Here is a 108,469-nt window from a genome sequence, read left to right on the forward strand (position 1 = left end):
ATGGACATCACCTTGTCCTCTTCCTTAGAGCCTTTTGTGATTGACATGTCCTCCTTCTTGTGTTCTTCAATGAAAAGCGTAAACAGGAATTTCATTCTTCTTCTTCCTCCTACTTTTGTTTTCTTCTTCTTCTTTGTGATAGTTTAGAACTTGACCTCGTCAAAATCTCGACTTTCTTATTTCGAAACTCCAAATTTATATGATTTTTTCAATGGATTTTTACAATCACAACCGTGTGGATTGCATAACTTTTTGGAGAGAGAGGAGCCACTCTTGTGTGATATTCAACAAGCAATACCATTGGTGTGTGATATTCTCATGACTCATGACTTAAATTTTGAAGCAATAATAATATGGGTTATGACTTATGACTTTTAAATTTTCAACGGTAGGGATGTTCAATGAATTAATTAGTGTGTTTTTACAAGCATAGGAATGTTCTAGAGTACGGTGAATAGGCTTAATTAGTGTTCTTAACCTATTAATGATCTTGACCCTGCCTCACAGCGACCTGCGGAACGCTCCTAGAGCTGTTTTGATGTCAATCCTTGAACCCCGCCACTCATCTTGGTCTTGGTACCCCGCCCCCTTATGAATCAGAAGCTTGGGAGACCCTAATTCCTCTCACAAGCCTTGCAGAAGATAGCTATTTCTGATACAGAGCAACGAGTGGCAGATGCTGCAGGGACGAAGAAAGACAGAAGAGGAGAAGAAAGGGGATTAATCTGTCTCAGAGAACCGACTTGATCGCTCGCCAGAATTCTGCAGGAGTTGCTGGAACCCAGCTTTTCTGCAGCCAAACGGACTGTCTGAACTGGACGGCAGATTCTTCCGTATAGTTTCGGAGGCGCCTTTTCTTTTTTTCTCGAATCAAGATCAGAGCGGACTTTGTAGATCAGAGCGGACTTTGTGAGAGCTTTGCAATCAGTTGATCTAATCAATGGCAGATTCCGACACTTCCTCGCATTTCGGCCATCGGACCTTCCGTCAAGCTACACGAGACCGTGAGTACTAATGATGATAACGATCAAAATTCATGTCATGCATATATAGCTGCATTTAGATGCCTTGCCTTGTCTTACCCTGGCCGAGATATGCGATGCTTGGTGTGGGCCTTGCCTCATTTGGCCATGTCAGGCCATGCCATGATGCTTTGGTCCCTACTGTGGCATTTTTTGTTGATGGAATGCCCGGATTTTTACTTCATTGTCTGCCTGCATTATCCCATGCTTGTTGTATTTATGCCGCTGCTTCACTAAATGGGATGGTTACTTTGGATTTCATGCACCCTTTCCCCCTTCTTTTGGGGGGCACTCGTGTTTTATCCTGTCCCTTTCCCAATGAAGTGGAAGGTTCTTTTCCACCGCTTCCAGTTAACAGGTCTTTTGAGGTCTGATTTTCTTGATAAAGGCCACCGCTCTACTCACTTTGTAAGAGGGCTGAAGTTCTTATTTATGTTACTTCCAGGGTGACTTATGCTCAGTATTTATCCTCAAACTTTATGCTGGTTTAATGCAGGTCTTCTTCATGAAATGCTCAGAATGGCTAGAGGAAAGGATGCTTCCGATTGGAAGGTAGGTCAAAATGTTGTTCACTTATTCAAAATGTGGTTTTGATGTTAGTTTGGTGCAATTTCTTTTAAAAGGCAAAAAGCTTATTTTTTGGAGATTCTTCTACTTCTAGAGTGATAAACCTTCATAGAGAGGTAATGATGGGAGGGAGGGTGGGGGCGATGGAAGATGGACTCCATGTGAGAGCGGGAAGAGTTGGTCATCTTTTGATGCAACTTATAACACGTGCAATTCTTTACCATACTCTCCACGCCTTTATACAACCCTACATGTGACATAACTTGGAAGGATCTGGAATCCTAATCCAGATAGAAGAGTGTGAATAATATTGAACAAGATGATGGAAGATAACTGCAGACAAAACAAATTTGGCAAGCTGTCACACTCTCAGTAATCACCCACATTGCGTCCAATGCTGAGTGATGTTGTCTGAATGGAGAATGAAGGATCTGCTTTAAAGGGATGGTGTGAATACAAAAAGAAAACAATATAATCAGGATCACACAACTGGTATCCTGATATAATGTGGGTGACCTGGAGCCTCATTACAACCCTAGACACAGTATTGGATGGTTCTTCGTAAACCCACAGGACTCTGAAGATAGCCACAATCACACAACAAAGATAAACATTATGCAGGCCCTCTTTTTTTTTTTTCCGAGAAAAGATCCTTTCATTAGTTATGTAAAAAAACGCCCGTAGGGCTACAAAAGAGATCTCTCCTGCTCCTAACAGAGAGAAGAGCAGTGAATACATCATGGCAGCCCGGGAGACTCTCCCTAGGTGCTGCAATTATGCAGGCCCTCTTGTCGAGTGAGCCTCACAATTAATGTTCCTAAGTGAAATGGTATGGTCCTCTCCTGATGCAAAAAAGAAGAAGTGTAATCCTTTGCCCTGTTCATGATGGAGTTGATGAATTGAAGTTTTGTGAGTGGACTGTACTTTGGATTTTGTTATGTTTGGGAAATATACAGCAAGACCAAGTTGAAGTAATGCGGTCTAAATAGGGAATTAGAGACATAAGCCATTTGGAGCCCTATTTGATGTCCATCGACTCTTGAGTGTACAGATAGGTAGAGATGCACAAGGGTAGAGTAAGTGCGTGCATGCCATGGGAGATTTTAATGTCAGAAGTCAAAGGCCCATGGGAGTTGTCTTCTGCTGCATTGTGAAGCCTTAATGAATGGGTCATTGCCAGTCATAAGCAAAAAAGAATTAGAAACCTTGAACATTTTCCAGCTCAATAATCTTTGGATTTAAAATGATTGTATGAAGATGCATATCCAAGGCTTGAAAGGTGTATCAAGGCTAAGAGGTAGCTTTCAACATGGTGCATGGAGTCCTTTAGTTGAATATATTATAGGAGACTTTTCTTTATTCTCCTTCTTCTTGGTTGGAATAGTTAATGTCTTCTCATTAGGTTAATGACTTCATGAGTTGTTTGGTTGTGAGGTGGCTTTGTGCGTGGGGAATCAAGATTGTGGATGTGGATTATTCAAGGACCTTTTTTTTGGCTACAGGTACTTATTATGGATGAAGTGACAGTCAAGGTGATGTCCTATTCTTGCAAGATGGCAGACATAACAGATGAAGGCATCTCATGTAAGGCTTGGCATATGTACTCTTACATCAACCTATGTTTTAGTTAAAAGTATGGCATTACATGCACTGCTTTATTTTCTTCTGGAGATTTGAAAATGCAACAGTGAGGATTCAGCCTGCTTTGTAGCACAATACACAGCAAGATGTGGAAAGTTTTGAGGGTTTGGGACGTGGGTACACCTCAATCAAGTTGAGCATGGTTAGCTACCTGATTTCAGAGTGTGGATTGCACCCGCTAGTATGTCTCTTTGTGAAGAGTGTTTCTTTTGAGCTCCTTGACATGTTGTTTCAGTGTAAGTCAACATGCTATGAAAAAAGGATCTCTGATCCATACTCAATGACTCAACAAGTAGGACCAGATTCCTATTTGAACTATGGCAAGTGGTATCCAAGTAAAGGGATGCACGTGACATTTCACTTCTTTTCTTTCTATGGCAGTATTGTATTACCTTTTGGTCTCATAGACCCTTTGGGTATTTTGTAGACGTTAATATTATTTTCTTTCTTTCTCCCCCAAGATTCTCAATTCATGGGACCAACTCACTGTTACGTGGCACTCTCCCCTTTCAGAGTATATGTACAACAGGTGCAGTACCTAGAGTGGTAACTGGCCCCTTGTGAGCCCCAGTCTGGGATGAGTCAGCCATGCATCCACTTTAGAGTCCATGGTTAGGTGTACAAGTCCGGTACATGGTCATGGTCAGGTGTGCATGTCCTGCACTCAGGTGTCACCCTCTGGAATGATGAAGAGATGTACCAAGCTTTGCTTGGGATACCATGTGTAGGTATCAAGAACTTTTTGCATGCATACATGTTGTATGTGGGCATGTAGGCAAAGGGGAGCCCTATGAGTGCCACCCCATAAGTCCTTAGGGGCGCTGCCTGGGCAGCCCTTAGGGGCCATGGAGGCCCCCATGCCCAAGCAACCAGCCCATAGGCTGGGCAGCATGTCAGCAGCCCCTAAGGGGCACAAAACTCCTGTCCGCCAGCATCAAACCCTTGTCCTCGGTAGCTTTCCACAAGCATACAAGAATGCCACAAAATCAGTCCCAAGGGCCAACAGTCTTCAAATCTGCTCCAAGACAGTTCTCAATTCTTAGCCTTTCCCATCTGAGGGAACTCAGTGTACAACTGTCTATGGCCTGTTCATAGGTGACCGGATGATACAAAAACTTGCACTGTTGCTGTACGGCCAGCTTCTGCCACAACAAAGTGGGAGAGAGAACAGTAGTTGCTGTATGGACAGTTTCTCCAACAACTAGGTGGGAGAGAGAGAAAACCAGCTGCTGTCGGCCAGCCTGTAGGCGACCAATGTCAACCAGCTCAAAAGGCAGGAGAAGTGAGAGAAAACAGCTGCTGAATTCGGCCTGTATCTGTACGGCTAGCACTGTGGTGCAACCACCAGCTCGAAGGCAGCCAGGAGAGAGAAAGAGGAACTGCTGTACGGCCTGTTTGTGAGCAGCCAGCAGTGGAAAAACAGCACTGTTCGGCCTCTTTGAGTCGACCAGCAGAGAGAGTAGTGTTTGCTGCAGTCGGCCATGTGCTCTCATGCGCATGCCCCAAAAAGAACAACCCCTTCCTTTTTACGAATCAGCCCTTGCCTCTCTTTGGATAGAATCAACCAGCTAAAAATATAGCTCCAATCCCCAAAAAAGCAAGTCGGCCAGCTATAAATGGAAGTGTCTTTTAGCATCTTCAAACTTCCTGCCCAAGTTTTGTATGCCCTCAACCCTAGGCACCTACTTTTGTCCATAAATCCATGCCTAAAGAATAATATGTCGGGCCAAACTTTATTGATGTCTGAACAAATTGGCTTCTAAATCTTATAAGTCACATAATGTCAGTGAATGCTTCAGCTTACTCCTCCTTTTGTGGAAAATCCCTGTTCTCACGTTGATTCCGTTCTGTGTGTGGGCTTTCCCCAAAATACTGATCAAAGTTGGTGAAGGGACCAAATGGTGACAACAACACTATTTGATTTGTCAAAAGGTGAAAGCTACCCGCAGGAAGAAGATAGGGTTGTTACAACCATTGCCTATTCCCGAAGGACCTTTCCAAAATATATCTATAGATTTTCTGACGAATCTATCTCCCAATCCGGGTAAGCATAATATGTAGTGTTTAATGATTGTTGATCGTTTTAGCAAGTTTGTCATGCTTATTCCTTGCAAGGCTAACGTTACTACCGAGGATGTTGCTAGATTGTTCATCAAGCATTGGTATCCCATAGGTGGCATACCTAGGACCATTGTGTCGAATGGTGATGCCAAGTTTGCCAATCATTTTTGGAGGGCATTATTTGATAAAATTGAGACCTTTTGGAAAAGAAGCCCTATGTTACTTTTGCAAACCACATGCTTTACAAATTTTATTATATAACAAGTGTGTCAAAGGCCCTAGTTCCCTGGGCACCCGCCGCGAGTTTCATTGGCATCAGCGAAGGCTTCCTTCTATCAATAAGGAAGAGAAAAGATCTCAAGTGGGGACCACACTTACCATCATTGCTTCATACCTTATGAAGCAAGAGCATGAGCAGTAGACAGCTTGTTGATCTAAAGATTTATGAATTCACAAAATTTTATCTTGGAAGTGTGGAGTTGGCTTTATGTGCACACGTTTAGCACTCTTTCCATATGGATATTGTGGATTATATTATCAAGCTTATAGGCAAGCTATATGGAGATATATCTCGGGATATCTTAAGGATATGGTGAGGAGATATTTCTTTTGGCTTCATCACACCAACCTGGCAAAGAAAAGCTAAGTATGCTTTGAGTTTGCAAAGTTGGTGCTTTTGCTATTTACTATGAAGTGTTTTTGATGTTCATTAACCCTTGTAATACAAGGATTATGGTATACAAGGATTATGGTATATAGGTCTGTGGATTCTTCTTTTCTAGGGATTTGGATCCATCCTTAGGTTTATGGATTATGTTTATGACTCCCTTTTACTGGGATGGATTATTCTTTATGGCTTCCTTTATTTGGGATGCATTGGACTTATGAAACTCATGGTTCACATACCTTGTGTAGTGTTCTCTTGTCCTACGTGCTCTCTTGAAGATTGTTTCTACCATGTGTGGGTGGAACAATAGAGAGCAGATGGAAGGAACCGTGGGCACTTCAAAGGGTAGTGAGACAAGCACAACATACCCTGTGTAGTGTTCTCTTGTCCTACGTGCTCTCTTGAAGATTGTTTCTACCATGTGTGGGTGGAACAATAGAGAGCAGATGGAAGGGAACATGAGCATTTGAGAGAGTAGTGTGAGTTGGTGGGCCGAAATGCTTACAAACTATTAGTGGCCGAAATGCCTGTAAACTATGTGTAGCAGAAATGCTTATGGAACACCAGGCTATTTATGCCTGTGAGTGATTGTTTTATCTTGTTACTTGAGTCCACCTTTCATCCAAGGTGTGTGGTCAGAGTACCAACACGGAGTGCAAGTGGTAAAGTGGACATGATACCTGGTTGGCACGTGACTTATGTCTATGCCAAGGGTCATGTGGACCGATGCCTTGTTGGCAGTAGACTTATTTTGTCTCGCCCATTTACTTGGGACATGGATTATGATATCTGGACTTATGGGACTCATTTGTCTCGCCCATTTACTTGGGACATGATTATGATATCTGGACTTATAGGACTGTTTTGTCTCGCCCATTTATTTGGGACATGGATTTATTTATTTTTAAGCCATTTTAGAATCACTCTCTCCCCATACAAAGGCCAAGAGGTTCACTGTTCATCTCACCATGCATGTGGATTCATGTTGGGATTGTGAGAAGGCAATCCAATGAACACTCCACCATACACGTGGATTCGTGTTGTGATTGTGGCTCTCTTGTTGCACAGTAGCTTCTACCACCGTTACAGGCTGGCCTAATGATGGCTACTCTCTTTCTCTCTCTCTTGAAGGCTGCCCATGAAAAATACCGGCTTTTGGGGACTGTTTTGGAGGCTTCCATCGCGAAGAAATACTGAAGTCAAGGGTATTTAATCATTTATTATGATTTTTAGCCATTGCACCAACCACTGTAGTGATTGTACGAGTCCTTGTACTTGCTATACCTTCTAGTACCAGCCACTATACCAGATGTACTAGCCATTGTACCTCCATTTGTACTTGCTGTACCTACTATACTTGCCATCGTGCTTGCTGTACCTACCACTGTGATAGTTGTACCAACCATTGTACCGGTTGTACCAGCCATTGTACTTGTTGTACCGGCTGAATGGAGAGTTGTACTTGTTGTACCAACTCTATTGCATGAAGACCCATGGTTTTTGGGGAAGAATCAGTACCCACATGGAGGTATATGGATTATATTGTTGGTTCGGCATTTCTACAGCTTGTGTTCCGGCTTGGTAGCCTCGTGTTGGGCTGTGTTATGGCATTTGTATATGGATAATCCGGCATCTCCCGTGGGGAGAGTAAGGCCCTCAAAGCTTGTAGATGATATTATTCTCCTTGGGTAATAAAATACTCCAAGGGGGGGGTCGGCCCATTCCAGCCTCTATGCGGTGTCACACGTGCAAGCTCCATTTTCAACATTTGTGGATGTTTTGTCCAGCTTTTATGTTTATGCAAAGTGATGATGGATATGTGTTAAGGCTGTGGCCATGTTTAAATGTTTTAATATGCATTGATGGTATCAACAAGTGTGTCAAAGGCCCTAGCCCCCCGGGCACCCGCCGCGAGTTTCACTAGGGGGCCACCACATAAGCCCTTAAGGGCTTTGCCTACAAGGTGGGTAGCCTTGGTGGCCAAGGAGGCCCCATGCCCAAGCAAACCAGCCCATGGAAGGGCTGGGCAGCAAAGTCGGCCAGGCGTGGGGGCCTTCGCAAAAGGTCGGCCAGGCCATGGAAGGCTAGGCAGCAAGTCGTCCAGTCCTAGGGGCCTTGGCAACAGGTCGGCCAGCCCAAGGAAGGGCCATTCCCCAATCGGCCAGCAGCCAAACACCAGGTGGGTAGGTAGGCAAAGGGGCAGCCTTGGAGGCTACCACATAAGCCCTTAAGGGCTTTGCCTACAAGTGGGCAGCCCTCATGGGCCACCCGAGGGGCCAAGGAGGCCCCATGCCCAAGCAAACCAGCCCATGGAATTGCTGGGCAGCAAAGTCAGCCAGGCCTAGGGGCCTTGGCAGCAGGTCGGCCTGCCCATGGAAGGTAGGCAGCAAGTTGTCCAGGCCTAGGGGCCTTGGCAACAAGTCGGCCAGGCTGCCAGCCCAAGGAAGGGCCATTCCCCAATCGGCCAACAGCCAGCCACTCAGGCGAACAGCAGCCTGAGTGGCCATGTGTGAAAAGATGCCTGCTTTTATGGTGCTAATTCAGATTGTGGGACAAGAAGGAAGAGGCTGACAGTCTTCTATGCAAACTGACCAGCCTTTTTGAGTCATATATAAGCAAAGTGTCACCAATTGGCCGACCATTTGGTCCCTCTCCAGTTTTGTGTCTTGTTCACTTGAGGCCTTGCCGGTGTCTCATGTGAAGAGGCCAATATTTTTGCTTAACATGGACGGGAGCCAGACTGGTGCCCGCCGTGTGTTAGCAGGATGGTGTCGTATGGACGGGAGCCAGATTGGTGCCACCCGTGTATGACCTGGACCGTGTTCTATCCATGGGATTGTCACGCCATGGAAGAGCTCACTCTATAGGAAGACCAGGGTTTATGTTTTATGTCGTGCCATTTTTGTGCCCGACAGATGTTTTGTACTTGTTCCATGAACGGGAGATATGTCCATGATACTATTTGCACATGCACTCATGTTTTGCATGTTTGAAACTGTTTTCGCATGACTTGTATTTTTGTGTTTGCCTACTTGACGTGCCACTTACTGAGTGGGGACTCTTGCCAGTGAATCGTGAAGTTTGCTCTGTCTTCTGACGAGTTTTGTTGCATGTGAACAGGCAGTAAGTGTATTGCACTTGTTGGTTTAATAGCTTTATTTCTAACCTTTCATTTTATAAGATGGTGAGTTCACATTCATTTAAAAGTGGGCACCCACTTGTGGGCCAAGGTGGGGAGGAAAACCCCACACATAACCCCTTTAAGTGTGTGGGGGTGGGTGCATGGCCACCTACCCAAACCACACCATGAAGCTGGCCGCCCCCATGCAAACGTGGGGAGCTAGCCAGTTGTGGTCGGGTATCTCCTCTCCAACACCTACAAAGAGGCGACCACCCTTCTGCTCACCCCTAGACGTTTTTGGTGTGCCTCCTCTTCAGGGTGCGCCATCTCCACCTCCTCAGCAGACGGCTGCTCCCTCTCCTCCAGCAGGTGGCTGTACCTATTTTCCATCGGCGGCTGCCTCCTCTACATAGCGGCTCCTCCTCCTCCCATACAGGCGGCTGTACCTATTTTCCATCGGCGGCTGCCTCCTCCACATAGCGGCTACTGCTCCTCCCATACAGGTAGCTGTACCTCCTCTGTTGGCGGTTGTGCCTCCTCCCCACGGGCGGCTGCAGCCGGTGTCTCTTGCCCATACAGGCGGCTGCGCCACCCTACAAGCAGCTGCAGCAGGCGTGTCGAATCCCCACGGATCTCCTCGTGTTCGTTCTCGGTTCGAGACTCGAAACCTGCAAACAAATGAACAAACAAACAACAAGGGGGTGCAGGCCTGACTCACCTCCCAACCATGACAGCCGTAGGCGAGCCCACAGTCTTGGCTGTCCCCACCGAGCCACGAGTTGAGCTAACTAGGATGACGTACCGACCAATCTCCTCCTCGCGACGTCCCATACCGCCACGAAGCTGCCCTCGCGGGCCTCGAGATTGCTGTCAGCCTCGGCTGCGTAAAGCAGGTGCACGTCTGCACTAGATCCAGGCTCCAAGACCATAGAGCTCTCACAAACTCGCGAGACTCTCCATATCCAAATAACTAACCTTGGCCACCCTTTTATAGGCTCTTGGCCGGTCATCGGGCGTCCACACTTGGGCGCCCGCCCGTCCATACTTGGGTGCCCGCCCGTTAGTATTTCCCTAACTCAGCTCGTCAATCAGCCTGCCTATTTCCAAGCTTCCCCAGAGTACTCATGTACAGATTTCCGAAGAAAAACAATAAAACCGAGAAAAGAACGAAGTTGTTTCACTGTTCGCGGTATAGGCCAGTCCAGAACCTTCTGAACTTGGTCATAGTCAATGCTCAATCCATCACAAATTTTTCCAAATGTTCACGAAAAAGATCAGTTATCATTTGCTAGAAAGTGGCTGGAGCATTGGTTAACCCAAAAGGTAATACGAGAAACTCATAATGGCCATACCTATTCCGAAAGGCGGTTCTTTCGACATGCCTTTCATGAATACGTATCTGGTGATAGCCAGTACGTAAATCTATCTTCGTGAAATATTTCGCTCCTGCTAACCGGTCAATCAGGTCATTTGATCTAGGGAGAGGATAACGGTTCTTAATTGTCACCTTGTTCAATCTCTTGTAATCTATACACATTCTCCAGGTCTTGTCCTTCTTTCTCCTAAGCAACCGAGGTGCACCCCAAGGTGATTTACCTGGACGGATCTGGCCCATCCTTAAATAATCTTCGAGTTGTTTAGCCAACTCATCTTCCTCAGCTTGGCTCATCCTATAAGGTGGAATACTGACAGGATGAGCACCAGGGATCAAGTCAATACGATGATCTACTACCCGTTCAGGTGGTAAACCCGATGGCAGTTCCTTAGGAAATACGTCTTGAAACGAATCAAGTATCTTCTGTAATTCTTTGCTTTCAAACACACTTAATTCATTTACATCCATGGAAGGGATGAGAAAGGAAGAAAGTGGAATCAATACACAATGGAAAGTGGTATACAAAGAAGAATCCATTATATTTCCAAAATCAATTGTATTTATAAGAGGTCCCTGAGAGGGATGAATACAATCACCTAAAATACTATACTTGGTGTCCTTATGCTGAAAAGAAAAAATATGACTAGCCCAATCTATCTGGACTTCAAGAGTCTTAAACCACTCAATCCCTAATAACAAGTCTACATTTTCTAGATGCATTACATAGCATTCCACAGTATCTTTGTAGTCCTGAATCTGGATTGGAAGCATCTCCACCTCTCGATCCCAAACTTGCCTTCCCGCAGGTAAGCGTACCTCATAGGTATGGTCGCTGAGTGTCGTATCAAGACTCAATTTCTGCACAAGTTTGTAGTTAACAAAATTATGTGAACTGCTAGGGTCTAAAAGAATGTGAATTTTATGGCCATTCACTTCTCCATAAACTCGGAGAAGATCATGAAAGCCAAATACTTTAGAATTGAATAGACAATCAGAACAAGTACTAGGGCGAGAAAGTACAGAAATTGACGTACCTGTCAAAGACAACTGGTTAGTTGCCTTTGGCTTGGGTCTTGCGTTTGTCTTGGTACCCTTTTGCTTTGGACACTCGTTACACATGTCCTTTTTCTTCGCAGACAAAACAACGTCCTTCCTTCTTGAGCTTTAAAGCCCTAAGGAGTCGTTTCTTCTTCGCTGGTGTCGAACTGGATTTCTTCGAAGGTTGGTCTGAAGACTTTCCTTCTGTCGAGTTAGCCATAGGTGCGGAGAACTTTCTTTTATGCTTGTTTCCCTGCTCGGTAACGGGTTTCGACTTGGAAGCGACCATTGTATCATCATAGATACGAGCTGAATGAATGGCCTCGTCCAATGTTTTACATTTGTTATTTTTAACCTGTAAACGGTATGAGTCTGGTAAACCAGCTACGAAAAACCCCAAAAGAGTAGTGGGATCCATCTTTGTAGCTTTCATTTGCAAGTCACGAAACTTCTGGAGGTAGACCTCATAAGTGAGGTGCTGCGAGGTTATGGTCAAAGCTGAAAACCGGGCAACATCATCATAATCGGATATCCTCTTTCTTGAGGAATTCTTTCTTGAAGACGTCTTCGAATATTGTGCCCAAGTCGTTGGCTTAGGGTTGAGTTCCTTCCACCAAAGCAAAGCTTTGCCGGACAGGAAACCTGCTGCTAATTGGATCTTCTTTCCATCATCATATGGATGAAACTGAAAGTGAACTTGCCACTTGTGTAGCCACGTGTCCACGATCTCCTTGGTGCGTTGCTTTTGCTTGCCCCCGAACGGTTCCGGAGTAATATTGGGGCCTAAAGCAGAAGCCAAGGTATCCATATCCGAGAAAGTAGAGAGGGTAGTGGTCAATAGAGTGATGGAGTTCTGCAAAGCTTGCATCTGGGCTGCGATTTGTGCCTGACGTTCCATCGAAGAAGCTTCGAGAGCTACTTTGAACTCTTGGAAATCTGATTTTGACACAAAATCGTAAAAAAGATCGGCATCGGTACCTTCCGTAGCCGGCAAGCCTTTGCGTTCCACAAGGGGCTCCAACTCTGATTCTTGGGTCGACATCGTGAAGAGGGGACGTGGAGAGAAAATTCGATCTTTGCATAATGAAAGTGCAAGGGAACTTGAGAGCTTGAAAACTTGAGAGATGTGTGGCAAGAAGCCCACTTAAGGGGTTTATAAAGATAGCTCCAAAAGCTAAAAATCTCCAAAAGCTAGGCTTAGCTTTTGCTTTTGCTTTTGTTTTTTTTTTCTTGAATAAATAAATATATATATATATATATATGGATATATATATTCTATATTCTTAAAAAAAAATAAACACTTTGAAACCTTGGAGGAGGGGTCTTTTAAAACTAAAAAAAAAATTTTAAACTCAAAAAAACGAAAGCTCTAAAAAAAACGTAAGCTTTCCTTGTTTTTTTTCCCTCCTGGAATAGCCAGTCGACGTGCTGCTGTCTGCTGACGCCATCGTCGCCAACTGCTGCCGGCCTGGTGTGCTGTCGGCGCCTGTATGCGTCACACGTGCAGTTGTGACGTTATCTGCAGCCGTCGTCACATATGCTGTCGTCGCCAGTGCTCCATGCGCCAGCCTCGCGTAGGCCTGCCGTGTTGGCCTGGGCATCATGGCAGCGTGGCCATGGGCGTCGGCCTGGCCTAGGCGTTGCCTGGGCTGGCTACGTAGGCCTGGCCGCCTGGCTTGGCAGGCGTGTGCGCCCGCCTGCAGTGTCGCCTACAACACGTCAACCAGCATCACCCGCCAGCGCACAACCTGCCAGCGAATATGGATCCAGCACTTCTCTCGCTCTCTTTCGTTCGAACTAGAAAAGCATCGTGCTTTTTCTGTCTTCTGCTTCTCACCCGACTTGCTCATGCGTATGACTGCACAAACGACTCTCCTCTTCTTTGCAACTGAGGATGTATGAAAATGTAGCGGGAGTGATGGGTTCATCTCAAGGAAGGTGTTATGCTGAAGGAGGTTGACGCGAACGACCCTACCATCTACCATCTCCCATCAACATGGGTGTCTTTGATGGAGAAAAACACATACTATTCTGAAAACAAAAGTATGTACAGAAAAAACAGCAAGCTTTTTAACACATACCTTTCTTCGACCTCATCTTCTCTACCTACCGACTTGCTCGTTCACGAGGTATGCTTTGATACCACTGTCAAATCCCCACGGATCTCCTCGTGATCGTTCTCGGTTCGAGACTCGAAACCTGCAAACAAACGAACAAACAAACAACAAGGGGGTGCAGGCTTGACTCACCTCCCAACCATGACAGCCGTGGGCGAGCCCACAGTCTTGGCTGTCCCCACCGAGCCACGAGCTGAGCTAATTAGGATGACGTACCGACCAATCTCCTCCTCGTGACGTCCCATACCGCCACGAAGTTGCCCTCGCGGGTCTCGAGATTGCTGCCGGCCTCGGCTGCGTAAAGCAGGTGCACGTCTGCACTAGATCCAGGCTCCAAGACCATAGAGCTCTCACAAACTCGCGAGACTCTCTATATCCCAATAACTAACCTTGGCCACCCTTTTATAGGCTCTTGGCCGGTCATCGGGCGTCCACACTTGGGCGCCCGCCGCCCATTAGTATTTCCCTAACTCAGCTCGTCAATCAGCCTGCCTAGTTCCAAGCTTCCCCAATCCTCGAAACTAGTCTTGCATGCGTGTAGCACACGGTAGATACACACTGTGCACATGACAAGGCGACATCTGCACTTTCCAGGTGGCAGCGCCTCCCACAGCAAGCTGCCCTCCTTATCCTCCACAGTAGGCGGCTACGCTTCCTCCTCCTCTACAGCAGGTGGCTATGTCCTGCTCAGCAGTCGACTGTGCTCCTCTGCAGGTGGTTGCACCTCCCTTCCATAGGCGGCTACAGGTCGCTTTGCATCTCGTAGGTGGCTACACCTTCTACACAGGCAGCTCCTCCTCCTCCTCCTCGACAGGCTGCTGCGCCTTGGTGCCCACCTCTAGTAGCTACACAAACACCACGGGTATTTGTCTTCCATGTGCGAGCTACAAGTAACTGAATTCAGATTTAAGTAAAGAACTTTGTTGTAAATCTGATAAAGAATTCTCTCTACCGCTAACACCCGTTCGTTGCCGGGTAGTCCAAGCTTTTTGGAGAACCACGGTCCAAAGGTGCCGAGATCGGGAGAGCCAGGCGTTAGCACGGGAGCGCCTGTTTGTGCGTGGTCCTGGAACACGAGCGGGGCGCTCTCCACGGATTCCAGTGAAGGCACAGGACTGTAAAGACTGGACCACTCCAGTGGTCGCTCTCCTTCGAACATCTACTTCGAGCCTTTTGTTTGGTACTGTATTCATCTCAGTTGTACATGGACATCATCTGGTTCTTTGAACCCATGGAGCATTGTATTTGTTAAATACTCCCAATAATATATCATATATTGAGGGGGGGGGGGGGGGGGGTCCGCCCGTTCCGGCCCCAGTGCTGGTGTTTATCTATCAACATTTCATTTCATTTCAATTTTCAGTTGTTATTAAGTTATCCATTTCAAATTGTGATATTAAGTTGTGCTATTACGTGTGTGGGTGTCCAACATAGTCTTTTCCCACTTGACGGGATCAGTTTCATTGGTATCAGAGCACAGTTATTTCCCTCTTCTTAGTGGGGAAACGAACGTGTGTATTGGACACTCCGCTACTAGCACACTTAACACAATGGACAGCCAAGGCCACCCTTTGGAAGTGCCTAATTCAAGGGGCCCATCAAGTGCCTCGCGTGGTTCCGATGCTGTACGAGGAAGGCACAAGCCCCTTGAAAGGGTAAATGATAGTGATTCAAAGGGACAACTGTCTTGAGGAAAGACAGTCATGCAAGAAGAAGAGTGTGATGCAATGAGGGTTGAAATGGAGCATATAAGAAAGCTTTTGCAGGCACAAGAGCAAGAGCTGAAATTTTTGCATGAAGATCCCCATGTGCAAAGTGCCATTGAAGCAAGGAAAGCCGATGCAATGGTAGATGTGTTTTTTGAGTCCATGGCACGGGAAGTGGGCAAGAAGCCAAGGGAGTTGGCACTTTCCTACCTCCTCTGCAAAGGTGACATCAAAGAGGGGGAAGATGGAGAGCTGAAATTCAGAAATCCACCTGGCTTGAAGCATAGAGATCCTGCATCTCAAAGGTTGAGGTCATTTATACAAAAGGAAGAGGCGACAGTCACCTCTCGTCATGCATCTTCTCCACAAGGCACAAAGCCTGACAGATATATGTATGCTAGTGCTCATGGAGGGCATGATGGTCACATGCATTCAAGACATGTATCCCATGGTAGGGGTGACAGGTCTGCCACTAGAAGAGCTTTGCCTACTGAGCTGTCTCATGGAGGAGAGACATTGCCTTATGCAGGAAGGTCACATGCATCTGATTCTCAGATTCGTGGAGCACATGTCACCGTGCTTCATGAAACTTTCATGATGGCCCATGGAGCCCATGCAGATAGGGCTGCCCCGTCGGATAAGGGGAAAAGAAAAAGAGAAGACCATGAGCCTCATGCCAGAAAGCTCAAGGAATTTTAAGCAGGTAACAAGTCTGTTAAGTTTGATGTTTTTCATGGAGAGCATGATGCTTCCAAAGTGTTAGCATTTGTGGCACAGTTTGACATTGCTTTTGGGTAAATGAGGATTATTTTATTGATTACCCACAGTTGTTGCAGGCATATCTTGAGGCTTTTCAGTTGAGGACAACTCTTTACAAGCCGGGGGGGATGTCACCAATTGGCTGACCATTTGTCCATCTCCAGTTTTGTGTCTCGTTCACTTGAGACCAGGCCGGTGTCTCATGTGAAGAGGCCAGTATTTTTGCTTAACATGGACGGGAGCCAGACTGGTGCCACCCGTGTATGACCTGGACTGTGTTCTATCCATGGGATTGTCACGCCATGGAAGAGTCAGTATTTGTGCCGTGTCTTGCCTATGGGACTGTCACTCCATAGGGAGGCTCGTGCTTGAAACTGTGTTTTACCTATGGGACTGTCACTCCGTAGGAAGACCAGGATTTATGTTTTATGTCGTGCCATTTTTGTGCTTGACGTGCCACTTACTAAGCGGGGACGCTTGCCAATGAATCGTGAAGTTTGCTCTGTCTTCTGATGAGTTTTGTTGCATGTGAACAGGTGGTTAGTGTATTGCACTTGTTGGTTTAATAGCTTTATTTCTAACCTTTCATTTTATAAGATGGTGAGTTCACATTCATTTAAAAGTGGGCACCCATTATGGGCACCCACTTGTGGGCCAAGGTGGGGAGGGAAACCCCACACATAACCCCTTTAAGTGTGTGGGGGTGGGTGCATGGCCACCTACCCACACCACACCATGAAGCTGGCCGCCGCCATGCAAACGTGGGGAGCCAGCCAGTTGTGGTCGGGTATCTCCTCTCCAACACCTACAAAGAGGCAACCACCCTTCTGCTCACCCCCAGACGTTTTAGGTGCGCCTCCTCCTCTGCAGGCTGCGCCATCTCCACCTCCTCAGTAGACGGCTGCTCCCTCTCCTCCAGTAGGCCGCTGTACCTAGTTCCCATCGGCGGTTGCCTCTTCTACATAGCGGCTGCTTCTCCTCCCATACAGGCGGCTGTACCTATTTTCCATTGGCGGCTGCCTTCTCTACATAGCGGCTGCTCCTCCTCCCATACAGGCGGCTGTACCTCTTTTCCATCGGCGGCTGCTCCTCCTCTCATACAAGCGGCTGTACCTCCTCTGCTGGCGGTTGTGCCTCCTCCCCACGGGCGGCTGCAACCGGGTGTCTCTTGCCCATACAGGCGGCTGCGCCACCCTGCAAGCAGCTGCAGAGCAGGCGATATCAACACTCTCCAGGTGGCAGCGCCTCCCACAGCAAGTGGCTACGCTTCCCTCCTCCACAGCAAGTGGCTACGCTTCCTCCTCCTCCACAGCAGGTGGCTATGTCCTGCTCACAGCAGTCGGCTGTGCTCCTTTGCACGCGGTTGCACCTCCCTTCCATAGGCGGCTACAGGTGGCTTTGCACCTCCTAGGTGGCTACACCTTCTACATAGGCAGCTCCTCCTCCTCCTCCTCGACAGGCTGCTACGCCCTGGTGGCCACCTCTAGTAGCTACACATGGACACCACGGGTATTTGTCTTCCATGTGCGAGCTACAAGTAACTGAATTCAGATTTAAGTAAAGAACTTTGTTGTAAATCTGATAAAGATTTCTCTCTACTGCTAACATCCATTTGGTGCCGGGTAGTCCAAGCTTTTTGGAGAACCACGGTCCAAAGGTGCCGAGATCGGGAGAGCCAGGCGTTAGCACGGGAGCGCCTGTTTGTGCGTGGTCCTGGAACACGAGTGGGGCGCTCTCCGCGGATTCCAGTGAAGGCACAGGACCGTAGAGACTGGACCACTCCAGTGGTCGCTCTCCTTTGAACATCTACTTCGAGCCTTTTGTTTGGTACTGTATTCATCTCAGTTGTACATGGACATCATCTGGTTCTTTGAATCCATGGAGCATTGTATTTGTTTAAAACTCCCAATAATATATCATATATTGAGGGGAAGGTTGGCCGGTTCCGGCCCCAGCGCTGGTGTTTATCTATCAACATTTCATTTCATTTCAATTTTCAGTTGTTTTTAAGTTATCCATTTCAAATTGTGATATTAAGTTGTGCTATTACGCATGTGGGTGTCCAACGGAGTCTATTCCCACTTGACGGGATTGGTTTCATTGGTATTAGAGCACAGTTATTTCCCTTTTCTTAGTGGGGAAACGAACTTGTGTATTGGACACCCCACTACTAGCACACTTAACACAATGGACAGCCAAGGCCACCCTTTCGAAGTGCCTAATTCAAGGGGTCCATCAAGTGCCTCGTGTGGTTTCGATGCTCTGCGAGGAAGGCACAAGCCCCTTGAAAGGGTAAATGATAGTGATTCAAAGGGACAACTGTCTCGAGGAAAGACAGTCATGCAAGAAGACGAGCCTGATGCAATGAGGGCTGAAATGAAGCATATGAGAATGCTTTTGCAGGCACAAGAGCAAGAGCTGAAATTTTTGCATGAAGATCCCCATGTGCAAAGTGCCATCGAAGCAAAGGAAAGCCGATGCAATGGTAGATGTGACTTTTGAGTCCATGGCACGGGAAGTGGGCAAGAAGCCAAGGGAGTTGGCACTTTCCTACCTCCTCCGCAAAGGTGACATCAAAGAGGGGGAAGATGGAGAGCTGAAATTCAGAAATCCACCTCGCTTGAAGCATGGAAATCCCGCATCTCAAAGGTTGAGGTCATTTATGCAAAAGGAAGAGGTGACAGTCACCTCTCGTCATGCATCTTCTCCACAAGGCACAAAGCCTGACAGATATATGTATGCTAGTGCTCATGGAGGGCATGATGGTCACATGCATTCAAGACATGTATCCCATGGTAGGGGTGACAGGTCTGCCACTAGAAGAGCTTTGCCTACAGAGTTGCCTTATGGAGGAAGGTCACATGCATCTGATTCTGAGGTTCGTGGAGCACATGTCACCGTGCTTCATGAAACTTCCATGATGGCCCATGGAGCCCATGCAGATAGGGTTGCCCCGTTAGATAAAGGGAAACGAAAAAGAGAGGACTATGAGCCTCATGCCAGAAAGCTCAAGGAATTTAAAGCAGGTGACAAGTCTGTTAAGTTTGATGTTTTTCATGGAGAGCATGATGCTTCCAAAGTGTTTCCATTTGTGGCACAGTTTGACATTGCTTTTGGGTAAATGAGGATTATTTTATTGATTACCCACAGTTGTTGCAGACATATCTTGAGGCTTTTCAGTTGAGGACAACTCTTTAGAACCCCGGGAGGATGTCACCAATTGGCCGACCATTTGGTACATCTCTAGTTTTGTGTCTCGTTCACTTGAGGCCAGGCCGGTGTCTCATGTGAAGAGGCTAGTATTTTTGCTTAACATGGACGGGAGCCAGACTGGTGCCACCCGTGTGTTAGCAGGATGGTGTCGTATGGACGGGAGAGCGAGACTGGTGCCACCCTTGTATGACCTGGACTGTGTTCTATCCATGGGATTGTCACGCCATGGAAGAGCTAGTATTTGTGCCGTGTCTTGCCTATGGGACTGTCACTCCATAGGGAGGCTCGTGCCTGGAACTGTGTTTTATCTATGGGACTGTCACTCCATAGGAAGACAAGGATTTATGTTTTATGTCGTGCCATTTTTGTGCTTGACGTGCCACTTATACTGAGAGGGGACGCTTGCCAGTGAATCGTGAAGTTTGCTCTGTCTTCTGACGAGTTTTGTTGCATGTGAACCGGTGGTAAGTGTATTGCACTTGTTGGTTTAATAGCTTTATTTCTAACCTTTCATTTTATAAGATGGTCAGTTCACATTCATTTAAAAGTGGGCACCCATTATGGGCATCCACTTGTGGGCCAAGGTGGGGAGGGAAACCCCACACATAACCCCTTTAAGTGTGTGGGGGTGGGTGCATGGCCACTTACCCACACCACACCATGAAGCTGGCCGCCCCCATGCAAACGTGGGGAGCCAGCCAGTTGTGGTCGGGTATCTCCTCTCCAACACCTACAAAGAGGCGACCACACTCCTGCTCACCCCCAGACGTTTTAGGTGCGCCTGCTCCTCTTCAGGCTGCGCCATCTCCACCTTCCAGGTGGCAGCGCCTCCCACAGCAGGCTGCCCTCCTCATCCTCCACAGCAGGCGGCTACGCTTCCTCCTCCTCCACAGCAGGCGGCTGTGTCCTACTCAACAGTAGGCTGTGCTCCTCTGTAGGCGGTTGCACCTCCCTTCCATAGGCGGCTACTACAGGTGGCTTTGCACCTCCTAGGTGGCTACACCTTCTACACAGGCAGCTCCTCCTCCTCCTCGACAGGCTGCTGCGCCCTGGTGTCCGTAGCTACACACGGACACCACGGGTATTTGTCTTCCATGTGCGAGCTACAAGTAACTGAATTCAGATTTAAGTAAAGAACTTTGTTGTAAATCTGATAAAGAATTCTCTCTACCGCTGACACCTGTTCGGTGCCTGGTAGTCCAAGCTTTTTGGAGAACCACGGTCCAAAGGTGCCGAGATCGGGAGAGCCAGGCATTAGTACGGGAGCGCCTGTTTGTGCGTGGTCCTGGAACACCAATGGGGCACTCTCCGCGGATTCCAGTGAAGACACAGGACCGTAGAGATTGGACCACTCCTGTGGTCACTCTCCTTCGAACATCTACTTCGAGCCTTTTGTTTGGTACTGTATTCATCTCAGTTGTACATGGACATCATCTGGTTCTTTGAACCCATGGAGCATTGTATTTGTCAAATACTCCCAATAATATATCATATATTGAGGGGGGGGGGGGTCGGCCCATTCTGGCCCCAGTGCTGGTGTCCATCTATCAACATTTCATTTCATTCAATTTTCAGTTGTTATTAAGTTGTCCATTTCAAATTTTGATATTAAGTTGTGCTATTACACGTGTGGGTGTCCAACGGAGTCTATTCCCACGTGACGGGATCGGCTTCACAAAGGCTAGCAAAAGGTCTTTAGTATCTCATTATTCACAAGTGTTGAAATGCTCCAAGGGCCAGGACAGCCAAGGGGAGTTTGAAGCAAGGTGAACTTGAAGGTCACGAATTAGGTCATCTGCAGGCTACAGACTTACAGCCAAGGAAGATCTCCAAGAAAGTCAGTCTTTTCATCATTCAATAAAGAAAATACACCAATCTTTGGTGGGGGCCCTTCAGAGGGTATCTGGGATCCAGTCGGGTGTACTTGTCTTTGTTGTTGTTGTTGTTCTCTCTCTCTCTCTCTCTCTCTCTCTCACACACACACACACACACACACTCTCTCATCTCTACTACATTGTGCAATCGTCAAGAACCAAGGTGTTGAATATTCCTTATCAAAGTATAATCCTATCTGTAAGCTTTTGCATTACAATATGTTGCCACCACACATGCCACATGTCACATCAAGATGCCAAGTGTCCCTATGAGGTGTTAGCTACATACGTCGTTGACTACATAATCCTTCTAATGGGTTGTTCCCATGTACAAGAGAATCCACACACGAATTGTTGTTTACACATACTAGAATTGCTTTATTTAAATAGCTTAAATACACATTACAATGCTAGTTTACACAACCACCTAGCATTGTGTTCATTTCCACATTAATTACCATTAATATCTGACAATCAATCAATACAGTGACACATTGCATATGTGTTGTCATCACTACTTACTTCATACTACATGCTTAGAGCCTTATCTCTTGACTCAATTACACACACTGATACCGTGACACATGGCACATGTGCTGTCATCACTGCTTATACTACTTACACACATAATCTTTAGAGGCTGTTCACACACATAGGCAAACTTACACACACTAAGAGGAGGTTCACACACACTTTTGCAAAGGGATTTACACACATAAAGGCTCGAATCCCAACAAGCTTGGTGTTGCCCAACATCTAAAAGAAAGCTGGGAGGAGTGCCTACTAACCATGGTCCTCTTGTCTTCTTTGCCCCCTCGTGAGTTTGCTTCCGAGTCTATATCTCATGCAAGAAAAGTGCCACACATATTTGGTCCGCATATTCCATGACTCATTGAAGAGGACCCAACCCCTCTCTAAATAAACAATGGAAGTGGCGTTTGATTTGATAGTATGCTGGACATTGAAGGATTGTGCGCACCTCGGTCTCCATGTATGCATGCCACATAACCTGCATATGCGTAGCTCTTAATGCTTTGTGTGACGATATTTAAATCTGGCTCATGGAAATTCTAAATGTGTGCGTGCCATGTGTGTGTGAGAGAGAGAGAGAGAGAGAGAGAGAGAGAGAGAGAGAGAAATATATGTTGTAACTATAGTGGTGGAGGACTTAAATAAGCGCAGACAACCACTTCCAGCTTTGGATGCCGTGTATTTCATTCAGCCTAAAAGAGAGAGGTAATTGATTGCAGCTGTTTATTTTCATATTTTCAATGTGTGTTTGAGTATGTTGTCCGCACTCATAATTTTGCCTTTAGGTGTGCTTAAATTTGGATTTTTTGTTTTTATGAAGGCTACTGAAAGGTGTGGTATTTTGTAAATTCTAAGGTTCTAGGGTTTCAATTGAGCTACAAATGGTTTTAAGAAAATAAATTTATATGATAGATGGGTGTTTTGAGGACTGTGATGGCCTATGTAGAAATTCGCAAGTTCTTGAAAGTTTTGTAGGAATCGTTGACAAGATGGCAAACATATTGTGTAACATGGTTATATTCAGTTGGTGAAACTGTGACTGTGACCTTTGAATAGGAAAATTACATGCCTTGTGATAGTTTTTCGTCTGTCGTTCTCCAAGCATAGCAAGCTGCTGAATTATAAGAGATTTTGGCCTTGCTTTTTCAGATTGTGCCAGCCGTCATATGGCTGAGTCTGCCCTTAACCTCTGGACAGGTGCATTTGGGGTTCACATTGGAGCATGTTTATCTGTGCTCTCTAGGGCTAGCCCATTATGTCTACATGAGGAATGCACGTCTTTCGTCACAAGGCCTTGAGATTGGATGTATTTGTTGCCTAATTTTGAATAACCACCTAGCAACAAGAGAGGTGGCAGCCTTATCTTCAACCCCTTACTCCAGTATCTTGTTGTGAATTGTCGATGGTCCCATTCATGCTAATTATGGCACTCACTATGCACTCTCTTAATGTTAATGACTTAACAATTTCCTCAACCATTTATTGAAATGTGTACATTTTATGGACTTCTGCTTGATGCCTTCTCTAAGCCTGTGCTCTTTGTGAGTGTCCAAAACTAGTGTTCTGAAAGGGTGCTTACATATCACTCTCTTGTCTAGTCTGTAGAACTGACTACGTTATTTTGTGCCAACTCTTGTAGTGTACAGAAGCTCAAGATGGACTTGTCTGGAAAGACTCCTCTCTATAGAAAGTAAGATTACTTACCTGTATGGTTGCACGTGCACAAATCCTCTACAAATAAGAGATTGATGTTTTTTTATTACTGAGGGCATAAGGCTTGAGTATTCCATTTGCAGACAGATTGAGCTGTTTATAGTAACTAAACAATCTTGTCTGGTGTATCCTACGCTACAGAGCCCATGTGTTCTTTAGCTCTCCGATAGCTAGGGATCTACTGCAAATTATCAAAAGTGATGCACTTGTTATCTCTCGAATCGTTACTCTTAAAGAGGTTCACTTCTTTATTTTGGCAGCTTTGACTTTTCTTTCTGTTTGATGTGGTTGTGTTGAACAAACTGTTTAAGAATCAGAGGAGATGCATTTTAGAATTCTTCAATTCACGAGGAACTTATTGATGGAATGGATTTATTCAGGTGAATTTAGAGTACCTCACAATTGATTCTCAGGTGAGATACGTGTACCCAGCTAGCTCTACAGTTACAACATACAAAAGCATAGATATAGATATGATACTTTAGGAGATAACAGGAGGATTTTGGATTAAACTGATTTGCCAACCTGATTCATGATTATCCTTGCTGCCAAAGTGGGGAGTGATAGTTAGTAAATGGCATGTATGCAGGCATTTTCAACTGATAATGGGAGAGCTTTGGAGCAACTATTTGGAGAACACAGTGAGGGCAGTCATGACTATGACACTTGTCTTGATACAATTGCCTCTCGACTTGGCACTGTCTTTGCATCACTTAAGGTTTGTGGAAAAGATTACTAGATTCTTGTTTACGGAAAGAGTTGGTGAGATATATTCAGTTGAACAAGCACTTAGCACTAGATAAAACGGCACATTTGGGTATTCAGTGATTGCAGTAAGGATTCCATGTAATGGCACATTTGGGCATTCAATTGCTGCAATAAAGCCTGCATCTCAGAAGAAAGTAATGGGACACTCTTGCTCGTGCATATTGGAAAGGGAATTCAAATCAGACAAGCTATGTTTTCTAATGTTACATCGGCCGTTGTGAAGTTAAGAAAGCACTGCAATGTTAAGTTTGACTGCCATGATATATTATCACTGGAAACTATGGGCAAAAGCCAAATGAATAGGTGCGGCATGAAAACCTGTAGGTGGGGGACTGTTTGCAAGCTTCAGGCCATCTCTAAGAGAATTTCAGTTTCATTCCAAGAAATCATGACTACCCTTAGACGGACGTGCTGCCAACATTCGTGCATGACTCATTTACTTCCAAACTTTTAAGAAGAGCACTGACTGCATATATTGGGCCACTTTTTCAAAGCATCGGCCCCTGCAAAACAACTCAAGTACAACATCTTGGGAATATTTTAAATAACAGTAAAATAACTTCACTTTGTTTTTCAAATGGCCCATAAGTACATGATGGTGCCATGTAATGTCATGTTTAAGAATTGTTGTCCATGAGATTTGACAATATCTCTTAAAGTGACTTCCTGGAATTTGACCATTATGTATTGATCTTAGACTAGAGACTCTTGCATACATCACATCATGCCACATTATGTATTGACTGACATGATGATGTGGTAAGTTAACTAAGATGATGATGTGGCATGCTTGCCATACGCATGCCATGTTTAATATCCATCCAAAGCATGATAGCATGGCTGACAGTAATTAGGCATTATCTCCACTTTGTCTGATACTTGTGAGAGCACATGACATGATCATCATCAGTAGCACAAGCCCTTCCCATAAAGCCATAGCTAACCGCATAATGCTATTAGGAATACCCAAGATTGGTTGCAAAAACTGTCTTAGCACTAGGGTTGTAATGAACCCTGTTTCATATGATTTGAAACAAAATGTTTCAAACGGTTTCATGTCTTGCAGACCTTTTTTTCCCACCCTTTTTATAAATGTTTTTGGGGATCACAAGATTGCAGTGAACAGAGCAGGAGCTCACGTGCGTCCCTTGTGAGCAGCCCTTCTTCGCCCCCCTAGCCCTGTGCATCCCTTCCCATAAAACCATAGCTAACCACATAATGCTATTAGTTTTACGTCCCAAGGCTAATCTGGGTTAAGACCTTCAAGTTAGGTTAACCATAGCCTAAGGGTTAGGCATCTTAAGTGGGGGTTAGTAACTTTTATGAGACATGTGCTATATTTGGCTCGTGGTTTACAGGAGGCCTAGATAAGTGACTGTGTGTGCCAGTTTGGGGGAGAGCTACTTGAGGCCTTGAGACTACTATGTGCTTACATTTGATGGGTGTGTATTGGTGGTATGGAACGCCAGTTACTTTGCACATGGAGCCATGTCTCGGATGCTTCCAAGCCTTTGTGCTCCCGGCGAGCTTGAACGGCTCTATGGTTGAGCGGTGAGCTATATGTGAGCGTGTATGTGTGTTTCCTTTATGTTTATGGGTCTGTTAGCCTGGGAGCTTAACATTGGTATCAGAGTGAGACCTGCTGGGAACACTCCAAAAGGAGAGGAGAAAATCCATTGCATGGATCTTCTGGGTTCTAATTTGTGGGCTGTTTTTTGTCTTCCAATGCCTTGTGGTATGGGACACTTAGGGTGAAAGACGGAGCAGAGTCAGAGGTGAGCGGAGAAGATGCTATGGTTGGGTATGCTCAGATGTTTTTTGAAATCATTGTATATCTATGGAAAAAGCAAGAGCTTTTTGTCATGTCTGTGTGTGTTTGCTTGTTCTTTGACAGTCCTGATATGCCATTGATTGAAGGTGATACCTTGGATCTTGGTCATTTTCATGTTCAAGAGTCGTACAAAGAGCTGCTCGAGTTCTGCAGAGAGTAGAATCCTATGCAGTTTTGGTTGTGCGTGGGACTTTATGCTTTTTGGGACTCTACTGGATGCTTTTTCTGTGTATGGCTGCGAACAGCAGTACCTCAGCCTGAAAGCATTGGCTGCAGGAAGGGTAACCGTAGAGCATGCAGGATGGTATCTGCTGAGAGATGGATGCATGGAAGAGAGAGAGAGAGTGAGACAGTCGACTGTGTGTGAGCTGGGCATGTTTTCGGGTTGCTGTACAGCCCTACCCCCCTTACACACATGGTCGTGGAAGTCTTTCGGCAACTGGCCGCACAGAAGACCCACATGTGTGTGGTATACAAGACGGCTTGAGGTCTAGAAAACACTCGAAAGGCCTGGGTACACTACAGGGATACATAGAAGTCTCAAGAAAGCATGTGTATGGGTTTATTTGGGCATATTTAGCCATAAGTGGCCTTTATGCTGAAAAAGGGGCCAAATGTCTCCCCCACCCGAACTCTTGGTGGGAAGTTTTCTCATCCAACTGCCTGCAAAGGAGGGAAAAAGCTCCGACATCAGAAAATTGAAAATCCGCGTGGGAAAAAAAAGTATGGAGGCAGGGGGCTGTTAGGTTGTGTAATGCCCCTTACAAGGGGGGGGTACATAGATATATGCCCTCAACTTACATTGGTGGAAAATGGGGAAATATTTAATAAGGAGAAACCCTTTTCCGCTTACTTGTGAGTTTGAAAACCTAACACATTCTCTCCTCAAATATTATGAGGGAGTACTGATAAAGAAGCTAGTACTATTGCACCTATCAAAATTGGAAATTTTGCCTTCAATTTGAACCTTCATCTCAACTTGAGCTTTCATGTAATTTCTTATTTTAAAATGTTCTTCGAAAGGTTTCTAGATGGTAAGCTACAAGTAGACCAACTTTGTTTTGTGGATCCTGAAAGAACGAGAATAAGAACGCATGCTCTCTCATGTTATAAAGGGACACCTATGCTCGCTTGATGTGTTTGGTTGCTCGGGCTCTTGCCCCTTGAACACTCGAGTGACTCCTCCTCCTTGGGTGGTGGATCACCCGAGATAGGAGGATCCATACGAGACCCCTCCGTTGTTCCAGTGCTCGACTCATCGCGGTGGTCATGGGGGATGCCTAATTCGTGGCTCTTGCCCGATGGTGCGTGGCCCTTGCCCGACCATGATAATTGGCTAATTGTTGGAAGGGGAAATCGGCTCCACCCACTTGAGTGGGCCCCGGGTGTGTACGAAAAAAAAGAACGCATGAGGAGGCATAAGAAGAGTGTAGAACATCCACTACAAACCAACCAATCAATGCTTGCTGCCTTTGGAATTTTGCCTCCTTGCTTGATATTCTTTGTAGGAGAGCCAAACCATTTGTTGTGCAAAAAAGAGGTGAGTCTTGCCAACCTAATGGCAAGTGCTTGCTTATAAGACCCAATTTAAGGCTACCTAGGAAGATCCCAAGGACAACCCAAGTGTAAACCTCACTTTTGTAACTTCTTTTTAAAATTTTGGATATGTATTCTTCGTAAGCACATGTATTCTTTGTACGACAGCCAAACCATTTTGTTGTGCAAAAAGGGGGTGAGTCAATCCTAATCTTTATCCTGCTTTTTCCACTGTTCTTGATTTATAGAGATGGTTGGCAGAGCTACGCTTCAAGGTCCCCAAGCTGCAGCTAGTAATCCTTCTCCTTTTCAAGTCTCTTTTAATCTGGAACCTTTCTCTGGTGAGAAGAAAGTGTTGAGGAGCTGTCATGACCCTGTGAATATGTGCAGCATAAGTGTGAGCATGGTGGTCTGTGAGCAAGATATATGTTTAAGGTTTATAACCTTGTGGACAACCCCATGTGTGTGGAGGGGACAAAAAGGAACAAAGGTTCAAAGGTTTATAACCTTTATAAAAACCTTTTTTTTTGGAGCATCGTGGCCCCTAGGCTAATTTGGGGGCCTACACTTCTTTTTGAGAGAGTTGGGCTAGCACGCTTTCTCTCTCTCTTGCTTTTTGAAAGGAGGGCTGGCGGGCTGCGCTGGAACATACACAGGCGCAGCTGGATATCACACACACGCTTGCTTTTGGAGGGCTTGCTGGCTGCTGCGCTACAGTCTATACAGGCGCCCGTTGAATCTCTCTTTCTCCTTTGCTTTTGGCAAGAGGCTGCTGTGCTGCTGTACATACAGGCAGAGCTGGACATAGAGGCGTGGACTGTAGGAGGGAGTGCAGGGCTGGACAGCAGGTTCACCCATGAGTTTTCCCTCTCTCTCTCACGTTGAATCAGGTGCTGGACTGCAGGCGGCTGCAAGACAAGAGGGCAGGACAGAACAGAGCTTTTCTCACGCCTCCTCTCTCTTGTGAAAAGCGACACAAGGATTGTAAGTTTCTCTCCCTCTTTGTGAGCAGGTGGGACTGCAAGAAGTGTCAAATTGAGACTCTCTTTTCATTGGCTCGTGACTGTTTCAGAGTTGTTTTCTTTGGCCCTTTGTGAGAGGAAGGGTTTGACAGTTTGGAGGGTGGAAACAGGGCAAGTTTTTGGACTGATTTGGAAGAGTTTGTGGACTGTTTTCATGGCTGAGTTTGTGGCTATGTGCATGGGCCAGTTAGATGCATATTCAAGGCCTCATGGATGCACTGTCTTGGCAGATTAGAGGAGATAACAATGTGGTGTTTTTGGGACACAAAGTTGTGTGTAACGTCTATGCTAAGAGGTCTAGAGGATTGGCAGATTGGACATGCAGACATACAAGCCATGAATGCCCATGTACTAATTTAAACTTTTCCATTGAATTTGAATAAAGAAATACCGAAAGGGGCGCCAAGCTTTGGGGCCAATAGGTGTCGTTATTCTTTTTGTGTTGGAGCACTCTAGCTCCCATGTATTTGTTACTACATTTGGTTTGGGTGACTTTGGCCACCCTTTTATAGGCTCTTGGCCGGTCATCGAGCGTCCACACTTGGGCGCCCGCCTGTCCATACTTGGATGCCGGCCCGTTAGTCTATCCCTAACTCAGGTCGTCAATTAGCCTGCCTAGCTCCAAGCTTCCCCAAGCCTCGAAACTAGTCTTGCGTGCGTGTAGCACACGGTAGATACACACTGTGCACATGACACTAGCTCCCCACGGTGGCAGGTCATCGTTTATGTGATCAATCTTGCGGGTACACACGTGGAAGTGTGGGATCCAACGATGCCTAGTATGGAGGTCGAGATTCATGACTACAAAGAGGCTTTGGAGTTTCACATCATGAAGTTGACAGGGTGGATGTGATCTTTGGAATGTCTTGGTTTTTTGATAAGAGCGAGATGATAATGTTAGATTATCGGTCTCATAGGTGTAATTTTCCTAGTCGAGGTTGAGCACAATCTTGACACCCACTTTTAAACTATTAATGCTTGTAAACAAAGTGAATTGGCACAACAAAAATCAAGATAGTAATATTGAAATTTGAAATGAGACTTTAATAGGACTGGAAAGGGCTAGACCCCCTTGTAATATGATGGTAGTAACAAGGAACTTTACATACAAGCTTCATGGGCAATGCCTACTAGATTTCCACCAACATTCATGCTTATGAAAACAATTTCAAACATGTTGTGTCATAGTAGAGGTCGAATCCACACCTTTAATCGCGAAGGACCTCACTCCTCAATCCCCAATATCTTGCCACAAGTAGCTATGCTCCATTGGCATCCATACACATGCAAGTGTGTGTGAGGTCGAGACATAGGAGACCTTAATGGCCAAGAATGCAGATGTAGAGTAGGTAAAGAGAAGATAAGTAACTCTTACCTGGAGAATCGGTTGCCATTTACAAACACCTTCCAGCTTTAGGTGGAAGTAATGATGATAGAATACTCCATAGCACTTTCAACTGAAATTAGGATTTTTTTTAAAAAGAATTAAGGTTTTTGGAAATTAGGGATATTGCGAAATTGGGGTTTTAGCTCTTGGACGATTTGTTGGTGCCAAAATTGCTCAAAATCCTTGCCATCATGTATAAATCCATGAGAGAATAGTCGATTAAGTCAATCTGGGGCTAGAAATCCGTAATTAGATCATGTATAAGCCCCACCATGTAAGAGAACTTCCGAGGAGCAAGGGAGTATGGACCATTTTTGTGAGTAAAATCTTCAAATCCATCTCTTTTGAAGTTGGCGCCCCATTCAAGAGGGAGGAGGGAGAGAGGGATAAGCATTCCATATGCAAAATAGATGTCCATTGGACCACTTCAACAGAGGCAACATCTCATGAGTGGCTGGCACCTCATCCAAGACTCGCTTCCCCCCCGAGTGGCTAGGGGTTTTTACCAGACATTGTATCTCGATGGCAATCCAGGCACCCTTGTGACTTTCTCTATAGGGCGACATGGCAGATTGAGCCGACCCTTGACAGAGCACTTTACAAATAATGAGAGTGATTGGGTTTCATGACCACAAATGGCCCGTCGACCCACCCCCAGCCAAAGTGGCCAGAGAGATTTCGGAGGTCCCCGAGGATATGCCCTCGACATCTCCTTTTTTGAGTACATAGTTCGTCTAGGCGCAAGATTAAGATGCGAGAGGTCGATAGTAAGCCAGCAAGAGCAATGCACTGATAGACTAGGGGCATCCCTATGCATTTCCTACGTGATTTTCAAAAGTGGCCGTGGGACAGCTTCCTGTTCGGCGGACATGTAAGATTACTCTTTTTCTTTGGCAGACAGCTCATAGGAGCTTGGCAGTGGTTGGTAGTTGGAGGTTGGCAATTGGAGTCATAGCAGCATTGCCTTTGGGATTGTCTCAAGGCACAACAGGTTTGGGTGTGGATCCTTTGCATCTTCACCATGGACTAGGCACCAATGCACACCATCACCCGGGAAGTAGCCTAGGCTTCCGAGATAGCACCGACTTTAGTGTATGAGGAGACGGGACATGACCTCCCCGTCTCCTCTCTCACCACAGTATCTTGACAACACCGCTATCAGTAGCCCCACCAAGGGGGAGGCCCATTGGCCGCTACGAGAGGTGGGAGATCATCAGCAGTATAGTAGGATGGCACATTTGGTGTGCTCACTGTATCGAGGCCATAGAGGGCACTACCACACCACTTGTTGAGTCCATTCGGAGCATATGGACGGACATCATGCACACCCTCTGTGGCGAGTGGGAGACGCTTCAAGGTGGCTTTGGGCGTATGTGGAAGCGCTTAGAGGCTTTTCTATGGATTTGGAGCAATGGTTCTTTTCTCAGGGTTTGAGACAACGAGGCTACTTGGCTTTATAGGCCTCCTATTTGGTTGTTCTCCTCTTTTCCCATTGTATGAGATAGCCTTCCTCAGAGAGTGGCGTGCCATCGAGGAAGAGCCCCTCTCTTATCTCCCATTGTGTTTCTTGTCTCGGTTGATTGCGACTGGTCATGTACTTAGCCGTTTTGATTGTATTTTCATATCTAATGGAAGGTTTCTTTCTTGGGAAGAAGAAGAAGAAGAAGAAGAAGAAGAAGGGCAAGTTTAGTTCTCTGTTGGTTTGGAGTTACAAGCTGGATGAGTGATTATGCAATACATGGTGTCGTGTTCTAGGATGGGAGATCCATAGCTTTGAAAGCAAGAAGCTTTCAGAGACATAGATGAGGTATCCTAAGGAACCTTTGGCTGTTATCCATGCGATGAAATATGGAGGCACTATTTGTATAGGTCTTCATTTGTAGTCAGGATGGATCACCATGCGCTGAAGTATATTTGTGATCAACTCGACATGAGGGGTTGGAAGGCCAGATGGGTTCGACTTTGAGATCCGTTACGGCAAGGGAACCGATTGGGTTGCTGATGCCCTTAGTAGGACCCCGAGGTCAATGCGATCTTTTTTGCTGAGATAATGGTTTGTCTTGTGTCTCAGCGTTGCCAACATGATTCCCATTTTGGTCTAATTTGGCAATCGGTGTAGGTTGGTTGTGGGCCCATGAGATGTGAGTGTATTGGATATTTGGATGAGTGCTGTTGAGAGAAAAATATTGGAAATTATATCATTAGAGGTGGATTACTGTTCAGGGATGGCAAGCTTTGTGTGCCCTGATTTGGACATCCAAGTTTGGATATTGCATGAGTGCCATGCCGCACCTAGTGCAGGGCACCATGGCATACATAGAACCTTGGCCTTGGTTTGCTGGCATTTCTAATGGCCACGCATGAAATCCTTTGTCGAGGATTATGTGTGGAAGTGTACCAATGCCAGCTTGATAAACTAAAAGGCTGAGCGCTGTAGGGTTGTTGCATCCTTTGCAAATTCTTCATAACAAATGGCAAAGTTTCTTGATGGATTTTGTAGTTGATTACCCCAGACTAGTATGAGTCATGACTTAATCTGGGTCGTAGTAGATGGATTGACATAATCTGGGTCGTAGTAGATGGATTGATATAATCTAGGTCATAGTAGCTGGATTGACAAAGATGGCTCGATTTATCCCCAAAATAGTCGACAGTAAAGAGTCACGAGTTAGCTCAGCTCTTTGTGGTGTAGTTGTATAAGCTTTATGGACTACGTGAGGAGATTATCAGTGAGCGGGAGCCCAAATTCACTTCACAATTCTGGAAATCTTTGCTCTCCAAGTTGAAAACATGTCATCTTCGGATCATCCCGAGGCAGATGGAGAGGATGAACGAGACTATGGAGGATATTCTAAGGCATATGTCGCCAAGAGATAGTTTGAATGGGAAAGATATCTTCCACAGGTTGAGTTTTCTTATAATAGGAGTAAGCATATGGCTACTAGTTTTAGTCCATTTATGGTTGTGTACGGTTATTAGCCGAAGTGACTCACTGTTATAGAACTATGGGGGGTCAAGTTGCAAAGTTGCAAGATATACTGAAAATTGCAAGGGAAAGCATAGAGAGTGCTCAGGATTGCACTCGGTATTACACTAACTGACGGACCTTGAGAGTTTTGCTAGAGGGCATTGATGGGAATGAGAATGATCATGGGGGATTATCGTGGATTAGAGCCGTGGATTAGCATAAAAATGATGGCTAATGGGATATGATTGAGAAATCAATGGAGTTGATAGTTATATAGTCTTGTGGGTTGACTACCATGAGTATATAACATGCACATTCCTAAAAGGTGAATTTGGGCATGTTCCTGGATTCATCTAGGTATATAATTCAGCCGTATTAGCGGACATGCAGATTTCACATTGTGAAGTTTTCGTCTGAGTTATGGCCAGTTGATATTGTGCTTATTCTTTCTATCTTTAGCGGTGCATTTGCCCTATCAACTACTTATTTGCTGTACTAATTCCCTCTATTTGCTACTTCCCTTAGTGCTAGGCTTCATTATGGCTGAGTCTGCCCCGCATCTTCGGAGGTTTGGCAGAAACTCAGTACGAAGGGCTTTGTGTGAATATATGCTCTGATGTGTGTGTGTGTGTGGTGTGCGTGTGTGAGAGTATATCTTGATACAGAGTTCTACACCCTCTATTGGGCACTGATGACGTTAGTGGGGATGTCGTAGTATCTAGTCCATACTATGCATAATGGAGTTGATAGTTATATAGTCTTGTGGGTTGACTACCATGAGTATATAACATGCATGTTCCTAAAAGGTGAATTTAGGCATGTTCCTGGATTCATCTACGTATATGATTGAGAAATTAATCACAAAGCATAATGAGAGCAAGATGTTGATAATGAAAACACGTCTATTTTGCATTAGATTCATGCCTCTTAAACAGGCTTGTGGATATAAAACTGCTCCCCTTGATTTGTGGATCTAGATACCCTTTCCATGTGCTCCAAGTCAATATTGGTGGCTAGTATTCAAGGCTCTTGTCCACTTGCATTAGGCGTAGATACCTTCACCTCGTACTGGCTTTCACATTGTTTGGATTTACTCTAAGGTGCACTCTTTTAAGGCTCATTATTACAAGGCTTTCATTTCTAAGGTTTTGGGCTCTACAGCATGGACATTTAAATGGCTCCTCCTAGGATGGGTGTCACTTGATTTTTCCCAACAATCTCCCCCTCGAGTGAAATTTATCCCTCTAGTATATGTGGATTTAACCTATTTTTGTTTGACGTAGATTTTCACCATCTTAGCGTTGGTGATGTTTTACACAAGGTAGGAAGTGGGGTTGGCCTTATGGCCTTTGGTGATTAGAATGCCCAATTATGATGGGCTAGGTTAACCTCTTATGCTCATCCAGAGGCCAGCTCACCTTATAGTTACACTTCATTTTACTCTTTGCTTTTGATAGACCACGCCCAAGGATTATTTGACGCAGAATCAATGTGGATCAAGGTAGAGGACATACTTGAGAAAACATAGCAAGGCATCCATAGACCTGAACGTCGAACACGTCGCATAACCGCAATAGATTGTGGCTAGCAAGTCACCACCCAACCTTAGGTTCGGTGCCCTGAGCCTGAGGTTAGATTGCCGTGAGCTTGCTAGTCATTGATGACCCCAATTTGGTGTCCCATACCACTTAGCCATAGCCACTCGTTGACAGCTCTATGGCCATGAGATCTTGCACGTTTTGTAGTAGCCTTTGGCTCCTTGATCTCTTTTGTTTAATAAGTGACCCCAAGTCACTTATATAGTAGTAACCTCGCTCATAGTTGCTATGAAACGCGTTTCAAACTTTAGTAGACCCGTTTGAAACGTTTCAAACGTCTGGGAGTTTGAAACGCGTTTCAAACTTGGCTTTTTATTTTTTAATGTTTTTTTTTTCCGAGAAAAGATCCTTTCATTAGTTATATAAAAAATGCCCGTAGGGCTACAAAAAATCTCTCCTGCTCATAAGAGAAAAAGAGCAGGGAATACAGCATGGCAGCCCGGGAGACTCTCCCTAGGTGCTGCAAAATACAAGCATCAGCACAATGGACTGAGAGGCTAAATCATACAATAGGGGGGGGGAAGAGCCAAACAGGTGGCCTGTAGTGCCAACGGGGGGGTCCCGTGTGTAAGGTGTAGAAGGGGCCACAACGCCAAGTGGTGTGAAAGGCCTGGCGCCGCAAGATCGCCTCATCCATGCGGTCGTACTGTCCTCGCAGGGTGTGGATCAACTCCTGCCAAATCCCCCGTACAGTCTCTGCTGGTGGCTCCAATCTCCCCTCAAAGGCCGTGAAGCACCGGGCCCTCCAGGTGAACCAGATGGTGAGGCTGCTGAGGAGCTCCCATCGTAAATCCCTCTCGTGTCCAGCTGGCGGACGAGAAATCCGGTGCCGGAACCAGGCGAGGCTGGCCCCTAATAAATCTGATGGCCTGACTGCCCTGCTCCATCTCATAGCCCATAGCAGGCCCTGACGAGGTCGACCAAGCAGCAGCAGCACCCCACGTAAACATACCCTCTGGAGAGAGGGGAGCCAGAATACGCAGCATCCGCAGCCAAATCTGCTGTGCCTGAGGGCAATCCCAAAGGCAATGTCTCTATGTCTCCATAGGGTGGCCGCATCGGACGCAGGCCGCCGGAAGACGGCTGTAAACAAGCCAAGTGCCAACTGCTGAGCCCCTATGGGCGACCAGCCACTGAAAAGTCGAGATCCTGCGGGCCTGTCGACTAGCCTAGAGCCGAGCCCAAAAATCCTCCAGGAACTCCTGTGAGAGTCCCTGCAGCCGCCAATGCCCCGCTGCCGCTGGAGAGACCGTCCTCCTCGCCGTCAAAATATGCCGCCCCAGCCGAACAGTATACTGGAAAAAGGTAATCTCTATGGCCTCAAGGGATGCATAGGGATCATGCCACTCGTACTCCCCGGGGTCCCACTGTAGCCGGGCCAAAGGGCGCGCTGCATATGCCCATATGCGCCAATCCGGGAGCACATCTGCAGGGTCGGGGTCAATATGCCACTTCCGAGAAGCGGCGGCCACTACCCGAATCCTCTGCAAGGTGCACTCTGCAACCAAAGGCGACTCCATCTCCACTCTCTGGAGTCTGCCCTCATCCTGAATCTCATAGTAGAGGCAACCGCCATCCTCAGTGCAAGCTCTGACTGCAATCAGGATCTCCAACTGTGTAAAGGCTCCCATCCACCGTGGGGCCACTGGCTCAAGAGGCGTGAACCACTCCTCTGTGAGTGCCTCCTGAATATCATCCCTCATAATCAATCCCCCTCTGAAGTGACTCAGCCTCTCCACCTGGATCTCCTATGGGAGACTGCAGAAGGTCTGCCAGTCTCCAAAACTACGAGCTGGGCCTGCCGCTAAAGGTCCCCAGGCTAGACGAGGCCGAGAACCCAGCATATGACCCTGCTCCGTGCGAACCGCTGGGTTCCAGATGAGCGGCTGTCTGGCCCGCTCCTCAACACAAGAAGGTGGTCGCTGAGAGAGCCCCGGTCTCAGCAGCTCCCAAGCTCTCAGGATACTCAAAGCAAATCTGTCCTCCCATCCTCTACTGAGGCCTGTCCTCCTCATCTCTATGAAGATCCATCGAATCTCTGGTGCCCAAGTACCCCCTGCTGGGGGTGCCCGAGCCTGCAGCCGCTGCAAGAGGAGCTCTTTCCAAGGCTCAGCGCCTGGAAGCAACCCCCGAACAATAAGCTTCCCCAATAAGGCTCTACTCTGATCGACTGGATCTATAATGCCCAAACCTCCCTGAGCCAACGGAAGTGTAATAACTGCCCATGCAACCTTTGCCCGAGCTGGCTAACCGTCCCGCCCAGACCACAGAAAGTTCCTGATCAGTCTCTGTACCTGGCTGATGCAAGAGCGCGAGAAAATCCAGCAAGACGTAATGTACCACATGGTCGCTAACAGCACCTGATTCGCCACCACCACCCTTCCGGCCAAGGATAGTCGAGCTGTGCTCCAATACAAAAGCTTCTTGCGAATGCTCAGAAGAAGCGGGGCAATCTGCTGCTCAGGTGACAAATCTAGGCCAATCTGGCATCCCAAATACCGCACTACTGTGCCTGGAGGAATCCATCTAAAACCGGGGTCCGGGCTCCATGCCGGAGTGGGAGCACTACTGATCCAAAAGGCCACTGTCTTGCGCCAATTGATCAATGCTCTCGAAGCTGCACTAAAATCCTGGAGCGACTGCTCTGCCCGAAGAAGATTGGCCTCTTGGCCAATTGATCAATGCTCTCGAAGCTGCACTAAAAACCTGGAGCGACTGCTCTGCCCGAAGAAGATTGGCCTCTTGGCCATGCAAAAATAAGCCCGTGTCATCTGCAAACTCAGTATCAAGCAGGTCCTCCCCCCGGACTGGGAGCTGCAGTCCTCTCAAACCAACCTCCTCTGCCGTTAAATACATGCTCATAGCCTCCGCAAAGAAGAGAAAAAGAAAAGGAGCGAGGGGACACCCCTGACGGACTGATCTGGTCAGCTCAAAACTCGGCCCCCGTCCTCCTGTTTATTTTTTAATGTTATTTAAGACGGGTCATATCAGTCGATTCAGCCGCTTTCCAGAGAGCAAAAAAAACACGCCGTGCATAGTACAGAGGAGAAAGTTGACTGTCTGAGGAGGATGGAGATGACCATGAGGAGGAGTCGTCGTCTCCGTCTGAGGAGGATGACTCCTGAGTCCTGACTCCTGATTCTATTTTCTACTTTATTTTGTACTATGTACTGTGTGTCACATGTGACACGGATTGTGTTTGACTATTTACTATTGACTCTTGAGCTTACTTATGATGAGCATTTACCATTGAGACTCTGTGTCATGTGATTTGTCTATTTAGTATTATCTATGATTGTTGATTCATGAATCATGATTGAAACCTGCAGGCTGCAGCCTGCAACCTTTGAAGTTAAAGTTTGGCATTTGAACTTTGTAGTTTGTACATATTCAGCATACACCATGGCTCATTTCTTTCTTGCATTGTTTTTATCTAGGATTGAAGTTTGAAACTTTGAGTTTGAAGTTTGAACATGGATGACTGCCTTGGCATATTTGGCATTTGCTATCCCATGGGCCATGGGCCCATTATGCATAGATGATAGTACATACTTATTACTAAATCCTGATACATCATACAAGCATGCATATATTCAACATATTATCATTTTATCAATGCTATCAATGATCCCATATATTCTGGCATATAAATATCATATATGGTATTGATTTTTCACATGCCAAGATGGGAAAGTTTGAAACGCGTTTCAAACTTCTGGGAAAGGTTTGAAACGTTTCAAACGCGTTTTTGAAACGCGTTTTTTGAAACGTGTCGCTACTATGACCTCGCTATAAGTGGCCTGCTTTTATTTATAAAGCTTTCCTGCATTATTTATAAGCTTTTAGCCATTATTAGCCCCTAGTTATTATTATTAGTCCGTGGCTATTATTTCCAATCCCATGGCCAATCTAGACCTCCTCTTGCTACGGCCCTTAGCCTGTGTGTGAACCCTCTAGGTCCCCACGCCCTTGGCTAATCCTTAACCCTAATTCTGGGCTAGTCCACGTGTTAATTCCATGTGTTCCCTGCCCTTGCCTTAGGCTGGTCAGGACGTAAGTTTAATTCGCATCCTTGCAAATGCATAAGGAGAACAAGCTTCTATAAGCAAATCCTCAGATCCGAACACCCACCAATAGCATCTACTCAAGTCTACTGCCTCTTATCTAAGCCAGCGTAAGACTCCTCTTGTAGAACTTGCTATAAAGAGCCAATTTCTTACTGTCGATCCAACTCTTGTCCAAGAGTTGAATCCCAATAGGACAACTAGTCACAAGGTGCAACAAGCTCTACCATAACAACCCTAGCACAACTCGTCAATTATACCAAATGGCATCTTGCATAAGTTGTCGTTAAACACTAGTTCACTTAATGCACAAACAAGTCCTATGCCATGTACTTCCAGTACAATAAACCAACCACAAGATTTCCCCTGTCCAATCTTTATTTGGGATTGAACGGAGACTGTTTTCAGGCATAACTAGTAAATACTCACGTACGATGCTCACGTCTACTTTAGGGCAAGCATAAAATTCAATTTTTGTGTGTGTCCCATCTCGAAAGCGTGAAGATCACATACGACTTTCAAACAATCCTGTGTATTTTCCTTGTCCTCAAATAGCCTGAAGACAACATACAACTTTATAACGAATTCCACCCTAATATGTCAATGGGCTACGCTCCATCGAACAGGTGGAAAGTCCATATTATTCGATGAGTAACTTATCATGTCACTCTTTTTCTCACTCCCCTAAATTGGGAATGGTCATGTTCTCATGTAGAGGCCCTACTTCCAAAAGCGAACAAGGAAGTATAACATCATATGTGGAGTTACATCCACTATTGAGCGATCTTGAATCTTGGATACGCAACTTGGTCTTAGGCACTTAGTCCTAGATGGAGAAATTGCAAACTTCTTATCTCTCTCATGTACAAGTCTGAGGCTGCCTCATGCATCACTATGCATCAATATCACTAGGCCATCACAAGTGTCTAAAGAATCACCCTATGGATAACATGTCATGCTCGGACAACCAAGAAAGTTCCTTATCTTGTTGTCACTCATGGACTAACACTGCCCCTCCTAGTTACCATAGATTAACTATGCCCAAGCATAGAGCGTCTAGATCAGAAATCCGTGAAGCCTCAGGAGATCCTACATGAGAGTACACTATGGCATCGCATACCACTAGAGCACACCCCACATAAAACCCCTGTTAAGCATTTGATCATAGGTGGAATGGCCAACTTTCCCCCCCTATATCTTAGCCTTGAAGCAACCGAATTTCCCCCTGAACACCAAGGTTAAACCTTAGGTCAACTTGAGGGTCAATCTAATCCATGCAAAGTCGAGTATAATACCGTGTCCTTGTAGCACGCATGGAAGCCTTGCGGTACTGAATTCTGAATTATGCTTATATACATGTGGGAGATGCTGGTCGGCCAGCATATGAAACTGTCGGTCAGCATATGTTGCTGTTGGCCAGCCTTGGACAAATACCTGGGGATTGAGTCCCATAAAATTCTGCACTTGTCTGTCCGTGCTGCTGACCAACCCCTGATGCTAGCCGATTGGCTGCACAAGCCCATGCTGGCTGCTGCTGCCGACAGGTTCCTATGCTTCATCCCATGTTGTTTATGATGTTGTTGATGATGATGATGAAGATGATGTGACTGCACATCCTTAAAAAAAACCATGTCTACTAATGTAGAAAGCATGCAAGACTATAAATTTCATTACAGTTCGGCAAAAAACCTCTTTTTATTAAGTAGGGGTTGTACAATAGTACCAAAAAATACAAGTATCATTCAAGTTGTGCAATCTCTCTCTCATATAGGTTGCATACTGAGCCTCTAGCAGTAGTGCTCCATCCATCACTAGCTCAGTACTTTCATAGTTTATTTCATGTTCATTTTGTCCTTTTTTCTTTTGGGACATCCAGAAGACATTGACAGTTGTACATTGATTTGCCTCATAGGTCGAGTTCGGCCTCTAGTAGACGTTAATACAACTTTCTTTCTTCTTTCTTTCTCTCTCTCTCTCTCTCTCTCTCTCTCTCTCTCCTAGACACTCCACCACGATGATGATAGTTCATTCTCCATAGCTCCGTGTGTATCTTTTGTGATATCCAATATGGTATTAGAGGTTGGGTTGCCATCATCAGCCTTGTGATTTTTGTCTCATGCCCATGGTGCGTTTTTTATGATCTTCATGTAGCATTTTTTTCTTTTCTTTTCCTCATCGGTTCATACTTTTGCATTAATCATCATGACGTGAGTAGGCTTGCGTTTGTGCGTTTTCTAATGCCCGTCACCACTGCGTCAACTACGACAATGGTACCATCTCTTCTTCAAGTGTCGATGTTTTCCTCTTTGGGGAGCCTCTGTTGCCATAGCAGCACCCACTTGCTGCATGTGTTGGGTATTTTGAAGTCTCTTGTGTCCTGCATGTGTTGGGTATTTTGAAGTCTCGTGTCCTGTATGTCCGCTACGTGTACCTGTCAATATGTGTGTATCCATCTATATGTGTTTGTATAGGTGTGAACACCTCATGTATGTGTAAGTGTGTGAACACCCTATTGTCTGGATAAAATAAGTGTGTGCCATGCGTCATGTCCCCATATGTGACTGTGATTTGTGTGAGTCAAAAGATAAGGTTTGCAACCTATAAAAGCATGTACTTGGTGCTGACCAGGCGGCGTTGGGCGCCTAGAGGCCTTGCTGGGAGTGACTCCTTTTTCGACTTCGATTGGCCGTTTTGTTCCCTTGGCCAGCCTCGTGCCTTCGCCCTTCAACAGTCGCACACCTCACCATCCGACTGCCTGCTCAGTGCTCGCAGCCGCCATCTTCTCTCGTAGCCACCGACTAGCTGATGTTCTCCTAGCAGCTGTTGTTGGTTGTTCTTGCATGTTCGCAGCTCTTCGATAGCAGCCCATCAGCTCTCCATCAACATTGAGTCCACTGTCTATAGCACCTGCAACGAGCAGACATCATCATCACCATCATCATCATTATCAGGCCAAAAAATTGAATTGGCGCTTCTCACAAATTAGGTGATAAAACTCTAATTAAATTTCCCACATCTTCAACAAATTAGGGCATTTACAAAAATTAGGCAAAATTCAACAAATTGAAGCACGAGCGACAGTAACAATTTGGGGCTTTTTTGATTTTTCTCTTCATGCATCAAAATTGAAGCTAGCAGTGACTGAAAAATCAGGGGTTCCAAAATTAAGGCAAGATTTTTATAATTGAACCTTGTGTACACACTAAAATTTGGGGCTTTCTCAAATTAAAGCCTCCTATAGCACACTGAAGACTCCAGACCTGCAATTTTGAGAGTCATGGGCTAAATGCCCTAAGGAGCTGTTCCATGGGCTACATCGACGTTATTTTCTGGGCATTCTTGCCAAGGGCTTCATCGATAACATCACTCAAGAGCAAGGGTAAGCATGCATGTGCAACAGCTGTGCGAGGAGCATCTCTCAACTTGGGGGATTTATCATTTTTCCTTTATGTTTCTGTTTGAGTGTCTTGGATTCTCTTCGCGGGATGTCCCCCAAAATCTGGTAATCTTGTGTGTGTGTGTTATGTTTTTCCGTCTAAATGTTTGTATTGCCTTGTGTTATAAAAGGCATTGTAATTTCCCTGATTACCCTGGTTTGAGTCAGTGGGGTAGTCTAGAAGGGCCGAGGAATCTCATGTGTGGCCAAGCTCCATTTGCAAGCGTAACAGTGATCTGTTGTATCACGTCAGGTATCGCCACTGAGATCTTTTGCATGATGTGGTGAGAGTGAGCCCAAATCACCATAAGTATGAAGGCCACTTCATAAGGTACCACCTTCGGTCCAAAGGGGGGTTTGTTGGGTATTTCGGAGTCTCGTGTTTTGTATGTCCACTACGTATACCTGTCAATATGTGTGTATCCATCTATATGTGTTTGTATATGTGTGAACACCTTATGTATGTGTAAGTGTGTGAACACTCTCTTATCAGGATAAGATAAGTGTGTGCCATGTGTCATGTCTCTATATGTGAGTGTGATTTGTGTGAGTCAAAAGATAAGGTTTGCAACCTATAAAAGCATGTACTTGGTGTACTTCAAATCATATCAAGCAATCCAATATTCATTGAGTCGTACAATCACCTTCTCACTAGCTTTTACTCTCTCTATCTTTGTCTCCCTTCTCTCTGTATAGCCGTTTCTCACTCTCTCTATTTGTCAACATGGAGTACCATCCTCCACAGGCTTGGCTCTATGCAACAATTGTAACTATTTGGTCCTCCTAGCTCTTTTCACATGATGGAACTCATGCGCGGACACTTGGACTGGTTGATGGACCCAAGGGAACAGGGATCCTTAAGGTGACATAGGAAAAAGCACCCTTCTTGGTCAAAAAGCAAGGAAAAGCAAAAAGTCAAACTATGTTGACCAAAAGCTGAGGGCTTGGAAAGAGGACATCAAATTGGATCAAAAAGCTAAAAGTTGCTTTTTCAAAACGCATCTCCAGGGCCAAAAAGCATGGCCCTAATGTTGTAAAATAACAAATCAAGAACTTTGGCTATTATTAATGATATTTAATAAAGAAAAAGCAAAAGCAAGAAAATAAAACAAAAGTAAAGAGGCAAAGCAAAAGCAAGGCAAGGCAAAAAGCAGGAGCTCCAATCTAGTGTACAAGAAGCTTGTACCCTCGTGGAGAGGCATAGAAGAAGAACTCGTGGAGAACCACCTTGGGGAGAGCAAGAACCTTGTCATCTTCTTCTCCACCCTTAGCCTCAACTCCGCCCTGCAGCTCATCCACTGCAGTCTGCCGCCTCTGCAGAGTTGATTCCATTGAGCGCCGCCCCTGCAGTGCCATCTCTGCTGGCTGAACCGTCGTCGCCCCAAAGCCGCTTTTGCTAGTGGCTCAGCTGCTTCTGCTGCCCAAAGCTGCCCTTCGTCGCCGTCGCCGTCGCCCAGAGCCCTTTTCCGTTGCCTGTTCGTGAGAATTTCGCCATCGTTTGCTCCACCGTCGCCGCCCGTCTTCTGCCGTTTGCCACCACCAGCAGCACCACTTGTTAGTTGCCTTCTTTGGAGGGAAATTCCCTTTAAAAAACCGCCTCCTCGTCTTCTCTTTTGGAGAAAGAAACTCGGGCCGTGCATCTTTCTCAATATATCGTCCCTGAGTACTTTGGGAGATTTTCGTGAGCAACAAAGAATTGATTCATATCTTGGTACTAGCCCGGTGTTAGACTGTTGTGGGTCATCCTTGTGGTGAGCTCAGCCGACATCATGGTCCTGGCTTGGAAAAGCTTGGCATGGAAAAGCTCGTGGATTGTGCCTGAAATAAATTCTTGAAAAGGGGGTGGGGCTTGTTCCCCGCTCAACGTGGTGTTCTCTGTGGTATCCCTATTTCCATTTCTCTCTCTCCCATTCTCTCTCTCTCTATCTATATTTCTTGTACACATGGCTGAATTTGTCACTACACGCTCCGTTGGGCTTGAAGCAGCTAGCCCTAGGTCAGTAGCATGTACTGCCGCCGAGCTCCTCGCTTCTGCATTGCCAACAGCATCAAGTAAAGCCTGTTGCCGAGCAGGTGGACCTTGCTCAGCCAGTTGCCTTCGCTAGCACTTGCTTAGCCACCTCCGCCCAAGGTCACCGCCGTGGGTGTTCTTTCATGCGCGACATTTCAGACTGATGCTGTTGCCCATTAGCCCATGCTCCTGCGCTCTACACTAGCCTTACCTTCAACCCCTATGCTATACCAACAAAGCCTTTGCATTTTTTTTTCTAGATCTCTGCTTTTCTCAAGTTTTGTGATTTTTATCAATCCACGTCATCATCTGCAAAGGTTGATACAACTTGTACATGTGCTTAGTGATCATCTCAGTTTGAGTTAAAATATTATGGAGATGTTCATCCATTCTCTCGGGTCCTATGCCTTGGCCACCATTGTGTCCAGAGTAATTCAACCATGAGTATTGCAAGCACAATCATGAAGCTTCTCGGGACATCAGCGTGTGTGAAGACAAGGTTGGTCATAATTTATAAGTGAGTTTTGGTCGTCCAAAACTTAATAAAGCATGCACACACTCACTTATAAATTAATGCTAGTTCCTAAGGTTAGGTTTGACCAATACTTACGATCTGTCACATGCCACATAACCATGTCAACAGACAGTTTCACATGCATGGTTCACGGGTGGGTGTCCTCTTACCCGAAACTACACATTGGTCAAGCAAGCATGAAAATAGCATGCAAATTCAATTTGCAAGCAAGCACATAATGATGCTATGCAATGCAACGTTGGTGTGGACAATCCTGGTTCATGAGACTATACCAAAATAGACGTGTTCCAGGCAAGTACACGAGGTACCAGACCCAATGAAACACCAATCCTCCAGGCATTTCCGGGCATGTACACATAGGCACAAGTCCCAATGGAAAGCCAAATCCATAGTATCACATGAGTGGCATCAATCTCCTTGGATAACAGCCATGGATGCTTGTCCGTTGTATACACATGATGAGAAAGCATGGTTGGACTAGTTGGGTAGCCAAATGGTGACAATATCTTCCTTGAAAAATATGCATGAGCTTCAAGTCACATTGTCTTGGACATGACGACGCAAAAGGATCTTCATCGGCATTGAGGGGAGACTCTTCTTTCTCAACTTCTAGTCCTTTTTTATTTGAGTCAAGGGTTCTCTTGCCGAGATGTCTCTCAAAATCTGAATACTTTGTAGTAGGGTTCTTTGCCCGAGATGTTCCCCAAAATGTGAATATTTTGCGTCTTTTTGTAATGCTCTGTCATTCCCTCTTTACCTTGCTTAGAACAAGGGGGGTTTGCTTTGGTATGCTAATGTAAGCTGTTTGTGTCTCCCGAGGTAGGACCTGACCTCTGAGTCTTTCACAAAGACCATGCTTGTTAAGCCTCTGAGCCATGCTTGTTGAGCCTTTGGAGCCACGCTCACTGGCCTTTGAGCCATGCGTACTTTGCCTCTTAAGTTTGAAGTGGGGAACATGCCTTGTTTCTTTGCTAGTGTTGGATTATAGGGACTATTGAAGGCTATCGAGACATTAACTCCATCACTCTGAAGGGGGGCATGTTGTGTATATTGGAGTCTAGTAGTGTGTCCATTGGTGTGAACACCCCCTTAGGGTGTGAACATAGTTGCCACACGTTTTTTGAAACGCGTTTTTGAAACGTGTTTGAAACGTTTCAAAAACGTTTCAAACAAATTTCCAAAAGTTTTTTAAAAGTTTTTTTCAAATTTTTTTTCAGGTGTTTTTTCCAGGTTTTTTTTAGGGGGGTGTCCATAAATTTATGTTTGGTACAGTTTAATGCTAAAATCTACATTCAACTTTCATATACATGAATCATGATACATCATGAATGATGAATCCATGATTCAAATTTCATACTGAATCCTGATTCTTAATACATCATACATGATTACAATTTACATCATACAATGATCATACATGTAACATGAATCATGATACATCATACATGATACATGGCAGTCTTCAGGAATCAGGAATTAGATCATAGATGGCAAAAACCCATATAATTATTAATAGCATAACCAGTTTGAAGTTACAAGTTACAACTTACAACATACTAAGCAACATACTAAGCACTAGTGAATAGTGTCAAATGATAAATCTGAAATCTGAAATACAGATGTCTGTACCGAAAGACCAAATACAAAAACTCTGAAAAAACAAATGGTCTCCAATGTCTGGAGTCTGGACTCTCAACTCTAGACTCAAGTGTCAAGAGTCAAGAGTCACTAGTAGTAACTAGTAACTACTCAGCATCATCCTCCTCTGAGGAATGTGAGTCTGTGTCGTAAGAAGATGAAGCCTCAGCCTCAGCCTCAGCACTCGTAGATGCATGATCTGCTGATGTCGGTGCCCGTGATCGTGTCATAGTAGCTGGTGCCATCATCTCCTCGTATAGCATGGCATAGATGTCGCGCTCCTCAGCAGGGATCTCTGGTACGTCCTTCACTTTCTCTATGTCGATCTTGTCGACATTCACTTGGCGCGGCTCAATGGGATTGCCTTGCTGCTCAATTAAACGGAGGTTGCAATGACAATACACCAACCGTTCTAATTGAGCAGTGGACAATTTGTTCCTCTTCTTTGTATGGAAGAGGGCCCATGTGCTCCAGTTTCTCTCACATGGACCAGAGCTGCAATCCTGTGAGAGGACTCGTAATGCAAGGCGTTTCTGTCAAAAGATAACAGAAAACTTTATAAATAATAAGAAGAAACAACTTATATAAGTTGTAAGTACTAAGTTGTTACTTCAAAGTGCAAACTTATTACATGTAAGTTGTAACTTGTCAGTGGGCACTTACCAGAACTGGAGTACCGATGCCATATTTCTCCCACCAAGAGACTGGCTGAAGCTGAGTCTCTCTCAAAACTGCAGTGGCTCTCCCAAAGGCATGACTCCCATTCCGAAATACTAGGAGCTCATCCTCTAACTTCCTGAGGAGCTGAACATCACCTCCAGTCCAGGTCTGGATGTAAGACTGCCATCCCTCTTCTAGCTCCTCATTGTTGAACTGCTCCTCATTCCGCCATAGTGGGTGTAGTATATGGGCAACCGCATGGATTGGCCTATGAAACCAATCCCATCTACGGTTCCACACCTCCCTGATGTCCTGGATCCTGTTCAACGACACTTGGAAGCATGGAATTAATATCAATGTATAATGTGGCCACTGGCAACTAAAAGAACAACAATGACATACAATGATACATACCTCTCAGCTGATAGTATAGTGCATCGATCTAGGGCCTCTCCAATGCGGTCCATGAACTCATATAAGAGTCCAAGGGTGCTGCCCTCCATGTCCGTAATGCGAAGCACACTATATATAGGCTGAGTGGCCGTGACAAGTGCAAGGGCCTCAGCCCACCAAGTGTCTCGCATTACCGCGCGCACAAATGCTACTGCCTTGGGATGCTCTCTATCATCCCATGCCATCCACTCCTGAGAGACAACAGTGCGGAGTAAACCTGTACGGACCCGCACAAGCCTCTCAACCACAATGAGCATGTAAGCAAACCTGGTGTTTGAGGGCTTCAACAACTCCAAATCACTGTGTGCACGAAACATAGCTAAAACCTTTGGCCTCTTGGTGACAAACTTCACCATGCTCCGAGAAGTACTAAAGAGGTCGGCAATCCACCCAATTTTGGCCACATCCTCTATCAAGAGGTCCAAGCTGTGTGATGCACATGGAGTCCACACTATCTTTGGAAACTCATCCTCTAACATCCTGCCCATAGATACACAATTTGACCCATTATCTGTAACTACCTGCACTATGTTCTCTGGGCCAATCTCTAGCACTGCCTCACGCAAATGTCTCCATATGAATGCTCCAGTAACAACTGTACCTGGAACCGAGGCATCAATGGCACGCAAAAACATTGTGCCCTTACAACAGGACACCAAAATGTTATATACATTTCTCTTTCTCATGTCTGTCCAGCCATCACAAAGCAATGTGCATCCATATTTCTGCCAGGTTGCCTTCAAAGGCTCCATCTCAAGCTCCACTGCCTTCTTCTCCTTCCTTAAGTGGGTTTTGCGAAGGGACTCATAAGATGGACCCTCCCACTCATACCCAATGCGGCTGATAGCTTTAATGGCCTTCTTCCAACGAGGAGTACGCACGACGTGAAATGACAAAGCGCATTGTATAAACAACTTTGTCAATTCACGTGTGGCCTCCTTGACAGCTTGCTTTTGTATGCCTGCTTTAATGCCTGCCCTCTTTAGAGAAGGCACGGTGGGCAATGAAGATCTGTGGGCTACAGGAATGGAGCTAGACCCACCTGCTTGACTCTGCAAATCATCCTCTGTCCTAGCTCTTTTGGACACATCACCTACAGAATCTGTATCCTGTACATCATCATCAATAGGCTGAATTCCCTTTGCTGCTTCATGTTCTCTCTTCCATTGCTGAAGAGACGCTACAACCTCTCTTGGTACTTGACTGCAAGGGCCAATGCCTTCCCCTCTTACTCCTGTAAAATGGGCCTTTACCCTAATAATAGACCCACCTGACACTTTGGCACAAAAATTGCATTTCCACCTTTCTGTGCCTGAACCCCCATATCTGCTCACAGGAGTTACGTGGTTCCACATGGCATCCTTAGCCCGAGGCATGATGAATGAATGAAGAAATTTGGGCAACCTGGCAAGAAATGCCCAAATTTCAAATCTGAAATTTGGTCCAAAATCAGAAAAAATCAGCATTTAGGGTTATTAAAAACCTGAGAAGCAGGGTGCGTAGGGGCCGGAGGAGTAGGCTTGGTGCGTAGGCAAGGTGTGCATGCACCAATGTAGGCAACCTGGCAAAAAATGCCCAAATTTCAAATCTGAAATTTGGTCCAAAATCAGAAAAAATCAGGATTTAGGGTTAGTACAAACCTGTTACCTACGGTGCGTAGGGGCCGGGGGAGAAGGACTGGTGCGTAGGTAGGGGTGCAAGCAAACCTGGAAGACTTCAAAGGCTGGAAACGTCTCTTTCAAGCGTCACTTTCAAAACTGAAATGCCAGGAGATACTGCATCGTACGTTTTCTATCATAAAAAAAAACTGGCCCAGCAAAAAAACGCGTTTCAAACGTTTGAAACGTTTGCACGTTTCAAACGAGTAGCCTAAAGTTTGAAACGCGTTTTTTTGCAACTATGGGTGTGAACAACCCCCTAGGTCAAAAGATGAGGCTTGATGCCTATAAAAGCAATGTACATGGTGGAAGTATTATCGTAATTCATTCATCATTGTGTTGTGTCATCTCTCTCCATTGCTCTCTCTCTCTCTCTCTCTCTCTCTCTCTCTCTCTCTCTCTCTCAAGCACCATGTAATCTCAACATAATAGAGATTGGGCCAAACATTATGATGTAGGGCAGGATGCTAGAAATCGAGTTTTTCAGAGATCGTTTGGACTCCTTGAGCGGTCCATAGCCTAGATTTGTTGATTGAAGATTTGGTTGGACTGGGGGGATCAAAACACGTCTTGTAGCATGGTAAAGTTTGTTACAAAGAGCTCGGTGGCCAAAATTGATCTTGAGTTGCTTAAGTATTCTAAGAGTTGGTTTGCATTTTCAGTGAGAGGCTTATGAGAGTTCGCCTAGGACTACGTTGTATTATTGTCTTACAGGAGTGGGCACCATAGGATGATCGTGAGCAGCAAAAAACAGCTATATTTGTGCCCATGGTTGTGACGAAAACTTTGTTAGCGGAGGCTGAAGGTCTCGTGAAGGCAATTCAGCCCATTTTTAGTGTTCTTTGCATTATTGACATGAAGGGCAGCACATTCGGAGTCCGGACTCTTGCATGAGTTTATGGTTAAAATTGTTGAGCCATTGAATCCATGCACCACCTTGTCTACTGAGAGATACGGAGGTGGATGATGTTGAGGATGATGCAGAGTCTTGACATTTGACATTTTTTTTTTGGGAGATATGTAATTTCTATTTTGGCTCTTTAAGAGCACTTATGTATGTGTTGATAGTTGTTGACTTCAATATTATTGTGACTTGTCATTTTTGAAGTTTGAACCATGGATGGATCGTGAACATTGGCACTATAGTCTACAACACTTCAAACTTGGGTGTTCATTGTTTAAGTTTGAGGTTGTAACGTGTTTTAGAGTACAAAATGATGCATTTTGTGTATGTTTCATACTTCCACAGGGTTGTCTAAAGGGCCAAATTTTTTTGGGTTTTTTTTTTTCATATCTATACCCTTCCAAATAATACGTTTCAAAATTTATGAAATGTGTTGCATGAAACGCCCAACAAGTTACAACCATGCTTGGCACCAATGCCATATCATAATGATATGTTTACACGACAAAGGTAGATGCTTACCGTTTATGAGGACAGGGAAATTGCTCACAGGCTTGTACATAAAGCTGTTTGCTTCTAGTTAGTGAAATACAGTATTACTAGAATTGGGTTTCTGTTTGTGCAAGTGTATTCTCTGAAGCCTTCCGTTGCTATGTGCTCCCCATTATTCCCATGCACTTTAGACAGATAGGGCTTGCACAGAAGTAGAAGCGACGTGACACAGTGAGCAGGATATATATATATATATTTTTTGGTTTTTTAAAGTTTCAGTTCATCATTTGTTTGCTAAGACAACTGGTGCCAATTAAATCTGTTTGCTTCTGACCAGTTGAAATGTTCATTGAAATCAATTTAGGAGTTTCCGGTGGTTAGGTATCGGGCTGCAAGATCAGCAGCTGCAGATGCATCTACTGCAACGACATTTCGGGATCTTGTACCAACCAAGCTGGCAGCAGCTCTTTGGGATCGCCTTCAAAGATACAAAAATTCCTTGTCAGATTTTCCAGCGGTAGAAAGTTGTGAGCTTTTGATTGTTGACCGCTCCATTGACCCTGTGAGTGACCTACAAATTTGAGCTGTACTTGCAAATGCATATGGGTTAAGTTGAAATATGCATTGTAAATGAATGGCATAATTGTTTGTCTGATTGGCAGATTGCCCCTGTCATACATGAGTGGACTTATGATGCCATGTGCCATGATCTGCTGAATATGGAAGGCAATAAGTATGTGTATGAGGTATTTAAATTTGAACATCCATTCATTATGCGCTATTTACAGCTTTGGAACTTAGTTGTTCTCTAGGCTTCACTCTTACACTTGGGATTTTGACTGTGCATGTACAGATTACAACAAGTGCTGGCAGGCCAGATCGAAAAGAGGTTCTCCTTGAAGAGCACGATCCTGTCTGGGTTGAGTTACGCCATCTCCATATTGCTGCAGTAAGGAATGAAGCTCATCAAACTCTAGATATCAAGATCGAAGTGTGCCTTTCTTTGTGCTTGAACTCAATTTGCAATGTGTGGATTTTCAGGTTAACAAGAAGCTTGATGAGAAGATGATAAATTTGAAGGAAAAGAACAAGGCTGCTCAAATACGACTTGGTTCCAAGTACGGAGCCTCTTTATCTGAAGGCCTTTCTTCACAAAGTTCGGACAGCTTTGAAATTAAAGAATTTTTGAGTTTGTAATATCACAACAATGTGGTGGTGCAAGTCTATGGTTTGAATCCTTCTAGGCCCAGTAAGAGTAAAAATTTTGGTGCGTCCACGTATGTCTGAGCTGTCCATGCTGGACAGAAGCTGGAACTGTGATGAGCAAGCATGGGCTTGGACTGTGTGAAGAACAAGTCTGAAGGACACTTTTTCCGTGGACCGTGAATGCTTCTTTGCCACCTCAGCTGCCTGAAGCGTCCCTAAGTCATTGCAAAGGCCACATGAAGTGTGGTCATGGGGTCCCCTATTTTAGTGACACAGGCATGGCCAGAACGGAGCATTCCTTCTCGCCCTTCCACAAGCCTGCACTGTTTTATACCACCCCCAGTCCCAGTCCTCACTTATGGTGATCATCACTTTATCTATGATCTAGTCTCTAGATCTTAACTACAACCATAGTCTTTTTATTACAGAGTAAGGAGAATGAGGAAATGTTGTGGATGGTGTAGAAAATATGAAAGCAAGAGCAAAACTAGAAATGAAACAAGAACAAATGAAAGACAAAGAGTTACCTTGAGATGAGTGTAGACAAGACACAAGATTGATACATTCATTGATGTGACACCTACAATTTATAGGTAAGAAGTACAAGATTGAGTAGACTCACTTATGGGATAAATGTAGAGGTGCCACATGGCACTAGACTCAAGACACAAAGACTGAACTGAAACTAGACTAGAGAAATAGTACACCTAGTGTGCACTTATTTCCAACACCCTCCTTAAGTGGACACTAGGAGGAAGACAAAAAGACAAGACTATAACATGACAAAAGATAAGACCAAGACAGAGAGACTAGACAAGGATTGAGAGACAAGCTAGAAGACAAGATGGACAAGACTAGAAGACAGACATAAAGACTGATAGACTGAGAGACAAGACATGAGAGACAAAAGATCCTGAGACACCCCTCCTCAAGTGATATCCTCATATGGGTCCACAAGGATAGGGACAAGATGGATCTAAAACAAGACACAGTCAGATTGATAGACAGATAGACAGACAACAGATAGACAGACAGACAAGACTAGATAGACAGAAGACTGACTGTAGACAAACAGATGGACCTTGAAGACATCCCCTCCTCAAGGGCAATCTCTGTCTCTTGGGTAGGGACAAGAGAGAGGTCAAAAAGCATAATGAGTAAGACACTAGAACCCCTTGACCTACATCATCGGTGGTCAAAGTGGTAGACAAGAAAGGTGAAGTAATCAGAAAGCCCATTCCTCATCATGTGAGGAATGAACAGCAAGATCTGCTGATGTAGATGCTGCAGCAACATGGGCTGAGGTAGATGTAGGGGCTGATGTAGAGGTTTTAGAGTAGCAGTCCTTCTCCCGGTGATTATCACGGCCACAAATGGTGCATGGATGAGCCTTGAAGCAGTCCTTTTTTTTTTCCGAGAAAAGATCCTTACATTAGTTATATAAAAACGCCCGAAGGGCTACAAAAGATCTCTCCTGCTCCTAAGAGAGATAGAGCAGCGAATACATCATGGCAGCCCGGGAGACTCTCCTTGGGTGCTGCAAAATACAAGCATCAGTACAAAGAACTGAGCGGCTAAATCATACAATAGGGGGGGGGGGGAAGAGCCAAACAGGTGGCCTGTAGTGCCAACGGGGGGATCCCGTGTGTAAGGTGTAGAAAGGGCCACAACGCCAAGTGGTGTGAAAGGCCTGGCGCCGTAAGATCGCCTCATCCGAGTCTCCCCGGATGCGGTCGTACTGTCCTCGCAGGGTGTGTATCAACTCCTGCCAAATCCCCCGTACAGTCTCTGCTGGTGGCTCCAATCTCCCCTCAAAGGCCGTAAAGCACCGGGCCCTCTAGGTGAACCAGATGGTGAGGCTGCTGAGGAGCTCCCATCGTAAATCCCTCTCTTGTGTCCAGCTGGCGGACGAGAAATCCGGTGCCGGAACCAGGCGAGGCTGGCCCCTAATAAATCTGATGGCCTGACTGCCCTGATCCATCTCATAGCCCATAGCAGGCCCTGACGAAGTCGACCAAGCAGCGGCACCCCACGTAAACATACCCTCTGGAGAGAGGGGGGCCAGAATACGCAGCATCCGCAGCCAAATCTGCTGTGCCTGAGGGCAGTCCCAAAGGCAATGTCTCTGTGTCTCCATAGGGTGGCCGCATCGGACGCAGGCCGTCGGAAGACGGCTGTAAACAAGCCAAGTGCCAACTGCTGAGCCCCTGTGGGCGACCAGCCCCACTGAAAAGCCGAGATCCTGCGGGCCTGCCGACTAGCCCAGAGCCGAGCCCAGAAATCCTCCAGGAACTCCTGTGAGAGTCCCTGGAGTCACCAATGCCCCGCTGCCGCTCGAGAAACCGTCCTCCTCGCCGTCAAAATATGCCGCCCCAGCCGAACAGTATACTGGAAAAAGGTGATCTCTGTGGCCTCAAGGGATGCATAAGGATCATGCCACTCGTACTCCCCGGGGTCCCACTGTAGCCGGGCCAAGGGGCGCGCTGCATATGCCCATATGCGCCAATCCGGGAGCACATCAGCAGGGTCGGGGTCAATATGCCACTTCCGAGAAGCGGCGGCCACTACCCGAATCCTCTGAAAGGTGCACTCTGCAGCCAAAGGCGACTCCACCTCCACTCTCTGGAGTCTGCCCTCATCCTGAATCTCATAGTAGAGGCATCTGCCATCCTCAGTGCTAGCTCTGACAGCAATCAGGATCTCCAACTGTGTAAAGGCTCCCATCCACCGTGGGGCCACTGGCTCGAGAGGCGTGAACCACTCCTCTGTGAGTGCCTCCTGTATATCATCCCTCATAATCAACCCCCCTCTGAAGTGACTCAGCCTCTCCACCTGGATCTCCTCTGGTAGACTGCAGAAAGCCTGCCAGTCTCCAAAACTACGAGCTGGGCCTGCCGCTAAAGGTCCCCAGGCTAGACGAGGCCGAGAACCCAGCATATGACCCTGCTCTGTGCGAACCGCTGGGCTCCAGATGAGCGGCTGTCTGGCCCGCTCCTCAACACAAGAAGGAGGCCGCTGAGAGAGCCCCGGTCTCAGCAGCTCCCAAGCTCTCAGGATACTCAAAGCAAATCTGTCCTCCCATCCTCTACTGAGGCCTGTCCTCCTCATCTCTATGAAGATCCATCGAATCTCTGGTGCCCAAGTACCCCCTGCTGGGGGCGCCCGAGCCTGCAGTCGTTGCAAGAGGAGCTCTTTCCAAGGCTCAGCGCCTGGAAGCAACCCCCGAACAATAAGCTTCCCCAATAAGGCTCTACTCTGATCGACTGGATCTATAATGCCCAAACCGCCCTGAGCCAGCGGAAGTGTAATAACTGCCCATGCAACCTTTGCCCGAGCTGGCTGACCGTCCCTCCCGGACCACAGAAAGTTCCCGATCAGCCTCTGTACCTGGCTGATGCAAGAGCTCGAGAAAATCCAGCACGACGTAATGTACCACATGGTCGCTAATAACACCTGATTTGCCACCACCACCCTCCCAGCCAAGGATAGTCGAGCTGTACTCCAATACAATAGCTTCTTCCGAATGCTCAGAAGAAGCGGGGCAATCTGCTGCTCAGGTGACAAATCTAGGCCAATCTGGCATCCCAAATACCGCACTGCTGTGCCTGGAGGAATCCATCTAAAACCGGGGTCCGGACTCCATGCCGGAGTGGGAGCGCTACTGATCCAAAAGGCCACTGTCTTGCGCCAATTGATCAGTGCTCCCGAAGCTGCACTAAAAACCTGGAGCGATTGCTCAGCCCGAATAAGATTGGCCTCATGGCCATGCAAAAATAAGCCCGTGTCGTCTGCAAACTCAGCATCAAGCAGGTCCTCCCCCGGTCTGGGAGCTGCAGTCCTCGCAAACGAACCTCTTCTGCCGTCAAATACATACTCATAGCCTCCGCAAAGAAGAGAAAAAGGAAAGGGGCGAGAGGACACCCTTGACGGACTGATCTGGTCAGCTCAAAACTCGGCCCCCGTCCTCCTGCAATCAGCACCTGGCTGCGAGCTGTGGAATACAGAGCTGCCACCCCTCTGATCCATCCTGGCTCAAAGCCGCCTTGAAGCAGTCCTTCTCCATATGATTAGTTTTTCCACAATGGATGCAAGGCTTTCTTACCTTAGAACCTCCTTTCTTTGCTAAAAATGCAGTGTCAGTTACCTTTTGTTGTTTTGTTCTTTCCTCTTCTTGGAGAGCATTGATGATACCTTCAAGAGTAGGATTATTGTGATACTTGAAGGTAGTGACAAGAGTAGCATAGGTGTCAGGTAAGCTTTTGAGAAGCACAGCAATAGCAATATCTTCGGAGATGGGAGACTTCACTGATGCAAGCTGAACCATAAGATTGCGAAAATAATTGACATGAGAGGCTATAGTAGCTCCCTCCTACATATATAGATCAAAGAATGAGATCATAAGTGCAATCTTAGAATTTTTAGAGCGGGGTCCAAAAAGGGTATCCAAAGTGATCCATGCTCGAGAAGCAGACTGTATGTCGGAGATGTGATGAATGTAATCATCTCCAAGACCGAGCAAGATGATAGCATAGGCTTTGTCATTCTTGGCAGTGGGAGCATAAGTGATAACTTGCTCAATGTCGGAATCTTCGGGAGCAGCATGGTGAACAACGTCCCAAAGACTTTCTTTCATAAGATGGCACTTGATTTTGATTTGCCAAGTATGAAAGTTGGACCCATTGAATTTGTCGATAGACATGAGAGAATGAGTAGAAGAGGCCATGTGGGAAGGTCTTACCTCTTGCTAAAATGCAAGGGCAGTGTCTATTCCCTTACAAAATTGCAGAAATGAATGAAAGAAGAGATCCAAACTGTTTTTAGAAGCCGGCTCTCTCACCACTTGTCAAGGCCATAGCATTTGACAGCCCATCGAAGCATGAGGAACTAGCAGTTTGCAGATATGAGGATAAGAAAAGGACTGACCAGCAAAGTGAAAGAGACAATGCACAGTACCTTGTAGATTCTTCAAGAGGAAGCGATGGCAGAACTGAATGCAGCAAATAGCTCGTTAGGAGGAAAGTCGATCTGCAGCTGCCTTGAGATGATGCGCACCCTTGAGTCGATGAAGAAGGCAGCCAAAGGAGAGCTGCAACAGTACGGCGGGCAGCAGCAGCTCCAAGCGAGAGAGCAGTAGCAGCTTCACGAAAACGAGAGGAGTACGCAGCAAAAAAACTGGCGGACAGCAAAAAAACTGGCGGACAGAAGGTTCAGGCCGGCGCAGCCTGTGCAGAATGTGAATAGGCTGGTCCTACAAGTTGAGCGCAGCTAGGGAGATGGTGGCCTGAAGCTATGGCGGGCAATACAGGGCAGGAGCAGCCTGCTCTGATACCATGTAGAAAATATGAAAGCAAGAGCAAAACTAGAAATGAAACAAGAACAAATGAAAGACAAAGAGTTACCTTGAGATGAGTGTAGACAAGACACAAGATTGATACATTCATTGATGTGACACCTACAATTTATAGGTGAGAAGTACAAGATTGAGTAGACTCACTTATGGGATAAATGTAGAGGTGCCACATGGCACTAGACTCAAGACACAAAGACTGAACTGAAACTAGACTAGAGAAATAGTACACCTAGTGTGCACTTATTTCCAACAGATGGAGCAGCCATTCTACATCAATAATTTACTCATCACTAATGCAGCAATGATGGTTGATTGTGTGGACTTGGGAACTGTTTAGCTTCTCCAAGGAATATACATCATGGCCCTGTTCTGGCTAAAGTCAAGTCAGCATTGCTGAATGTGGGGGCATTCTATGTAACCAGGCCATAGCGGATACTGCAAAAAGTAGGAACTCACTTTGTGCAATCAAGGGTAAGGAGTTGGCACCTTCTGCAAAGTATAGGTCTCAATCATGTTTAATTTACAACAGATAATCAGCCTCAGCTCAGACCTAAATTTGAAAGGTTTTGAATGGCACTCGGGTGCATAGAGGTGCAAATTATTATTGGCTTTTTTGTTCCATCTTGAACTAGGATCCATTGTCCCTTGCTTGGCATTTTTGTGGTTTCACCTGTAGTTCAAGGGTAAGCAATGACATTCTATGTTGGGTAAGCAATGGCAGTCTTTGTTGGGGTGGAGGTGGAGGTGAGTGGCATGCACCATGTTGTCCTGTATGTAGGCCATCGTTATGTTGCTACTTGAGCATTCAAAGAACCTGTAGTATGTTTCTCAATGGGCTGCTGAGTTGGAAGAAGATGGAAAAGGTTATTCTCATCATCAGTGAGTGTTGCGGCACCACCCTCTTGAGCCATCGATTGAATGTAGTGACAAAGTTTATGATCTAGATATCATCAGATGGCTGTGCATAGAATCATGCTCATGGACAACATCCTGTGGACCAGTCCATGCTTGCTATAGGGCAGGCAGAAAAGGTGCGGCTCTAGGCCAACTTAACTGTGTGGAGGATCACACACTTATCGTCAAAAGTGTTGGCCGGTCAAAAAGCTGAACCAGTAGTCCGCCAAAAATCTGCTCTAACTAGACATCTGCGTATCGCTTGTGTCCAAGAACGGGGTATAGGTTGTCTATTATGCGGTATGCAAGTATCATGTTTTTACGCTACTTTGGTAGCATATTTCCGATTATATGTAACATTATCACTTGGAGGTTTGCCTCTGTCTCTCTTCTTTGAGCAGTTTTCTCACATTGTATAACACTGCTGTCTAATGTAGGGATGGGCAGGAACTTTCAACTCGTGACATGCAGAAGATGGTTCAAGCATTACCTCAGTATCGTGATCAAATTGAAAAGCTGAGCCTGCACATTGATGTAAGAGCTCAGTTTGCCGCTTCAATATTTATTGGTTTTATGTAAATGCAATTGCAGGTAGAGCGGGTGTCACTTAGTGCATAGGGGCATATTTTGTGGTAGAGCTGACAACTCCACGCGTGCTGATGCTGTCTCTAACGGGGAGGCATATTTCTCAGAATCAAGTGAACCATAAACAAGATTATGAGCACCTAACATGACATAAACACAAACCACAAAGAGAATTTGCTTAGTACACAGTAGGGGCCGAAGATAGGCTGAACCCCCCTCCCCTGCCCTTCCTTTAGGTCAGATTACCAAAAGGAGTCTGCTTCCAAGTACAAGATCACGGGTGTCTGGGGATTCACCACTGGCCTGCACCTAACATGACATAAACACAAACCACAAAGAGAATTCACTCAGTACACACTAGGGGCCAAAGATAGGCTGAACCCCCCTGCCCTCCCCTTCCTTTAGGTCAGATTACCAAAAGGAGTCTGCTTCCAAGTACAAGATCACGGGCGTCTGGGGATTCACCACTGGCCTGCATCTGACTTGAAAACAAAATAAGTGACCACCAGTCACCAGACCAAAGACACTCACAAGCAAGTAGCTTCCTGCCACACTGCATGCATGTCCACAAGGTCTGCTTGTGCCTTGCTTTTCAGCCGGTAAACACGCCTAGCCGACTACTCCTGGAGAATCTCTAGCAACACCTACTGCTCCTAGATTATCTAGAACACTCCCAAAAAATCATGAACTGCCCACAAAACTTAATTTACAACTTATGGTAATTCATTACTAAGGTTTATGGTTCACAGGTCCACACTTCATTTAAAAGAGGCCGGACAATTTATAACATATTCACTCAGTTGGGACCAGATTTTTTAAAGAAAAAGCATGGACAATTGGAGGAGGGCACCTATCTGCAGAGATCCACACTTCATTTAAAAGAGGCTGGACAATTTATAACATGTTCACTCAGTTGGGACCAGAATTTTTTAAAAAAAGCGTGGATGATTGGAGGAGGGCGCCTATCTGCATGATGGCCACCTGGACAACGCAATTTGGAAGAGGAGAGCCCAAAAATGAGTTTCCTAACTCGGAAACCCTAATTCTAATTTGGAAGCTAGCTTGTGGGACACTACAGAGCGAGTCGCTTGCTCTTGGAGGTGCATCTTGGCAAGCCCACTTGTTCCAGAGCAGCACCAAGGCTAGTCGACTGCTACTGTAGCCTACTAGGACTAGGTTGATTGCATCCAGGCAGTTGACAGGGCTGGTCAACTTCCTTACAGGACAGGAAATTCTGGTTTATAGGTGTTTTGGGCTGGAAATACGTGGCAGGTGGCTGTTCTGACCTGGCCATACAGTTCCAAGGCCTCCTGCAGGCCCACAGGAAACATGCCGAATTGGACTGATCGAGCTGTATACAGGCTGGACAGTACTACTTAATTACTTGCAAAACCTATAAAATACATGTATACAGGCTGGACAGTACTACTTAATTACTTGCATTGTCTAGGCAGAAAAACATGTTAGCAGTCATCTCCTGTCTGTACACTATACCAGTGCCTCTGTTGTGGGTGTGCCCGCCCGTTTTTGGCGTTCCCCATTTTTCCTTGCTTCCATGTATTTTTCCCATTTTTCCTGATGTGTGGAGGGCTGTCGGCTGCCTTCTTTTGCTGGCCAACTGTGTGTTGCTACCCGACTGGTCTTCAGCAGGCCTGGCCGACTGCATGCACTTGGCCTACCAGGGTTTTGCTGGTCGTGAGCTTTTGCTGCTGTCGGCCTGTTTAAGGCTGGCCGACCAGCAGCCTGGGGCCATATAAAATGGCCCCCGTGCCCCCACACTCCACATTGTAGATTCCGGGATTTTCTTTGGTGTATATAGCAGAGTTACATAGCTTCCCTCTCTCTCTCTCTCTCTCTCTCTCTCACAGCTTCTCTCTCTCTCTCTCTCTCTCTCTCTCTCTCACTCACTCTCATCTGTGTCTTGCTCTCCACAGCAGTTGTCTTCATTTCCGCTGTGCATTCTGACATGGTATCCAAGCCCTAGGTGGCTTGAAGCTTGGAGACAGTGGGACAACGAGGGTTTGCTGATTGAGGTGTTGATTGGAGATTGTTTGGACTGTACGGGACTTGGAGATCGGGTAGAAGGCTGACATCACCATTGGACAGCCACCTTGCAAATTATTTATATCCTCTTCTTTTTTTTTCCCACCCGCCCTCCCTTCCCAAGACCTTGTGAGCCCTTGAGATGGCAGACTTGCTTGAGATGGCTGAGAAGCACGCGGAGATCCTAACACTCCCCACATTCCCGGTGGACTGACAGTTGGACGGGAACAACTACGGCATATCATTGTTGTTGGGGTTCCACGGCCGGAGCTGGAAGAGGGGGAGTTACCCTCTATACGGAAGGAACGGGAGGCTCAGGCACAGTTATGGATCATGTCGATGCCCGTGTCAGTTCTTTCATCTTCCTAAATTGCACACCACAGGTGATCAATCACATAAAGCATATGACGCTAGCCAGAGGGATTTGGCAGCATTTGGCTTCTCTGTACAACACGGTATCACCCATGAAGAGGATCTCCTTGGAAGTTCAGATGCAAGTGATGAATCCTGCAAAGTCATCGACGATGCGGGAGCACATCAACAAGTTGTAGGCTCTTCAGTAGGAGGTTTTCCAGGTAGGGAAAGAGATATCGTCAGAGGATATGGCCATCACGTTGTTGTTTCATTTGCCCTCTCAGTACTCAACATTTTACTCCTCTTTGATCACCAGTGGCAGGCTCAACACCATCACGTGGAAGGAGCTTGTGCCAATGGTCTTGGACTAGGAAGAGCGATTCACGAACTCTCCATAGGGTGGAGGTTCTGAGGCCTCGACTGGCTAGCGGTCGAAAGGCCGTAATAACAACAACAAGGGCAAAGGAAGTCTTCGTCGGAGAAGTCTTCTGAGAAGAAGCTCGATTCAGACCGTGAGAAGCTGAAGGCCGAGCGGACCTGTAACGATTGTGGCGAGAAAGGCCACTATTGGAGGAAGTGTCCCAAGCGGAATAACAGGAAGAGTGCTGATTCTTCAGCTTCAGCTACAAAGACTCCAGCCTTTGTGCACTTGGGAGATTTTGGACACCGATGCTTCATCTTCTTCGAGCGAGGAGGCAGTGGTGCTTCGAGGCATATGACTCCTTTCCGTGATTTCTTATAGGATCTGAAACGGCAATCAAGTCACATTTTCATTGGCGACAATTCCACCATACCAATTCACAGTGAGGGCCGGATGGAGATCATTCCCGATGGCAGAGGGGGGAAGCATTCCTCTCGTGTTCTTTACGTCCCCGCACTTGGTTTTCATCTATTGTGAAGGCATGAGGTTTGCAAGATTGGCTTCCGGGTGGAGTTTGAGGAGCATTCTGTTGCTCTACAGGACCGAGAGACTGGCCAGGTTGTTTGGGAAGGCGGAGTGGAGAACGGTATATACAAACTCTCTCTGCACTTTCCTCTCTTATAGGCTCTCAGATTGGTGGCTTGTGGCACTTTCGGTTTGGTCACTTGAATGTGGATGCGTTACGGCAAGCTTTCTGGGACCAAATGGTGGTTGGCTTGCCGGATGTTGGCGGCAAGTAGGGACGTTGTAGTTCTTGCATACGTGGTAAGCAACACAGGGAATCTCTTCCGAAGCAGGCTTCGAGGCGGGCTTCAAAACCTTTGGAGTTGGTACACACTGACTTGTGTGGACCTATGCAGACGCCATCCTTGGGAGGTTCTTTGTATTTTATGCTGCTTGTTGATGATTGCAGCAGATTCACTTGTGTTTTTTTTCTTCCTAGAAGGAGTAAGCTTTTGCTCGGTTCAAGGAGTGGCATGTGATGGTGGAGAAAGAGTCTAGCTTGCAGATGAAGACTCTTAGGGCTGACAAAGAAGAAGAGTTTTCTTCCAATGCAGTTCTGCGGTTTTGTGCGGAACATGGCATCAAGTGGTAGTTGGCCAATATAGATTCGCCTTTAGAGAATGGAGTAGTTGAGCGTAAGAACAAGACTGTGGTGGACGTGGCGAGGACAATGTTGGAGCATTGTGATCTTCCTCGTTCACTTTGGGGAGAGGCTATGGCTAAGGCTGTCCATATTCTCAACCGTTCTCCGACGACTTCAGTACCGAACATGACTCCCTTTGAGGCGTATTTTGGCAGGAAACCAGATGTCTCCCATTTCCGAGTGTTTGGGAGTGATACATATGTTCACATTCCAAAGAAGCAAAGGGAGAAGCTTGACTCAAAGTCCCAAAAGCTTGTTTTTTGTGGAATATAACTCTCTTTCCAAGACATACGGGTTGTATGATCCGGAGAGGAATAAGGTTGTCATCAGCAGAGATGTGGTTTTTGATGAGCATGTTCTAGCTTCTACTGTTGATGAGCCACCACTTCTTGGAGACCCAGATGAGTCTGATGATGATTCCCAGTCGATTGTTCCAGGTGGACATCCTCAGTCAGTTGAGGAGGTTGAGCGTGCGGTTGGAGATGAGCCCCCGCAGTAGTAAGAGGCTCTGCGTTCTGTTCAAGTAACCAGGTGGTTGTTGGACACCCTTCGGGAGTCAGGTGTTACGGAGCTTCCCTCCAAATGGACCACAGAGGACGGACCTCAAAGATTGCATAGAGTTCGTGACAAAAGTCATTCAGCGGAGCTCTTACTTAACTATGCTTTGATGTCTAGTATCATGCGGGACAAAGAGTCCACTTCTGTAAAGGAAGCCCTTGCATAGGATACTTGGAGGAAAGCCATGTAGGTGAAACTGGATGCCATAGATAAGAATAAAACTTGGGAGTTGGTTCTGAGTCCGTCAAAACAGTCTGTCATTTGTGTCAAGTGGCTCTTTAAGACCAAGTATACGTCAGATGGGTCGGTGGGCAAACATAAACCTAGACTTACGGCTAAGGGTTATGCTCAGCGGCCTGGCATCGACTATGAAGATACCTTTGCACTGATAGCTCGGATGACCACAATTCAGACCGTTCTTGCCCTTGCTTCTTCTCAACGGTGGCCCGTATATCAGATGGATTAAAAATCCGCGTTCCTTAATGGTGACCTGCAAGAGGTGTATGTTGAACAGCCTCCAGGCTTTGAGGTTCCAAGATCAAAAGGAATGGTTTACAAGTTGCGGAAGGCCTTGTGTGGTCTTAAGTAGGCTCCCAGGGCTTGGAATCAGAAGATTGATTCCTGCTTTCTACGGATTGGATTTCAGAGATTAGTTTCAGATCCTAACTTATATCTCTTTCGGGAACGCGGCATGCTCACGTTGATCATCCTTTATGTGGATGACCACATTCTCACTGGCAGTCATGTGGAGCACATTGCAGTGATGAAGGCTGCCTTGTCAAAGGAGTTTGAGATGACCGATTTAGGCTTACTTCTCTTCTTCTTGGGATTGGAGACTTGGCAGACTCAAAGGGGGTTCTTTATCTCTTAGCAGTGGTATGTCCATGAGTTGCTTGAGGCCTTTGGGATGGAGAACTGCAAGCCTATCACGTCACCGATGGACCCGAACACGAAGCTTACAGTGAATGATCCTTGTGAGCTAGTTGATGCCTCTTTGTACCGGAAGTTGGTTGGTTCATTGATCTGATTGCTTAACACCAGATTGGACTTGAGCTTTCTTGTGGGGTTGTTGAGCTCGTTTATGCAGGCGCCGTTGAAGTCTCATTGGGATGCAGGATTGCGGATCTTGCGGTATCTGCAGGGTACAAAGGATCTTGGACTCTTCTACGACACTGGAGGTGAAATGAAGGACCGAGTTCCACTCCAAGGTTGGAGTGACTCAGATTGGGGAGGAGATCCAGACACGAGGAGATCTACATCAGGCTACAGTTTTACCCTCAGCTCAAGAGCTGTTGCATGGGGCAGCAAGATGTAGCCGACTATTGCCTTGTCGTCTATAGAGGCAGAATATCGGGATGCTTGTGCTGCAGCTTGCGAGGTTGTGTGGTTGCGGAGGTTGCTTGGCGAGATTGGGTTTCCACATAAGGAGCCCATAATCATCTAGTGCGATAACTAGAGTTGTATCGCTATTGCTCGGAACCCGGTCTTCCATGCCCGGACCAAGCACATAGAGATACAATATCACTTTGTTTGTGAGAAGATCTTGGCTGGTGACATCTTGCTTCTTAATTGTTCGACGGAGGACAATGTGGCGGACCTCTTCATGAAGTCTTTGCCTCAGGCTATGCTCCGACAGCACTCCAGCTCACTGGGGTTGGTTCCACATCCAGGAGCTGAGAGGGGGTGTTAGCAGTAATCTCTTGTCTGTACACTATACCAGGGCCTTTGTTGTGGGTGTGCCCACTTGTTTTTGGTGTTTCCCCATTTTTCCTCACTTCCATGTATTTTTCCCATTTTTCTTGATGTGTAGAGGGCTATCGGTTGCCTTCTTTTGCTGGTCGACTGTGTGTTGCTACCCAACTGGTCTTTAGCAGACCTGGCCGACTGCATGCACTTGTCGACCAGGGTTTTGCTGCTGGTCGTGAGCTTTTGCTGCTGTCGACCTGTTTAAGGCTGGTTGACCAGCAGCCTGGGGACATATAAAATGCCCCCCTTGCCCCCACACTCCACGTTGTAGATTCTGGGATTTTCTTTGGTGTATATAGCAGAGTTACACAACTTCTCTCTCTCTCTCTCTCTTTCATCTGTGTCTTGCACTCTACAGCAGTTGTCTTCATTTCGGCTGTGCATTCTGACAAAACAATCACTCAAAGAAAAAGAAAGGCCAAAGCAACATGTATGCATAATGCACATGTGAACTTGTAGAATCATCCATCAGCTCTCTTGTATACCATGAATATCGTGCCTACCATCAGAGTACATCGTGTGTACATGGCCGGAGTCCATACAGGCACCAAGCCTTCTTAGTACACCACGCGTACAAGACCCAATATCCACCATTTATATGGCCTAGCGTTCATATAGTGCACCACGTGCTTGAGACTTGATATCCATACGGGCATTGCCTGAAGTCCAGAATATTCTTCTATGCCTTTGGACTCCATCTGGACACTACCCATATGATCTATAAGCATGCCTAGGCCATTCTATTATGTCATTGGACTGTATCTGGGCTCCACCCATATGATGCATATACATACCCAAGTTAGACATGTACCACATGTCCTAAGAAATCAGGGATTTGTGAGACTGTCACTTAGATCTTTTTCCATAGAGTGCGACACTTGAAAGCTAACATTTCTCCTTTGCCAAAATTTCTTTCGAAATTAGAGTCCCTCTTTGTTCACAGAGAGAGCATTTATACTACTTGTGTCTTCAACCATGGGACAACAGTAGTTTGTGAATGTACACACGGTGGCATGTAAAGAGGTAGGCAAGAAAGAAAAGTGAATTTTATTAAAGCTTAAGGGTCTATGAGACAATAGTATTCATTAATATACATGAAAACAATAAACCCAATAATTGAAAACGACATATGACAAAATAGTCATAAAATGTATGCAAACCTCAAGCCTAGAGTAAGGGGTATTCTCATGTATCATTTGAACATGAGCATTGGCTATAAGGGCCTCCTGATCAAGAAAATAGGCAACACCAGGTATATCACGCTAATAACACTAGCTTAATATTTCCTAGTGCCATGTACTTCCATTGCAATATACTAACCACATGATCTTTCCTGTCTAATCCTCATCCAAGATTGAACGGAGATTGTGTTTTCACACTTGACCAGTAGATACTCACGTCTACTCTATGGCAAGCATAAAACTCTCCATCAACTTCTACGTATGTCGCATGTCCTCGAACAGCCTTGAAGACAACATACGGCTTCCAGCTACTTTTCACTCCACTAAATTGGAATGAACTTAAAGTGACCATCTTACACAATCCCATTAATAGAGATCTTGAAGGAGAATCATTATAACATATTCCACCCCTAACATGTCTATGGTTTACACCCCATCAAACATGTGGAAAATCCACATAACTCCAAAGTCCTGGAATCGAAATAACTGTGGAACACCGCCATGTTGGAGAATCAAATGGTCGAACTGTCAACTGGTCTTGACATTGAGTCTAAGACCGAGAAGTTCCAAACTTCTTCCCCATCTCATGTATAGTTCAGAGGCTATTGGATGCATCAATATCATTTGGTCATCACGAGAGTGTGATGAATCATAAAACTTGTCACCCTATGAGTGGGATGCCAGTGCTCTGACAACCATTAAAGTCCCTTATCTTGTTCACTGACAGACTAGCACTTCTCCTCATAGCTACGAGAGGTTAACTATGCCAAAGCACAATGTGTCCCAGAGAAGAAACCTGTGAAGCCTCAGGAGATCCCATATGGGAATACACTTTGGGGTCTCAACCACTAGAGCACTCCACACACACCACATAAAACCCCCCGTTAAGCATGATCATAGGTTGAATGATCGATTTTCCTTCCTACCACCTAACCTAGCCTTGAAGAAATCCAATTTCTCTTTGAACACTAAGGTTGAATTGTAGGTCAGTTGGAGGGTCAATCTAATCCATGCAAAGTCGAGGATAAAAGATACCACCATTTTCACACTCCAATCCTTCTCCTTGGCTTCTGTAGTCGGCTCTACTGGCTGTCTCTATAGGCCATCTAGAAACCTTGGCCCTAGGCATCTTGGATTATGACCATCACCACAAGATTGCCAAACTCGGCACCTTGTGCTTGGTTATGAGAATTTCCGACAAGACTACTTGCCACTTGCACGTAGTGGCTCCCACATAACATGAAGGGTTCGTGGTTAAACTTGGTACGCTCTTTTTACCATTTTGAAAAGAATTATCCACTCATGTGGAAGAGTAAGAGCATGCAACAAATTAGATTTATCATAGTTCAGCAAAGACCTCACAAAATTAAAGATTATTAATTAGGGGTTGTACAAAAAAGTACTTGCAAATAAGCATCAAAGACTTTAGGGCCTTTGAAGTCAAGACAATTGCATCCATTCCTGGACTCACCAATCTGTGCGAATTGAGACTTGAATCGCACTTAGCAATAACCATTTGACACCACTTGACAACCCCACAATCATCGGTTGGTGAAGGCATGGAGCACCCCTCAACCTTGGGTCCGACACCATCCTCAGGGGATAACGTGGTTTTGTTTGTCTTCGAGCCTTCTAGTAGCAGGTAAAATCCTAGCCATCTCAGTGGCTTCACTTGCTCAAAGTCGTCATTGCCAACCGACTCCATGTCATTACTGTTGGATGACTTCACGGAATTATTGTCCATTGACTTCATATATCTCCAGTGCACACGAAACATCCATGCTAACTTGGAGAAAAGTAGTGACAGAAAGGGGATGGGTTATGGAAGTGAAAGGTTACGAGAAAAGCTTTTAGAGGGTTGAGACCGAGTTTGCAGCTTTCGGAAACCAACAGCTTGGAGATGGCGTAACAAGAAGGATGACACTAAGTTTATAGGAATATTGAGTTTAAAAAAGCACCGTTGTGCCAATGAGGTGATAGCCCAAGTGGTGAAGGTGTTTGCCTAGGACTAGGAGGTATTGGGTTCAAAACCCCACAAGGTGCTTCCTCAGTAAAAAAATGTTAACTATGGGAGGATCTTGGGCCTAAGGCTAGTCGGGGAAAAAAAATCACCCTTGCTTTAGGTTTGAGTCCCCTCCTGCTTTTGCACCCAAAAAAAGCTCACTTATGCTTTGAAAAAAACTCGGTTTTTCCCCTTTTTATCATTCACGCCTCTTTTAGCTTTCCTTCTCCACCCAACCCACACAATCACATGTGCACAATCATCCTGTATGCAGCCCTCTTCTTCGTTAGATTCTCTGCTCCTTGTAGGTCATTATATTAGACATCAATCAGTGTAATGTCTCCCTTAAAAAAAATGCAAGTGCAGGTACTTAATTTAGATGCCACTAGGGTAGATTCGAACCCAGTACCCCCGCATTGGGAGGCATGGGTGCTACCGCTGGGCTGTAGTCCAGGAGGCCCTATTGGTGATGATTAAATGAGAGGCAGTATCATGCAGTGTCCCTACTGGAGATATTGGCTATATATTCCCCCTCTCCATTATGAAGATGACCTTCCCTAAAGACTGTATTTATCCTTGTGTCTTACTTCTTGCATGGAAACATTTCCACTTTCCTTTCCTCTACCTGAAGCTTTGTGAGTTCCCTGTAGGATTTCCATTCAAGTTTTGTCTGTTCTTGCAAACCTCAGGACGGGCATTTGCAGTTTTGAATTTAATGTGACTCAGTTATACTGACCTCTTATAATCGGGTTATTTGTTACCTTATGACACTGGTTATCTAGCACATGGGAGGTTTCTGTCATGATGTGATGCAAATCAAGAAAAAACATGTGAATGAGCTCCCTGGCTTTCTTTAATTGATGTAAACATTTCTCTGCAATTCAGAGTTGTGTGTATGAGGCAGTGACAGAAGTTGAAAAACTAAGATGCAAGGCTCTTGCAAGCTTAAGATGATGTTGACCAGGTTGATAATGGTACAATATGTTCCTACTGCACTCCAGTGGGGCTTATCCTTTATAAATCACTTCTGCAGATAGCAACAAAGTTGAATGCCAAGATTGCAGAGTATAGCTTGCGTGATATCGGCACCTTGGAGCAAGAGTTAGTGTTTGGAGATGCTACCAGCAAGGATCTTATCAACATACTGACAACAAATCAGGTGCATTGACTGAAACGGAGCACCTAACATTCTCTGGCGAGTCAAGGATTGATTTTTAGAAAAGCAGTCAAGAACTTAGTGCACATACATGTGCTTTATATAATTGATTACAAGCTCTATGCAGAATCTAACTAAAGAGAACAAATTGCGCTTGCTCATGATATATGCTGCTTCTCATCCGGAAAAACTTGATGCAGCAAAAAGACTTCAATGGATGAAGGTTAGCTTTTCTGAATATTGTGCTTTTCAAATTTCCCTGCAACATATCTTATGGAGCTCTGAGGTTTTGTTCATAGTATCAATTGATTAAGCTCTACATAATGTACACACTTTTGTATTGCTTTCATGCTGAAAACTATGGCACGTAGCCCTCGATATACTTAGCTTTAGGGCCCTCTGATAGGGAGGTTTTTGGAGCCATGGATGGAAGGCAGCGTTGTTAACACTCTTTGCTCACTTTGCAGCTGGCAAGACTTACCGAGGATGATATGCATCCTGTGGTCAATATGGAGTATATGGGCGTCTCTGTTTCAAAGAAGCAGTCTGGTGGTTTCTCTCTCAAATTTGGGACGCGGAAAGTACAAGCCTAAATCTTGTGATTATCATTCTGCTGTTGCACTTCTATGTGTTGATAATAGAAACTAATGCTGATTGTGGGCATTGAAGAACAAAAGAGCCTTGAGAAAGGAGAAGAATCAGGATGAAGAAATATACGATCTGTCTCGGTTTTATCCAGTAATTCAGGTAGAGTAGAGGGGTTTATGCTTTTGAGCCGCTTGTGCAAGTGTGTGTGTTGATATGCTGTTAATTGCAAATTGTTTTGCAACAGGACGTGATTGAGGATTTAGCCAAGGGTGAGCTGTCCAAGGATGACTACCCTTACGTGAAAGAACCATCTGCTGCAGTTTTACATTCTATATCAGGGGACACTGGTTCTGTAAGGTCAACCACAACAAATTCAAAGCCAGCACAGTCCATGAGAACATCAAAGCCCAATTCTACCTGGGCCTCTAGGTCCAAGCCTTCAGATGATGGGCAGTCCAGGTATATCCTCCTGTTTGCTGATAATATCTTGTAGCATTATGTATGAGATAAAAAAGCATTCTTGCAGTTAATAGAGTTGACTGAATGTGATTGTCCATGGCTTGTCATTCGCAGTGAATCTGCATTAAGGCATGCACACAGTGATCCCAAGATAACTGGAAAACGCATTTTTGTTTTCGTGGTCGGGGGTGCCACCCGTTCTGAGGTAGAACACGTTTTATGCTGTTCAAAAAACTTTTCTTTTGTTCTTAATAATTTGGATGATGGCCTAGCAGATTGCTAAGGAGGAGGCTTGTATTTCTCTAAATTTACCATTGTTATTACTTGACCAGTTACGTGCTGTGCACAAACTCACTGGACAAATCAGGAGAGAAGTTGTGCTTGGAACCACCAGCCTTGACGAACCTCATGAGTTTCTAACGGTAGTGTTTGCCCCCTGCCCCCTGCCCCCCCCACACCCCCTCCCCTCCTCCTGCCACCTTAGGTTCAGTTGGTAATGATTTAAGATTTGGATGCTCTTGCAGAAATTGAAGGTGCTAAGTGTTCTGGATGAGATCGCATTGGATGAACTTGAGATTTGACTGTGTGGACACCCTCTTGCTGGTGCCTCAAGCTTATTGCCTGCAGTTGGGGAGGAGTAGATCTACATTGTATAGCTCGTATAAAAAGTTTGGTCGAGTGCAGTAATGGTGCTTTTTTTTTTGGGGTCCACCATTGACGAGTCTAAATGTAGCGATTTCGTACAAAGGAAGCTGCAATTGATGTGAGTGCATTAGTAAATAATATTCGTACCAAATTGGCTGTGTAATCAGGCTTCTAGTGCAGAGCACATGCTTGTGTGTGTGTGTGTGTGTGTGTGTGTGTGTTTCTTCACCCTTTCTCTATGTGTGTGTGTCCGTGTGTTTGGGGGATTTTCCTTTTTTTGTACACTCTCAGCTATGGATCCAATACAAACTTTCAAGCATGGAGATATAAAGAGGAGACAAGCTCTCATTGGAGATTCAGATGCTTGATCTTTACACTGACAATCCTGATTTGCAGCCGTTTGCTTCATGAAGGTTTTACTGAAATCATAAGAGTTTTGGAGACAACTGCACCTCGATTCCGTGTCAAAGTTCCTGGACATGTAATGCTTAATCCTGTGATGAATCTGGCTCAGAAGGTTGTAACCCTTTTTTTCCTTGCGAAAATGCTAGAGCTAGCAGATGTCGCACAATGGCTTAAAGCATGACTTGGGGGCTGTTTTGTAGCTGGTGTGCTTAAAGCTGACCGTGGCTTTTTTGAAGTGATATTCACAGATCCGCTATACAAACAAACACTTTTGGAAAAATGGACTTTGTTTTATGGTCGTCAACTAGTGCATGTTTACCCTTGGCTGCCAACTAAGGATTATTAGAGTCTGATAAGGCACACGTGACCCTGTAAAGTTGACCTCCCGCTTTATTGCTGGGTTGCAGTACCGTTTTTGGCAATAGGTTTTGCATATTGTGGGATACTGATAAACTCACACCACTAGATGTTGCTTTTGATGTGGAGATGATTAGCATGCCCTCCTAGAATGTCTTTTTCAAACATAAATGGGGAAGATTTGCTGGCCCTTGCCTCACTTCTTGCAAATTTGGTCATATGTAATCAGAGTGTCCGACTGTGCTATTGCAACCACTAGCTGTTGCACTTGAATGAGAACATTCGGTGGGAACAACACAACTCCAAAAGGGGAGAAATGTACAATAGGGCTCAAATGTTACATGGACAAAGGAAAAACAAAAGTTGCATCCATTAGTTCTTCTATGCCAAAACGTAACGAGAGAGAAAAGCAAGATCCAAATTCTTTGCAGGCTTACAAAGAACACTAAGACCGAGACCTATTGTCTCGCACAATTGGACAGAGGTTGCCTCGACTCTAGTGGACAATTGGGAGGGAAGTTTGCTTTGTGGGTTTTTACATGACCTATGATGGGAGGTGGGGCTAAAAAACTTTTGGGACGATGAGTCTCATGCAAATGACAATGTCAACCAGCATGGTGGAACCAAGTTCATATAAGCATGTTGTAGTATAAAACCTTTTGATTTTTGGGCCTCTTTTCATTGGCTTAAGGGAAAATCTTGGATTGCCATATCATCTCATTCATCCAAGTTTAGTCGGCCAATCGGCATGTGTAGTATGGATCCAATCATTTTCCCACTTATGTGGCCTTGCAACAAGATGGCTTTTTTGCATAAATTCGAGAAGGAAATCCTCATGGTGGGTACTAGAAAAGTTTGTTTCTTGGAGCAAAAATGGCCTTGCAAGATGGTTTTTTTGCATAAATTATGGAAGGATAGACGTCCTCATGGGTACTAGAAAAGTTATCACTTGGAGCGTAAAAACTTTGCGGTGGAAGATTATGCGGCCACATTCTTTATACCTTGCAGAGCCATGTGGATCTATGGATGGGCCACCAACGAACTGAGGCGTTGATAGGCGAATGATTTATCTAAGGATTGTAGAAAAAATTAAAGCCTATAGATTATCTTACAATCACTGGTTTTGATAGTCTAGTGGAGGTTGCTCGAAGAGTAAAGTGAAGTACAACTTCAACCTCTAATAAAGGAAAGAAAAAGTGTGATGTAGGTTCCTTAGATAATGAACAAGAAGACAAAGATACTTTGGATGACGACTCAGATGCGGATTCCAATTCAAAATTTGAATTGGAAGAAGAATCCAATATATGGAATGATAAAAGTGGAATTCAAGGGGGCTAGACATTGTCTTGAGTCCTTGTTATGGGTGGAGGATCTGGTGTCAATGTTTTATTGGAAGCAATGGCCCAAATTTGAGGAATCATAGAGATGCATTCATCACCACATTTTTAGTTAAAAGTGTGGATCAAGGAGAGTTATGCCCAATGGAATTGTCCATAGTCTCAAAATGAAAAGTGGATACTTATGTCCGCGCTCCCTATGTAGAAGATTTGAATTGGTTGAAGGGGTGGATACTTATGTCCGTCCTCCCTACGTAGAAGATTTGAATTGGTTGAAGGGGTGGAGGAGGACGGTTAAGAAGAAAAGATTGTAAAGGATAATCTAGATTTGGCTCCTTGTTTGATGTCAATGTTGCCTTGACAGTCTCTTAGTATGAGTTAGGCATAATGTCACTATACACCTGATTATTTTAATACCTTTAGTAGATCTGGCGATGTTAGGTCTACCTTGTTTTTCATATCTTCTAGTAGCATCAGAAGATACGGCAAAGTAGAGGCTGGAGAAGTAGATGTTCCAGCAAAAATAAAATCTTTAATTGTTGCTGCAAAATAGGTACCTGAGAAGGACATGCTGAAAAGTGAGTTTAAGAAGATGGACTTGTAAACATGAATCTAGGTGATGAGCAAAGAATCCTTGGATGGTATAGGTTGGATGGTATAGGTTAGTGCCAAGGCATTGATCCCAATTCAGCGCACAAGATCAAGCTTAAGGAAAAAGATGTTCCAATACAGTGGTAAAACGATATCGGATGAACCCAAATATTATGCTAGGAAATTTAAAGAAGAAATTGATAAATTAATGAAGGTGGGCTTCATCTATCCAATTGATAATGCAAGTTCAATCTCACCAATAGTGACTGTGCCTCTAAGAAAGATGGGAAGTTGAGGGTTTATCTGGATTACAAAAAGCTAAATTCATTCACCATCATAAATCCCTTCCTATTGTCCTTTTACAAAATCTCTTTTGGATGTAGTGTACTCGTTTTTGGATGGATTAGTGGTTACAATCAAGTTTGGATGGCTCTAGAATAGAGAGCACTTTCTTCTAATGTGATGACATTTAGATTAAAGAATGTCCCAGCCACTTTCGAGAGGATGGTTTCATGAGAATGTTTATTGGTGACTTTTGGCTAAGAATCCAGGCTCAGTTTGAATCCAACAAAGTGTGCCTTTGCAATGAGCAATGAAGCATTACTAGGTCACATTGTTTCAAAGGAAGCATTAGTAGGTGGATGATCGTTATTGTGAGATTTCAAGGTCCATAAAATATCAAGGAATTGGGTAGATTTCTTGGAGAGAACAAATGGTACATGCAGTTTCTTTGGTTTTTGGCACTGTCCACTATACTTGCTTACAAAAAAAGGATGCCCATGATCATTGGGAAAAAGCATTATGGCAGTAGCCCTGATTGTGCAACCTCTAGATTGGACGAGGCTTTTCCATGTCTTTGTTGATGCCTCAGATGTTGCAATCAGGAGTGTGTCCTCATGCATGAGATAGAGGGAGGATGGTATCACTTGATTTATTATGAGATAGGAGGATGGTATCACCCGATTTATTACGAAAGTTGGATGAATCCTAGTGTAGAAAGTGAGTAATCCAATTTTAAAAGGAAAGTAGGCAACATAGATGTTGCAAGAATTTGATTTTATAATTCATTACACGCCCATCAATGAATGTGCCCTAGATTTCTTGTCTTGCATAAGTTGTAAAGAATCAGTGAATGGTATGCAGAACCAGTTTTTGGATGTGGATCTAAAAATTGTGTAGATGACTTGGTACGCAAAAGGATGGAGTTGTGAAGACAACAACTTAGGAAGTTTTCATCTTAAGCCTTGAGTATGTATCAAAAGTCTTCCATCTGTCTCTGGAGGAGGAGGAAGCAATAGATATTCCTTCTTCCACGGAGGAAAAGATGGAGTAGTTATTTAGCTCCAAGGGAGCAACTAAATAGTACAAGCTAACCAACCATGATGATGCCTACAACAATAGTAGGCTCCATTTTAAGGTTCTCATTGCAATGATAATGTTGACACACAAGACAACTTATATGTTAAATATGCTACCTTGGGTAAGCCTATCTCTTGGGCTATCATTAGTAATGTCAACCACATAACTCATGGAAGACAAAGATTGGTGGGCCAAATCTATTTTTGATGCATCAAGGCATCCCTAGAGATAGTGCCACCCTAATTACAGTAGCAAAATGTCGATATAAAAAGCTACAATTCAATAAGATAATAAAGAAGGGGCAGGAAACAATCATGTCCACTAGCAATCAACACCATAAAGACTTCAAAACGTCAAGTAGAAAAGACTTCTGAGGAGAATTTTGATCTGTGAAGTTCTGAGGAGAATTCTACATTGAAAGAACTTCTGGGACATAGCTTGTAAAATAGGTTACGTAGGGCTCGATCGGACATCGAGCCCGATCACCGGAGAGTGATTGATGAGAGTGTTAGGGGTTCAGGGGCGAAGTGCTCGGGTTGCAGGACCACGGGTGGCCAGGCAAGTATGGCCAAGCAGGCCACTACATAAGCCCGACAGTGCGGAGCTTATCTACAGTCCTGTACAGTGATGTAGTGAACAAGAGCTATTGAAAGTCGTGATAGCCCAAGTCTTGGTCACCCTGGGGTGATACAAAAGACCTATGCACTAGTTAAAAGACAAATCTATTGGCCTAGTTTGTTCAAGGATGTCCAAGACTTCATGCTAAAATGCAATAAGTGCCAGGTCAATAAGGATGAGTATCTCGAAATAGGAGGCTTTCTCCACCCATTGGATATTCTTAAAGGAAAATGGAAGAGTATTTCCATGGATTTTATCATCGGGTTACCTAAAATGAGTCACGGATATGATTCGGTTTGGGTGGTGATAGATAGGTTGACTAAAATGGTCAAGTTTATTTTTACTAGAAAGGAGGTAAAAAACTCTTGAGCTAGCTAAATTATTTATCAAACATCTCTACAAGCTATACGGCATGTGCATATATAGTTTTTAATAGAGATAGGAAGTTCGATAGCCACTTTTAGAGGGAAGTCTTCAAAAAGTTAGATACTACTCTAAATATGAGTATGGTCGACCATCCACAGTCTGATGGTCAGATAGAAAGAGAACCAAGTTCTAGAAGACATGCTTCGAGCGTATATCAGTAAAAAGCAACCAAATTGGGAGGAGTACATGCCACTACAGAATTTTCTTATAATAGTTCAAAACATTCGACAACTGGATCTACCCCATTCATGTTGATGTATGGTTTCCAGTTGAGATCTCCTATAGCCATAAGGCTAGAGAAGGAGAAAATTCAATCGATCAAGGATTTCCTTGAGGACATGCAAGATATGCTAAAAGAAGCAAGAGATGGCATTTTTAGTGCACAAGATTGTGCAAAAACATATGCTAACAAGAGCCGCAGAGAAATTACCTTAGAAGAGGGTGACTTTGTTTTCTTGAAAGTACCTGCAAAATCGGAGACCCTCAAGACGGGAAAAGTGTCAAAAGCATTCTCTTGGATATTATGGTCCATTTAAAATCCTTAAAAATATTGGTAGTGTAGCATACAAACTTGAGTTTCCGGAGAGCTCTCGAGTACATCTTGTTTTTCATGTCAGTAAAATACGAAAAATAGTGGATCATCAGGATAACATAGTTTCTCTTGACGTCTTGGTGGAACTTATTGAACCACCATCTCTTTCGCATTTAACCCAAGAAGATTCTTGGATTTAGAGATCGAAACATGAGGCATACCGAGAAGCATTTATTAAGTGGAAGGACAGAGACGAGGAAGCTTCCTCTTGGGAACACTTCAGTATGCTTACCAAAACTATCCTAAATGTGTTTTTGCAGATGAAAGCTCTTCTTAAGGGGGAGGTAATGTCACGTAGCTTGTAACAAGTTACGTAGGCTCAACCAGACATGGAGCCCAATCACGTTAGAGTGTGATCAGGTGAGAGTGTCTGAGGTTTAGGAGTGAGGTGCCCGAGTTGGGAGGACCACTGGCGACCAAGAAAGTGTGGGCAAGCAGGCCACTACATAAGCCCGATAGTGTGGAGCTTATCCACATTTCTCCTATGACTGGGTGGTGAACAAGAGCTCACCTCCTTCATCTTGGTGGCTATGGTGACTACCTAGGGCAATATCACAACTCGACACAACAGTCATGAAGCTGGATGAATATGAGTAGTAGATTCAAGACCTGCACAAGTCTCATATAGAGAAAGTCCATGTGTTTAATGAGGAATGTGAGGGAGTAGTCAACTCCATATAGGAATTTTGTTAAGGTGGTGGGAGAGGGAGATAGCAAAGTGCTATGATTTTATTCACCATAAAATAGAATCATTAACTGCCAATAACTTGCTATTTCCACTTAATTGGTATATTATAAATTAATATTGGCACATTTTAACTCCCTTTTTACTTGTCTCAACTAGCATCCTCCTACTATAGCACCTTCAAAGGTGACCATCCGACTATGTTGGCACCACTCACATGTTTCTCCCTAGACCTCTATCCTAGTTGTTGAAGCTTCATCCCAGACACATGCACAATCCCATGATGCTTTTACCTGACTATATGGTCAGCGTGACGATCCCAACTGACAAGTGAAGACTGAAGATCTGGAGTCAGTAATTGCAGAGAGGAAGAAAATTTTCAAACATATAGGATTAGGATTTCTCAATAAGCTTTACCTTCTCGATTTATTATAAATTATCCACATAATAATCCTTCTAGTCAAGTGGGTTCAACTTTTTCCGTAGGGTTTTCCGTAGGGTAGACTATCCCCACCAAGTGTGCTAAGTGTAACGTAGGGAATACCACATATGTATTTTTATTCATTACCTTAGCTTAGGGGTAGTAGCTTACGTATTAGATCTGAACAGGCATGCCGAACAATTCCAGAGTCAATAATTCTGAAGAGGAAGAAAATTTTCAAACATATAGGATTAGGATTTCATACAAATTCTTCTTTCTGTCAAGAAGTTTTACCTTCTTGATTTATTATGAATTATTCACATAATAATCTTTCTAGTCAAGTGGGTTCAACTTTTATCCATAGGGAAAAGTACCCATTGAGTGTCCTGGCAAGTGTAACTTAGGAAATATCGCATATCATTACCTTAGCTTAGGGGTAGTAGCTTAGGTATTACGTTTGAAGAGGCATGCCAAATAGAGGTGACTCTTTGTTCCTCAACTCAGGAAGTAGTTATATGCATTGTGCACTTATGCTTATGATGATGATGTGATCTAGATTATTTAGATAAGCAAGTGCAATAATATTTGGTAAATCAATCTATCATGTATTCTATTTAGTATCTTGAATAACTCTATGTTTAATTATTTCATAAAATCAATAGTCTAATGTTTAATCCTTAATTTTAGTGTGTGTGTATACCAACAATAAATGCCAATTTTATTGGCTTAATTTAATTGCAATGACTGAACATTGACCACATTTGGAACAAGGTTTCATTGAGCTAAGATGAAAACTATAAACATGTGCAATAGCATCATTAACTGCAATACCATCATCAACACCATAATCTAGCCACAAGTATCATTTTAACTCCAAGAATACTTAAATTGTATAGTAGCACTTTGGAACAATAATAGAGCAAGCTCTTTAGCTCCCTATTTTGAAGCTTCTATAACTCTTTATTCTTGAGCTATTGCTATACTAATGCCCTCCACAAAATTACAAATTTGTATCCCATGTGCAAGTAGTAGCACACCAAAGAATAGACAAACTAGTTGCTCACTTTTACATAGCATTATTGCTCACCTCTTGGATAGCTCCTAAGGCGTAATAACATTCTACATAACATCCAAGTGGCTTCTATCTACACAGTGTGCGCATAGCATGATATAATTAATAATTATTTTTACGGGTTTGTTTTAAATCTTTATGTTTTTTAACCTTTAAAATTATAAAAAAAGGAGATTCCATTAAAGGCCTTGATTACTTGGTGTAAGCATACTTATATAAGAGTGCAATTTTGATGAATATAAGAGTATAGTTTTGATGTGTATGGAGAGTTAGGGTATGGAGAGTTAAGGTAGCTTCTTACACTCGCTAATTTTGATGAATATAAGAGTATAGTTTTGATGTGTATGGAGAGTTAGGGTAGCTTCTTACACTCGCTAATACAAGTGAGCAAGTTGTAAGGGCATGGCTCTGACCTTGTGTGTCATCCATATTTCCACCAAAAGTGTAAGATAATTATTATTGTAAGGGTGGACAAAGTTCTAGGTGAGGCCAAAATTATAGTCAGTCTACCTAGTCTACTTAAGCTAATATGTGGCTTAGAGTATAGGGACATGCATGCACAAGTGCCAAGTAAATCCACCACCAAGGGGAGGGCTAAGAAATATGGTGAGACACATGCTGTAGTCTAGGAAAGCATGATATCTCTTAGATGGTTAGGATGATATAAGTTCATCTAAGTTCATGTTCATTTATATGTTCCTTTGGTTTATTTTATGGAAAATGAATGTAAAGAAGGTAGAAACATTGAGAAATTTCATATGATATAAGCAATTATACATTTGAGGAGCCACAAGGGCTAATTGAGATAATCATGGGTGAGATATAGAATTTAACCTTGCTTAGGGAGTGATTAATGGAGATTGGACCACGGGCGGCCAGGCAAGTATGGCCAAGCAGGCCACTACATAAGCCCGACAGTGCGGAGCTTATCTACAGTCCTGTACAGTTAGGTAGTGAACAAGAGCTCTCCTCCTTCATCTGGGTGGCTACCTAGGGTAACATCACATTGGTAACATAGGTTGCGATGGTTCTTTTTCCTCTCCGCATGTGAACCGAACTCAAGAAAGGATAAGCTTCTTATCTTTAATTTTTCTCTTTTCGGGAATTTTCTGCTTCCATACGCTGCACTGCATAGGGAACATTCACGATTCTTTTTGTGGGGAGAGGTAGGAAACGAGGGGAATTTTTCGACAACACCCCGGGTGTGTGGGTGTGAAGCAGTGAGAAAAATAGCAAGGCTGCAGGATACAGTGTCAACATCCACACAAGAGTCAACAAGCCACAACAACGATGCACAGAGCTCGCATAACGTTGTCGGGCATGCGTGCACAGCAATAGCCACACAGCCCTCCAACGTGACACCCAGTCGTCGTCGGACACAAGGTCTAAGGAGTCATGTGGCAATTGGCTCACACAAAGTGCTGTCAATGGTGAATGAGTTAAGCTTCACATATTCAAGAACAAGTTCTTGGATTCACTATGTAGTTTGTGTGAGCTTGATCTATCTTATTCTGAGGTTTGGTTTGGCTTGCTCTACGTGCGCACTCTTTCTTCCTTGTTAGAAACGAGTTCTAATCCAAAGCGATTAGTCAAGGTTTTTGCAACAAGAAGAAGAGGGAGTTCTAGTCCGGAGAGACTAGACAGGTCTCTTGGGTTATGTACCGAGATGAAGAGCTCGAGGAAAGACCCTTCTGTACCATTTGTCATTGTTTCAAATGGGAGTGATAAGGTTCATTAGGGGGAAAGGTTTAGGAACTTCTCTATCCACCACGATGGGTACTTGCTTTACTAAGGTAGAGTTTGTGTACCATCTATCGGTGACTTTCGGCACCAAATTCTTATTGAAAGTCGTGATAGCCCAAGTGCTGGTCACCCTGGGGTACAAAAGACCTATGCACTAGTTAAAAGACAAATCTATTGGCCTAGTTTGTTCAAGGATGTCCAAGACTTCATGCTAAAATGCAATAAGTGCCAGGTCAATAAGCATGAGCATCTCGAAATAGGAGGCTTTCTCCACCCATTGGATATTCTTAAAGGAAAATGGAAGAGTATTTCCATGGATTTTATCATCGGGTTACCTAAAATGAGTCACGGATATGATTCGGTTTGGGTGGTGATAGATAGGTTGACTAAAATGGTCAAGTTTATTTTTACTAGAAAGGAGGTAAAAAACTCTTGAGCTAGCTAAATTATTTATCAAACATCTCTACAAGCTATATGGCATGTGCATATATAGTTTTTAATAGAGATAGGAAGTTCGATAGCCACTTTTAGAGGGAAGTCTTCGAAAAGTTAGATACTACTCTAAATATGAGTATGGTCGACCATCCACAGTCTGATGGTCAGATAGAAAGAGAACCAAGTTCTAGAAGACATGCTTCGAGTGTATATCAGTAAAAAGCAACCAAATTGGGAGGAGTACATGCCACTACAGAATTTTCTTATAATAGTTCAAAACATTCGACAACTGGATCTACCCCATTCATGTTGATGTATGGTTTCCAGTTGAGATCTCCTATAGCCATAAGGCTAGAGAAGGAGAAAATTCAATCTATCAAGGATTTCCTTGAGGACATGCAAGATATGCTAAAAGAAGCAAGAGATGGCATTTTTAGTGCACAAGATTGTGCAAAAACATATGCTAACAAGAGCCGTAGAGAAATTACCTTTGAAGAGGTGACTTTGTTTTCTTGAAAGTACCTGCAAAATCGGAGACCCTCAAGACGGGAAAAGTGTCAAAAGCATTCTCTTGGATATTATGGTCCATTTAAAATCCTTAAAAATATTGGTAGTGTAGCATACAAACTTGAGTTTCCGGAGAGCTCTCGAGTACATCTTGTTTTTCATGTCAGTAGAATACGAAAAATAGTGGATCATCAGGATAACATAGTTTCTCTTCACGTCTTGGTGGAACTTATTGAACCACCGTCTCTTTCGCATTTAATCCAAGAAGATTCTTGGATTTAGAGATCAAAACATGAGGCATACCGAGAAGCATTTATTAAGTGGAAGGACAGAGACGAGGAAGCTTCCTCTTGGGAACACTTCAGTATGCTTACCAAAACTATCCTAAATGTGTTTTTGCAGATGAAAGCTCTTCTTAAGGGGGAGGTAATGTCACGTAGCTTGTAACAAGTTACGTAGGCTCGACCAGACATGGAGCCCAATCACGTTAGAGTGTGATCAGGTGAGAGTGTCTGAGGTTTAGGAGTGAGGTGCCCGAGTTGGGAGGACCACTGGCGACCAAGAAAGTGTGGGCAAGCAGGCCACTACATAAGCCCGATAGTGTGGAGCTTATCCACATTTCTCCTATGACTGGGTGGTGAACAAGAGCTCACCTCCTTCATCTTGGTGGCTATGGTGACTACCTAGGGCAACATCACAACTCGACACAACAGTCATGAAGCTGGATGAATATGAGTAGTAGATTCAAGACCTGCACAAGTCTCATATAGAGAAAGTCCATGTGTTTAATGAGGAATGTGAGGGAGTAGTCAACTCCATATAGGAATTTTGTTGAGGTGGTGGGAGAGGGAGATAGCAAAGTGCTATGATTTTATTCACCATAAAATAGAATCATTAACTGCCAATAACTTGCTATTTCCACTTAATTGGTATATTATAAATTAATATTGGCACATTTTAACTCCCTTTTTACTTGTCTCAACTAGCATCCTCCTACTATAGCACCTTCAAAGGTGACCATCCGCCGACTATGTTGGCACCACTCACATGTTTCTCCCTAGACCTCTATCCTAGTTGTTGAAGCTTCATCCCAGACACATGCACAATCCCATGATGCTTTTACCTGACTATATGGTCAGCGTGACGATCCCAACTGACAAGTGAAGACTGAAGATCTGGAGTCAGTAATTGCAGAGAGGAAGAAAATTTTCAAACATATAGGATTAGGATTTCTCAATAAGTTTTACCTTCTCGATTTATTATAAATTATCCACATAATAATCCTTCTAGTCAAGTGGGTTCAACTTTTTTCGTAGGGTTTTCCGTAGGGTAGACTATCCCCACCAAGTGTGCTAAGTGTAACGTAGGGAATACCACATATGTATTTTTATTCATTACCTTAGCTTAGGGGGGGTAGTAGCTTACATATTAGATCTGAACAGGCATGCCGAACAATTCCAAAGTCAATAATTCTGAAGAGGAAGAAAATTTTCAAACATATAGGATTAGGATTTCATACAAATTCTTCTTTCTGTCAAGAAGTTTTACCTTCTTGATTTATTATGAATTATTCACATAATAATCTTTCTAGTCAAGTGGGTTCAACTTTTATCCATAGGGAAAAGTACCCATTGAGTGTCCTGGCAAGTGTAACTTAGGAAATATCGCATATCATTACCTTAGCTTAGGGGTAGTAGCTTAGGTATTACGTTTGAAGAGGCATGCCAAATAGAGGTGACTCTTTGTTCCTCAACTCAGGAAGTAGTTATATGCATTGTGCACTTATGCTTATGATGATGATGATGATCTAGATTATTTAGATAAGCAAGTGCAATAATATTTGGTAAATCAATCTATCATGTATTCTATTTAGTATCTTGAATAACTCTATGTTTAATTATTTCATAAAATCAATAGTCTAATGTTTAATCCTTAATTTTAGTGTGTGTGTATACCAACAATAAATGCCAATTTTATTGGCTTAATTTAATTGCAATGACTGAACATTGACCACATTTGGAACAAGGTTTCATTGAGCTAAGATGAAAACTATAAACATGTGCAATAGCATCATTAACTGCAATACCATCATCAACACCATAATCTAGCCACAAGTATCATTTTAACTCCAAGAATACTTAAATTGTATAGTAGCACTTTGGAACAATAATAGAGCAAGCTCTTTAGCTCCCTATTTTGAAGCTTCTATAACTCTTTATTCTTGAGCTATTGCTATACTAATGCCCTCCACAAAATTACAAATTTGTATCCCATGTGCAAGTAGTAGCACACCAAAGAATAGACAAACTAGTTGCTCACTTTTACATAGCATTATTGCTCACCTCTTGGATAGCTCCTAAGGCGTAATAACATTCTACATAACATCCAAGTGGCTTCTATCTACACAGTGTGCGCATAGCATGATATAATTAATAATTATTTTTACGGGTTTGTTTTAAATCTTTATGTTTTTTAACCTTTAAAATTATAAAAAAAGGAGATTCCATTAAAGGCCTTGATTACTTGGTGTAAGCATACTTATATAAGAGTGCAATTTTGATGAATATAAGAGTATAGTTTTGATGTGTATGGAGAGTTAGGGTATGGAGAGTTAAGGTAGCTTCTTACACTCGCTAATTTTGATGAATATAAGAGTATAGTTTTGATGTGTATGGAGAGTTAGGGTAGCTTCTTACACTCGCTAATACAAGTGAGCAAGTTGTAAGGGCATGGCTCTGACCTTGTGTGTCATCCATATTTCCACCAAAAGTGTAAGATAATTATTATTGTAAGGGTGGACAAAGTTCTAGGTGAGGCCAAAATTATAGTCAGTCTACCTAGTCTACTTAAGCTAATATGTGGCTTAGAGTATAGGGACATGCATGCACAAGTGCCAAGTAAATCCACCACCAAGGGGAGGGCTAAGAAATATGGTGAGACACATGCTGTAGTCTAGGAAAGCATGATATCTCTTAGATGCTTAGGATGATATAAGTTCATCTAAGTTCATGTTCATTTATATGTTCCTTTGGTTTATTTTATGGAAAATGAATGTAAAGAAGGTAGAAACATTGAGAAATTTCATATGATATAAGCAATTATACATTTGAGGAGCCACAAGGGCTAATTGAGATAATCATGGGTGAGATATAGAATTTAACCTTGCTTAGGGAGTGATTAATGGAGATTGGACCACGGGCGGCCAGGCAAGTATGGCCAAGCAGGCCACTACATAAGCCCGACAGTGCGGAGCTTATCTACAGTCCTGTACAGTTAGGTAGTGAACAAGAGCTCTCCTCCTTCATCTGGGTGGCTACCTAGGGTAACATCACATTGGTAACATAGGTTGCGATGGTTCTTTTTCCTCTCTGCATGTGAACCGAACTCAAGAAAGGATAAGCTTCTTATCTTTAATTTTTCTCTTTTCGGGAATTTTCTGCTTCCATACGCTGCACTGCATAGGGAACATTCACGATTCTTTTTGTGGGGAGAGGTAGGAAACGAGGGGAATTTTTCGACAACACCCCGGGTGTGTGGGTGTGAAGCAGTGAGAAAAATAGCAAGGCTGCAGGATACAGTGTCAACATCCACACAAGAGTCAACAAGCCACAACAACGATGCACAGAGCTCGCATAACGTTGTCGGGCATGCGTGCACAGCAATAGCCACACAGCCCTCCAACGTGACACCCAGTCGTCGTCGGACACAAGGTCTAAGGAGTCATGTGGCAATTGGCTCACACAAAGTGCAATCAATGGTGAATGAGTTAAGCTTCACATATTCAAGAACAAGTTCTTGGATTCACTATGTAGTTTGTGTGAGCTTGATCTATCTTATTCTGAGGTTTGGTTTGGCTTGCTCTACGTGCGCACTCTTTCTTCCTTGTTAGAAACGAGTTCTAATCCAAAGCGATTAGTCAAGGTTTTTGCAACAAGAAGAAGAGGGAGTTCTAGTCCGGAGAGACTAGACAGGTCTCTTGGGTTATGTACCGAGATGAAGAGCTCGAGGAAAGACCCTTCTGTACCATTTGTCATTGTTTCAAATGGGAGTGATAAGGTTCATTAGGGGGAAAGGTTTAGGAACTTCTCTATCCACCACGACGGGTACTTGCTTTACTAAGGTAGAATTTGTGTACCATCTATCGGTGACTTTCGGCACCAAATTCTTATTGAAAGTCGTGATAGCCCAAGTGTTGGTCACCCTGGGGTACAAAAGACCTATGCACTAGTTAAAAGACAAATCTATTGGCCTAGTTTGTTCAAGGATGTCCAAGACTTCATGCTAAAATGCAATAAGTGCTAGGTCAATAAGCATGAGCATCTCGAAATAGGAGGCTTTCTCCACCCATTGGATATTCTTAAAGGAAAATGGAAGAGTATTTCCATGGATTTTATCATCGGGTTACCTAAAATGAGTCACGGATATGATTCGGTTTGGGTGGTGATAGATAGGTTGACTAAAATGGTCAAGTTTATTTTTACTAGAAAGGAGGTAAAAAACTCTTGAGCTAGCTAAATTATTTATCAAACATCTCTACAAGCTATATGGCATGTGCATATATAGTTTTTAATAGAGATAGGAAGTTCGATAGCCACTTTTAGAGGGAAGTCTTCAAAAAGTTAGATACTACTCTAAATATGAGTATGGTCGACCATCCACAGTCTGATGGTCAGATAGAAAGAGAACCAAGTTCTAGAAGACATGCTTCGAGCGTATATCAGTAAAAAGCAACCAAATTGGGAGGAGTACATGCCACTACAGAATTTTCTTATAATAGTTCAAAACATTCGACAACTGGATCTACCCCATTCATGTTGATGTATGGTTTCCAGTTGAGATCTCCTATAGCCATAAGGCTAGAGAAGGAGAAAATTCAATCTATCAAGGATTTCCTTGAGGACATGCAAGATATGCTAAAAGAAGCAAGAGATGGCATTTTTAGTGCACAAGATTGTGCAAAAACATATGCTAACAAGAGCCGTAGAGAAATTACCTTTGAAGAGGGTGACTTTGTTTTCTTGAAAGTACCTGCAAAATCGGAGACCCTCAAGACAGGAAAAGTGTCAAAAGCATTCTCTTGGATATTATGGTCCATTTAAAATCCTTAAAAATATTGGTAGTGTAGCATACAAACTTGAGTTTCCGGAGAGCTCTCGAGTACATCTTGTTTTTCATGTCAGTAGAATACGAAAAATAGTGGATCATCAGGATAACATAGTTTCTCTTCACGTCTTGGTGGAACTTATTGAACCACCGTCTCTTTCGCATTTAATCCAAGAAGATTCTTGGATTTAGAGATCAAAACATGAGGCATACCGAGAAGCATTTATTAAGTGGAAGGACAGAGACGAGGAAGCTTCCTCTTGGGAACACTTCAGTATGCTTACCAAAACTATCCTAAATGTGTTTTTGCAGATGAAAGCTCTTCTTAAGGGGGAGGTAATGTCACGTAGCTTGTAACAAGTTACGTAGGCTCGACCAGACATGGAGCCCAATCACGTTAGAGTGTGATCAGGTGAGAGTGTCTGAGGTTTAGGAGTGAGGTGCCCGAGTTGGGAGGACCACTGGCGACCAAGAAAGTGTGGGCAAGCAGGCCACTACATAAGCCCGATAGTGTGGAGCTTATCCACATTTCTCCTATGACTGGGTGGTGAACAAGAGCTCACCTCCTTCATCTTGGTGGCTATGGTGACTACCTAGGGCAACATCACAACTCGACACAACAGTCATGAAGCTGGATGAATATGAGTAGTAGATTCAAGACCTGCACAAGTCTCATATAGAGAAAGTCCATGTGTTTAATGAGGAATGTGAGGGAGTAGTCAACTCCATATAGGAATTTTGTTAAGGTGGTGGGAGAGGGAGATAGCAAAGTGCTATGATTTTATTCACCATAAAATAGAATCATTAATTGCCAATAACTTGCTATTTCCACTTAATTGGTATATTATAAATTAATATTGGCACATTTTAACTCCCTTTTTACTTGTCTCAACTAGCATCCTCCTACTATAGCACCTTCAAAGGTGACCATCCGACTATGTTGGCACCACTCACATGTTTCTCCCTAGACCTCTATCCTAGTTGTTGAAGCTTCATCCCAGACACATGCACAATCCCATGATGCTTTTACCTGACTATATGGTCAGCGTGACGTCCCAACTGACAAGTGAAGGCTGAAGATCTGGAGTCACTAATTGCAGAGAGGAAGAAAATTTTCAAACATATAGGATTAGGATTTCTCAATAAGTTTTACCTTCTCGATTTATTATAAATTATCCACATAATAATCCTTCTAGTCAAGTGGGTTCAACTTTTTTCGTAGGGTTTTCCGTAGGGTAGACTATCCCCACCAAGTGTGCTACTTCCTGAGTTGAGGAACAAAGAGTCACCTCTATTTGGCATGCCTCTTCAAACGTAATACCTAAGCTACTACCCCTAAGCTAAGGTAATGATATGCGATATTTCCTAAGTTACACTTGCTAGGACACTCAATGGGTACTTTTCCCTATGGATAAAAGTTGAAACCACTTGACTAGAAAGATTATTATGTGAATAATTCATAATAAATCAAGAAGGTAAAACTTCGTGACAGAAAGAAGAATTTCTATGAAATCCTAATCCTATATGTTTGAAAATTTTCTTCCTCTTCAGAATTATTGACTCTGGAATTGTTCGGCATGCCTGTTCAGATCTAATACGTAAGCTACTACCCCTAAGCTAAGGTAATGAATAAAAATACATATGTGGTATTCCCTATGTTACACTTAGCACACTTGGTGGGGATAGTCTACCCTACGGAAAACCCTACGAAAAAAGTTGAACCCACTTGACTAGAAGGATTATTATGTGGATAATTTATAATAAATCGAGAAGGTAAAACTTATTGAGAAATCCTAATCCTATATGTTTGAAAATTTTCTTCCTCTCTGCGATTACTGACTCTAGATCTTCAGTCTTCACTTGTCAGTTGGGACGTCACGCTGACCATATAGTCAGGTAAAAGCATCATGGGATTGTGCATGTGTCTGGGATGAAGCTTCAACAACTAGGATAGAGGTCTAGGGAGAAACATGTGAGTGGTGCCAACATAGTCGGATGGTCACCTTTGAAGGTGCTATAGTAGGAGGATGCTAGTTGAGACAAGTAAAAAGGGAGTTAAAATGTGCCAATATTAATTTATAATATACCAATTAAGTGGAAATAGCAAGTTATTGGCAGTTAATGATTCTATTTTATGGTGAATAAAATCATAGCACTTTGCTATCTCCCTCTCCCACCACCTTAACAAAATTCCTATATGGAGTTGACTACTCCCTCACATTCCTCATTAAACACATGGACTTTCTCTATATGAGACTTGTGCAGGTCTTGAATCTACTACTCATATTCATCCAGCTTCATGACTGTTGTGTCGAGAGTTGTGATGTTGCCCTAGGTAGTCACCATAGCCACCAAGATGAAGGAGGTGAGCTCTTGTTCACCACCCAGTCATAGGAGAAATGTGGATAAGCTCCACACTATCGGGCTTATGTAGTGGCCTGCTTGCCCACACTTTCTTGGTCGCCAGTGGTCCTCCAACTCGGGCACCTCACTCCTAAACCTCAGACACTCTCACCTGATCACACTCTAACGTGATTGGGCTCCATGTCTGGTGGAGCCTACGTAACTTGTTACAAGCTACGTGACATTACCTCCCCCTTAAGAAGAGCTTTCATCTACAAAAACACATTTAGGATAGTTTTGGTAAGCATACTGAAGTGTTCCCAAGAGGAAGCTTCCTCGTCTCTGTCCTTCCACTTAATAAATGCTTCTCGGTATGCCTCATGTTTCGATCTCTAAATCCAAGAATCTTCTTGGATTAAATGCGAAAGAGACGGTGGTTCAATAAGTTCCACCAAGACGTGAAGAGAAACTATGTTATCCTGATGATCCACTATTTTTCGTATTCTACTGACATGAAAAACAAGATGTACTCGAGAGCTCTCCGGAAACTCAAGTTTGTATGCTACACTACCAATATTTTTAAGGATTTTAAATGGACCATAATATCCAAGAGAATGCTTTTGACACTTTTCCCGTCTTGAGGGTCTCCGATTTTGCAGGTACTTTCAAGAAAACAAAGTCACCCTCTTCAAAGGTAATTTCTCTACGGCTCTTGTTAGCATATGTTTTTGCACAATCTTGTGCACTAAAAATGCCATCTCTTGCTTCTTTTAGCATATCTTGCATGTCCTCAAGGAAATCCTTGATAGATTGAATTTTCTCCTTCTCTAGCCTTATGGCTATAGGAGATCTCAACTGGAAACCATACATCAACATGAATGGGGTAGATCCAGTTGTTGTCGAATGTTTTGAACTATTATAAGAAAATTCTGTAGTGGCATGTGCTCCTCCCAATTTGGTTGCTTTTTACTGATATACGCTCGAAGCATGTCTTCTAGAACTTGGTTCTCTTTCTATCTGACCATCAGACTGTGGATGGTCGACCATACTCATATTTAGAGTAGTATCTAACTTTTTGAAGACTTCCCTCTAAAAGTGGCTATCGAACTTCCTATCTCTATTAAAAACTATATATGCACATGCCATATAGCTTGTAGAGATGTTTGATAAATAATTTAGCTAGCTCAAGAGTTTTTTACCTCCTTTCTAGTAAAAATAAACTTGACCATTTTAGTCAACCTATCTATCACCACCCAAACCGAATCATATCCGTGACTCATTTTAGGTAACCCGATGATAAAATCCATGGAAATACTCTTCCATTTTCCTTTAAGAATATCCAATGGGTGGAGAAAGCCTCCTATTTCGAGATGCTCATGCTTATTGACCTGGCACTTATTGCATTTTAGCATGAAGTCTTGGACATCCTTGAACAAACTAGGCCAATAGATTTGTCTTTTAACTAGTGCATAGGTCTTTTGTACCCCAGGGTGACCAACACTTGGGCTATCACGACTTTCAATAAGAATTTGGTGCCGAAATTCACCGATAGATGGTACACAAACTCTACCTTAGTAAAGCAAGTACCCATCGTGGTGGATAGAGAAGTTCCTAAACCTTTCCCCCTAATGAACCTTATCACTCCCATTTGAAACAATGACAAATGGTACAGAAGGGTCTTTCCTCGAGCTCTTCATCTCGGTACATAACCCAAGAGACCTGTCTAGTCTCTCCGGACTAGAACTCCCTCTTCTTCTTGTTGCAAAAACCTTGACTAATCGCTTTGGATTAGAACTCGTTTCTAACAAGGAAGAAAGAGTGCGCACGTAGAGCAAGCCAAACCAAACCTCAGAATAAGATAGATCAAGCTCACACAAACTACATAGTGAATCCAAGAACTTGTTCTTGAATATGTGAAGCTTAACTCATTCACCATTGACAGCACTTTGTGTGAGCCAATTGCCACATGACTCCTTAGACCTTGTGTCCGACGACGACTGGGTGTCACGTTGGAGGGCTGTGTGGCTATTGCTGTGCACGCATGCCCGACAACGTTATGCGAGCTCTGTGCATCGTTGTTGTGGCTTGCTGACTCTTGTGTGGATGTTGACACTGTATCCTGCAGCCTTGCTATTTTTCTCACTGCTTCACACCCACACACCCGGGGTGTTGTTGAAAAATTCCCCTCGTTTCCTACCTCTCCCCACAAAAAGAATCGTGAATGTTCCCTATGCAGTGCAGCGTATGGAAGCAGAAAATTCCCGAAAAGAGAAAAATTAAAGATAAGAAGCTTATCCTTTCTTGAGTTTGGTTCACATGCGGAGAGGAAAAAGAACCATCGCAACCTATGTTACCAATGTGATGTTACCCTAGGTAGCCACCCAGATGAAGGAGGAGAGCTCTTGTTCACTACCTAACTGTACAGGACTGTAGATAAGCTCCGCACTGTCGGGCTTATGTAGTGGCCTGCTTGGCCATACTTGCCTGGCCGCCCGTGGTCCAATCTCCATTAATCACTCCCTAAGCAATGTTAAATTCTATATCTCACCCATGATTATCTCAATTAGCCCTTGTGGCTCCTCAAATGTATAATTGCTTATATCATATGAAATTTCTCAATGTTTCTACCTTCTTTACATTCATTTTCCATAAAATAAACCAAAGGAACATATAAATGAACATGAACTTAGATGAACTTATATCATCCTAACCATCTAAGAGATATCATGCTTTCCTAGACTACAGCATGTGTCTCACCATATTTCTTAGCCCTCCCCTTGGTGGTGGATTTACTTGGCACTTGTGCATGCATGTCCCTATACTCTAAGCCACATATTAGCTTAAGTAGACTAGGTAGACTGACTATAATTTTGGCCTCACCTAGAACTTTGTCCACCCTTACAATAATAATTATCTTACACTTTTGGTGGAAATATGGATGACACACAAGGTCAGAGCCATGCCCTTACAACTTGCTCACTTGTATTAGCGAGTGTAAGAAGCTACCCTAACTCTCCATACACATCAAAACTATACTCTTATATTCATCAAAATTGCACTCTTATATAAGTATGCTTACACCAAGTAATCAAGGCCTTTAATGGAATCTCCTTTTTTTAAAATTTTAAAGGTTAAAAAACATAAAGATTTAAAACAAACCCGTAAAAATAATTATTAATTATATCATGCTATGCGCACACTGTGTAGATAGAAGCCACTTGGATGTTATGTAGAATGTTATTACGCCTTAGGAGCTATCCAAGAGGTGAGCAATAATGCTATGTAAAAGTGAGCAACTAGTTTGTCTATTCTTTGGTGTGCTACTACTTGCACATGGGATACAAATTTGTAATTTTGTGGAGGGCATTAGTATAGCAATAGCTCAAGAATAAAGAGTTATAGAAGCTTCAAAATAGGGAGCTAAAGAGCTTGCTCTATTATTGTTCCAAAGTGCTACTATACAATTTAAGTATTCTTGGAGTTAAAATGATACTTGTGGCTACATTATGGTGTTGATGATGGTATTGCAGTTAATGATGCTATTGCACATGTTTATAGTTTTCATCTTAGCTCAATGAAACCTTGTTCCAAATGTGGTCAATGTTCAGTCATTGCAATTAAATTAAGCCAATAAAATTGGCATTTATTGTTGGTATACAAACACACTAAAATTAAGGATTAAACATTAGACTATTGATTTTATGAAATAATTAAACATAGAGTTATTCAAGATACTAAATAGAATACATGATAGATTGATTTACCAAATATTATTGCACTTGCTTATCTAAATAATCTAGATCATCATCATCATCATAAGCATAAGTGCACAATGCATATAACTACTTCCTGAGTTGAGGAACAAAGAGTCACCTCTATTTGGCATGCCTCTTCAAACGTAATACCTAAGCTACTACCCCTAAGCTAAGGTAATGATATGCGATATTTCCTAAGTTACACTTGCCAGGACACTCAATGGGTACTTTTCCCTATGGATAAAAGTTGAACCCACTTGACTAGAAAGATTATTATGTGAATAATTCATAATAAATCAAGAAGGTAAAACTTCTTGACAGAAAGAAGAATTTGTATGAAATCCTAATCCTATATGTTTGAAAATTTTCTTCCTCATCAGAATTATTGACTCTGGAATTGTTCGGCATGCCTGTTCAGATCTAATACGTAAGCTACTACCCCTAAGCTAAGGTAATGAATAAAAATACATATGTGGTATTCCCTACGTTACACTTAGCACACTTGGTGGGGATAGTCTACCCTACGGAAAACCCTACGAAAAAAGTTGAACCCACTTGACTAGAAGGATTATTATGTGGATAATTTATAATAAATCGAGAAGGTAAAACTTACTGAGAAATCCTAATCCTATATGTTTGAAAATTTTCTTCCTCTCTGCAATTACTGACTCCGGATCTTCAGCCTTCACTTGTCAGTTGGGACGTCACGCTGACCATATAGTCAGGTAAAAGCATCATGGGATTGTGCATGTGTCTGGGATGAAGCTTCAACAACTAGGATAGAGGTCTAGGGAGAAACATGTGAGTGGTGCCAACATAGTCGGATGGTCACCTTTGAAGGTGCTATAGTAGGAGGATGCTAGTTGAGATAAGTAAAAAGGGAGTTAAAATGTGCCAATATTAATTTATAATATACCAATTAAGTGGAAATAGCAAGTTATTGGCAGTTAATGATTCTATTTTATGGTGAATAAAATCATAGCACTTTGCTATCTCCCTCTCCCACCACCTTAACAAAATTCCTATATGGAGTTGACTACTCCCTCGCATTCCTCATTAAACACATGGACTTTCTCTATATGAGACTTGTGCAGGTCTTGAATCTACTACTCATATTCATCCAGCTTCATGACTGTTGTGTCGAGTTGTGATGTTGCCCTAGGTAGTCACCATAGCCACCAAGATGAAGGAGGTGAGCTCTTGTTCACCACCCAGTCATAGGAGAAATGTGGATAAGCTCCACACTATCGGGCTTATGTAGTGGCCTGCTTGCCCACACTTTCTTGGTCGCCAGTGGTCCTCCAACTCGGGCACCTCACTCCTAAACCTCAGACACTCTCACCTGATCACACTCTAACGTGATTGGGCTCCATGTCTGGTGGAGCCTACGTAACTTGTTACAAGCTACGTGACATTACCTCCCCCTTAAGAAGAGCTTTCATCTGCAAAAACACATTTAGGATAGTTTTGGTAAGCATACTGAAGTGTTCCCAAGAGGAAGCTTCCTCGTCTCTGTCCTTCCACTTAATAAATGCTTCTCGGTATGCCTCATGTTTCGATCTCTAAATCCAAGAATCTTCTTGGATTAAATGCGAAAGAGACGGTGGTTCAATAAGTTCCACCAAGACGTGAAGAGAAACTATGTTATCCTGATGATCCACTATTTTTCGTATTCTACTGACATGAAAAACAAGATGTACTCGAGAGCTCTCCGGAAACTCAAGTTTGTATGCTACACTACCAATATTTTTAAGGATTTTAAATGGACCATAATATCCAAGAGAATGCTTTTGACACTTTTCCCGTCTTGAGGGTCTCCGATTTTGCAGGTACTTTCAAGAAAACAAAGTCACCCTCTTCAAAGGTAATTTCTCTACGGCTCTTGTTAGCATATGTTTTTGCACAATCTTGTGCACTAAAAATGCCATCTCTTGCTTCTTTTAGCATATCTTGCATGTCCTCAAGGAAATCCTTGATAGATTGAATTTTCTCCTTCTCTAGCCTTATGGCTATAGGAGATCTCAACTGGAAACCATACATCAACATGAATGGGGTAGATCCAGTTGTCGAATGTTTTGAACTATTATAAGAAAATTCTGTAGTGGCATGTGCTCCTCCCAATTTGGTTGCTTTTTACTGATATACGCTCGAAGCATGTCTTCTAGAACTTGGTTCTCTTTCTATCTGACCATCAGACTGTGGATGGTCGACCATACTCATATTTAGAGTAGTATCTAACTTTTCGAAGACTTCCCTCTAAAAGTGGCTATCGAACTTCCTATCTCTATTAAAAACTATATATGCACATGCCATATAGCTTGTAGAGATGTTTGATAAATAATTTAGCTAGCTCAAGAGTTTTTTACCTCCTTTCTAGTAAAAATAAACTTGACCATTTTAGTCAACCTATCTATCACCACCCAAACCGAATCATATCCGTGACTCATTTTAGGTAACCCGATGATAAAATCCATGGAAATACTCTTCCATTTTCCTTTAAGAATATCCAATGGGTGGAGAAAGCCTCCTATTTCGAGATGCTCATGCTTATTGACCTGGCACTTATTGCATTTTAGCATGAAGTCTTGGACATCCTTGAACAAACTAGGCCAATAGATTTGTCTTTTAACTAGTGCATAGGTCTTTTGTACTCCAGGGTGACCAACACTTGGGCTATCACGACTTTCAATAAGAATTTGGTGCCGAAAGTCACCGATAGATGGTACACAAACTCTACCTTAGTAAAGCAAGTACCCGTCGTGGTGGATAGAGAAGTTCCTAAACCTTTCCCCCTAATGAACCTTATCACTCCCATTTGAAACAATGACAAATGGTACAGAAGGGTCTTTCCTCGAGCTCTTCATCTCGGTACATAACCCAAGAGACCTGTCTAGTCTCTCCGGACTAGAACTCCCTCTTCTTCTTGTTGCAAAAACCTTGACTAATCGCTTTGGATTAGAACTCGTTTCTAACAAGGAAGAAAGAGTGCGCACGTAGAGCAAGCCAAACCAAACCTCAGAATAAGATAGATCAAGCTCACACAAACTACATAGTGAATCCAAGAACTTGTTCTTGAATATGTGAAGCTTAACTCATTCACCATTGACAGCACTTTGTGTGAGCCAATTGCCACATGACTCCTTAGACCTTGTGTCCGACGACGACTGGGTGTCACGTTGGAGGGCTGTGTGGCTATTGCTGTGCACGCATGCCCGACAACGTTATGCGAGCTCTGTGCATCGTTGTTGTGGCTTGCTGACTCTTGTGTGGATGTTGACACTGTATCCTGCAGCCTTGCTATTTTTCTCACTGCTTCACACCCACACACCCGGGGTGTTGTCGAAAAATTCCCCTCGTTTCCTACCTCTCCCCACAAAAAGAATCGTGAATGTTCCCTATGCAGTGCAGCGTATGGAAGCAGAAAATTCCCGAAAAGAGAAAAATTAAAGATAAGAAGCTTATCCTTTCTTGAGTTTGGTTCACATGCGGAGAGGAAAAAGAACCATCGCAACCTATGTTACCAATGTGATGTTACCCTAGGTAGCCACCCAGATGAAGGAGGAGAGCTCTTGTTCACTACCTAACTGTACAGGACTGTAGATAAGCTCCGCACTGTCGGGCTTATGTAGTGGCCTGCTTGGCCATACTTGCCTGGCCGCCCGTGGTCCAATCTCCATTAATCACTCCCTAAGCAATGTTAAATTCTATATCTCACCCATGATTATCTCAATTAGCCCTTGTGGCTCCTCAAATGTATAATTGCTTATATCATATGAAATTTCTCAATGTTTCTACCTTCTTTACATTCATTTTCCATAAAATAAACCAAAGGAACATATAAATGAACATGAACTTAGATGAACTTATATCATCCTAACCATCTAAGAGATATCATGCTTTCCTAGACTACAGCATGTGTCTCACCATATTTCTTAGCCCTCCCCTTGGTGGTGGATTTACTTGGCACTTGTGCATGCATGTCCCTATACTCTAAGCCACATATTAGCTTAAGTAGACTAGGTAGACTGACTATAATTTTGGCCTCACCTAGAACTTTGTCCACCCTTACAATAATAATTATCTTACACTTTTGGTGGAAATATGGATGACACACAAGGTCAGAGCCATGCCCTTACAACTTGCTCACTTGTATTAGCGAGTGTAAGAAGCTACCCTAACTCTCCATACACATCAAAACTATACTCTTATATTCATCAAATTGCACTCTTATATAAGTATGCTTACACCAAGTAATCAAGGCCTTTAATGGAATCTCCTTTTTTTAAAATTTTAAAGGTTAAAAAACATAAAGATTTAAAACAAACCCGTAAAAATAATTATTAATTATATCATGCTATGCGCACACTGTGTAGATAGAAGCCACTTGGATGTTATGTAGAATGTTATTACGCCTTAGGAGCTATCCAAGAGGTGAGCAATAATGCTATGTAAAAGTGAGCAACTAGTTTGTCTATTCTTTGGTGTGCTACTACTTGCACATGGGATACAAATTTGTAATTTTGTGGAGGGCATTAGTATAGCAATAGCTCAAGAATAAAGAGTTATAGAAGCTTCAAAATAGGGAGCTAAAGAGCTTGCTCTATTATTGTTCCAAAGTGCTACTATACAATTTAAGTATTCTTGGAGTTAAAATGATACTTGTGGCTAGATTATGGTGTTGATGATGGTATTGCAGTTAATGATGCTATTGCACATGTTTATAGTTTTCATCTTAGCTCAATGAAACCTTGTTCCAAATGTGGTCAATGTTCAGTCATTGCAATTAAATTAAGCCAATAAAATTGGCATTTATTATTGGTATACAAACACACTAAAATTAAGGATTAAACATTAGACTATTGATTTTATGAAATAATTAAACATAGAGTTATTCAAGATACTAAATAGAATACATGATAGATTGATTTACCAAATATTATTGCACTTGCTTATCTAAATAATCTAGATCATCATCATCATCATAAGCATAAGTGCACAATGCATATAACTACTTCCTGAGTTGAGGAACAAAGAGTCACCTCTATTTGGCATGCCTCTTCAAACGTAATACCTAAGCTACTACCCCTAAGCTAAGGTAATGATATGCGATATTTCCTAAGTTACACTTGCCAGGACACTCAATGGGTACTTTTCCCTATGGATAAAAGTTGAACCCACTTGACTAGAAAGATTATTATGTGAATAATTCATAATAAATCAAGAAGGTAAAACTTCTTGACAGAAAGAAGAATTTGTATGAAATCCTAATCCTATATGTTTGAGAATTTTCTTCCTCTTCAGAATTATTGACTCTGGAATTGTTCGGCATGCCTGTTTAGATCTAATACGTAAGCTACTACCCCTAAGCTAAGGTAATGAATAAAAATACATATGTGGTATTCCCTACGTTACACTTAGCACACTTGGTGGGGATAGTCTACCCTACGGAAAACCCTACGAAAAAAGTTGAACCCACTTGACTAGAAGGATTATTATGTGGATAATTTATAATAAATCGAGAAGGTAAAACTTATTGAGAAATCCTAATCCTATATGTTTGAAAATTTTCTTCCTCTCTGCAATTACTGACTCCGGATCTTCAGCCTTCACTTGTCAGTTGGGACGTCACGCTGACCATATAGTCAGGTAAAAGCATCATGGGATTGTGCATGTGTCTGGGATGAAGCTTCAACAACTAGGATAGAGGTCTAGGGAGAAACATGTGAGTGGTGCCAACATAGTCGGATGGTCACCTTTGAAGGTGCTATAGTAGGAGGATGCTAGTTGAGACAAGTAAAAAGGGAGTTAAAATGTGCCAATATTAATTTATAATATACCAATTAAGTGGAAATAGCAAGTTATTGGCAGTTAATGATTCTATTTTATGGTGAATAAAATCATAGCACTTTGCTATCTCCCTCTCCCACCACCTTAACAAAATTCCTATATGGAGTTGACTACTCCCTCACATTCCTCATTAAACACATGGACTTTCTCTATATGAGACTTGTGCAGGTCTTGAATCTACTACTCATATTCATCCAGCTTCATGACTGTTGTGTCGAGTTGTGATGTTGCCCTAGGTAGTCACCATAGCCACCAAGATGAAGGAGGTGAGCTCTTGTTCACCACCCAGTCATAGGAGAAATGTGGATAAGCTCCACACTATCGGGCTTATGTAGTGGCCTGCTTGCCCACACTTTCTTGGTCGCCAGTGGTCCTCCAACTCGGGCACCTCACTCCTAAACCTCAGACACTCTCACCTGATCACACTCTAACGTGATTGGGCTCCATGTCTGGTGGAGCCTACGTAACTTGTTACAAGCTACGTGACATTACCTCCCCCTTAAGAAGAGCTTTCATCTGCAAAAACACATTTAGGATAGTTTTGGTAAGCATACCGAAGTGTTCCCAAGAGGAAGCTTCCTCGTCTCTGTCCTTCCACTTAATAAATGCTTCTCGGTATGCCTCATGTTTCGATCTCTAAATCCAAGAATCTTCTTGGATTAAATGCGAAAGAGACGGTGGTTCAATAAGTTCCACCAAGACGTGAAGAGAAACTATGTTATCCTGATGATCCACTATTTTTCGTATTCTACTGACATGAAAAACAAGATGTACTCGAGAGCTCTCCGGAAACTCAAGTTTGTATGCTACACTACCAATATTTTTAAGGATTTTAAATGGACCATAATATCCAAGAGAATGCTTTTGACACTTTTCCCGTCTTGAGGGTCTCCGATTTTGCAGGTACTTTCAAGAAAACAAAGTCACCCTCTTCAAAGGTAATTTCTCTACGGCTCTTGTTAGCATATGTTTTTGCACAATCTTGTGCACTAAAAATGCCATCTCTTGCTTCTTTTAGCATATCTTGCATGTCCTCAAGGAAATCCTTGATAGATTGAATTTTCTCCTTCTCTAGCCTTATGGCTATAGGAGATCTCAACTGGAAACCATACATCAACATGAATGGGGTAGATCCAGTTGTCGAATGTTTTGAACTATTATAAGAAAATTCTGTAGTGGCATGTACTCCTCCCAATTTGGTTGCTTTTTACTGATATACGCTCGAAGCATGTCTTCTAGAACTTGGTTCTCTTTCTATCTGACCATCAGACTGTGGATGGTCGACCATACTCATATTTAGAGTAGTATCTAACTTTTTGAAGACTTCCCTCTAAAAGTGGCTATCGAACTTCCTATCTCTATTAAAAACTATATATGCACATGCCATATAGCTTGTAGAGATGTTTGATAAATAATTTAGCTAGCTCAAGAGTTTTTTACCTCCTTTCTAGTAAAAATAAACTTGACCATTTTAGTCAACCTATCTATCACCACCCAAACCGAATCATATCCGTGACTCATTTTAGGTAACCCGATGATAAAATCCATGGAAATACTCTTCCATTTTCCTTTAAGAATATCCAATGGGTGGAGAAAGCCTCCTATTTCGAGATGCTCATGCTTATTGACCTGGCACTTATTGCATTTTAGCATGAAGTCTTGGACATCCTTGAACAAACTAGGCCAATAGATTTGTCTTTTAACTAGTGCATAGGTCTTTTGTACCCCAGGGTGACCAACACTTGGGCTATCACGACTTTCAATAAGAATTTGGTGCCGAAAGTCACCGATAGATGGTACACAAACTCTACCTTAGTAAAGCAAGTACCCGTCGTGGTGGATAGAGAAGTTCCTAAACCTTTCCCCCTAATGAACCTTATCACTCCCATTTGAAACAATGACAAATGGTACAGAAGGGTCTTTCCTCGAGCTCTTCATCTCGGTACATAACCCAAGAGACCTGTCTAGTCTCTCCGGACTAGAACTCCCTCTTCTTCTTGTTGCAAAAACCTTGACTAATCGCTTTGGATTAGAACTCGTTTCTAACAAGGAAGAAAGAGTGCGCACGTAGAGCAAGCCAAACCAAACCTCAGAATAAGATAGATCAAGCTCACACAAACTACATAGTGAATCCAAGAACTTGTTCTTGAATATGTGAAGCTTAACTCATTCACCATTGACAGCACTTTGTGTGAGCCAATTGCCACATGACTCCTTAGACCTTGTGTCCGACGACGACTGGGTGTCACGTTGGAGGGCTGTGTGGCTATTGCTGTGCACGCATGCCCGACAACGTTATGCGAGCTCTGTGCATCGTTGTTGTGGCTTGCTGACTCTTGTGTGGATGTTGACACTGTATCCTGCAGCCTTGCTATTTTTCTCACTGCTTCACACCCACACACCCGGGGTGTTGTCGAAAAATTCCCCTCGTTTCCTACCTCTCCCCACAAAAAGAATCGTGAATGTTCCCTATGTAGTGCAGCGTATGGAAGCAGAAAATTCCCGAAAAGAGAAAAATTAAAGATAAGAAGCTTATCCTTTCTTGAGTTTGGTTCACATGCGGAGAGGAAAAAGAACCATCGCAACCTATGTTACCAATGTGATGTTACCCTAGGTAGCCACCCAGATGAAGGAGGAGAGCTCTTGTTCACTACCTAACTATACAGGACTGTAGATAAGCTCCGCACTGTCGGGCTTATGTAGTGGCCTGCTTGGCCATACTTGCCTGGCCGCCCGTGGTCCAATCTCCATTAATCACTCCCTAAGCAATGTTAAATTCTATATCTCACCCATGATTATCTCAATTAGCCCTTGTGGCTCCTCAAATGTATAATTGCTTATATCATATGAAATTTCTCAATGTTTCTACCTTCTTTACATTCATTTTCCATAAAATAAACCAAAGGAACATATAAATGAACATGAACTTAGATGAACTTATATCATCCTAACCATCTAAGAGATATCATGCTTTCCTAGACTACAGCATGTGTCTCACCATATTTCTTAGCCCTCCCCTTGGTGGTGGATTTACTTGGCACTTGTGCATGCATGTCCCTATACTCTAAGCCACATATTAGCTTAAGTAGACTAGGTAGACTGACTATAATTTTGGCCTCACCTAGAACTTTGTCCACCCTTACAATAATAATTATCTTACACTTTTGGTGGAAATATGGATGACACACAAGGTCAGAGCCATGCCCTTACAACTTGCTCACTTGTATTAGCGAGTGTAAGAAGCTACCCTAACTCTCCATACACATCAAAACTATACTCTTATATTCATCAAATTGCACTCTTATATAAGTATGCTTACACCAAGTAATCAAGGCCTTTAATGGAATCTCCTTTTTTTAAAATTTTAAAGGTTAAAAAACATAAAGATTTAAAACAAACCCGTAAAAATAATTATTAATTATATCATGCTATGCGCACACTGTGTAGATAGAAGCCACTTGGATGTTATGTAGAATGTTATTACGCCTTAGGAGCTATCCAAGAGGTGAGCAATAATGCTATGTAAAAGTGAGCAACTAGTTTGTCTATTCTTTGGTGTGCTACTACTTGCACATGGGATACAAATTTGTAATTTTGTGGAGGGCATTAGTATAGCAATAGCTCAAGAATAAAGAGTTATAGAAGCTTCAAAATAGGGAGCTAAAGAGCTTGCTCTATTATTGTTCCAAAGTGCTACTATACAATTTAAGTATTCTTGGAGTTAAAATGATACTTGTGGCTAGATTATGGTGTTGATGATGGTATTGCAGTTAATGATGCTATTGCACATGTTTATAGTTTTCATCTTAGCTCAATGAAACCTTGTTCCAAATGTGGTCAATGTTCAGTCATTGCAATTAAATTAAGCCAATAAAATTGGCATTTATTGTTGGTATACAAACACACTAAAATTAAGGATTAAACATTAGACTATTGATTTTATGAAATAATTAAACATAGAGTTATTCAAGATACTAAATAGAATACATGATAGATTGATTTACCAAATATTATTGCACTTGCTTATCTAAATAATCTAGATCATCATCATCATCATAAGCATAAGTGCACAATGCATATAACTACTTCCTGAGTTGAGGAACAAAGAGTCACCTCTATTTGGCATGCCTCTTCAAACGTAATACCTAAGCTACTACCCCTAAGCTAAGGTAATGATATGCGATATTTCCTAAGTTACACTTGCTAGGACACTCAATGGGTACTTTTCCCTATGGATAAAAGTTGAAACCACTTGACTAGAAAGATTATTATGTGAATAATTCATAATAAATCAAGAAGGTAAAACTTCGTGACAGAAAGAAGAATTTCTATGAAATCCTAATCCTATATGTTTGAAAATTTTCTTCCTCTTCAGAATTATTGACTCTGGAATTGTTCGGCATGCCTGTTCAGATCTAATACGTAAGCTACTACCCCTAAGCTAAGGTAATGAATAAAAATACATATGTGGTATTCCCTATGTTACACTTAGCACACTTGGTGGGGATAGTCTACCCTACGGAAAACCCTACGAAAAAAGTTGAACCCACTTGACTAGAAGGATTATTATGTGGATAATTTATAATAAATCGAGAAGGTAAAACTTATTGAGAAATCCTAATCCTATATGTTTGAAAATTTTCTTCCTCTCTGCGATTACTGACTCTAGATCTTCAGTCTTCACTTGTCAGTTGGGACGTCACGCTGACCATATAGTCAGGTAAAAGCATCATGGGATTGTGCATGTGTCTGGGATGAAGCTTCAACAACTAGGATAGAGGTCTAGGGAGAAACATGTGAGTGGTGCCAACATAGTCGGATGGTCACCTTTGAAGGTGCTATAGTAGGAGGATGCTAGTTGAGACAAGTAAAAAGGGAGTTAAAATGTGCCAATATTAATTTATAATATACCAATTAAGTGGAAATAGCAAGTTATTGGCAGTTAATGATTCTATTTTATGGTGAATAAAATCATAGCACTTTGCTATCTCCCTCTCCCACCACCTTAACAAAATTCCTATATGGAGTTGACTACTCCCTCACATTCCTCATTAAACACATGGACTTTCTCTATATGAGACTTGTGCAGGTCTTGAATCTACTACTCATATTCATCCAGCTTCATGACTGTTGTGTCGAGTTGTGATGTTGCCCTAGGTAGTCACCATAGCCACCAAGATGAAGGAGGTGAGCTCTTGTTCACCACCCAGTCATAGGAGAAATGTGGATAAGCTCCACACTATCGGGCTTATGTAGTGGCCTGCTTGCCCACACTTTCTTGGTCGCCAGTGGTCCTCCAACTCGGGCACCTCACTCCTAAACCTCAGACACTCTCACCTGATCACACTCTAACGTGATTGGGCTCCATGTCTGGTGGAGCCTACGTAACTTGTTACAAGCTACGTGACATTACCTCCCCCTTAAGAAGAGCTTTCATCTGCAAAAACACATTTAGGATAGTTTTGGTAAGCATACCGAAGTGTTCCCAAGAGGAAGCTTCCTCGTCTCTGTCCTTCCACTTAATAAATGCTTCTCGGTATGCCTCATGTTTCGATCTCTAAATCCAAGAATCTTCTTGGATTAAATGCGAAAGAGACGGTGGTTCAATAAGTTCCACCAAGACGTGAAGAGAAACTATGTTATCCTGATGATCCACTATTTTTCGTATTCTACTGACATGAAAAACAAGATGTACTCGAGAGCTCTCCGGAAACTCAAGTTTGTATGCTACACTACCAATATTTTTAAGGATTTTAAATGGACCATAATATCCAAGAGAATGCTTTTGACACTTTTCCCGTCTTGAGGGTCTCCGATTTTGCAGGTACTTTCAAGAAAACAAAGTCACCCTCTTCAAAGGTAATTTCTCTACGGCTCTTGTTAGCATATGTTTTTGCACAATCTTGTGCACTAAAAATGCCATCTCTTGCTTCTTTTAGCATATCTTGCATGTCCTCAAGGAAATCCTTGATAGATTGAATTTTCTCCTTCTCTAGCCTTATGGCTATAGGAGATCTCAACTGGAAACCATACATCAACATGAATGGGGTAGATCCAGTTGTTGTCGAATGTTTTGAACTATTATAAGAAAATTCTGTAGTGGCATGTACTCCTCCCAATTTGGTTGCTTTTTACTGATATACGCTCGAAGCATGTCTTCTAGAACTTGGTTCTCTTTCTATCTGACCATCAGACTGTGGATGGTCGACCATACTCATATTTAGAGTAGTATCTAACTTTTCGAAGACTTCCCTCTAAAAGTGGCTATCGAACTTCCTATCTCTATTAAAAACTATATATGCACATGCCATATAGCTTGTAGAGATGTTTGATAAATAATTTAGCTAGCTCAAGAGTTTTTTACCTCCTTTCTAGTAAAAATAAACTTGACCATTTTAGTCAACCTATCTATCACCACCCAAACCGAATCATATCCGTGACTCATTTTAGGTAACCCGATGATAAAATCCATGGAAATACTCTTCCATTTTCCTTTAAGAATATCCAATGGGTGGAGAAAGCCTCCTATTTCGAGATGCTCATGCTTATTGACCTGGCACTTATTGCATTTTAGCATGAAGTCTTGGACATCCTTGAACAAACTAGGCCAATAGATTTGTCTTTTAACTAGTGCATAGGTCTTTTGTACCCCAGGGTGACCAACACTTGGGCTATCACGACTTTCAATAAGAATTTGGTGCCGAAAGTCACCGATAGATGGTACACAAACTCTACCTTAGTAAAGCAAGTACCCATCGTGGTGGATAGAGAAGTTCCTAAACCTCTCCCCCTAATGAACCTTATCACTCCCATTTGAAACAATGACAAATGGTACAGAAGGGTCTTTCCTCGAGCTCTTCATCTCGGTACATAACCCAAGAGACCTGTCTAGTCTCTCCGGACTAGAACTCCCTCTTCTTCTTGTTGCAAAAACCTTGACTAATCGCTTTGGATTAGAACTCGTTTCTAACAAGGAAGAAAGAGTGCACACGTAGAGCAAGCCAAACCAAACCTCAGAATAAGATAGATCAAGCTCACACAAACTACATAGTGAATCCAAGAACTTGTTCTTGAATATGTGAAGCTTAACTCATTCACCAATTGACAGCACTTTGTGTGAGCCAATTGCCACATGACTCCTTAGACCTTGTGTCCGACGACGACTGGGTGTCACGTTGGAGGGCTGTGTGGCTATTGCTGTGCACGCATGCCCGACAACGTTATGCGAGCTCTGTGCATCGTTGTTGTGGCTTGCTGACTCTTGTGTGGATGTTGACACTGTATCCTGCAGCCTTGCTATTTTTCTCACTGCTTCACACCCACACACCCGGGGTGTTGTCGAAAAATTCCCCTCGTTTCCTACCTCTCCCCACAAAAAGAATCGTGAATGTTCCCTATGCAGTGCAGCGTATGGAAGCAGAAAATTCCCGAAAAGAGAAAAATTAAAGATAAGAAGCTTATCCTTTCTTGAGTTTGGTTCACATGCGGAGAGGAAAAAGAACCATCGCAACCTATGTTACCAATGTGATGTTACCCTAGGTAGCCACCCAGATGAAGGAGGAGAGCTCTTGTTCACTACCTAACTGTACAGGACTGTAGATAAGCTCCGCACTGTAGGGCTTATGTAGTGGCCTGCTTGGCCATACTTGCCTGGCCGCCCGTGGTCCAATCTCCATTAATCACTCCCTAAGCAAGGTTAAATTCTATATCTCACCCATGATTATCTCAATTAGCCCTTGTGGCTCCTCAAATGTATAATTGCTTATATCATATGAAATTTCTCAATGTTTCTACCTTCTTTACATTCATTTTCCATAAAATAAACCAAAGGAACATATAATAATGGAAGAAGAGTATTTTTATAAAAATAGATATTCTCATATAGAACCATTTCTTAATCTATTATGGTTAGGAACTTAGATGAACTTATATCATCCTAACCATCTAAGAGATATCATGCTTTCCTAGACTACAGCATGTGTCTCACCATATTTCTTAGCCCTCCCCTTGGTGGTGGATTTACTTGGCACTTGTGCATGCATGTCCCTATACTCTAAGCCACATATTAGCTTAAGTAGACTAGGTAGACTGACTATAATTTTGGCCTCACCTAGAACTTTGTCCACCCTTACAATAATAATTATCTTACACTTTTGGTGGAAATATGGATGACACACAAGGTCAGAGCCATGCCCTTACAACTTGCTCACTTGTATTAGCGAGTGTAAGAAGCTACCCTAACTCTCCATACACATCAAAACTATACTCTTATATTCATCAAAATTGCACTCTTATATAATTATGCTTACACCAAGTAATCAAGGCCTTTAATGGAATCTCCTTTTTTCAAAATTTTAAAGGTTAAAAAACATAAAGATTTAAAACAAACCCGTAAAAATAATTATTAATTATATCATGCTGTTAAATTTCACTAATCTTCATTAGTATCTAGATTAAGTCAACCATACATACACCTTGAGCTTCCAAATTCATAAAATTTAACTTCTTGGCCACATTAAGAAGGATTTCCAAAAAAGGCAAGCAAATGACACATTGAAGCCCAAGAAGCCCACCAAGAAGGAGTGAGGTAATGTTGTTGAAGTTGAGTTAGCAGCTATTTGTGGTAATAGATGACATCTATGAAAAGGTAGGCCAGTCAACTTCTTTTGATGGATCTTGGATCATCAACAATGGAGCATCCTGAGACATGACTAGTCAGAAGGATTGGTACACATCTCTACAGAGCTTCTAAGAGAGAGATACCATCATGGTAGTAGTCGACAGGAAGATCACCAAATGCCTAACCAAGGGCACATGTACTATCTCTCTTGTTTCAAAGAATGGTGTTTCTAAGAGAATTTTGGATATCCTCTATGTTCCCCTCCATGTGCCAGATATCAAGAGGAAACTACTCTCAATTGTACAGCCATCACTGATCTCAATGTTCAATTTGATCGAGATGGTGCAGTGTCATCATGGATACTAATGTCATTCAGAAAAGAGTCAGGTGGAATAACCTGTATGAGATTTTAACTTTATATGGACAAGATAACATGGGTATGAGAGTTGGCTCTAGCATGAGCGATTAGGGCATCTAAGCTATACAATCTTGAAGGAGATTTAGAAGACTCAGATAGTGATGAAGGCAGCCAAAGTCTTCAGAGAAGCCAAATGCATGTGAAGCTTGTATGATAGGCAAGTAGCATCATTAATAAAACTTTCTACTAGAGGCTAATTTTAGAGCAAAGGATCCTCTTCATCTCGTCCATGTTCATCTATGTGGTCATTGCTTTGGGTGGTTCTTCCTACTTCATCGACTATGTTGATAACTACAGTGAGAAGATGTGGGTATACTTCCTAAAGAATATTAGGTTGAGACTCTTAATAAGTTTAAAACATGGCTACACATGGTGAGGAATGAGATAGGAAAGAACCTAAAGAAGTTACACAAACAAAGATGGAGAGTTCACATAGTGAATTCAAGGAGTGAGGGATCAAGAGTTACCTTACCACTCGTACTTGTGAGAAAAACAATGTGCTAGTCAACACTACAACACACATCCACTAACAAAATCTAAGGGGATGATAACACATCAAGCATACTCTAGTAAGAAACCTACAGTGTCATATTTGAGAACATTTGGATATGACTATTATATGCATGTTCTAGACTCATCAAGGACCAAATGGGCCTTAAAGAGATGTAAGCGCATATATTTGGGGTAGAGTATGCAGTCAAAGGATTACCAGCTCTACAACCCTAAGGCAAGGAAGATCATAGTGAGATGTGATGTGGTGCTTTTTGAATAGCCCCATTAGGTGGAGAAGGAGGCCCCCTCCACTTTATCAAGAAAGGAAGAAATCACTATGCAACAAACATAACCACCAAATGCACCATGGGCTACTTATTCCAAAGATAAGGGGTTTCTTGCACTTATTTAGAAGGTGGAATTCGATGATGACAATGACGAGAGCCTACAGTGTTGAGGAGGGAATGGTCATTTTTCCAAATGGGTGAAGCAATTGTTTGACAGCAACAATCCACCGACTCCATCATTGTGGATGTGTGAAGACTAATGTATGCCAAAACCAAAGAAGTTAGAGGAGCAAAGGAAAGCCCAAGTTAACATTGTCAATTATGCTCTGATGGCTTAGATAATGAAGGACCCTAT

At 43.4% G+C, this 108,469-nt stretch overlaps 2 protein-coding genes and 1 long non-coding RNA gene across 3 annotated transcripts; 2 read left to right on the forward strand and 1 right to left on the reverse strand.

The window, feature by feature from the left end:
* The first annotated feature begins 249 nt into the window (after positions 1-249).
* LOC147629097 (SNARE-interacting protein KEULE-like) lies at positions 250-71,410 on the forward strand. The gene is made up of 22 exons (XM_086812344.1): positions 250-303; positions 508-1,004; positions 1,519-1,574; positions 3,092-3,173; positions 22,319-22,397; positions 23,332-23,382; positions 23,547-23,643; positions 23,786-23,818; positions 23,995-24,123; positions 50,731-50,928; positions 51,029-51,112; positions 51,220-51,315; positions 51,408-51,484; positions 58,254-58,350; positions 68,887-69,012; positions 69,137-69,232; positions 69,477-69,590; positions 69,679-69,756; positions 69,842-70,056; positions 70,171-70,261; positions 70,389-70,478; positions 70,581-71,410. Exons 2-22 carry the CDS (start codon positions 941-943, stop codon positions 70,635-70,637), a joined length of 2,010 nt encoding a protein of 669 aa, XP_086668470.1. The 5' UTR covers positions 250-303; positions 508-940; the 3' UTR covers positions 70,638-71,410.
* Positions 46,050-48,868, reverse strand: LOC147629098 (uncharacterized). The gene is made up of 4 exons (XM_086812483.1): positions 48,796-48,868; positions 47,274-48,716; positions 46,863-47,178; positions 46,050-46,732 (listed from the first exon to the last, which is right to left on the reverse strand). The coding sequence occupies exons 2-4, from the start codon at positions 48,686-48,688 to the stop codon at positions 46,307-46,309; spliced, it is 2,157 nt and encodes a 718-aa protein (XP_086668609.1). The 5' UTR covers positions 48,689-48,716; positions 48,796-48,868; the 3' UTR covers positions 46,050-46,306.
* LOC147629099 (uncharacterized) lies at positions 70,683-71,410 on the forward strand. Its single transcript, XR_015267890.1, has 2 exons — positions 70,683-70,819; positions 71,098-71,410. It is a non-coding gene; the product is annotated as an uncharacterized LOC147629099 (long non-coding RNA).
* Positions 71,411-108,469: the final 37,059 nt, after the last annotated feature.

This window comes from Cibotium barometz, chromosome 18, assembly GCF_041138505.1.
Source record: "Cibotium barometz isolate CiBa-2024 chromosome 18, ASM4113850v1, whole genome shotgun sequence".
NCBI classification, from domain to species: Eukaryota; Viridiplantae; Streptophyta; class Polypodiopsida; order Cyatheales; family Cibotiaceae; genus Cibotium; species Cibotium barometz.

Bases quoted from the DNA above. Each gene is read 5' to 3' on its own strand.
- LOC147629097 (XM_086812344.1), top strand. From the start codon at position 941: ATGGCAGATTCCGACACTTCCTCGCATTTCGGCCATCGGACCTTCCGT. The intron at 50,929-51,028 runs GTGAGTGACCTA...TCTGATTGGCAG, and splicing joins TTGACCGCTCCATTGACCCT to ATTGCCCCTGTCATACATGA. The intron at 51,485-58,253 runs GTACGGAGCCTC...TGTCTAATGTAG, and splicing joins CAAATACGACTTGGTTCCAA to GGATGGGCAGGAACTTTCAA.
- LOC147629098 (XM_086812483.1), bottom strand. From the start codon at position 48,688: ATGCCTCGGGCTAAGGATGCCATGTGGAACCACGTAACTCCTGTGAGC. The intron at 47,179-47,273 runs GTATGTATCATT...GTCGTTGAACAG, and splicing joins ACTATACTATCAGCTGAGAG to GATCCAGGACATCAGGGAGG. The intron at 46,733-46,862 runs GTAAGTGCCCAC...ATCTTTTGACAG, and splicing joins GCATCGGTACTCCAGTTCTG to AAACGCCTTGCATTACGAGT.